Source organism: Scomber scombrus, chromosome 15, assembly GCF_963691925.1.
Source record: "Scomber scombrus chromosome 15, fScoSco1.1, whole genome shotgun sequence".
Taxonomy (NCBI): Eukaryota; Metazoa; Chordata; class Actinopteri; order Scombriformes; family Scombridae; genus Scomber; species Scomber scombrus.
Window position 1 is genome coordinate 22,251,832 of NC_084984.1, and position 144,179 is coordinate 22,396,010.

Here is a 144,179-nt window from a genome sequence, read left to right on the forward strand (position 1 = left end):
AGGGCAAAAAAAGAAAAAAGAAATCTTCCATACACACTGGGTTGGCCAGATGAACTGCTTACTAAATTTTTGACCCATGTGTCATGCACATGGCTCTTGCCTGGATATGTCATACACCATTGAGGCAAGACACTTGCTAATAGAAAAAAAGGAATGTGAAAGATCTGGTTTATTTTATTTATTAACTCATGAATATACTACGGAAGGGCCTCATCTAACAATTTGTGTACTCATATACCAAAAGATGGATTATTTTATAAAACGGCTTTGACTATCTGTTGCAAATGTTTAATTATGTGGAGAAACATGTATAGATTAATCTCAGTCATCCATGTAGCACCACGTCAAGTCGAAATAAAACTTGTATGCAAAGTACTTCATCATTTCCTTTCCCAGGCAAATTTACACCATGATGTCGAATAATTCCGAACGTTATTGCAATTTGCGCGCATCCTGTCTATTTGTCTGTCCACCCTCCCCAAGCTGTGCAGTTTAGACTTGATTTGAAACATCTGCTGTAAAACTCACTTCAGTGTGGAAGAGTTTGACAGATAAATTAATCAAATAATGGCACATAGATTTCTTATGTACTTGCTAAATTCCCCCTTTTTGTTATTCATAGAGCTGTTATTTTTATTTCTGTAAAATGTTAAAGATTACTGTTAATTTCATTTTTATCTGTATATCATTCCGCGGAATGATAAGAAACTTTATTGTTCATGTTCCTGGCCAAATGTGCTAAAATTATCCGTCTGTGAGTAAAGCCACATAAAATCACACACAGCAGATTAAACTTTCAAGGTTGTTGGAAATGTAGCCACTTAACACTCACTGATGCGAAAGCAGGTGTTTTGTTTATGGAAATTCTTTAAAGTACCTTATTCAAGTTATTCATTGAAAAACCAACAGATAGGCTAAAGGTTTGTTTTAGTACTTAAATGTGGCTATGAGGGACCATGTTAGGTTCTTAATTGAGCCTTACTTTTTAAGTGTGTGCATGATAGAACCTTGAGAGTTCATTAGGCCTATTATCCAAGACTGTAGCTGAAATCAGTGAACTAAATAAAATAAGTAACTTATTAGTTTTCCTCCTTTTCTAAAATATTCAACAGGTTTTCAGGGACTATGCTGCTTTTTATGCTGCTTTGTACATTGTACATTTCTCAAGGAACTTCAGTTCAAAGTCAAGAGGTTGTGAGGTTATGTAACACAACAAGCCATTGAAGCTTTGTAAATGGAGCTTACACAAATACTCTTCAGAGACTGAAAACGTGGTCACTATTATTAGTCATTGGAGCCATTTCTAAACAAACATGCCCAAACTCTTCATGGTGAAGGAAGGAACCCAGTGTCCAGTGCAGCGCAGTGACTAAGTAACACAACACAGAGGTATACAAGAGAGAAATATAATATATCAGGCTTTGGATACACACAGAACTTGTAAGTAGGATCAGTTCATTGTTGGTTTGGCATTGTACATGAGAGTTACTGACAATAGAAAAATATAGAAAAATCCCAGCTTTATGGATACACTTAAATTATTTTCGTTTTCGCAGTTGTTGTAAATATTATGAAATAACAGTTTTTAGTCATTGTAAAGTTATAATTTTAAGATAATTAAGTCAATTTTATTCATATAATGCCAAATCACAGCATAAGTTATTTCAGGGCACTTTTAACACAGAGCAGGTCTAGACCATACTCTTTAATTTACAGAAACCTAATGTTCCCGCATGAGCAGCACTTGGCCACAGCGGCAAGAATAAACCTCCATTTAAAGTGAAGAAACCTCAAGCAGAACAGGGCTCTAGGTGGGCAGCCATCTGCCTCGACTGGTTGGGTTGAGAGAGAGGAAGAGGGAGCGGATAGAGGAGAGAACTTTTCTTTTTTTTATTCTAGGACATGCCTTGCTCTCTGCATAAGGACCCTCAGACTTGACTTTTGACTTGCCTTTGAGGACTTCACTCGAGATTCATACTGACACACTTCAGTCAATGACTTGGACCTGTTTCAAATGACTTGAGACTTCACTTGGACCAACCCTGAAACAGCTCTGCGGTTACCCAACAACCCAGTGTGAAATCAATAGAGAACCTTTCAGCTTGCCCTCAAAAACCCTTGTACAAAGAAAAAAAAACAGTGCTGCCGAATGTAAGACTGTAGTTGCTTTCTAAAAGTATTGCTCTACCTCATTTTGACCTTTTCTATAAGATGTTCAGCTCCATCCTTTCAAAGTAGAGAAATACAGGAAGAGCAGTAAAGTGCAGTGCTCTAAAATTACCAGAACCTGCAGCTATAAATTGTTTGAGATTGCAGTTTACTTAAAATGTCGCTATTGTATTTATGTCTGTCTGATAAAGTAACACTGCCTCAGTGAGTCAGGCACAGCACTACAGTACATGACACCCAGCATACGAGCACTGCAGCTCAATGTTTCCATGTTGGAGGCACTAATCTGTCCTTCCACCCTGCAGTGTTTCTAACATGACTGCAGGGTCTGTGTGTGTTACGCCGAACAAGTGAGAAAGTGTGTTCATCAGTAGAATGGATTTAATTAATTTTGTTCTAGAGTTTCTTTTATTCTCGGGTTTGCTAACATGCTTTGCAAACCTTTTTTTCCTTAGAGCAGCAAATGGTGCCATCGAGATTTTAGCATCTAGATTTGATTATTAAAAAATCTGTTAAAAATATAATTGAATAAATTGTCTTGGTACCAATTCCATTTCTCCCCATGAAGACAGTCATTTCAAGTGTTTGTATCCAATTCACACTCGTGACTTCAATTAATTACTGAATATTGTCTGATTATTTGCTTTTTCAAATCTCATTCAACGAAAAAGACGCCTTCTTAAATATCCCCACGCCAAACTTTTTTTCCATATACCTGCACTCATTTTCTTCCGTTTTGTTGTTGAATTTAGGAGACAACTGTTTCAGTGGCAATTTCTGTGATTTAAAACAATTTCTATTGACTAGTGCAAGGTTGCACTGTGTGATGGTGGAGTGATAAATCACATTTACAATTTTACCTTTATAATATGAATAAATACTGCATACAAATAATTTCTATGCTACATAAGTATAGTAAAGCCAGTGTGGATTGTGGTAGTTTATCAAGCAAACAAGCATACACAGCTTCTTGTCTGTACCGTTTTCATGCTCAACTACAGGAAAACACTACACTTGTGTATGTTATACTATAGTGATTGTTCACCAACTAGACAAACCGCCTTGACATATTCTCAGCCAGAATTCAACTCATTATATTTCCTTGGTGTTCATGATGTCGTGTCCGACTGCTGTAGTTGTCAGTGCACATTTGTAGAAAAGACTTGAGCCAATTTAGCACAATATACAAGAAACCAATCCAAGCCAATTTTCCACTCTGTCTAGCACTTTATGCACAGTGCAGCACTAAAATCAGATTGAACACAGACTGAAATTGTGTCACAACGAGTATTCAATGTGAGATTTTGAGACGGCTTGTAAAATATTGGAATCTAATCCCTAAGGGAGCAAACTTGGTGCTTTTATTAGCAGAAATGAGCTCAGGTGTTAAATTTAGTATGATGCTGTAATATATCACGTGTATATTGACCAGCAAAATTCTAACTCAGCGACAAAAAATCAATAGTATGGAGAAATATTACAGTGTAGAAAGAAAAAAAAAGCATTAGAAGCTGTTTGGGTCACCTATTTTTGTTTTTCAGGAGGTGAGGAATATTCATCATTCCCATGGTGTGGGGTTGGAAGCTCTACCTCAGTTTGTTGGCACAGGTCCTAACATAGAGTTTCTCTGATAGTGTTTTAGTATCTCTTAATTGGTTGCTGGTTTGTTAAACAACTACTATTGACATTTTATTGATTATTTCAAGGCACTGCATGGCCTAAAAAGGCTTATCGCTGAACATTTACTCTCTTCTGAGCTTGCACTCATCAGGTCATCAGGCAAGAGTCTACTAAAAATGTCTGTACCTTGGTTTTAACTGTGTACTGGGTCATCTCTGCCATCTGCCATCTCAGCAGCAACAACACTAGAAGACACCCTGAGGATACCAGCAGATCAATTGTTATATTTGCAGGGTTTATTAGCAATGCTGCTGTGACAGTAAACTTAATACAGTCAATGGAGGTGAAGTTCTGGGGCCAGTAAACACCATTTCTTCCTGGGCTTGGTCGATTGTTGAGATTTTTCACTCCACTCCGTCATAAAAGAGTTCATCAAGGTGGAAAAGATAATAACAAAAAAGGTTTAATTAGTTTGATCTATTTTAAAACGTGTGGCATTAATCTCAATGACCGGTTGTATTTGTGGCAAAAAGGAAAGGAGTAAGGGCCAGATGTAAATCATAATTGAAACTTTATTGACAGACTGGATTAGAAAGTTCTGCATTAAATTCCATTTCAGTACAAACGAGGAACAGAAATAGAAGGCCACGCACTAGAGCTGAGGGACGAGAGTAAAAAATTAAAACAGCTTCTCATGTAGATGGGTGAGATGCTGGAGAGAAAAGGCAGCTGGGGGAGGGGAACAAAGAGGGCAAACAACAGCAAAGAATAGTACATGAGAGAGGACAGAAATGAACTGATCAAAACAACACAACCCTTCATAGAAGGAGATAATACAGACCTCCAGCAGTGTTAGGTAATGCTGCAGAGAATAACTGTCCTCACATGGGAGACAAGTGTTTCAAAACAGGATGTTAAATAACATATGGATTATTTCCACATTTGAGATTCCCTGCACCAAAACATGTCAACTACTGACATGATCTCCCAGCTCATACGCTGATTATTTCAGGTCAAGTGTGAAACTGGATATTTCAACTTAAGTGAGTGCCTTCACCTCACTCTCACATTGCTGCAGCCAAACTGAGTCTGCTGATGCTCAAATCAAGATGAAATGATAAACTAAGGATAAACACAGGGAGTCAAAAAAAACAAAAAACAGATCCAGGCCATATTAATGTCCAGGAAATTGGAGAATGCGGCTTGCTGATCTGCCGAGGTTGTCGTGGATGGTAAAGAGCCGCACTTTCTTTAGGAATTGGGAGGATGGAGGGTCTTGGAGGTGGCAAGCATGGCTCGCACTTTGGCCATCAGATCCTGAAAACGGAGTGATCGAAAGAGAGAGAGACACACACATAGAGAAAGTGATGAATTAAATGCACCGCACGTCTCCATCTATACATTGCTAAATGGGGTTGTGACAGCAGAATACCCTCCCTGTCAAGGGTTAACCACCAACATGATGAGGGACTGAGTGGAATGTATAGTTATTGCTGATCCATTTCTTCATTCTTTCTGCTTTGGTTTGATTTACATGCAGCTATCACTTCCTCTCCAACATCATTAAAAAAAAGAAACAGTTCAAGTGATCTAGAAACAACAACTGAGCTGGACACACACACACACACACACACACACACATTTTGAAGTAACTGACAAATAGGATTTGATTGATGTGATAACATATTATAACATTTTTTAATTCTTGTATATTACTGCTTCTCAATTTAGAAATCTTCCTGTTATTATTATTATTAACAATATGAATTCATATAACTCATTAATGTATGAAAGAGCTGATAGTACTACTGTTCCCACTGGGAAACAACACCCCAGTCTTCAGTTCTATGCAGCTTCCAGGCACTTTAAGCTCACTGGTTTGTTTAAGCTCTGCTGTTTTACTTGCTGTGTCCCTCTGGCTCTCATCAAACTCCCCATATAAAGAGGATGGGCAGCTACTTTCAGCACACTGCTTTCTGTAAGCTAACTGTTTTTTATCTATCCAGGCGGATGCAGCAGAGAGCTGAAGCTACAAGAGCGTCAAACATTTAGCCAGGAGGACCCTGATTTTTTTACTCATGAATTCACAACCATCACCTCATGTTTAAGGTTGTATATTAAGGGAACTTGCTTGCTTGTTTTGTACTTCCTGCCCTCTAGTTGTTAGGAATTCCTTAATGCATCTTTAAACACATAACTTATTTTAAGTACAAAGTAACACCCTGAAAGCACTGAGAATCACGTGTTTATCTCCTCTCAAAATCTTTGTATCTACAAGCACCTGCTCCCCAACTGTTCAGTGGCCCTCAGTAAATGTAGCATATGATATTGTCTATTATAGTGGGAATAAATATATGACTAAAACAAAAGCTACATTTACCAAAAAAAGGTAAAAAAAGTGTAGAACTTAACAGAGAAATATAAAGTCAGTTGTAGGGAGTATAGCCAAAATGTAATTTTTTGTTTTCACATCAAATTTCTCCCTACTTCAGGTCAAAATGTAAATTTTGCTGACCAATTTCGCTTGCAATGCTAAATAGGAATCCCGAGAGTGATTCATACACGCATGGACAAATATCCACCCTTGAGCTCTCCTGACAGATGAGACAAATTAACAGCTGTAATCACAGAGGGAAGGAGCTGTCATACCAAATCACTCAAAAGGCTGTTTCTATGTAAACCCTGGTGTACCTGAATATACACAAACACACGCAAAGAAGTGTTCACAAAATATGACAATACTAAAAACTATTACTGACTGTATGGAAAGTAGCTCAACTATGGTTGACTTCTTGTGAGCTGCAAATGACTTGGCAAATGAAAACAGCAAAAAACAGATTGAGTACTGTAATATTGCAGCTGTCACGCAGGATAGCTCATTGTGGAAACATGCTGTAAAAGGACAAAGCTCATTATAAATACATAATATAATCTAAATATTCCTTAAATCATCCACCAGTTTATAAAAGAAAAATAAGATTCAATCTGAAAACAATGAACAATTAAATAATCCAAACCCACCGCTGCCTCACTCCACTGCAGGCTGTTATCACACACAGTTAAATCAGCAGTTTTTATCTGATGTGGTATATTTTACCTGCGGAGGTCCTGCGATTGGAAATGTTTACTTATTATGTCATTAATTCAAGTGGATGCTCAAATGATTGACCCTATCTTGTAAGTGAACAAACATTACTTGTGACAGAAGGGGACAAACAGTGCAGATGATTCTTCTCTGTAGATTTAGTCTTTTGCAGCCGTTGTATTTTTAATGATAATTACACCCTTACCATGAAATTTAAAAAGTGATGCAGCTATTTCATGCTATTTGTAAAAGGTTATAATCCTTCAGATTCTCATGAAATGGTCAGCATTTCAGCGATAGTTATTCAGTAACTACTTCTATACACGGTCGTCTTCACTGTTGGTGGCAGAGTCCGCAATTCCTGCGCAGGTAATCCAGAATTGCCACATTTGATATTTTAGCTCATCGATATTAGCCTCACTAAACTGTTTACTCTCCTACAGCCACATCAGAGTTGTGTCAAGTTGCTGCTAAAGCAAAGCGAATATTTCCGACTGCCCCTTGATCACATTAAAAGCATTTATACTTCTAATCTAGGGTTGGGTACCTTTCACATTTGAACTGATACCAGTTCCGGTACCTGGTGTTCTGTATCGGTACTCAATGGTAATTCATTTCGGTACTTTACTCTAAATCTGTAATGCCTGAAGTATCAACCCAAAAAGTCCCAAAATTCTTACTTTAATTTTTTCACCCTATTGATTTGAACATTTCAAAAACAAAATAAAAGTAAGAAAATATGAACATATAAAAATACACAATTATACACAGTAGGCTACAATGTGTAGTGAAATGTTAGTGGTACCTGTCCAGCAAAGATAAAGATACATTTTACACACACAAAAATAATTAAAACAAAAAATAAATTGGAATATATATTTGATATATTAATCATATTTCTTCTAAACAATTGTATTCATGTATTTCTGTTGTTAGCACTGTTTTCCAAGAATGCATCTGTGTAGCTGTAGCGCTATAATAGTTACAGATGGTGACACCATGACTGAGCTGTTAATGAGATTTCTTGGCAAACGGTACTGCTGGCTACTGGTGGTATAACACCTATGAGCACGTAATAATATACTGCCAGACAGGCACATAACAATCCGCACTGACATGCGTTCAGCTCGTGTGTTTCGCTCAAGAATGATGGGACTGAGTGTACTGAAATTTGGCACCGTTTGATTTGACATGAATCAACACTCGGTAGTACCGACGTAGTTTGGTCAGTACCATTAAAAGTACAGACCTCGGTACCCAACCCTATTGTAATCCAAGTTAGAACAACCAATTATTGCAAAAACTTCATTACAGCTTAACTGTACAACAAGCAACAAACAATACGTTACAGCATAACAGTTGAGTGTAGAAAAGGCCTTTCTTCCCACCAAAAAAGTTGACTTGATGTGGGAAAACTTTGATTTCTATAAAAAGGAGCAGTGATGGCCTGCAAACGAAACACGATTAACCTCATGAGTAACTTGTGCAATCACTATCCAGCATCTCGCTCTTACTGAAGTCTTGAGTATTCTTACTGCGGGCTCAAATTACAACAGTTTTAAAATCCTAATAGGTTTGAAATCAGGTTGCATCACACACAAAAGGAAGTTTCACAGATTTGCTTTTAATTGCAAACATACTCACACTGCAAGGTTAACTAATACCACTAGAACAGACTGTTAGAGATATCCTGGGGGAGCTATGCAACACATTGAGATTTCTCTGTCTCACACACAGTTAAACACTCTAAGATCATTTCTCTCCAGCTCTCCCTTTGTCTATCATGTCCTGAGGACAAGTTAGATTGGACCTAGCTTTTCTGCTGGCTCAGCTTTCAAAGCAAAAACAGAAAACATGTCTAATGTGTTAATCATCAAAAAAAACCTGTAATGTTTAAAATGCAGGTGTAATAGCTTCTCTTAAACTGCCCAAAGTATTTATCAAACAGAATAAAACACAACAAAAGTACAGCAGAGAGGAAGAGGGAACAGAAGACAGAGGAACAAAGACAAACAGGACGAAAATGAAAGACAGGATGAGGCGAATAGCAACCAGGCACCCTCAGGGAAGAAGAGACCATTAGGCAGATGAGGGTGTGCTGAATTATTCAAGATGTGTTTGTAAAACATCACAGATGGGGTATAAGTAGTTAGTGGTTGCGAATCTTTACATGTGCAGCAGCAGCAAACAGCAAGTTTTCATGAGCTAGCTTATGTTGATATGTTGAGATAAAGGAAGAAGAAGAGATTGTGTTTGTTTTTTCTGGGACAGCGAGAGAAAAAGAAATGAGATGATTGTTGTTGATGAAAGAGGCGCATCAAAAGATATAAGCTTCTGTATCTATGCTGCAACTGGTCAGGAAACAATAGAAACTCACTCTGAGACACTCCATCGCTCCCTCATGCGCACACACACACACACACACACTGGCCCATGGCCTTAAGAGAGAATAGGTTCCAAATTCAGTACATCACAGTGTAAGTTGTTCACAGAATAGCTAGCGTTGTCTCTCCATCCACACTGTATTGACCTCCATTAGCTCGAGTCTGAATGCTTCTTGGGTTCTGGCCTCCGCTGCAGCCTCGCTACATTGAATGCAACACTGGTTTTATTGCAGGTATAGCTTTTCCAACATCACATGTTTACACTTAAAGTACTAAATCATTTACTTGGTAGATGTTACTGAAAGTGCAGGGGTCCAACAAACCAGGCCCTACACTGCTGGTGCGATGCATTCACTTGCACACTGGTTGCATGAGAATTGATACATCACAATATTGCATCACTTCGTGCAATGTAATGTAATTCGAGTATGAGTGACGTAACTGACATTTTAAAATGATTAATCAAAGATGTTGGTGCTGATCTTGTGGGAAAATGCAAAGAAACACATCATGTGAGGCATGAGACGCTTCTGGAAATATCTTTCATCTTAGAATTGATTTAAGGCTTTTGACAAATTAAGGTAATTGATTTTAAATTTGTCTGAAGGAATGTTTCTCCATGTTTCTCCAGCAGTCAAAATTAAGTGAATGAACAGTATATAATAATGTTGTGTTAAAGTGGTGGAGGAGAGAGGCAACAAGTAATATATTGAAGAGAAAACAGTGTGTGACCTTTGTCTTAATGGTAACTGATTGACCTGAACACTGGCTTACAGTATTAATAACTCTTGGGAGCCTTTTTGCTCATTTAACAACAGGCAAGAAAGAAATGACATAAAAGTCATATGAGGGGAGACAAAGAAAAATAAAGGTTTCCTTTAAGAATCTAAAAAATAGTATCTTTTATCCATCCATCTATTTTAGCGTTTTTTGCCAATCGCTCAACATATTCTTCTTCCAGAACAGGGACGTGTGCAAGCATTTAATTATGGTGCATTTCTGAAAGCAGTGTGATGGCAGCCATAAATAAATTGGACATAGTAATTTTAAACAGGGTGGAGCAGGGAGAATGTGTACCAGGGTCAGAATTTATTGGCGAGGTGTATGTGAGGTTACATTGTGAGTAATGTGTTTATACCGCTTATTCAGACGCAGTGTGCCTTTTATGTGAGCTCTTACACTCAAATGAGGGACACAATGTACCATAGTTAAACAACACAGACACAACCCACAACTAAGCCACATTTCACCTGTCACATACAAACCACTCATTCCATTAGAGCTTATTGGCACATAATATGGCCACAAGTAAGTGGATGCTTCTATAGCACGTTCCGTACTTTTGTTCTGGGGCTTTTTCTAATGGTTTCAGTTGGATCTCTTAGTTCCAATTAAGGAAATCCTGATGCCAGAGCAAACAAACACCTTTAAGACAATGGTATACTTCCAACTTTGTGGCATTTGTTTGGAGAGGGCCGATCAATGCGTTTGGCTCGCTATAATCATTCCTCCTGTTCATACTGGTCATTCATAAATCCATTCCTAATGTGTTTCCAATGTAAGTGATGGGGGGACAAAATCCAGAGTCCTTGTACTATGCAAAAATATATTGCAAAGTTTATCTGAATTCAACATGAGGCTTCAGCAGTCTTGAGTTAATCAAAGCAAGTGGGGATCTTCCAAGGTTACAGTCTGTTAAGTGCAAAATTCCTGCTTTCGCACTGCAGTGGAGAGGATAGTAATGCAAAAAGGACATTTTGTCCTACAGAGATCACAGCATTGGAAGAGATCCACTTGATTTGTCTGAGTCAGACTGCTTCAATGAACCTAACATTGCATTTTCATACTGAATGAGGACTGTGGATTTTTGTCCACTTGCATCAGAAGCAGATTAGGAAGTGATCTCTTTACTTCCCTTTACAAGTATGAATAGGAGGAATGATTAGAGCAACAAAACATGCTTGAGTGTATATACTGTATGTGCAACTGACTATTCTTTTAAGACTGACCTAAAAAAAAATAAGAAGTTATCCTTTAACTGCTGTTTCCAAGGTCAAAATTTATTTGTCAACTGGAAATTTTCAAATGCTGTTTTACTCAGCTGCGGTGTAAATAAATAGTTGCTCCAGAAGACACAAACTCACAATGTTAGAGACAAAGATGCATATGTGCACAGCCTACCACTCAGTGAGAGGGATTCAAAGGAAATGGATCCTGACATGCACATCCTCCAGTGACTACTGCCTGTGTGTGTAAAATCACTTCAGCTCATAGATTAGATAATCTACAAGATGTACAGTACAAGATACAAATGATAAATATTACAGCTACACTGACTTACAGAGGTCAGAGAACATCATAACACAGCTCTGCATGGTTCAAATAAAGTATGCTAAATAAAACATAATGCATGTGTTGTACAAACACAGATGAATGAGAATACTTAAGTAGATTAAAAAATTAATTACTGTAACGCCTCCCAAAAAGGTCATAGACAAGAAACCAGTTTATATGTTGTAAGTGAAAAAGAGCGGTCCTCTTTGCAAAGCGGAAACACGAAACAACACTTAGTCCTCGCGTTGGGAAGGCTGAAAAGTTCAGCAGAGGACAGATTTGGGATAAAAGCAAAGAACAATACCTGAGTTATTTTGGACTGAACAGAGGATACTATGGATGAGGACACTGCCTTGTCTTTCTCCTGAGAACCACCCCTGTAGAGAGAAAAGAGGGGAAGCAAGAGAGGGGGGGGGGGCACAGAAAGAGAGAGAAAAGAAAAACCAATCATGTTAACAGGAAAGGCTATACAATATTCATGACATCTTCTGAAATGTTCAAAGTTAGAAAGGCATTAGAAAGGAGAGGAGAGGAGAGGGAAAAAACAAAGAGGTAAGAGAGGAATGGCATATGACCTGTAAAAATGTAAAAACTAAAACCAAAAACCATGCCAACAATTTCAAACACAGCTGAGTATCTAATAATGCTGACAGGCGTGGTTATGTGGCATGTTTCTTGACCAGTAGATCACTGGGGTGCACCTTTATCAAGGATTTTTTTAACATGAAAGTAATGTGCATCAACTAAACTGATCACAATAGGTGACAGAAACGGCACAACAGACTGCTGCTATGAATATTTCAGGCTTCAGTCCGCTGGGGTAAGGTGAGAAAACTGTCACTCAATCTGTGGGTATTATACCCATTTACATGCACACTTTGGGCTTATTTTTGTATCTTGCTCTAGTTCCATCCCTTGTAGAAAGTAAACTAGAAAAAAGCCCAAGTGACAGAAACCACGTCATCTATTCACAGAGGATGGATTGGTGAGCTGCCTACAAAGGCTATGCAGAACTTTTAAAGAATTCTAAAGAATTTAAGATAAAAGCCAGTCTCCTCCTGCAATGATTCGGCTTATGTGGCCGCTAAAATAATTGCATTCCTCTGAATAGAAGGCCCAATTACTACATATAACCAACAGAAAGCAAAAGAAAACCTTCTTTGTTAAAAATAAAAGCATTCTCACCTGTAACAAAGGGCATCACCTAGCCAATATACTGCTGAGGTTGGATGTTGTTAGAGAAAAGCAATTCCCTCAAAAGCATAAAATTATGGGGTATGCTATACTTCACTTATAAACAAACAGTCTGTCCTTGTACAAAAAGGAGCTGTGCCTTCAGGTTTGTTTCTTGTTTAAGCACAAATATTTAAATGGTGTGTAATCATTCAACAATGATTTCAGGAAAACATCACATTTATTTAAATGAATTGGTATTAGTTCAACCAGATGGAACAGCTAGTCCAAACCTAACTGCTTCTATTTAGACACTAGGAGAAAAAATGTGGACAATTAGAGGTAGAGATAATTTTTTTAACATCTAATTACTGCCATTGCTGCTTCTTTCACCCTTTTGTGCTTTTATTCATTATCAATCCAAAGAGTTACAGACTATGAAAGCTCATTAACAAGACCTCTGCAATTAACTTGGTGTCTGAAATGGTAAATCTGATGGGAATGATACTCAAAACAATGACAATGAGTCTCAGGTTGGAAAAGAAGAGACATTTCCTTAAATGAGATATAACAGGGTTGTTGTATTGCAATGCATCGTGATTAAAGCCATTTCCATTTTTATTGTCACTTGAATTTTCCTGATGAACTTTTCAAATAAATGACAATTTTTTTTGCTTCGGTATGTATTAGGACTTTTGAGCTACATAAATCAATTGCATTTGCTTGCAAGTAATATGACCCCATGCAATTTGTGGAACAGCATTCATACAGTATGTTCCTGCTCTGTTTGCCAACCATCCCACACAACAAAAAGTCTCTGCACAGAGCTCCTTCCTTGAAAGTATGCTTCAAGATTAGTAAAAAATGGAGTGCAAGCTAAAAGTGATTTTACACTTGTATTTCAATCAGCTAGGTACTCCATGTCATGTTTGCACACACGCAGCAGTGGACAAATGTTTACATGTGCTTTAATAACCATGTATATTAAGGCAAGCAAGTTAATTATCCAGTATGCTAAGGTTTGGGATGTTAGCAGATAAACACGGTCATTCCTTACACTTTTGGTCTTTCCATTTTGGTCTAGGAAAGACTTAAGAAAGACTGTCAAACTCTTCAAATGGTAAGTATCTTTCTTATTAAGGATCCATGTGCACCACTTCAACATGTGGGGGAAACCAAATCTTGATTTGCTGGCCATGTCTACTTATGGTTGCTTAACTATTACATGATAATTGCTGTTCAGGAAAGGGGTTTACTGATCAATAGCAGTCAATTACTTAGACTCGCCGGCAGAAAAACAGTAAAAACATATTTAAAGCAAGAGTTAGTGTTTGTCAAGAGCCTTCAAAGACAGGAAGTTAATTGGACATCATCTTCAGTTTGGCCTTTGACGAGATGCATCAGCACAGTTTTGACAGGCTGCTATAATAGCCAATTACTCAAGTGTTGAACTAGTATATGTGCCTGTCTATTAGCAATGCTGTTTGTTTCAGGAGAAACAGAAGCTTCACAGGCCCAGAGCCAACAATCTATTGGTCTAAATATGACAGTTTTAAAAGAAAAAATGAGTGTAAATTGTATAAATCTTCTCATTTGTCAGCTCTAAGCCCAAGTCCTCTCAATGCCAGTTTGTTTTATTAGTGGAGTCTTGCAGTTACACCTGGTAAATCAACTTAAATTCCTAGCTAGTTGATTGACAGGCTTGTGAAGGATTACCTGGAGTGAGCCAGGCTGGAGGAAGGGCTAGCTGATGGGGACAAAGCTCTGCCCGGTGAGGAATAAGGGGAAAAAGAGGAACCTGCAATTTGCATCTGTCCTGAGGACACCAAGGAACTTCTCCTTTTATCAGAGGGGGACCTGAGAGACAAAGGTTAGAAAAGCAAAGCGGGGGCTTAAATATTTCAGATTCAGGCAGCAAGACTGCTAAGTGTACAATATATCAAGGGTGTGGGATATTTTCTGAAGGCGGGGCTTATGTGTTCAGCAGAGCCCTGCTTTGAATTCATGTAAGTACAAACTGTCGATTGCAGTTTCCATCAGTGAAGACTAAGTGTCTTTCGAATTGGTATTTTGGCTAAAGCCATCTTTAAAACATAATGTAAAACATTGCACAATGTATTATAGATACACACATGCACAGTATTATTGGTTTACCAAATGTTAAGATTCCCCATTGTCTTAGTAAAACCTAATGAAAAATATCAAACATTTAAGATTGAACACCTACCTGTTAGTACCCCTCTGTGCCTCAACAAACATTGTTTGCAGCGGTATATTAAACACAGCTGTGTGTGAAGACCCGTGACTCTGCTCACTACAAACTGAAGACACCTGCTGTTAAGTTTACCTGGATCTGGAATGCCCCCTGGGCAGGCTGGAGCTGCTGCTGGGATGATAGCGCTCCCACTCTCTCTCATCACGTCTCTTTTCTGATGAGGGACCCCTCCTGTCCTTTCTCCCCGGGGAGTGTGAACGGGATCTGGTCAGGGAGGAGGACAAAGTGTAAGATGGGAAGAGGCCATTAAATTACATGAGGCAGAGTGTGGAAGAGGAGCTGATGAATTTGAAATGAAGAAGAAAAGAAGAGGGTGAAAAGAGAATGATTTGACAATGGGGGGGGGGTAGTCCAAGAAAAAAGTTTTTCAACATGACCGGTAGCAAGAGATGGTTTGTAAATAGCTCCATCAGACAATCTGAAGACATTAATGTGGTGTTAGGAAGTACACACAAAACACATATCCTCATTATGTGAATTACTTTAATAAACATTATATCACATGCACTCTCAACACACTATTTTCTACACTAACCCTGAAAAAGAAAAAAAAGTGTTAAATATGGGTAATATAAGAGATTAATTCACCTGTCAGACTTCTTTCCAGAAAAGGGCAAAGCTACATTCATTTTCTCCTATAGGCTGGTATACAGAGCATATCATTTGAGCCATTTACAAAAATGAAATAGCCAGGGTTAGAAAAGGAAACTATACCTGCCAGAAAGGAGAGGCCAATTAATGTCAGTTTGTGCTGGATGGCAAAACAAGGCTGCTTGGTCAATACTGGTCAATGATAAACGGCACAAGCAAACCTGCCTATAATTACCTTCTCTTAGCCCTTATGCTACCTCCTTTGTTTTAATTCTCATTTCAGATACTCTTACATCCTTTTATTCCAGCCCATTTCCCTTTTTTCCCCCTATTTAGCCCCAATGTTTTCTTCATTCATTCATCTCACTTTCAAGCTTTTTTCCTCTTCGTCTTTCAAGGGAAGTATGAATAGAGAAAGAAAGGATAAAGTGCAATGGAGAGATGTGGAGGGAGAGAAGGACAAAATTACTTTTCTATTCATATTTTCATTCTTCTTATAGGCGCTTTGCACTAAATATTCAGATGAATTAGAATATAAATCAGATGGTGAATGGTGGTAAATCATTATATTCTCAGCCTGTCACATTACATGTCTCATACCTTTCAGTGCAGCTGTACCATTCATACACCGCTGTATCCAAGTAGGAAAGTAAATTGTTGCAATGATATGAATTGATGTAATTTTATCTTGAATCACAATAACTACTTCACATGAATTGTTATGTCAGGTTAGTGAGTCTATGGTTAGGTTTACATGAAACAATGTGAGTTTCAAAGTAACGCAAACTTTTTTTAATAGACATTTAAAATGGTTACATAAGCGAACAAATTCCCATAAATAATGCAATTGAAATAACTATTCAGAGAAGGTTTTTGACTCATCCCTGTGAAATTTCATCAAACACAGCATCATATGCATTACATGAACAGGAAAACACTGGAAAATATTAAGTGGACTGCCTTTGTTGCTCTTTGTCCCTTTAAAAAAATAAGCAGATTCTGTTCAAAGATGGCAGCTCAATTCAGATCTTAGCAATCTTACAAAAGGAAATTCTGTCCACAATAACAGAGCATGAAAAGAATAAAAAAACACAATAAAACAATAGAGGACATTACATTTGCTCCTCCCAGGGTGATGTGCCTGTAGCAATAAAAACCTGCACAGCTACACTGTACACCATCAGGACAAAAGGCTAATTTCTCTCACTCAATTGCAACCATGCAATTATTAATATCAAACATAGCTTTTTTTGTTACAGATATAATTATGTTAGTGTAAATGCAGTCACATGGTGAGAGAAAACATGAAAGGCAACAGTTGAGATGCATCAAAAAATCATTTAGTAATAAAATCACAGCACCCTGAAACAAAATCCAATTCAACCCATCTTTGAATGAGTACATGGCTCCACTGTGTCTTACCGGGACCTGCGGGATCTCCTGTAGGCACTGGGAAGGGAGTGTCTGCTCTTCGACCGTGATCTGGATCTCCTCTTGTGTTTTTTCTTCTTTTTGTCTTTCTCTCTTCCTTTGTTCCTGTCTCTGTCTTTCTCCCTGTCTCTGTCTCGGTCCCGGTCTCTGTCTCTGTCTCTGTCTCTATCTCTATCTCGGTCTCGGTCTCGGTCTCTGTCTCCTCCTCTGGAGGAAGTGTAGGAGGATGAGGATGGGGCCTCCCTACTGCGGAAGGCCCCTTGGTTCTCTGCAGGGGGCCTTTGGTCCTGAGGATATGCAGGTGGTGCAGAAGACACTTGAGGAGGTGGAAGGTCGGACAGAACAGAAAGGGCTTCTTGCATCTGGAGGCAGAAAGGCAGATAAAAGAGGAAAATGCATAAACATCAGTAAGGACACTATTTCTTTCAGTTAGAGGCTGAAACTTCTGTTAATAATTGGCTTAAAGACAAAAGAAAACAAACAACGTATTGACTGAATTAAACAGACTCTTTGTCTCTTTGACATTGTGGGTATTGAATGAATTCCCAAATGCCTGATATCTCCATACATCTGTGGACAATCAATATGGGATCCAGTCCACTTAAAGAGATGCAGGTGATGCACACGGTTGGCTGGATAGAGAGATTAGAGATTTATTTATGCAAACATCCATGTGTCCATCCTTCAATGCCCACCAATGTCTGCTCAAAAAAGATTCAATGCCACAGTATGAAAATACTTACAATACTACACAAGCCATCAGAATATTAATGACATGTCATTTCACTTTTCTACAGTGAGGGTGCTGAGATGGTAATGGAAGAATAAAAAACAATGAGTTTAATTGATATGGGTAAAATGATCAATACTATGATTAATAATAGGGGTTTTGCCCTTATCTGGCAACATTAACATTGTGCTTCTATTTCTGTATGTGCAAAATGTAAAATATTTTTTTTAGATACCATCTTCTGCCTCAATTTCATTTCAGTAAGAGAACATGGTGGAGAAAAAAAAGTATATCAGGAGATGTATTTAAAAAAAAAGAGACTATAATAAATCACAGGGACACTAAAAGGGGCATGGGATCACAATCGTCTGGCTCAGGTAAAGTGGAAATTAGTACTCATTCTCCCCTCTTAAAAAAACAACAAAAGCAATTTACTCTTCTGATTAAAAGACGGCTACACAAAATAATGCAGTCTGCTGGCTACACACTGAGTTGTAACTGTCAGCTGCAAAGTGCCTCTAATTACCCCAATGTGGCTCTGTCTGCTCATATTAGATTGCCCTGCTGCTGGATTCAGACTGAAAAGACAGCTTCAGTCCATCAGTGGATTAAACATGGCACTAAATCTTCCAAGGTCAGATTTTATCTTCTCGGGTTACATTTTCGATCGCTCCTGAGGCCATCCCATGTGTATGTATGCACTCACAGTACTATACGGGTGTTTGGTTAAAAAAAAGACATCAAATGGCATACTTTATCTGCTGACATTAACATAAACGATATGTCTGCTTGAGTGATGAGTAATAAACACAGAAGCCAAAGAGGAAGTAGCAAGTAAGGTGTATTCTAGCTCAAATAAATTTAACTGTCCTAGTTCAACTTCATAAAAGAAAATCTGTTCACTCCTAACTTCAATCGCTCCAATTCAATAACTCCCACCCCCTTTACCCATCTGTTCAAATCTGTAAGAAATGGGTGGAGCGTAAAAAGAGAGAATGGGAGGGACAGATAGAAATAAGGAGGGAGAGTCGGGTGATGAAAGAGGATGAAAGAAGGAGGCCGACGAGGCAGAGAAGTACGGGCAAGAGAGAAAGAAGAGAAAAATGCCCATGACAGAAGACAATCAATAAGTATCTAAAGACAGGCATGAAAGTAGAGAGAGGATGAATATTTATTATACCTCTCTGTTTGCACGCTATCTGCAGTCTGGGCTAAGGGAGAGATAATGAAATGATAGGAAAGCAAGGTTTGGTTTAAAATTAGGACTGATGTATGGGAAGCTTATCCCAACACCGGGCCCCGTAAGTGTCTGCCCTCTCACACCTGCTCTGGCAAGATACCCAAGTGCAGACAGTAAGAGGAGTAACAATAATAAGTAGCTAACAGTCCCGGGGTAAGAGAGAGGGGAAGTGAGGGGAGGGGAGGAAATGAGGAGACTTTCAAACTAATTAAAGATGGAATATTGAGGAAAAGAGAGGAGAACAGGAAGGAATAGTTGTGACATGCTCTTAATACACAAGATGTGTATTGATTGGTGAAAAGCCTTCATTGGGTCTTAATGACTTTCTTTATATACAATCCAATTTGTGAAAAAAAAGAAACAACCCACAGGTTACCTTTACAAAAGCTAAACATGACAAGTTGACAAGTTTCTACACTGAAAAGACAGCAATGGGAAAGAAGGTAAAAAAAAAAAAAAATCAATCCTTGAAGGTGAAAATATTAGCTTTACAGCTAAAATAGATTTTTTTTTCTCCTTATATTTACCATAGAAAACATAAAATGGCAAATAGCCACCAATAAAAACTTCTAATTTATGTCTCCGTTTTGTGAGGTACTAACCTACATAAATGTGATGGCAATGAATAAACGGTAGCAACAATCATATCAGCTCAGACCCTGTAATATCTCTGGATCACTTACACCACAGCACAAGTTTGAACTGAATGCCATAATCGTAACCTAATGGCTGCAGCAGCAGATGGAAAAACACACACAGAGAATATCTGAAGAAATTCTTCTCATGTCAAATTAGTCTAACAAACAAAAACGACTCATTCAGTATTTTATCCCGACAGCATGGAGAAACATATCCACAAAAACAATTTGCATACAGTATTAGAGCAAATAGCAATAAATTTGACTCCTAACTTCACTTCCTTGTAAAGTTAGGAGTCCTTGACATTCTATGCTTGTGCATTGTTGGTGATTATATAATAAGCTAGGCAGCAGAATTCTCCATCTAATAAATGAGGGAATTGATGAGTAGATTTATAAGGAGATTATCTGTAAGAAGTGGGTGAGCGTTCTTCGTGGTCACAGTGGTCATAAATTAAGGCTTCAACTGCAAATAAGTTTTAAACTTCATCATTGATTGAAAGCCTGAGCGAGAACTGAGATCACTCTTTCTCCTTCATGTCATTAGACTCTCAATTCGCAGCGGTGAATTGAGAGTGACTGCTAATGTGACTGCTCCTTCTCTTGCACCCGGTGCCAAATATCATGTCAGCACTGTGGCTTTTTTTTGTAACTAACCTGTAATACAAAACAATGTGACGTCTGAATGAACCCGTAAGAGACATTTATATAGAAGACACCTGTGTCTGAACAACAGAGAGTCAGCGTTTTAATAGACAGATAAAGCAAGTAAGATCTGAAAAGTGCTTAAAAGGTTGAAAGGAAGAAACTGCAAAGTTAAAAAATCACATCCACAAGAGCGGGAGCCCTTGGTCTGTAAAGCTTATTCAGCAGGTTCTGTTGACTCATAACGGCTTACACTACAGTGCAGTGCATATACAACACGATAAGGAATGGAAAACATAGGAGAGCTTACATAAACAGATCAAGTGAGCTCATTTTGCCAATTCTACAGAGACATGGCATCAATATTCACATCCATACTTTAACCTACATAGAGCCCCAATATAGTGAACTACATTACAACATCCAAAATATAGCATGAAACCCATCAACTCCAACAATATTCTGCGATCAGAATACTCATTCCAACTAGAAATTTTAATTACACTTAAGTCATTCTGACCTCTTTTCACTTGCTGCAAACTCAGAAAACACTTGTTCTTCAAATTGCTCCTTATAATGAACCAATCATTACACAGCCTTGCACTTTCCTATTTATCCAACTTTAACATTGATGCTGCGCCCTCTGATAGCAGAATGCTCATTATCTTACTATGCCTAGAATCAAGGAATATAAAAAAAAATATCATCAGCTATTATATCTCAGCTTGACTCTGTCTTGCAATTAGGGAACAAAATTCTCTGAAAACAGTCAAATACACTCTCAAAAAACCTTTAACTACACTATTATGTAGAAAATTGTGACACCAAAAATCCCATGTAGCTTCTACGTTGGATCAGACAGCAAAGTTATGATGTCATTGTACTCAAATTAATTGCTGAGATCCTTTACAGCCACAGTCTCAGTTATTGTCCTTTTTACTGCTTCAGCTTAACACAAACTGCACGAGGGTCTAAAGATAGAAGATAGCTCTTCAGATTATAAAGCCTCCTGAGGCAAATTTGTGATTTGTGTACTAGACTATACAAATAAAAATGGACTTGACCCTCTGTTATGTCCTTTAAAACATACAGCACTTTGTAGGCCGAGCACTAAGTTCACAATCTCTAACTGGCAATACATTCAACTACAACACACGTACCATCATCAGAAGGCCAGTGACCTGAATGCTGGAGGCTCCTTAAGGATCTGTACGCTCTGATGGCCACAGCACAAGTCACAGAACATCTGGAGAAAAGTGACAAAGCTGGCACGATAGTGACAGAAGCCTGCCCACTGCCACCTGGCCAAACAGGCAATAGTCCAGTTCGCCACGCATCAGTTGGGCTCACATGAGGAGCTGACATGAAATATCTATCAAATGGACAGGCAATCTACACATCAAATGACTGCAACCGAATCCTATTTACACTATAAAGTATTTCTGCCTTTTAGCCTATGTTTAATTTAACAAACAAAAGGCTTTTAAATTTTGCATTAATGCAGCACTCCCATGAAATGCTACGAAGTTGAAGTTTAAAGCATTATCACTGGTGGACCAAAACAAAACAGAGGGCAGGAAAGATAGTTAATAGAATACCTTTTTTGGTTTTCTTTTATCTTTATCTATTAGGAGCCACCTTAGTTGATGTATTGACTGATTTTCCACTTGTGGCTCTTCTGTGGTGATGCTCCTCTCTCGAAAAGCGATTAAACAGCCATTCCCCTGTATTGTCAGATGTCCTCTCAATATTGCCATAGATCATATATAAAACAACATTATGGTACGATTACATTTTCAAAAGTTTCCTTGAGCTCAATAAAAAAACATCAATAAACAAAACCTTTCTTTCCTCTCCCATCTGCTTGGATCATTTTTTTATTTGCGAGGTTGCCAAAGAGCTCAGCCCTGAAGATAGATGTATAGATAAATACAGTCGTAAATATGAACTTTGCATACCATACAACATTAAGGTGTTAAGGAAACACACATATGTTTTTGTAAGGTGCAGATATATAAATTAAAGCAGTGATTTAGATAGGAGGAAATCATAAAACCAAACCAAAACCAACGACTAAATAAAGCTTTTTAAAAGTTTGGAATGATTCAATTTTCTTTTCATCATGTGTCAAGGAAAAGATGCAAAGTGTCATTACCACTGCCAACAGTTACTGTACATAGTTATTAATTTGTTCAGCATACAACAGCATGCCTCCTTTCCTTGCAATTACTGACTAGAGTGGCTGTCACCACCCAGGAGTAAGGCTACACATGGCTAAGACTATACGTGAAAAGCAGTAGACACAGACTCAACAACTTAATAACAATATGTGATATGCTTTATCTGCAGTATATACAAAACCTTTTAATGTATGCTGTTCATCACTATTCACTTCTATGTGACTGATACATCAAAATATTCCCTTTGCAATCACACAATAATCTCTTAATCTATTATTACATGGTTACATAAAGTGCAAACTGCTCTCAACACAGCCACACACACCCACAAACTGACAGGTGCTAATAAAAACATGCTGTTCATCAATATTCACTTCTATGTGACTGATGTAGGTGAAAATGCTTCCTTAGCAACCGCACATTAATCTCTAAATCTATTATTGCATGGTTACATAAAGTGAAAACTGCTATCAATGCAGCCACACACACACACCCACAAACTGACAGGTACTAATACAACTACAGCTGTCTGCAACTTCAACTTCATTACAGTATTAAAGCAATACAAGAACGCACAGTATGTGTGCTAAAAATCATGTTAAAAATCACACAGAGATAAAGATTGAGGCTGTTGTGGGGCTAGTGTGGGGATACTGAGCCAACTGTAGCCATTTAGATTTTCCATTCACTGAACATCTGACCATGGTTGAACTTGTGGGGAATAAAAAGAAAAGAAAACCTTATAAAAATTAACCACTGTCCTCAGAGTGCCAAGGTCTAGCCAGGCGTGAAGAATTGAACAATATTTCAACTAAAATGACAAAAGTGGTGCTTATTTATTCACTGCCGCTGGTTCATTAGTGGATGTAATTTTTTTCTCACTCAGACCAGTTTCATCTAGGTGTTATAAAAAAGCCTAATTTTCACCCCAATCAGATGTTGTTTATATTCAAGGATTGTATAACAAATATGGTGAAATGTAGCTTTAAAAGTTGTGTAAAATGTGCAGGATTAAATGTCAAGGTGGGCTTACAAGACTGAAGTCTGTATGTAAGTTCAAAAAATGTGTTTAGACTAGTACACTCTGTACCAATATTGTAAGATTACACACACACACACACAAACTGAATCCTTTGTGCTGTGTGTACAAATAAACATGTTTGTTTTCGACTTCCTCCATGTTTTTTTCCCCCATCTTTATAAATATGATAGTTCTGATTGTGTCAGCTGCAGACTGTGTTTCAAGTACACACAGGTTTGAGATGTGCAGTTGTGGAGGTTTAAATGCACATTTCAGAGCCCAGTGGGGCTTCCACTCCAACTTAACTGCTTGTCAGATGATCCAGCAGCATCTGAAATCCCCCACACCTTTGCCATACCAGAATTGGGAGGGGTTTGTAACTTTTGGAAACAGAAAGCCCCTCATACACACCCGCAACACTAACCATGCCTTGGAAGAGCGAGTTCCGTTATTGATATATAAATGATTATTGTGTCTTGACCCTCTGTATGATGTCTGGCTTTTCACCCTACCTTTGAGTCTGGACGGACAACATCTCATATGAAGTAGTCCTTTTCGAGCATACCTCCGCTTTAAAAGTCATATTATCAACAGAATATACATCATCTTCTGCATTTTCTAATACTGAAAATGCAATGATATTTTCACTTGAACTTTCCAACTTTGCGTAACAACTTATTTACTCTTGTACACACAGTATCTTTCCTCTGATGTTATTGGCTACTCTCAAGTTTCATTCTTCCAACAACTCATTGCAAATAACCCAGTGACTCACGGTCCTCTTGGCTCCTGCTTTCAAATGGCGAGGTATTACGCCTTGCAGGAAGGAGTCTCCCTTTATGAGACATCTGTGGTGTGGGAAGGCCCAACATTATTGCACCCTTGATATGATCTCAACATCACATACAGTACAACCGTTTAATGGCAGTAATGGAAATATTTATAATGTTGAAGCAATTTCCCTTGACAAAACTTGGTGTCTGCCAGATGTGAAACAACCTGTGTTTAAAATATGGAACTGTGAATACATGTGTGGAAACTGTGAATTTATTGCATCAGGGGCCACTTAATTGTACCAAAGAAAGAGGCACATAAACAGTGTGCACATACAATAAATAGTTCTTGAGAAATTGCAATATAATACAACGTGCAACTTGTGACTCTACCTGTTCCAAAGTGTGACTTGATTAAGGATCTCTTTGTCTTTATTTGAGCTCAGATGACTTTGTCAATCGTCTGGTTAAAAAGTGACAAATACTGACTCCTACCTCAAGCTGTGCAGATGCATCTAGTTCAGCTCTCTTAGCCTCAGGCTCCCCTGGGCAGGGGCCGCGGAGGGTCTGTAAGAAGAGCGCTGCCTTCCTCTTCCTCTCCGCCTGTAACTGTTTTTCCTTGGACTCCTTAGATGCCTGGGCCAGCTTCTCCCTGGCCGCGGCTGCAAGGCGATCCTCCAGTTTCTGCTTGGCTAAGGGAGAGATGGTTAGATTGTAAAAATTGTAATCATTGTCCTGTTTTTATTTTTACCACAGCAAATCACAACTCTCCTTAATGGGGGTGTCCGAGGAGAAAATGGTTGAAAAGACAAAGAAAAACTGGAAAAGAGGGATTATGCTCTGCTTTTTAATCTGCCTGGCCACAATATATGGGCTTTGGAAAGCAAAGAATAAAAGGAAATGGTAGGATGAGGGGGTGGGTCTCACGAGAGGCACGAAAACTCACGAAATAGGGAGTTTACAGAGAGAGGGAGAAAAGACCCTGATGGGATGATAAAGAGAGAAACGTGAAGGTGAGAGACAAAAAAAAAAACTCATACAGGATGAAAAGTGAAAGACAGGCAAGGAGGAAATGATGATATGAGTAATTTTCCACTCTTACTGTCACATCGATATCTGATGTCTGGCATTTTTGGCTGTCACTGCTGCAGGTAGACAGAGTTCCAGCTCTAAACGATAAGGGCTGACGAAGTTTCTGGTAGATAATTTTATGTAATTCACGGTTTATACAGATAAAAAAAACCCAAAGAAACGCTAAGTAGGAGGCAACATGTGGGTGGAGAAGAAGAGACAGAAATCTGAATGACAATGGGGGTGGAAAATATGCATGGTTTTGAGAGATGAGGAAAGGAGATGAAGTGACAGACGCGTAGAGGGTGGATAGATAAGGAGGGCGCGAGAATGAGATAGGGCACAGAGATCAACAGGATGAGTGAGCTACACAAAACAAGACGAGACAGTAAGGTGTAAAGAAAATGCATGTGGAAAACAAGTTGTTTAAGTTATGCAACCTTCGGGGCTGCTGTTGTCTCTTCAGGGTTTTAAAATAGGCTTGCTACCGAGGAAAATCGTATTCGAGTACAGTGTGAAGAATAGCCATGTGGAGCAGAATCCATATGTACACCAGAGAGTGTTGCAATCCACCATCCAGCCAGTCTGACTCTGAGTAAACGTATTTAAAGACTAATCTGATGCAAATTATCATTCCCACTTTGGTGCAGGATGTTTATATGATGAGCAATTTAACAAAAATTAGCTGACAACAATTTTGAGAACTGATTAATCATTTAAGCCTTTTATGAAGAAAATGTCAAACACTCTACAGCTTCTCCGATGTGATGCTTTGGTTTTTCTGGTTTTACATTGTCTTCTGTACAATGACTAAAGTCAAACAATTATTAAACTGTATGAACTAGTTTGATAACAAAAATAATACAGAACGCATATTAAATGATGCACCAGGGATGCAAATTGACTAGACCAATGCTAGACTGTATTAAAGGATACATATTGCTCTGTTCTCCATGCAGCTTTGAGACTCTCTGATCATTGTCTGATTCATCTTCTCCCAAATTACTGGAAGAAATTAAAATGTGCAAAACCTGTGGTTAAAACTATGAGGAGATGGACCAGTGACTCAAAGTTGGAGCCACAAGGCTTGCTTTGACTACACTCAGTGGCGCAAAAAGTGGGTATGCACTATATGCGGCGCATAGGGGCGCCACAATTGAGGGGGCGCCAAAGCGATGGGGGTAAAATTATTTCGAGTCAGCATTTTCTGTATATAACAGCGTTTGTGCATGTAGAGTAAATGATATGATCAATAACAGAGGCACGTCACTGATTAGGCGCCCCTCCGCTAATCGCCTCCCCTCCGTTCACCTCTCCACACTACAGGCGCTCCGGTGCGCGCCCCCTGAGCATGCGTAGGAGCAGGAGTGTTTTCATTTGAATCGTGTTGTCATTTGATGACAGGGACCTAATAACATGGAGAGGCAGAAAATAAAGCGGGGGCACAAAACAGAAAACGGAAGAGGGAGAAAGAGAAAGATTTCGTAGGGATGAAAAAAAGCTTTTCAAAGTGGTTGAAAGACAGTAGGTAAGTTATGTCAGTGTATCAAGAGGAGGCTTGTAAGTATTCAGGTTAGCTAAAGCTACTAGTAAAACGACAGGTTACTGTTGTCTTGCAACTGTGTACTGATCAGTATTTACAATATAACAGATCATGACAAGAAAAATAAAGGAACTTGTTTGTGGTTATTTTGTTGTTCAGACAATTATCTTTTTTTTTTACTAGATGGTGAATCATAAAACAGATAAATTATAGAACTTGGGAGTGATACACTTGAGTTTAATGTCTCCACTCGGATATAACACTACAGTGCTGTTGTGATGTATCTGATAAGTCTGATCAGATGCAGCGTCCAATCAGTAACGGATATCCAATAAGGATATCATTTAAAATTAAAATGTCATGTTTTTTATGTGTGGTTTGACTGCTGTATTTTTTAAACCTCCTTAACACAAAGTTCATGTCATTCAGGTGTGAGGATGGAAAGAAAGAATCAGGACACACAGGGGAAGGCGACAGGTTGGTCTAATATTAGGTGGAAGTGTAGGGACAGCCACTTGATACTAAGTGATTAATTTCTAAATAGTATTTATATAGAAAAATTGCATGAGCAAGATGTGTAATTTATTCAAAGCTATTAAATAATGCTTGTTTGACAATATGACTTAGTGGAGAAGAACACAGGCAAGGGGTGAAGGAGACAGACATGAGGTCGGTGATGACATCTGCTATAGAAAAGACCAGTGATGACATCAGGTACACTCACAGAAATAATTCATAAGATTTATGTATTTCAATTGCATATAAAATGTCCATCCATTTGAATTACTTTTTAATTTAACATAAACAGGCCAATAAACTTTATGTGCTACATATTTGTCAGTCAAATGTAAATGAAACAATTAAGAATGAGATGTATGTAATAATACTAATAAATCTTAACCCTTAAAGTTAAATTAAAAATTCAGGCGGGGGTGCCAGGTGGGCGGGGCTGCAATGTATCTGCATACCCCTCAGAAAGTAGGTAGTTGCGCCCCTGACTACACTCAATAGTGTTTTTAAGGCTGCATCCACAGACCTGGATGAACTTGTTGACACTGTGACATGAGCTTTTGTGAGGATGTGTGTGTGTGCGCCAAGGAGGAGGCTTACGAAAGTGGGGACAGGTTCTTGTACAGGCCAGACACACACACTGACAAATGTGAACAGAGTAGCAAAGAGGAGCTACACTGAAAACCTGAAAAACACGTTTTCAACTAATGACCCTGTGTCACTTTGGAGAACCATCAGCTGGTCGACGACCTGAATGGCGAAGCGCTGCGGGGTTGAGCGGAGGTGTGTGAGGATTTGGGCATGTTTGTGCTCTAGAAGTATCCGCTGTGAAATATTCAGAAAATAATGTTGTCTTGTTCTGATTCGCCGGCTTTCTCACTACCACCGTTCCCTCTCTTCATTCAATCTCTAGCTTGCACGACCACAGCTGCTCTCACTCTCTCTTTCTTTCTTTCTTGTTGGCGCTCTCAGCTCTCTCTTTCTTTCTTGCTGGCGCTCTCAGCTCTCTCTATTTCTCTCATCTTTTTTAAAATGAGTCAGGAAGCCGACAGCAAAGTCTAACTTTACTTTTAATGTTATCAAAAAAGAGAAATGTCCTCCCCTCCTCCTGGTAATGTCTTTGTACTCCCTCATGGCAGGGTTTTATAGCTCTGATCAGTCTGATCGCTGGCTGTGATTGGCCTCCACAGCGTGACGTCGGGTTTCTTGTTTCTCCAAAAGTTGAATCTACTTTCTCGCCGCAAGTGGATGCGGCGCTGCTGCGGCCAAAACCCCCGCAGCCTAAACGCTGTGTCTGATTTGGTTTGAATATGGCCTCACTGTAGGTTTGATCAGCCCACATTCACACCCCCTCACTCCCTCCAACTCAGACATCACACAACTAACTGAAACCCTCAGCTATTCCAACTGTTCTTCTCCCTCAAAACTAACGACTGCACCTCAGGTGAGTCCAACATCTACACAGTCCTCAACAAGACCCAGCAGAGGATGTATCAACCTGCCTCAGGAGCTACTAAACCAGTTTTACACTGCAGTCATTGAGTTTGTTCTCTGCACATCCATCACTGTCTGGTTTGGACTGACCACCAAACATTCAGTTCTACAGAAAGGATTATCAGTGCCGACCTGCACACCCATTCAGGACCTGTACATCTCTACAGTCAGTAAATGGGCAGGGAAAGTCACCGCAGACCCCTCAAACCCTAGACAACCTATTCCATCTTTTGCCAAAAACCACCAGAAACAGGAATAGTTTCCATTTAACAGTTAACCCTGTAAAACAAAAATACCTACTGTACCTATAAATTATATATTTTACCACCTACTGTATGTGTATAATGTAACTAAACACATTTTCTCCATACAGTATTTATTACAGCACTCCAATCACACCTTTGCACTATCTGCATGATGTTTACCTTGTTTTGCTGTATGAAAAATATCATTATGAGGATTGTATTGTTTAAGTACACTGAGAACCACTAGAATAAACAAATAACTTGCTTTCAAAAACGTGGCCAATTAAGCTGATTCTAAATTCATATTGAAAGCAAAAAAAATTCTGAAAGTCTCTTTAATTCATTTGTCAGAATACATGGGTTTGTGTTTGAATGTCAAAACTAAGAACAGTGTGATTGATGATTGTGAAAAACAAACATTTGTCTGCTAGTAACAATGTGCCCAATTTTAGACTTTTTTTTTCAATTGATGTGAAAAAACTTTTATGCATCCTTTAAAAATCTCCAAAATCAAATAGCACAAAAAACTGCTACTCTTCTAGAAATCACCATAAAGCATATTTGATTTGTTTTGTCCAATTTGTATTTATTTATTGGCATCACTAGTTATGTGATCTATTTTTGTTATAATGTTCCTGACTTATAATCCGATTATGGAACTGCTATATATGTGAAATGTCATTCCTATGCTCTGGTTCAGAAAATAAAACTGTAGAAAGACTTGACATTTGCGGAAGGTATACCTATATTTACAGTATATTCATCTCTATATAGAATCTCCACACTGATTTACTCGTATTTTTCACTAAATCTTCTACCATCACCATGAAACATGCACATCCACTGGGAAACGTTTGCAGGCTAAACGCTTCACACACCTATCACTGGAAACCACATTTAGTGTGTGTGGCTGTTTTTCAGCCCATCAATACAGATTAGCTTTCTGCTGTCTGCCAGTGATTCTCCTGCTATCTGATCAAGTTAGGCCAGCTGACTGACAGCCACTTTGCCACACAGCAAAGCCAATTCAGTCAGCTATTTATTAGGCTCTTTCCCAGCTTCTTTGCCTGCCCGTCTGCCAGCTCAAAGAGAGACCATTATACTTTGAGGCTGTTCCGCTGAACCTAAACGGGACCTGTCAGCCCCCCGGATGCTGAAAAGTACCACATTTGTCTTAACTGTCTGTCCGTCCGTCCTTTCAAGCTCTATTTTGCAGCTGTCTTTCTAGACTAAAGGATTTAACTACACTTTTGCTCTGGCCTTCTATATCTCATAACATGCTGAAATCAGCGTCTTTAGAGATATATAATGTCTTCAGGGCATTTGGCTGAACAGCTGACAGGAGGATTGGGGCTTCATTTATGTCACTGGCAGGTAGCCTCCTACAATTGAATCATAATACAGTATGGCAAATACCAACATTTAGCAACCCATGCTATAAAAGGTTACTCTATGGCTCGTAAATATATAACTCCTGAACACAAAATATCAATCACCGTCATTGGAGAATCCAATTTCGAATCCACAGCCTAATAAAATAACTCCTATGAATAACTGTTAACTTCTGCCAGCATTACTCACTTTTATTTCTTGTTTTGAAAGTGATATTGTGGCACTAAAGCTTATTATTTTATGTAAATGTTCCCTATACTCTCAACAAGCTTGAAAGGTTAATCACAATTCATAAACTTAGTTATCTGTATTGACTGTTCTGACTAATGTGTAAGATACCTCAAGTTGCATATAGTATATTTGCTTAACAATACACTGCATGATATAAGCATTAGCATGCTTTATCATGACAGAGCAATCTACTAAATTAATGATCAAAGATGATTTTGGCACAGTGGTGATCTTTGTGATGTACTGTTCAACACCAACTGCAGGAATTTTTAGATTATACAGGCACGTGATTATACAGGCAACTCATAATAGATCAAACAAAACTGTAAAACAACACAAAAACTTACAAAGAAATATGTAGTGAAACTGTTCTTTGTTGATTTGCTTTTTTTAGCTTGAGAATTAAAGTATTTTAGTTTTCATCTAGGCATCTAGAGACAGACATCTCAGCATCTGCTTAAGTCATTGAGCTATTAGCAGTGTTCAAAAACCCTCTCAAATTCACTCAGACTTATGATGGTCTTTTTGGTATATGCCTGAACAAGTCTTATTTTTTGGAATTTTGATATAGAGGGCCATTTTTGTCTGGTTAATGTCAGGTCAGATGGATTATCGAAAATTGCATCGCAATTGGGATGCTGGTTGGCAGTTTTTTCTGTGACAGAGATGTGAAATAGTGTGTGGAGTGTCATTTCATATTTGAGATGCTTTGTGATCATTCGAAGAGGCATGCAGAGGAGGGTGAAGCTGCCCAACGTTTTGAGGCTGAGAGGGTGCAACTGCAGATTTTGGAGGGTGTAAAAGTAGAATAAGATGCAATGAATCAACTTCAAGTGCAGTACAATCGCTTCCATCTTCCAGTAAAAAAGCCTATTAGTTTTGAAATTAAAAGCTAGTGATACATGAGAATATATGAATATTTTAAGGAAGTGACTCTAACCTTGAAACTAAAATGGGTAAAATGCACATTTGCGGATATGCCTGTATAACTGTACCTTTTTTACTTAGAGCAAAGTCTATGATGCATTACTTTACTTTAGGCAAGATTGAGGAAAGCCAGTGTCTAATATTCTATAACCACGACTGAAAAAAAAGGAAAAACAGAAATAGAGTGAATATATCTCCATTAGGCCTTCAGGAAAGATATATGACTGTCGTTTACCGTACCACTCTGCTTGTCTCTTACTGGAGGGCACATCCTCTTGAGAGAATTTATAATTCAGACGCACTGGGTTTATTCATCTCCTCTCCTCCCCTCTCGCTTTTCCTGCGATTCCAAATCTCCCAGACAGTAACAGCATGCCAGTGGGTGTGACAAAGATGGCCTTTAAGCACCTGTACTTATTTGCTGACGCTGAGACAAACAATTCAATTTTAACACTCCCACATTAAGTGGGCATGGAGCTGAGAAAAAAAGGGGTAGTTTGGACAGGAGAGAAACAGGCTCTGTCAAAAACATCACCAGACACTGGGGTTTATTAACATTCTGTCAATTGCATAATGTTTTGAAGAAAGAGGAGGATGATTATCTGAGTGCAGAAACTGACAGAAATAGGGAAATAAGAGATGTCGATTGATGTCGTCAGATTGAGAGTGTTTATTTACTGAGTTAAAATATGATGTTTTCATGACAAAGGTAATTAAATGTTACACACATTAATCTAAATTTGTAACTAACTGAATCTATTTATATTTGTGTATATTTGTGTTTGCTTTTCCCTTGGAATGAAAAAAAACAAATCACTTTTTTCCTTATCTTTCAACCAATGCTTTTAATCGTACCTTGTTTCGCCTCCATCTCCTCCAAACTGAGTGTCGGTCTCTTCTCTTCTGGTGCACTGACTGGAGGAGTCTCCTTATCGACCATTAGAGCTCCACCAATCACAGCTTCCAGTCCCTCACCGTCTAGCAACTTAAAGCAATCATGTAGGAGAATTTATTGTTAATATTTGTTTATGTATACTATTTTAAGGTACTTTTTTGTCCAGACCAAATTAAACCTTGATCTGTGAGTTTTGTATAGACAAAGCTGAACCAAACCTTGTCCTCGTCGGAGTCATCGTCCAACCGAACTCTGTTCTTCTCCAGAGGCAGCATGTCATTTTCTTTTGCTTTGATGGCAAAACAGATGGGGGCGAAAGAGGCTGTGATGGCACAAAGAGAAAAGGAGCAATGGTGATTCAGAAAGGACAAAAAAGATTCAGAAGAATGTGTGTTCGTAACAAGTAACCAATTAAATCTTGATATATGACTTCTTGATAATTACAACTACAGGAAAAAAATAAAGAGAAAAGGAGAGGCTCCAGGAAGACTTAAGAGAGGGACAGACGACAGAGACAACAGGAAGGAGAAGAAGCAGAGAAAGGGAACTGAACTAAAGGAAACGAGAAACAGACATAAAAACACATTCAGGAAAACAGACAGAGGAGAGAAACAGTCAGACAGAGAGTCAAACAGAAAGACAGAGAATTGGCCACAAAGCAACTGTTTAGATATGAAACAGCATTGGTGCGTCACATCGATTTCTATTTTGTAATCAAGTGTGTCTGCCCCAGTAGAGATGAAAGAGTAGAGAGTGTGCGTCATTCCCTAAAGAAATAACCTTAATATAGGACCTTGATCTTTATTGAGGAAGGCTGAGTAGTTTCCTTGAGCATTACTGCGACTAGTTATTACTTTTCTCTGTCCTGCTCCATGACCTGTCGCCTCTCAATAGTCTGTGTGACTGCATGCCTTCATTTGCATATATGTGCATGTTTATGGGTCCTGCCATTGATGTGGTAAGCAGACTCTTTCATCTCTAAATACACATTTCCAGCCTGATACCACCAAATGAAATTGGTGGCATAAATAGACTCCCAGACACCCATGCATAAACACCAATATATGACAAATACACACAATGATGTACACACTATAGTCAATATGGGCACGTGTACCCACACATACACATATTTAGCCAAAGGCTTTGCATCTCATTTACTGAATGAATGAATTACAGAAGAGGAGGGGAAAGTAGCACTACGTTCACTGTATTTATTGTATTTTTGCTTGTTTCTTTAACATACCTTTATTCAGCTTAGAATCCTTGGCTAACGTGTCTGATTGAAGCTCATCATCTTCTGTCTCAGTCTGGAAAACAGGAAAATAATAAAGAGAAAGAAAGAGAAGGTATCAGCAACTTATTTGAATGAGTTTCCCAAGTCCTATTCACATTTTAAACAATTATACCACAGTTACTACACACCATCTAAGCTTGATTGTATTTTTCTACAGTGTTTTCATATTATGCATTAACTGGTAAGATTTTGACAAGCAACAGATGGTGTTGAAAATTAGATTCCACGCAGTGCTGCTTGCTCTGATTTTTTACATTATGTACTTTCATGATGAAGTACAGGAGTAATATATGCAAAAGTCTTGGAAAGTTCCCAGTTGTCTGTGTGCCTGTCAATTAATCCCCCCCAAAAAGGAAAAAGGAACCCACATGCAGATTTGACTGACTGGGTAGAAGACAGAATGCCTTTTTGTGCTAGCATGGTGTACAATACCACTGGTGGTGGATTTGTAGTGTTAGCAAGAATCACTCCTTGGCATTGATTTCCAATGAAACTACTGCATTTAATTACTGAAATTACTGATCGGCAGGGTTATAACCACAGTAAAGGTTAGGCTTTAAAGACATAACCCTGCTCTGCTTACGGTAAATGTTGCTGTTTGGGAACCAATTAGTAACTGTGGAGAACAGAAAATGATGTCAGATGTTGTTGAATACTTCGTGGAGGGCTGAGCAGAAAAAAAAGGTCAGAGGTCCATAGACATAAGCAGAAGATTCTTGACAGCTGACTGAATTCTTATGATATGGAAAATGAGACTTCACGCTCAACTACTGTCACTGCACAGCAGCGGAAATAAGAAAAAAATGATTGTATACAGCTGTAGTATCACAACACCAGCCACTCCTCTATAACTGTGGCTTGGTAGGGCCATGGATGAATAACAGACATTGTTTACAACCTCTTATACCGGACTGGTCACAGGTCTATGTATTCAATTAAAAAAAAAGTTGAAAAAAAAGTCAAAAAATCAAAATCAGTTTGAAATTGGCCAATTTTCAGTCATAATTATTCTTGAAAGAATGGAATGGATTTAAAAAAACCAAACAACTATTTACCCTGCAGTACAAACAGAATTTTTTTTTTCACTTTACCTATTTAACTATATTAGCCTAAAATCAGTAGTTTATTTGCACCTTTTCCACATGTTCTTATTCATTATCCAAACTGTCCTTATTGGGACCTGGTTTACTGCAGCTTGTAATGAAAATTGTATATTTGCAGCAGGAAACAACTTTTCAGTGCACTACAAAAACTAGTGAAAACTAACACAAACCAGTCTGCTCCTGTTTTAAATATCTGAATATTTTCTGTGGAAATATGCAAAAACCCAAATAAAGAGCTATATGTGTTCATATCTAAAACACTTACTTTTAATAGTTGTTTGAATATACAGGGATTTCCTGAGGTAGCAAGTCAGGCCATTATGTAAATAATCTCATTATTTAACTTAACGTTCCTGTACATATGTGATCAGGATCAATTATTTTCAATATTATTTGTTTGCTTTTAACTGTTACTCTACCCTTTTTTCTACCAATTACTTATCTGTCAGTTTAATTAGTTGCTTAAATAGCTTTAAATGTGTTAATTGGCTCTCTAATATTCCACTGTATGGTCTGTTACCCTTCACATCAACAAAGTCTCTCCACAAAGCCCATGCAGCTTGCTTATGAGCACAGGCTAGATAACCAGAAAACCTATGTAGTACACCAAATGCTCTAATCCCCGATCACAAATATAAACTGCTGATAGTGCCAACAAAAGGAAAAAAGAAAACTAACCTCAAAAGGTACATTTTACCATGTTTTAAGAATGTTCCAAAGGCAACTTCCTACTATTCATCATCATAGCTCACAGGAGAAGAAGCAGAGGGGAAAAACACTCTTAACCTTTCCGTGAGACCTCAGTTGGAATATGCAATACTTTGCTCACACACATACCTTTAGTCCAGTCTTTATAATCTTTACATACACTGATTCACATGAGATGCTCTAACAAGATTGTTCAAATGTTGAAAATCCTCCATTCTGAATGGGAACATGGAGCAGCAGTTCACAGCAGGACTGATAAATCTACTTTGCTAACCTACATAGTCAGATACCAGATGGTTTAAAATGAGGAAAAAAAAGAGTTCATGACAGATGATTAGTGCAACTCTAAATGTTCGGATACTTTCACGTAGCCTGCATTTGACTGGTCCCTGACTGAATTACACTGCTGTGCATGGGATTTCTACTTCTCTTCATTTCACAGATTAGTTTAAAACTCACTTTATTCCAAACCCACAATCAATTGTCATACCAGTTTAACAATAAATGCACCTCATCATCAGCATCCAATGTGTTACTATTTCCATCCATCCATCCATTTTCCACCACTTATCCAGGACTGATCCAGCATCACTCACTAGCTCCTCCTGGAGGATCCCAGGGCATTCCCAGGCCAGAAGAGATATGCAGTCCCTCCAGTGTGTTCTGGGTCTCCTAGCAGTTGGACATGCCTGGAACACCTCCACAGGGAGGCGTCCAGGAGGCATCCTGACCAGGTGCCCAAACCATCTCAGCTGGCTCCTTAATGCAAAGGATCAGCGGCTCTACTCTGAGTTGTCCAAGCTTGGATGTCCAAGCTCCCACACACTCTCCAGAGGAAACTCATTTCAGCCACCTGTATCCACAATCTCATTCTTGTAGTCACTACCCAAAGCTTGTGATCACAGCCCGACATGGTGGTGGAGACAAGGGACAACCCTGGCAAAGCCCGACACCCATTGAGAACGAGTCTGACTTACTGCCAAGAATGCAACACAGCTCTTACTGTGGCTGTAAAAGGACCAAATAGCTTGAAGCAATGGCCCTGCTACCCCATACTCCCACAGCACCCCCAACATGGTGTCCTGAGGGACACATTCTTCATTACCAGTGTAAACTGGATGTGGGATCTCCCATGACCCCTCAAGTATCCCTGCAATGGTGAAGAGCTGGTCCACTGTTCCTCAGCCAGGATGGGATCTGCATTCCCTAACCCTAACCCTCCCGAATCTGAGCTTCAACAATGGGACAGAGCCTTTCCCACCACCCATAAGTTTTCTCCAGAAGGCTAAGTAGTGTGATCCCCTGATATTTGGAGCATACCCTCCAAATATAGACCATTGTAGCTATGCGTTAAATTAATTCAATCAGGGATAATCTGACAGCAGAGGGGGTGAAAACTGCAGTTTGTCTTGATCAAACAGTCCTGATGAGACTTGAAACACACCTTTACTGAATGTTTCGACTTATCTCTCTGTTATACTGTCCTCTTTTTTTTTCTTTTACAATGTTATTATTTATTCTTAATTGGCTAAAACACTTCTTTTTTTTAGCCTTCCACTCGCATCTTAGTCACAGACACGCTGTCAAAGCCACATAGGAGCTGCTTGTGTGCTGTGTTTCATGTATAGATTTTTTAAAAATGATGAAATGTTGTCAGAAGCAGAGCAGGACCTCAGTTTTCTATTAGATGAGAGTTCTAATTATAAAAGTACGCGCTTGATACACAAAACTGATTTTTGGGGTTGAGTATCACATTACACCCAAATTATAAACTTGAATTTGTGACTTTCTACAATCTTGCTAAATAGAGCTCTCTGATGAAACAGGACAGTATATTTTGATAATTTGGGCTATTTTAAAAATTTCCCTTCAGACTCCAAAAGTGTAACATTTCAAGATTTTAAACATTTTATTGATACTTATACAAAGTAACAGCAGCCTTTGACATATTTTAGATCATTTTCTCACTTTTTTTCACTGACTATAAATAATATCACTGACTGACAGCAGCAATATTTGCATCCCATTACCCACAGCACATATACAAAAACAAGGAATGTTTGTCTACACTCTGACAAGCTAATTAATTCGATTTGCCAAAGACAAACTGCTCCATACAAAACTTTCTTGCTCACTTCTTGATTTCTCCTTCCTCAACAAACCATGACCATATACACTCTCTCGCCACTTTATTAGATACACCTGTTCAACTGCTCGGTTATGCAAATATCTAATCAGCCAATCATGTAGGAGCAACTTAATGCATTTAGGCATGTAGACATGGTCAAGATGATCTACTGAAGTTACAACCAAGCATCAGAATGGGGAAAAAAGGTCATTTAAGTGACTTTGAATAGCAAATTTGTATATAAAAAAACTTTCCTGACACTTATTATTGCCATTTTTGAATCATCTGTTATTTTCATATAGTTAAACCAGCCATGTCGAAGATATTTTATGCACGTAATTGAAAACATATACATATTTAATGACTTCATAAATGAGACTAAACATATGCATTAAGTTGGAGTTAACAGTCTCATTTTGTTTCGTCTCGTCAGTAAAACAAACAGAATGTACGCTAGCCTTTCATATAAGATTCACGTTATAAGGACAATCATCAGAACAATACTCATATTCACTACTACCAAAAACATTCTTCTCGTTGAAAGTTTTTTGACATGTTCATGCCTATTATCAGGACAAGTACACTTGTGTGTAAGTGCAGCTATTGTTATCTATTTACTTATTCTGAATATTATCTTTTAAGGTCTACTCCAAATATCCCGTCTGTGTGCATATTAATTTAACTGCTTGCTTTTTAGTATTGCATTCCAAGTACAAGTACAAGAGTAAAGTGCAATGTGCATATCGAGTGCTGTGTTCAGTCTATTTCTGTTTTGTCTGTATTTGTGTGAAAACCAAAAATGCCACTTTGCACTTAGATGTTGAAAGGGATGAGTAGCAAAATGCTGGCCTTACTTAGGATATGCTTATTCAGACTGAAGATAATGCCATGCATTCATGTTTTCTTTTCGGCTTTGGATTGCTGCTCAGCTGTAAGAGCTCTGTTTCTTCAGCAGGAGTTAGTCCAAGCTGCAGCAATGACTCTGGGCTTTCAAATTCAAAGGGATTTTGAATCCAACTTTTGTCACTTAAAATGTCATATCTTTCAGTTGAAAAATAGTGATCAAAGTTTTCAATGAATGCAACTAAGTGTGTCTGAATAAGTCCAGTCAGGTTCATATCCATCCTCATGCTAGCGTCCCTCATGGTATTTTGGCTAATGTTAGCGGTTTCCCAGTCTTTGGAAATGACAGTTGTAATGTCTATTTCCAGTAGGACAGCCTTTAGGAAGTGAACAATGACTTATATACTCTTGGGGGCAAAATGAAACTTGAAGACTATAACTTCTGTTCACTGACAGGAGGAACAATGTGCAACACATATAGTATGGGATATTGCGGTGACATATGTGTCATCCCTCAGTTCGATAACTACTCCTCACGGAGCAGCTGTAAAGCGGAGCAGTATGTTGTTGTATCTTATTCCCCTTCCTCCACCTTTATCCAGCGGTTACTGAAGGAATGACAAAATATCCATGATAGAGCACTGAAATGGGAGCATGTTATGTTCCTGAAACCCTGCTCGAAAACCTACCAATTATAGGTGTATAGACCTCTGGTAGATGACGTACTTGCACTTTCTGTGTACTTTCAATCTGACTCACTGACAAGAATTTAAAATGATTCATGTAGAAACCATGTTTATTTAGAAATAGGAGGCTTGAACAGTTCATTGTGAAGTGGCTGTGGCTCAGAAGGTAAAGAAGGTTGTCCACTAATCAGAGGATCGGTGGTTCGATCCCCTGCTACTCTAATTCACATATTGAAGTGTCCTTGGGCAAGATCCTGAACCCCAAATTGCTCCGGAGTTGTGTGTGAGTGTGCATTAGATTAGATCCTGATAAGCAAGTTAGTACCTCACAGGGCAGCCTGTGCCATCAGCATATGAATGTGTGTGTGCGTGTGTGTGTGTGTGAATGGGTGAATGTTGAAATGTTTTATAAAGTGGTCATATAAATGCAGTATATTTATAATTTACCAGTTTTCGTGAGTCTTCATTTCCCTTAATCTCTATAATAGAGCTGGTGGGTACAAAGTTAGCATGACCCACAGAGTCATAACGGACACATTAATGGTAAAGCTGTCATGTTGAAATAAACTGGAATTTTCCTTTAAGGTGGCCAAACACCACTCAATGATAATGAAACACAGAGCTAACTAGCTGTAGCTAGGTAAGTCTGCAGGGTAAGGCGTTCTTAGCAAAGGTGAGGAGCACAGATCATCTGCCTTTAAGGCATGAATGAACCTGTCTTAAGTCAGCCAACACACAGGCATGATATCACATGATGGACATGTTCTACTAAGTGAATGGACTGAAATTGAACTGAGAGTAAATTATTCATAAAACCACACTGAAGTTTTCCATTACTATCTGCATTATCAACAAATATATAACCCATCTGCAAACCGGTTTCCATATTCAAAAAAGAAATTTCTAACACTTTGAAACAACCCAGGCACTTGGTGAATATCCTAATATGGTGTCAAGGAGATCATATTCTAAAAAGGGACCTTGGCAAGGAAATGGGTGGTGCTTCAAGGGAGCTGAGCTAATAATTGCTTTCATTTTAGCAATGTGAAAGATTTATCACCAGACCAGAGAAAATATATGATGCTTCGCTTGTCCTTGTGTCCATTCATAGGATAAATTAGAGGTCCCCTGGGTAAAGCTCCTTTTAGTTTATGTTTTAAGATAATTATGCAAGGATATATCAGTAAAATATGAAGGTTTAGAAAATACACATCATTTAAATGTGTTTTCTCACAAATTAGAGAAATATTATTATACTATTATGAGAAATATAATCAGACCTGAGTGGAAACGATGAGTTCATTAATCAGTTTGTCATTTGACTGAAAATGAATAAGCTTCTTCAATGTAAGGATTTGCTGCTTTTATCAATTTTATGTCAATGTGAAGTGCTTATCCTTAGGTTTTGGACTGTTGGTCGGACAAACAAATCCATCTTCTTGGGCTCTATTACTATTTCACTGTTTTATTAACAAAATGGTCCATTAAGAAAATCATTCATTAATAATTTAATTATGAAATGAATTGTTAGTTGCAGCCCAGCCGTTTGACAATGTATTATTAGTATTATCATCTTGTATCATGAATTGTCTAAAAAGGTACAGAATGAATCTCACTCAGAACAGTGACACTGGTGCCCACTCCAGAAACCAGCTAAACTTAACTAATTAAATATTATCTGGCACTATAAGTAAGGCTTCCACTGCTGCCACCAGCAATCAAATATTCTCTTGCTTTAATGCATTTTAAGACACTATCCTTCTACTATTGTAAGCTGAATCTGTGTGGGTCCCTATTATAAACATTACAAGTATGTACATGAATAAGTGTTTTTTCTCTAGGGTATGTACTAAAATAACTAACAGAAATTAGGTATTGAACTTTAAGGAGAGCGACAAAAGCTCTAATTTACTCAGCAAATCAGGAAATCTTAAAAGATCTCAACACAAAATGATAAAGAACATCCTGTGAGTTTGTGGGGAACCTTAAGACCACATGCAATATGGGAACAATCATCACTTGCCTTACCACAGGGGAATTTGCTAATATCAGTTGTTGGTTAACCAATACACCATACAGTATACAGTATGTAGCAAGTGCCACGGGGGAGCTAGGGCAGCCTGACAAGCCAGTCAAAGTGCTATATGTCTGTTGGCAATACTGCTAATTGGTCAGGATGCCTCATTAAGACCCTGATATACCACAGTTAGACTTGAAGTTCTGATTGGGTTGAAGGATAGTCTAGGGGTTTTACAGTGATGCTCTGTTGCCCAGTGAGAAGGCTAGATCAGCCCTATGTCAATCCTCGGCCATTTAATCTCTTCCTTGTTCACCTTCTTACTTTCATCCCAGCATTTCAGTATTTTGGATCAGTACATCTTTAATTTTAGCATGGCAGGTACAAGCATATTCAGCAAATAAAAGCAGCTAATTTCAAGGTTGACAGTTAATGCTTAGACAACCTTTTCCTAGAAGCGTCGGCTGCAAATGCTTTTTAAACAGAATTACAGGCAGGTGTGGAAAACAGTGAGGTTGATGGCAGGAAACAAATTAGTGTTTCGCCTCAGTGTGAAGGTCACCTTTTCCTAAGTTTTTATCTGCTCAAACCAAGCATCTACTGAGCACCTGATATAAGATAATATAGTCAACAAATAATGGATTGAATGTAATGAAAAAAGATATGAAGAAAGTATTTCTATAGGAGACTCAGGAGATGTAATTTTAATATTGCATACTCTATTAGGTTATATCTAATCCTACATGTGAAATGTTTGTCCCCACCCCAGCACTGTCTGCAGCCAGGAACTCCTGCTGATTTTCTACATGCTTGTTGGTTCCCTAACAACTGCGCCACCACATTGTGCACACAGAGCTCTATTTGCTATAATTTAATTTCATCAGCTCTGCATGATATCTTAGTCCTGTGGCAGAACTGAAATTCGATTTGCTTGACTGATACAAGCCTAATTACACTGACCTTTCTGTTTTGAAAATATACTTAACAAGCTTTGTCAACCTCACCAGTATCCATTACTGCAATGTTGTTAGTTGTGAGCCACATGGCAGAGGTTTATTAACCCATTTAGGGCTTTAAATGGGAGTTTTTATAATTCATGATTATGTAGCAGCTGTGATAAAAATGTGGTTGCACAGTCACCAAAATCATTAGAACTGTTTATCTGGGGACCACGAGTACCGATATCAGATGGCAATGTGGTAGTTTGAAAGTGTCAAGGTAGGGAATCTAAAGTGATTAAGAAAGCTGGAGGGGGATTATCTACCAAATCCATACACACCGTAACACAGACTCACAAATGTATATATATAAATATATAAAGCTCATAATACCTCTGGCAAGCCTTTTCCTTCTTTCTGCATGAAATAATTCTTCTTAAACTCGTAATAGGTGTTGTACTGATTCCAAGACTGCAGAAAGTCAAACCTACAGTTGACAGAGGGAAGAAGACATAAGAACACATGAAGGATGATGAAGAGATTCTGCAATATCTGAAGATAAAGTTACTAATAAAGAGTTCTTAAAACCAAAACCTGACCTGAGCAATGGATTTATTTCTAGTAAGAGCACTTACCTTGGATCATTCTTAGCACGTACACTGGCCTCGAACTTAACACCATTCCGAGCAACATACTCGGCCAGCTTGTCTATGACTGGCTGGATGTCAGGTGGTGGAGGAATGATGGCTGCCATTGCTGGTGTAGAAACCTGAGCTTCAGCTTTCTGACTGTTTTTGGGAGAATTAAAGATAGACACCACTTATTTTGTATTTTCCATTAATATTTTGACTAAAGGCCAATTCATGTTTTTTGCGTCTGTGTGAACGTTAGGGTTTGTGTGATGTAAGTTTTGCCATGTGCCCATGTTCGTAAGGCTCTGCATTGACCCATCTACAGACATCTGCCTGCAGTCTAAAAATTGTGACCACACAGACTGTATGCATCAACTGCACATGCTAGAAAAGCAAAAAGGAATGCATGTCTCATCTATTGAATGTATGTATTGTATTCCTGTTCTCATTCAGCAGTCACTTTTCATGTTCATCTTTTTCTTGTTGTTAAGCAACACACAGAAACTCCTGCTGCATTTAGACTGAAAACAGCCCTGTACAAAACAATACGAAGGGCAGTGTAGATGTGGGCATGATGTTTAAAGTTCCGGTAAGACAATGGAATACGATCCAGCAAGTCCATTTGGAGCAACAGAGTATTGCGTTTAAAGGCTGATCAGAAAAACACTGTACAGTGGTTTATACTCACACACTTGATTTTACAATTCTGCAAAGTTGTCACACACTGCAATGCTGTTTTTTAGTGTGCACATGTGGAACATGGCTATGTTGGCGGAACCCTGATGCTAGTGTGAATGGAACCACATGCATGTCCGTGATCCACATGCAAGTCCACAGCTGTCCGTGGACGCAGAAAACATGAATTGGCCTTAAGCTAATTTGGAATACATTTCATTTGTGCCTGATTAAGATTCATGAATACAATTATCAACATGTTATTCATCACAGATTCACAGTGCAACATTTTTGATGAAGCAAAGCACCAAAAAAATTCAAAGATTCTTTTAAATTTCAGTGAGGCTATTACAGAGGAAATGGTAAGATACAGTGATATGCTACTTCATACCTGGTTTCTGGTAAGGTGGCAGGAGCAGCAGAGCTGGTAACCTGAGAGGGGGTTGTAGCTGGTGGTGCCATGACAATGGTTTCAGGAGGTGTGGGTGTAGTGCCAACATGAGGCAAAGCAGATAAGGTAGGGGGAGCCATGACAGCCGAGGGTATATTATTGTAGTAGGAGCTGGCATCTATTCCTGGTGGAGGTGGGGCTAAGCAGAATGTTCCATCGGGGAGCATGTAGTACCCATAGTGCATTGCTGCTGCGTTTGCTGTAAACAAATGAAGAGGAAATAATTACACGGAATATCTCCCATAAAAGTTTCAATCATGCCTGATGAATACAAATACTTCTGTTACTTCATGTGGTATATACAGCATAGAGATAAATACACAGCTTTGCCTCATGTGGATGTACACATACACACACATGTACAGGGTAGTAGGGGTGAAAATTCCCCTCTTTGACCATGGATGAAATTTGGACACAAACTTAATACTACAATGCAATCCATTTAAACAGCCATGCAACAAATAATAGCATGGATAGGATCATAATGGTCAGTTTTTTGTTCCGTTTTTTGTTGATTCAACCGTACGGTGACCTGAACAGCCACAGTCAGTGTGGCGCCTTGTAGTAAGGGGTATTGCTGTTTTGCCCATTTTCTGTACCGTTAAGTTGAAAAGTGGGAAGCACACAGAAACAAATGTTTAGATATTATGTTAAATTGTGGTGAATAGCAGTTAGAAAAACATTTTATGAAATCATTGCAATTACAATGTTTCTATTTCAACTTTTGTGAAGAGGATTAACAGGTCAGGAAAAAGTCATCTGCCACTGCAAATGCAAACTGTCAAACCAGGCTTGTTAGGTGAGTCTATAAATAACATGAAATGCCACATTTGTTCTCAGTAACTGTGTTGATATTACATTTTCTTTCAAGGCAGGAAAAATGAAAAAGCTGGACAAAGATATATACTTCCATATAACCTTTCTCGTTTCATGTACTTTGCTCCTGTTCACTTTCATGCTGTTATGTTATGTTTAATATGTCAGTCACAGTAATTCATTTAATTTAGCTGAAGGAAGAGACTATAAATCATCATGTGACCTACGTACAAAAAAAGGCCATCTACCTTATCAGTGGGTTTGTGTAACAAAGATCCTTTATTGAGGGGCGTGAGAAAGGTAGGAGGAGAGGAGCAATACAGAGACAGGGACAAAATAAATGGTCAGTGTCGAAGTGGGGACAGTGTGATATTAACACATTACTCACTGAGCTGGTTGACTTTAATGACACATCCAATTTTCTCAAGTCAAGGAAATGGAAAACCGAAGCACGAGCTCTCCTTGTCCTTCTACAAACTTGACATGTGTTATAGTTCAGATAAAGACTTGAGACGATGTGTAGGCAGAGGGCCAAAAAGGAAATTCAGCTGAATGGTTGGTTGGACAGAGGATGGTCTGATACAGTAGATGGTCGCTCGATCCACTGACAGATTGAGTTTTATGATGAGGGTGGCTGGTGTTTTCTTGGAGATGCTCTTATTGTTAGCTCCTCAACATATTTTCAACAATCAGGGTTAGGAATAGTGATTACATATACAAAACAAAAGAGATCATCAAAGCCCTGAATTAACATAAGATAAAAATCAACAAAAAGTGTTCAAAAAGCATGAGAGCACTTTATCGCGGGACCAAGCCAAGCAGAGCTACATGGATGGACAAATTAACAGCCCCAATTTTGAACAACAATGAATATCAACAGAATTAAGTAGCTAGTCATCCACAACCAATTTATTAACATCAACGGCCCTATTTCTAAAGCAAATATCAGGTCAAAAGAGGTTGTCCTCCACATGTCTCAGTGATGAATAAACTGCAGTAATGGATAAGTCAACATTCATGGGTCAGCAGGGCCACTGGCCATAGGTTTATTTACGATAGGGTGTAGGGAATGCACATCTCAAAAACTTCTACATCTGCTGGATCAAAAATCAAACCAAAGGCAGGAATCAGAGAAAAGAGCCATACACTGTACTAGAAGCTCCCAGCAATTATAATTTAGAAATGTTTTGATGTAACAGCTCTTCGACCATCACAAAGCTGAACAGGCAACATAAAGACACAAACACACCCATGTATATATTAATTTGAGTAATAGGTTACTGTTTTTTTTATATTTCTATTGTTCTATATGTTGTTATATTTAGCAGTTTCTCTGTTAATTGTTTATTCTGGATGATTTATGTCATTTATAATATATATTTGACTCAACTTCTGATGTGTATCATTGATTATGTGCCTGTACAATATTGATCTTGATGTTTCTAGTTTTTTTTGTTGCCCTTTTCATAAAGGCATGCTCTGTCCCCCATGTAGGAGTATCGGACAGTGTTGTCCAGCTCTTCTCTAATTAGCCTGCACCCTCAATCGTGCAGATCACAATCACCTCAGTGATGAATGTGTTTGTGTATATATATTGCTTGTTCTGCTTTGGTGATTTGACAACGCCTGACGAAGATCTCTGTTAGATCGAAGTGTTGCTCTATTAAAACTGCTGGGAGCTATTAGTACAGTGTGTGGATTGTTTGTCTGATTCTTGCCAGTAGGTTTATCTATGCAACTGTTTTGGAAGAGAATAAACACATATATGGGAAATGCACTGTAGCAGCAATGTGTTACATAACTTGCAGTGGAGGTGGATTAGACTCATCATGAATAGATAGGCGTATGGCCCTGACTTCTTTTGAATTGAACAACAGTATTATCTTTTTGTTTCATTCATTATAAAAATGTCATCTTGGAGGCCATTTTATTAAAATGTTATACCGGCATAGAGGCATAACAATAGCCTCAATACTGTAAATGTGATTTTCTAAAGTAGGTCTTAATAATGAGGTTAATAATGGGAGGAAAAGGTTCTTGATTTAATGGTTAATAGTAGAGTTGTAACATTTCTGAAACCGAGAGACAAAACAAACATACATTGTCTTCAGATGCTGTTCCACCTTCCATGTCAATGTATGTAATGTAGAAAATGAACTGGAAATGTATGGGGTTTTTTTTAAATTACTTTGGTTTATGTTGTTACATTTGTGTTATTTAAAATGTTATTGTTGTTACTCTTTACTTTGTTTACTTTTCAGAGTAATGCAAGTTATACATTAGGAGATCATCTGTTTATTTTCTGTATATTTATCCCAGTGGGAAAACATTTCACTGCCACTGTCTTACTTTATTTAATTAACATCAATAGCGGAACGTACCAGATACCAATCAAGGTATAATTTACAGTACAATTTCTGACAAATAGCTACATTCAAGTCAATCTCTTATGTTTTGAGCCTCTTACTAGAGATGTGGTATGTGCTGCTTATGTTATAAACCCTCTCAAGTACTGTCAGGTATTATTGAATATTTTTGCAGACATCAAGGACATAGCAGTTGGAGTCTGACCTGACCCACAATCAGGTGGACTACAAGTGTGTGGGCCTGCAAGCTGGGTCAGGTCAGGTCCTCTTGTTTTCAAGAGGCCGCATCTAAGCTCAATATCAGTTTGCTGAAAAGCGTTGAAAATCCCTTCACATCAATGTCAGACTGTGGTCAGCATTAAGAAGGGGGGAGTTGTATTGACCAGCGATCACTGGCGGAATACCATAAGCAGACAAATGGTCCAAATAGAGGAAGTCAAAGGCAAGTTGCCTGTGCTCAACAGTACATCCATAAAGGCAGTTTTAATACCTGTGCAGTAACACATGGAAGCTTCATATGTTTTTAAATCAATCAATTTCTGTGTTCAGCAACAAACCAAAAATAGCCTCCCTTCCAATAGCCAGAGATAACAACAGAAGGAAATTTAAAAGGAAAAAAGGAAATTAAAGTCTAAATACCTTTCAGATGTGCTTTTTTTTTGCTCTCAAAAAGAAAGAAAAAAAATGTATATACTCACGATCTGCAGTGTACTGCACTGGTGTGGCAGATGCAGCTGGGTCTGCCACTTCCTCTGGTTTGGTGGCCACTGTTGCCGTACCATTTCTCTCCTGTTTGGCTTTTCGTACGAGTTCTGCCAGAGGATGGTCCGGGTCCATTACTTGTAGTGGCTACAAAAGAGCAAGGCAAGTTTGATGAATCACACATGCACATATCTTTTCTTTGAGTAAAGGAATGCTTTAGCCATTTAGACCTGCCACATGCATTAAGTAGGAGAAAGGATCATTTTCAGTAATAATATAGTTCATATGCCAAATATTCAAGGATCTCCAAAGTCAGAAACCATGAAACCAGCATTAGCAAATATTTGAAAGCAGTGCAATATGCAAGCATTATTACTTGCAAGTAATCTTATTCAGTAATCTTCCTCAGTGTTATAAAAATGAAGCCTATAAAACTGTTACAAATATTCCTCAATCATCATCCCTGTAGTAAAAATGTCAGCGGCAGTTTAGTTGCCAACAGACCAACCTGTATGAGGGGCCAGAAAGTAGAGCAGGTCACCTACTTGAAATATCTGGGATCAGTATTACACAATAGACTCACCTTGCAGGACAATGCTGACTACATCTACAAGAAACAAGACAGTGCCTCAAACCTCTTAGTAAAACAAAATAACAAACTGGTGCAGGTTATCAGTCAGGCCAGTAAGACCATTAGAGTCAAACAACTCCTATTTCAGGGTTTTAATATCTTCAGCCATAACCAAAAAGGCAGTACAGATCTAAAACAACCCCACCAATTCTTTTCACTCAGCATTTCAGTTGCTGCCATCAGGGCCACAGACTCAGTTCCAATGACCAGGAAGAATGATTAAAAGAAATCCTTTATTCTATTAGCTGTGATCAACTTCAATAAGAACTTGTTTAAAAAGATCACTTGGGAAGTCGCCTGCCCCCCTCCCCTCCTGGCTTCCACCCAAACACTCCCTTATTTTATTTTTATAGGCTGCTCTTTAGGACATTCTGCAACCAACACAATCACTTCTTTAATGTACAGCAATCTATTTATTAAGCTGTGTAACATGGATTGCCGTGATGGTTATAAAGGATTTACATGCCAGTGGAAGAATAATCCACTCATCGTTTTTTTTTTTTTTTTTTGATTGCCACTTTAAGATTTCATCCCACCTTTAATGTGTAATTATTGTATATTGTTGTGTATGATGTGTGTTGTCTTATATGCCAGTGCCAAACACAAATTTCCATTTTATGTTAATTTAATAGACAATAAAGTTGTCTGAGTCTGCCTCTGAGTCTAAAATATGAAATATGAGTCCTTAGAAGAAAATGTGTGCAGCTGATTTGAAAAGGAAATCTCTCTTGATAGGAGGCAAGTGTTAGATAGCATGCTACTAAAAGGGGCTCATTATGTTAAAAAAAACCCCCCAAAAAACAGTTTCAGTTTGACTGCCTTAGATGAATTGCCTATGTAATGCAGCAACTGCATCGAACAGATAAAGTTTGAAGCTGGGTGGCCTACATTTTATTTACATTACCTTCATCAGCTCCTCCAGGCGAGAGCTCCTTTTAGGGGCAAACAGACTGGGATGGAGGTAACTGCCATCCCCATCCACATCTGAATCATCAGAATTGGATTCTACAGCAAAACAGCAACAAAAAAGAGAAAGCATTGAATAAATGTATGAGCAAATGCTTAACATTATAATTAATGCAAAATGTTAATGTCGCTTATTGTATTCTTCTGTTGGATTTCTCTGATATGTATGCATTCATTAAATTAAATTCAGTAAATGAAATGTCAGTGTGAGCACATAATGACAACACAATCTATAGATTCAAGGAGTTGCTTTCTATAACTCACCCTGTGACTGCTCTTGCTTGCTGGCAGAGAGAAGGTTGTATCGACCTTCCTTCATGGCCCGCAGGATGTGTTTGTAATAAGGGTTCAGGTAATGGTCAAACCGAAGAAAGTCAAACTGGGAGTTGTTGGACTGCTTGGCTTTCAGCACTATTTCAAACTGAGCACCCTGCTGACATACAAAGTTGGCTGTCCTCTCGATGATGTTATGGGTCTTGATGGTTGCCGGCTGCAAAGAATACCAAAAATGAACACCGGTGTTTTAAACTTAACATATATAATTCACTACAAAGTGAAGTTTTTAAACACAGACGCACCGATATTGGATTTCAGGGCTGATAATGACAACCAGTAAGGCTGTTTGCTGTGGTTGACACAGATATGATAACCAATATTATTCTTTCTAGAGCAAAACTGTAAGAACTGAATTAATATGTAATTTCAGATTGACAAGATTACTTTTCTAATAAAATGTCAACATTTGGAACATTCACCATCCCTAGAATGAGGAAGAAAATGAAATGATGGTATACTTGGTTGTAATAATTATTTTAATAAGTAAACTTAATGATGCCAGACCTTATCTCCTTATTAATGTGCATGTATATACAGGCTACAAAAACCATTAGTATCACTTTACATACTGCTGGACTGATTAATGGCCACGTAAAGCCCTAGACCCCACTGTTTAGACAGTGTGCAGGTCGTTTACAATAAACAAAATGGCAAACAGCCCTGTGGCATCACTCAGCCTCCCTACTGCTGATGTGAAAGACACTCACTGCTGGTAGAGAGGATTAGCTGGTTGATTTCAGTCAATGATAATTTAACTAATTTTAAGATTTGTGGCTAACCCCCGTTGTTATACATTTAGCTTTTTAATTTGTTTAGAAAAAAATAGCCATTGGCATGACAAGCTTTGTGCCGCTGTGTTAAACAAACTAGCTGTGGATGACTAGTGATAGGGATAGCGACGTTTCTCCAAATTTATGCTATCTGCTTGTTGAACTTTTTGATAAATTGCTCATACTCTGTCATTAACTGGTGGATTTTGTTGCACTTATGGATAACGGGAATTGTTGTGATCAACTTGAGTAAAGTGTAATAAAGTCTGCTGTGAGTTTACACTGCTGTCTGCGGTGTTTGGGGAGCTCAGCCCCCACAAACTTATGAGTTTGCCCCCAAGCAAACACAAGCAATGACACAGACAGACGATCTGGCCTTAAAACAATCCCAATAAATCAAGTTTCGAGTGGTGCAGCCAAGTCTCCACATAATCGGATATAATTATTGGCTGAAATTCCATTATGGGACAAATAACAATAATTTAACTTTCTTATTTATTGTCTATTAATATACTATACATCCCCATTTTTCATTTGCAAAGCAGGCAATATATCCTATAGAAACACTCTTGAACCTCGGGCCAAAACAGTACAAAATAAACACAAGCACCTTTGATAAGAGTGAATGAACCTGACTGCTGTATTAAGATTCAATGTACAGTTCACGGATAACATCTTCATGCCAAGGACACAAGCCATTTTGTTTCCAAAGCACTTTCATGGCAAGCAGTCTTATGTTCATTGTGATGACATTAAATCGGAAAATACACATGGGGTGGATATTAGTGGAACAAGAAATGGTCAATTATTCATTCATCATTGTTACCCTTGTGTGCTTTCAATGATTAATCATTGTCATTACCTAGAGAGTACAGAGAAGTGCAGCATTTTGCAAATGAACACACATATATCTCATTGAGGTGAAAGTCATAATAAATACTAACTTTCAAGACACTGGCCAAAAAGATGCCATTGTCTAACACTAACAGACCACTATTGCGTTCTAAGCTGCCAAGGACTTTGTGACATACAAGGACCTTTCACACTCTGATTTAAGAACTTAGCCATTAGGGAAAAAGGGGCTATGTAATACTTATTTTATATTGATGTGATATACAGCAGTAAAAACATCCTCCCCGGCACATATAACTCAAAGATTGAAAGGAAAATGTAACCAACGTGTAACAGTGATAAAACATTCCTGCACATTAAAAGTAAAATGTTTACAATTATTTGTTATCACATGTAAGTGCAGAGAAGGAGAGTCATGTGGTTTCCTCAGCTCACATGCATGCCATCTAATTATGACAACCTGGTCTGATGGAGGACCTTTGTTGCACATTATCTGCCTGTTTAAACATATTGTATTATATGTTGTGATCACTATCAGCTATCTAATAAAGACAAATTCCTTTAGGAAATAAAACATTATTGAAAATATTTAAATAGAAAAAAAATTGAATTTTAATAAAACAATATCCACAAGATACTGCTTCATGCCGAGTAGAATGCAATGAATATAAATGTTTGTACTCTGGGAACTTAGCAGCTCCAGTTAAGATTCTGGCCAGGGACCTTTAATGCAAGTCATCCCCCTGCTCTCTCCTTATGCTGCCTTACTATAACTATCAATTTAAAAGAAAAAAATGATATGAGAATAATTGCACACAATAATTACAATGAACACACTGCACTGAAATGTATTCAAAGAGAAGAATATTTCTCTAAAATCCAGGGAGTAAAGACTAATATTATATGCATATACAGCAGCTATGTTTTGATCTGTATGTATACACAGGGGTGTTTTGGCTGCTTTATACCCAGCATGGTATATACTGAATATACAGTGTCCATGGCAACATTAAAGCGTGTCTTTCGTCTTATGTATAAGAACGTGACAGCTGAAAGAGGGCCTTGATGGTTCTGGTTGTGGACTGGCCAGGTCCTGAGGGATGATTATCTGACACAACACCATCAGATAGAACAAAGCAACAGCCATGCATTTTAAATTATTCAGCCTATTACCACCCTGTTGTCATCACTGGATGTCATGTGAATGTGGCCCATAACAAATATGTGTAGATGTATAGAATTTCTAATACGACACATGCAGTATGTCCTGTTTTGAAGCAGAGGAGGATTAACATTAAAAATCAATACACTTACACAAAATGCACATTATATATTAAAAATGTTTAACCTTAAGGGAAAATGGGAGGAGGTGTTATTTAACTTAACAAATCCTTGAAGAGCTATTGATTGGGCCGTCATCTACAAACTAAATTAATCACAACAAGAGATGTGTCAGGATCTGAGTGGCTTACCGCCTTTGCTTATTAATTTCCTGACAGAAAACATCCATCTACAGTTCAGGTATTTCTAGAAAAAGCTGAAATGATTAGTTGATAATTTGATAAATGATTAATCACTTAGGTCCTTTGTTTGAGGAAAAATACAAACTGCTACCTTGTACCAGCTTCTCAAATGTTAATATAGTCTTCTTATGTCTTAGTCTTCTATGATAATAAATGAATAATATCTTCAGGGTTTTGCCTGTTGGTAAGATAGAACAATCCATCTAAAGACACAACATTGGATTCTGGGAAACTATGATGGGCTTTTTTCACAATTCCCTTACATTTTATAGACTTGACAATTAGTCAGTTAATTGAGAAAATAATACGCAGATTAATTCATAATGTAATAATCATCATTAGTTGCAGCCCATTTCTTTATAATAGGCAGTATTTTTTTGTGAGGCTAGCTGTGCCATGTGCCAAGTTACAGCTACATTTTCCGGTCTAAAGTTCAGCTGGGAGGTCTCAAGTAGCCAAATAGAGAATAGTTGACACTGACATCAGAATCTTCTTATCTCCCTTTCCTCATCATGTGGACTATTACATAACATCTGAACACATAAAGAGTTACAAAGGTAGTTTTTATTAAAGGCTCTTTATATTGGATTACAGTACCAATTATATTTTGTTTATATACAATACTCACCAGTTCCACATCAGATGGGATACCCAGCCCTGGGGGAGCAACAAAGGGCTCCTCACTCTCCTCAGGTTCTGCTTCTTCTATGCATGAGAGGTTCAGACAAAAATAATTAGATTAAGTCTTGTTAGTAATTTGTAACTAAAAAACTAAATATGTCCTGCTGGATATATACCCAGTTGAGCAGTAAAATGAATTTAGAGTTGCTAAAATGTTTTGAACCACAAGCCCTCCATCACTCTACCCGCTACACAGATCTATCAAGTGGAAACTAAAGAAAAACTTTTTTAACACAGTTTGCACAGCTATAAAAGGATCAAATCTCTTATTTTGGACACAACATCAAAGGAAGTAATTATCCAGTCCTTTTACCATTTTAAGTGATTTCATGTGGCCACGTCCTCTATCCCATAGGTACAATATTGAAATCAGATATCAGCAAGGACTTAAAGTCACACAGTGTCCATCTGTTCACTCCATCGTGTGTCAAATCTCAGTTCCAATTAAGTAATCATATCATGGCTTTCCAAACAGCACCCTAACTTTGGAAGAATGCCCAAGACTCTTAAGCTTTAATTGTCATTTCAGCTATTATAATAAGATTATTAGCATGATTGACTGTATGGATAATGCTGATCATTCTTAAGTGGCTTATTACATAAACCTCAATGCTTATTCCACACTAATCCATCAAATGGAGGTACTTCCCAGCTTTTTAAAGGCAAAAGTCAAAGCATCATTTCCAAATTAATTATGTGATTATGTAACTTCTTCTCTATTCAAAGCTACAGAATGGCCAGACATTAAACCAGTTGTGCCATTAGGGAGAAAGGAAGGTAGTCTGCTTACATAGCTGAATAATGGCGCTTTTCCACTACACAGTTCCAGCACGACTCGCCTTGCCTCGGTTCTTTTTGCGTTTCCACTAGGGAAAGTACCTGGTACCTGGTACTTTTTTAGTACCTGCTCTGGTGAGGTTCCAAGCGAGCCAAGCCGGTACTAAAATGTGAAGTCGACAAACTGCTGGCCGCTGATTGGTAGTTGTCGCTGGAAGAGTCATGAGCCGTCCCACACAAGAATCAAACCCGGCATTTTTAAATACCGGCAGCAGCGTTACAACCATAGTTACATCCATACGGCTCAATTTTCTTGCTTTGTGTGTGACAAAAAGCCAAATACAGCAGCAAGTACAGTCACGGCAGTTTCGCGGAGCCGTGCTATGACGACCCCACCCACGTTGAGTAGGTACTTTTTTGTAATGGAAAAGGTCTGTTCTGGAACCGTACCGAGGCGAGGCGAGTCGAGTCGTGCTGGAACTGTGTAGTGGAAACACAGTAGATATCCCCAAATAGGCAGACGCAGAATTCAAATATGTGAAGGTAGGATGCCAACACATATACTGCATGTTGTGTTTGAGCCAGAATTGCCTGAGAAAAGTTCATATTGGAACAGTAATACTTTTCTAGTGCGTCACTGCTCCATTCACTGAGGAAAATAAACAATACTGTGAAAACTGTAAATCCTCTGATTACTACAAAGTCATATTAAAATTAGAACTGATATTAGCCATATCCGTTTAAACATGTAACTTTGATTTGTGCTAAATAACGCTTTTTTTAAGGAATTTATAAAACCATACGGATCTTTGTTTTAACAGGGTTTCATTGAGCCACTGATAAATATTTTCATCAGTATTAATCAACTTCAAAGAACTCATCTGTATTTAGAAAATCTCAATTTAGTGATAATCAACATTTCAAATTTAAAAGTGCAATTACATATAGTGCTGAATGCAATACAAATGGCAATGATGAGAAACTGCTCACAAGTCATATCTGACAAATAAAAATGAGATATCAAATATCTTCTAAACTGATCATCCTATTTTGTATTGGAATTAAATAAATGTTGGAAGAGCTGGTCAAAATGAGAAGCCTGTGGACAGCTTTGATCCTCCCCCGCTGAGAGATTGTAGTGACAGGACATTTATGTTCAAAGGAGGACGTTGTCATGCTGGCGCTCTCTGACATAAACCCTGCGGACATTTAAATAAGTCCCTTATTCTGACAGCACATGAAATGAATGGGTGTACTGCGAATTGACTGCGTTACAATTAGTGTGGGGAAGGTTAATGATAAGACCTAGACTTGACGTGTTTTGACAGATTAAAGATAATAAATCACGCCGCTATTAACCTTCTGGCTTATTTGGCTTTCAATCATGAGCAAATAATAACAATAATGAATTGATTTATATTGTGATTACGTGTGTCCGGATCTGTCGGCCCAAACATTCTCCTTGAGGCTATTCGTTTTCACTGTGGTACAGTAGGGGGGAGGTTCTCAACTTTTTCAATTTGTATTTGTGATAATGTCCAAGACTTCAAAGAAGGGAAAAAAACTGACAACAAAACAACAGAACTGAACTGAAATCAGCTCAATATGGTGATAGCCAGTGTGACATTTAGCCTTTATTGACTTATTCCCTAAAGAGGAATTCTAATGGCATCTGGAATGTTGGCAGATAATCATACCCTGGACTCTGCTCTACAATCTCCCCAGAGAGAGGCATCTAGTCTGCTCACTTGTTAAGTCACTGGCAGGGACCAAGTGCTTCAGGCAATTGCCACATTAAATATTTAAAGCTGCTGTGTGTGTGTGTGTGTGTGTGTGTGTGTGTGTGTGTGTGTGTGTGTGTGTGTGTGTGTGTGTGTGTGTGTGTGTGTGTGTGTGTGTGTGTGTGTGTGTGTATATGATTTATGTCACTTTCAGGGACACAAACCAGACTTAGGACCAGTTGATTAGGGACAGCTTGTGGATAAAGGCCATGTCCCCAACTGGTAAAAGTTTTGGGTCAGTGGTTAAGGTTATGGTAAAGGTTAGGTTAGGATTAGGAAAATAGTGGTTATGGTTAGGGTAAGTCCCTAGGAAATCAATATAAGTCTATGTAAATACCCCAAAAGTGGCTTAGGTAAATGTGTGCGTGTGTGTGTGTGCGTGCGTGCGTGCGTGCGTGCGTGCGTGCGTGCGTGTAGTTGGATATGGATGGATGACAACTAAAATTTATGCTGGTGAGTTTAAATGTCAAACTTCATTCCACTCGTAGTTAAAATTTAAAAAAAAAATCTTTATGCGCCAGCTGTAGGAGGCTGTTACAAATACGGTTATGCTAAAGCTTGACTGTGCTAATATGGTTGTATCATACTAAATGTAATTTATAATCTCAATTATCTTTGACTAGCTCATTGTGTGCTCTGCAGGCACATATTCAACTTTCGGAAACCCCTGTAAGTTGTATATCTGCGGACCGTTGTGTGAATTACAAGAAATGGATTATACAGAGCTGCTCATTTCTTCACAGCAGTCAGCAGCAATTAAATATTCAAGAATAGTAAAATAGTGGAAAAACAAAACATGGCTAAAGGGCCATAGCAAGCAACGCGTCAACGCTACAAAGGATGTGTCAAAAATGCAAAACAAATTTGATTCATTTTCCATGAATGAGATTACTTTGGATAACCAGAAGTCCAGATGGATGTGTGTGATCGCTTACAGGACACACATCAGTGCCATAATAAAGCCAGTGCATGACTAACTGTGTTTTTTTTGTACTATTACAAAGGTGTGAGCGACCCATAACTCCATCTGTTTAGTATGAGTGTGACAAACTGACTGTGTGACTCCTTAGGTAAGTGAGTGTACGTGGGCTCTCACCAGTTTCTCTGTTAGCATCCTCCTCTTCTGTGGGTTGGGAGGGGTCATAGTAGTCAGCACTGTATTTGAAGGCCACTGCATTGTAGGTGCCTTCATCCGCCAGAGCCTCACTCAGACGTTTGTACTCCTCCTCTGCAGCAGACAAGAAAACACAAAACAGAGAATGATTTACTTCTACATCAATGATCATTTTAATCACTGCACAAACGGCGTATGATTCAATATTTTTGCCGTAATCCCTGGGTAACTAACAACATCTAATTGATAATAATTATGTATTAATTATAATAATCAAGTATGGGTTGTGACATAAGTTTGGATTTGGCATCAGGACTGAAGCTCAGATATTTTATTGGCATATGTAGTGAAAAAATTAGAAGAATACTCTCTAATAATAAATAATGATATTTTAGCTTTAATAATAACAGCCTTATTGATGCAATGCATTGTACAAAGTGTAAGTGAAACTGTATTCTAAATGATGGTTTGTGACTGTACAAGCACACTGATCAATGAACATGACTCTCGTACTAGTTGTCAGTCAAATATCCATAGTTAGTTTGCCTTAGAAACCGCCCCCTTTCTATTGAAATTCAAGGCGAACTATATCTATATTAAAGAAGCAAGGGCAAAATTCCCACTAAAACTATCAATATTCCTAATGCCTTCCTGCTGTCCCTTTAGTGGACAGATGGGTAATAGCCTGAGTGAATAGGGTCAGGCCTCCAAATTCAAGGGCAAACCAGCCTGAGGGATGAACCTTGTGTGTGTGTGTGTGTGTGTGTGTGTGTGTGTGTGTGTGTGTGTGTGTGTGTGTGTGTGTGTGTGTGTGTGTGTGTGTGTGTGTGTGTGTGTGTGTGTGTGTGTGTGTGTGTGTGTGTGTGTGTGTGTGTGACACAAATCATTAGCCAACTCATTCTGTCCTGTCAGTTTGGGCATAAGACACCATATTTCACTTAAAACCGTGGCTTATTAATTCAATTACAGTCATTATGTCTGTCTTTCAGCAGGGTGCTTTGTCATCAAAACAGTCTGTTTCATTATAATGTAAAATGCCTGAGATGCAAGTATCCTAGATAAGTCGAAAGTGATTTCCATAGAAATAGCAACTCTTGAGTGCAGAGTCAAAGCCAGTCCTTTTTAATAGATGGAAAGCTGAAAATGCATTGGAAGGAGATGCCTCTCTGCTCAAGATTCTTCCAGGGGGAAAAAAGAAAAAGATTACACAATATAGCAATTGTAAAGGTCTACATTTCTGTAGAGACAGGGCTGCCATATTAGCAGAGAAGTATAAAAAGAGGACACAGGCCTGAGATTAAATATTATCATAAAATGGACAGAACTCCATACAGTAACTGCCTGAGGAGGCAGCAGACATTTTAACTACAAAAGAGTGAGACACACTGATGAGATGTCTGTTTAAGAAAGCAGGCTTAACACACTGTGAGTCTAACCTGAACTCTGAGATGATTAACCCCAAGATGTCACAGAACAGCTGATCAGAGTTAATTCAATTCTGAGTATGTTCATTCTGATTTAAGTGCGTGTGTGTGTGTGTGTTAAATGTAAAAAAGCCATCATCAATTGAGCTCCGATACTACGATTCACCATGGCAACAGTTAAATTGAAGGCAGAGCCTTCATTTTAAGCAGTAGACATACAGATATTAATACATGTGTATGTGGTCGGTGCGCATTTATCTTTAAAAAAAAAAAAAGAAGGAAAAAAAAGAAAAAAAGCCTGAGTCAGAGCAGGAAAAGTGTCAATAAGTTAACACAATAAAGTTGTAATGTTAAGTGTCGTCCATTAATTAATCATTTAGCAGACTTACATTTTATTAATGATGATAAAGTGATGTATCAGGCTGTAGCCTACATTACATTTTAAACATATTTGTTCAGCTTTAATCTGATGGGGACAAAACACCGGAGGCAGCAACTGAAGATGAAACATATAGTTAAAGATGTACAAAATATACAGATCAAAGACATAGAGGCATGACTGTAAGCTCACAATCTGATCCAATAATGCTGTTTCTGTGATTTGCACAAGGCGTCAATGTTAAAACACGGTAGATTTTAAAAGTTTACACATCTGTTTGTATCTTGGCTGAACGGCATTCAGTGATGCTGCTCAATCCTGCTCACTCATAAATATTAACATATAATCTTCAATATTATAGGAATGATGCTCCATCAGTGTGCGCAATCACATAAGTGATAGAGATAACTATGTGTTGACCCCATGTGTCTACAGCTTCATACCAACTATTTAAATTTTAATCACACATTAAATGCGATAAAGACTTCAGTGCAGGAGCTGCTCTGACAAACTGACAGCTGTCTTGTGTGCACAGAGTCACAGTGTTATAACAGAGGGACATGCAGAGGTTTTGCATTGAGCTGAGGGAGAATTCATGTTGTGTAACATTTGAATGTGAGAGCAAGAACTGCAGTTCAAAGAAGTGACTGATGTAGATAAAAGTGGTAACTTCAGAACGTCCTTGAGTTACAAACTAATATCCAACCAGGACTTAGATTCTGACAGACAGTAAAACTCTGCTAATGAATGTGCTTCGATACGCACTTTGATACTGACTGAATGAATGAATAACACAGTGTGTCTGGCTCTGTAGGAGGGAGGAGACATAGAGAGACTTGGGGTTTGTTGAAGGAAACCTGCCAGCGGGCAAGTTAGCTTCACAGAGTTTAAGTTAGCTCTCTTTTCCTGGAACTGAAACAGAGAGTTTCCTTCATCTCAGGGTTCACAAACTCACAGATTTCAGTAATCCCACTTTCTGAAACAGTGCCAAGGTCTGAAACAAAAGTAATTAGTTTATTAAAAATCCTCGAAAAAAAAATCACAGTGGCCAAGCCGCCGTGCCATGTTAGCAGTGTATGTGTTTTGTCAGTGGAACACAAGTGTTAAGCCACTTGTAAGCGTGTCACAAAAAGCATAAAGAGCAGCTACAAATGGCCATGTTTAATGTCATATGACACAATAACAGACTTGAAGTCCTTTCTATTGTTTATTTGAAAGGAAAATATTGTCATAAAATGATGTGCTTTGTCCCATAAATACTGGCGACTTCCCATTGTAAAAAGACATCATTTCGACTTAATTTCTATCATATCTACTGATTTATGTAGACGGACCAATACTGGATTTGTGAGGACAACACAGATATCAATATATGAGTTTAAAAACTAACCCTGAACTATTTTTTACATAAACACACAACATAAACAATGAATCTTGGTACAGATCCCTCAGTCTGGCCAATTCATCATTCTAGCTCTGCTCATTTGCCCACTTTTTAAAGTTCTAATTCTGGTAGCAGAAGTTAGATAGTCATAGCATAAATGTGGATAATCACATATTGCTTAAAATACATGCAGTGTGTTTGTGGTTCATCATGAGTTTATCGTTTGTCATTTGACCATCATGTCATACAATCATAGGGTGAAAGATAATAATAACTGATGAGTGATAGACCCACAGAAATTCCAATAAGATCAGTACATCTGCTATCTTGCTGTTTGCCTTCACTGAGAGTGGAAGACCATGCCTCACACATAAAATGAAGGCAAATATTTACACACAGAATTATATTCATCACCCTGCATGACCCTCTATGAGCAGAGTCACATTAAGGCGTGCCATGTGTGTGTGTTATTTAATTTTTTAAATGTTTAATACTGCAATTGCAAAGTGCCCCCTGCCCACCTTGTCTAGCCTCTTCTTCCAGCAGGTCAGTGTGCAGAGCCAGGTATCTCTCCTCATCACACAGCGCCTCAATTCTGGCCTCTTCCTCCGACAGCTGGTATGACGTGTTCCATGACCCGCTGTCATACTCTGAAAGGTCATGTAAGTGACCACGCCCATCGTATCTGTTGGATGATGAAAAGAATTAGAGAGAAGGAAGTCGACAAAGACTTTTATACACAACATGGGCCTACTTACCGGGGGAGGGACACATAAAACCCAACATTTACAACATCAAAAAATGCTCTATTGGTCTGTGTACTTGTAAAATACTAAGTTGCGAAATGTTCTCAAAATACTCAAAGAACACTACTGTCCTAATTAAGTCATTGGGCTTAATGGTCCATAATGCTCATCATATACCTAGCAAGCTCTCTGCTGTTATTTCCTTCCTAGAAAAGGCTTACAAACCAACAACCCTACATCAAAAGAAAAACAATTAAAGCAACTCGCCTCTTACCTTACAGGGTTCAATTCCCCCCTGTAACACTCATCATTACGTCTACATCTGCAAAGAAAGTTACATTCACACAAACCCGAGCACATAAATACCTATCCGTAAGAACCCAAATGGACGACATTTTCCTGGGTTCGTCCCTCTACGCCACCTCTCAGTTGCAGTTTCTTCATGAAGACAAAGAAATGGGGGGCTGTGGTTGGCAGGACCCCTTAGCCTACCTTGCTGGGGAAAGAACTGGGTTATGTGATAAAGACACACATACATAGGCTGTACAAATGAAACACAACTTGGGCCACTGCAGATCAAGGTGATTCAACAGAATAAATCCATTGACTATTTTGTGGTTAAAATTGTTTAGTGTGTGTTGTGTACTGTAGGTGGCATGACAAAGCATGACCACACTGTCTGAAGCAGCATTTTATAGAAAGGCTGAAAAGACCACAGTAATAGCTTCACATTGACATTGTGAATCACCTTAGCTGCAGTAACTTTAGTGTTGGTTAGAATTTGCTCTGGCCTTGTGGATATCAGCAAATAAGAAAATCCCAGGACATTTGCTTTGTGTAGACACAGGTATTTTACAGCAAAAACTCCATTTGAAGAGGACAAACAGAATCAAACATCCTCTGTGTGTCACACTCCCATTTTTACTGCCATATAACTCAACTACAAAGTATGCCCAGAGTAAAAGTTTCCAGAGGAAATTCTTCCAACATGCCAAGATACAAAACCAACCTCAAAGCTAATGCATTTTAATGCGTTTGTTTGTCTCTAACCTATCCTCAGTTGCTAATCTATTTGGCACGTCTAGCTTAAACTAATGCAGCCTGACACAACAACACTGCAATAACTATCACCTTCAACAAGGTCATAGGGTTCTGTTTTGGTGTAAACAGTTTTAAAGTGGTGTTAATTCAACTTTTAGATCGTTCTGGAGGTTGTATGTGCTATTGAGCTGTATTGCGTTTTTACTAAAGCTTTGCCCAACCTAGTTATATCATTGTTGTTGCATTAGACTGCATTAGCCCTGGCAGGTGTACCTAATAAATCGGCAACTAGGAGTAAATTGATAGTTGATTATCATGGCTGTTGTTACTTGGTTGGGATATTTGCATCTTAGCATGTTACTCGAGAAACTTCAGATATCATTTTTATTTTTTTATTTTCTCTCTGTCTCTCATTTTTTCTGCAGTGCTGAATGTCCAAAAAACAAGTTAGCAGACAAGTAACAAGACATTCGTCGTCAGTTGCTGGTATTCCCAAGCTTCTGCAAGACAAACTCCAAAAGTGGTCCCTTGAAATTTGGACATAGGCTAACGGACAGGATAGATGGTTAGCATAAGGTTTCGGTCTGAGTGTTCAACCGACCTATCAATCATGATGTTCTTTTCCCCCATCCATGGGATAAGATGCTTTCCATGTTCGTGGTAAACAGCCCTTTCGTCGTCTCCGAACAGTTTGCAGGCATAGCCGAACACCAAGAGGTCGGCGTATTTATCACTGTCACTCACATCCTTCTTCACTGGTTTGTTGTTGTGGTCTTTCTTTGCCGCTCCGCGACGAAACATCTCCCAGTTACTCGTTAAAAACAACGCAATTAGCGCGACAAGATAGTAATAACGCTACACTGGTGGTTTTCTATTTGCCAAATTGCTTTCATGTGGTCCAAATGCTACAATAATCCGCAATGTTAACCCCAAAAACAAGATCCTACGTGCCGTCGGTAGCCATGTTTGAAAGCAAGTAAATGCAGCTGTGTGTTGAGACCGCACTTACGACATATTTGTGGAGACCGCCACATTATTAGTATGTGCAGTATATAAAATTACTACTCTTTAGTGACATTTTCAGAAGTAAGGATTTATTGTAAAGTAGAATGAATTGCATACGACTTATATTTTCTCCATAAAAGTCGTTTTCGCATTCAGTCGAATGTGCTCGTCTTAAATGGACCCTAAGGTATTTGTTCATGTTTTTTTAAAATTAACTTTCGATTTTATTGACTGTAGATAACAGAAGTGGTATAAACATGACTGATTAAATAGATAGGGTCCAAGAACATGTAAACTGAGAACACCATGCATTACATTACATTACAATAGCGTTGAAATCTAAGATGGACACAGGGGAAATGAAACAAACATACAAAAAGTAAATAAACTGATAAATTAAATTAAAAAAACATCAACCAGAGCAGCCCTTTTGTCTATTTAAAGACCTGATTGTGAAATTGTGCTGTCAAAGTGAAACTGAACTGCAACTAATCCATGGATTTTGGTTCTGTATTTCAACATATGAATGTATATCACACTCACAAGGGGCAGTTGGATTGAATACAAGGACAAACTGTCCGCGCAGTCTTGGTCACTTGCCTTTAGACAGCTGACGATCAAATGTACTGTACAAATATACTTGCTTTGACTTACAGATGTGACACAATCATATTGTCAACATAAAAAACTGAATCACCATGCATAGTTAACTTTATGTTTTTCATTATCCAAAGTATTTATTACACTCATTTATTTTTCTCTCATATTCACAGTCTGGATCAATGGTGACAGCTATGTCCGGCGTTCTGCCCAGAGAGATGCAGAGACTACGGGAAGCATCCCTCACACTTGATGTGACCGTCCTGGGCTATTTTTGAAAGGTGGGGGTCATTTCACACTCAATGTTTTAGGTAAATTAACTAATTGCCATAAAAACCTCCCCCAAATGCAATGAACTGCTTACAGTTTCCAGTGTCCCTCCCTGCGACGCTGCGAACTGTGAGAAGATGTTCCTCAGGCAAATACCCAAGCATATTGTGAGGTTTGTATAGTGACGCAGAAAGAAATTGTTTCCTTATGGCAAATAGGTGCATTTGATCAGCCGATTGAGTTTGTTTTTGTTTTTTGTGCTTCACTATGAGCCTCACCATACCTGTGCAATACCCACGAGACCTTCTCAGAAGATGCAGCATTAAAAATAAATTATATCTCCTAGGGGCCTTTAAACTATTCAGTGCACAGGTAATTCTTTGTTTTGCACAATATAAGTATAGTTTCTCTGTGAATGTTCTGCATTGGTCTTAAAACATGTTCAAACAAAACCAGCACTTAACATAAGCTTTTCATTTTTTACTTTCTGTTAAGATGTATACAAAATTTGGTAAATGATGACATATAAATAACATTTTAATATTTTCATTTATAAATATTATCATATTTTGTTAAATTTAGATTACCACCATATTTCCAATTAACTGATGACTGATAGCTTCTAAGAAAAAAGACTTTATTGCAGAGTTAGTGGCTGTTATTAATAAAAGAGGTTTGTGTGTGGAAGTTCTGTAGATATTCAACTTTGTATTTTAATGAGATTTTAGCTTTAAACTAAGACAATTTTAGTATGAATCTACAGTGTGCAGTTCATCCATATCAAAATAACTTTTCTGTTAAAATTATATTTGACGGTTTTCAAACCTTACTGCCACTGTTTTTCACAGACTGTATGTGGGGGAAAAATTAGTAATTCATCATGACAGTTCTTTGCATTAAATGCACTGAAATGTGGAAGTCAGCAAAAAAGTGTCATGTCGCTTGATTGGTAAAATCTTCATTTGGCCTCTTGCATCGGGGGAACACTACACCGGTATGTCAGTAATTTCACCTTAACAGTGACAGCACAGAGAAAGATATGCCCATCAAGTATTCAGTAATGTATCATATAATGTATTGTAATTTAATGTAATGTATTTTATTGTATTAAAGTTAATACTTTACTCATTTAACCTAATAAGTTAATTGATTCTTTGTAAAGGACTGTATGAAAAAAGGTCTCTGTATCCTGGAGTCAGCGCTGAAGTGATGGCTCTCAATGTTCACTGTCCAGACAAGAAGTCTTGTTAGGGGTGCAGTCCTGTCCTCTCTTATTGGGCATCCACTGGGCAAGTCTGTCTGGATCACCTAGAGCAAGACTTTACACAGACAAATAGATATGTAAAGTAATATGAGTGTTAGGTTACCTCCTTCACAGAATTCTTTACAGGCAAAAAATACATCTTAAATTACTTCAAAGATCAACAATTTATTCATAATTTGAGCTTAAAAGGGTGGTGGACATCACAGTCCTCATACTGTGTTTGTTGTATTGTCTGTTCTTGTGTACTTATGGGACTATTTCCTACATTTTTTTTGAATATTTTTCATGTGACAGTCAAATAAAAAATTTTTTTATTATTATCGTTATAATTTTTCATATTCACTTATGTAACATGTTAGACTGACACACATTTAGTAAGTTCTGTAAAACTTAGCTTTCACTTATGTCACACATGCTGGCTTTGTAAAAGTTATGCTAATTTGGACAATTCCTCCTAAAATGCAATAGTATCAACATTTCAGCCTGCAGCAGATCATAATCAGTCGGTTTCTGGAGTGTAACCGTAAAATGCCAGTGTTAGTCATAATATTAATAAGATTAATAAAGTTTTGGTTCACTGGCTGTCAAATGTTGCATTACTTTATAGCCTCAACCCCGCCCAACATCTGGAACTATGCTGAAATGTGACATTAATGTTTTTAAGTTGCACACACCTGATTCAGGCGGAGGGCGGACTGGATCCCACAGCTGATATGGCTGTTTATAGCTGGCATCTTTTATGTCAATATATCTGGACAGCAACAAGTCCTTCCTCCACAGCCCTGCAGAGAGCCCATGGATATCTTCCTTGAAGTTATAAACTCTCTGTTGGTGCATGAAAGCAGCAAACATATACTGCCTGTACAAAGAAACAGAACCAAAGTAATAATCTCTTTTGGCTCATCCCACACTTCTCTGAGAATCAGCCCATTCTTCTAAGACATAACAAGGCCTCACAGGTGGTGTCTTATCAGTGCCTTAGTGGGAGCCCAGTCCACGGCACTTTCACACACACACTATGAGAGAGATACACAAGGACATGCTAACAAGGTTTACAAAAGACTAGAAATGCATATGTATATGATGAATATTATTTCTCCACTACATCCTCACAGGGCATGTGGATGGCACAAAAAAGACAGCAGCGATGTTGTCTTCAGGACCCGTTGACACTTGTACTTAGGGTCCAGGTGTCCAATGAATAAAATCATCTATCGTGTTCTTAACCAGTAGGCTACCAGATTACATCATTCCAATTGTAATACTTTTAATTTATACCACTTAACTATGTCACTGTCAGTTGTCGCAGTGCTGCTGCTGTTTAGATGTCAGGAAAAAGTGAACAAAAAAGTTTGTAAATAAAAAATGTAAAAATGTAAAATCAACGTGAAACCAAGTTATTTTCCTGATTTTTTAAAATGTATATAATAACCTACATGTTAGTAAATGTATGTTTGTTCAATTAGTATTTTTTAAACCATACACAATTAAGTGTAGGCCTACAGCACAACTTCACTTTTACAATAATAAAACGTAAGATTGGTAAAGAGTGTATTTTTGTTAATTTTTATTTAAAAATGGCCAAATGTATAACCGCCTTGGTGGAAGAAATTAAAAAAAGAGTATCCATTCTTTTACCTACCATCCTAAAACGGCTGCTTACAGGCTGCCACAGAGGTGCCACTATGAGGACTCTGACTTCTCTCCTTACATTTGACCTTACAGTGCTGTGAAACTATGGCCTGTATGCAACAATGAAAAGTTCAAGTGTGAGCTGACCTCTCTGTACCACCACACTGATAAGACGGCCCTGTCTCTGGTAACATCCATCCATAAGAACAACTAGGAGGCAAATGCTGACACCGTCACTCTTCTTAAAATGATTACATCTCAGTCAGCCATGAACTCTCCCACCTTGAAGAGGATACAAAACTTTCACTTTATTGGACAGCTGCGACTCAACTTTTCGGCCATGCTGCCCATGAAAACCAGCTCATTCACAGCAGCAACAGTGCGCCATAGCCAAAGGAAGAACCGCTGCTGCCATTCCAAGTGAGCCGTCAGCTTAGATAGTAATGAGTGTCAGTGTATCCATGCTTATCGATTAAGGTTGTTGTGATGAGATTGTTGCCACAGGTTGGATTGGTGTCCCTGTGCGCTTCCTTGCGGCCTTCTGTGGTGTTGAGCTCCTCGTTATGGGCTTATGGCCCTGCGGGCTAATTACTTCTGAGCTCGGTTGTGTCGGCTTATGAAGATGGGATATTGCATTCTTAATTTAGGCTTGTGATAGTGGTATTTTTGTAATTGCAGTTTCTCAGTCACTCTCTCTCTCTCTCTCTCTCTCTCTCTTCTTCTTCTATATACAAGACATGCTAGAAAAAAGTCACCTGTTGTGTTAAAAGTGTTTTGTGGAGCCATGCATGGATTCATGATGTGTTAAAATAAACACATCAGCAGCAGGAGCCAGTACTGTAGTTTCCCTGGTATGTAGCCTGTCTATTGAAGTAGGCTAATTGGTGCCCCACCAATTTTTTAAACACCCCATGCACACACCCTTTTTCCAGTAGACTGTTCATTCCCAAATATTTTTGGCAACATGGCATTCATCAGAGGAAACAATGGGCAGTGACTGCTTGAATTCCATGCTACATGCTTGAAAAGAAGCTGAGAAGGATTCCACTACTTTAGTTAGCTGTCTAAAAATATAACTGATAATGAAACTCAATAATTTACTCCAACTCAGAGACACAATTAAATCACAATCTAGATCTAAACTGTCTCCACATAAATCTCTGCTACAAATTTCAGCTTTTTTTCAGTTGAGGTCAGTTCAGTTCAGCTTTAGAGAGCAATTGTTTTGCAGGCCAAGAGCAACTTAACAAACAGCATACAGAAGAATACAAAAGTTAAAAAGAAGCCATAGTCAAACACAGACTGCAGCGGGTAAAGTGCATTACAGTAAAGCATTACTACAGTATCATAATGGTGAGTGCCTATCTGTTGAACAAGCTGATAGATGTTGGGACAAATTGTCCGTTTATTATATTCTCTGTACCTTCAAATGGATACTTGAGAGGAAAGTCTGAAGCCCTGAGAGTAGTGGCTGGTCAACATCAAAAAGGATGCCATGGTCTTTCTGCAGGGCTTGTCTCTTGAATAATTCGGGCAGACCAGCCTGTCTGACTCCTATAACCTTGCTGCAGTGCTTCACTATCCAGCTGAAAGCATTTTATTTATTTTTTTACTTTTCACACTTCAGATTTCCAAACCAACATGTCATAAAAAAACACAATACTGTCTGATGAAAGATTTATAAAACATGGTCATGGTCAAGTAAAACAATGACAGTTTTCAGATACTTTCATGGCTTAACACTCTTCAAAATGAAAGAATTAGAGGCAGAATCTCTGGGATGGAAACCATTTTTATTTTATTTTTCTCCTTTAGTGTTTTCTGTCTGATAATATCATTGGGAATTGTCAGCATTCTCACAATGTGTCTGTTTTTTGTACAGACACATTGTGACACATGGCACACAGCAATCCTTTGCATAGCTAATTCATACACTGTATTAAAAATTAGACTGCCAGCCATCTGCTTTAAAGGTCCTTATGTCTCACAAAACATTTTGATAACTAAAAGCAAATAAGTTTGTTTTGATGGCTGACCTAAATTTAGCAGCTTTCAAATTTCTGCACGTTGATACTGAATGGCCTACTGATAAAAATACACAGATGCACAGTTAAGAAGAAGATTGTTAGCGAGCAAGCATGGAAACAATGCAGGTTTCAAAATACTTTAAAAATTGACCAAGCAAATATTTTATGTGGAAGTAAATTCACTGAACACAGTTGTTATTCCTCAAGGACACATACGGTCCATTAGCATGAAACACTGAATATAAACAAATTAGTTTGTTCACATGAATGCTCCACAGGTTATATTTAATGATGACCACAACTTGAATGCTACCATCAGATTTTATTTCTTTATTGTGTACATGCTACTGAAGGAAATTCATTTTGAGGATTATTGTGTATACAAAATGACAATACATTCTTGATCTCAAATTGTCTTTCTGTTTAAAGGTGTCACATGACCTTCCAAATCAAACAGGGGTTGTGACTCAGAGGCTCTGACTGCATGGAACTATTTATAAATAAAATTTGGAGGCATAAATCTCTTGAATTTGAGATGCAGGACCATAAGGCATTGACCTCATTTACCTAACACTTCCTGTGTCCTTAGCATTTTCTCACCAAAACCACAGGAGAATTTAATTAGTGATAGTGAGGTGAATTATTATTATCTTTAAAACGTGTATTCAAAATGATTATTTTATTACCAGCACACAAAGTATTACGTTTGACCAGGAGTGGCATGTTGATAGCTGAGAGATGTGCAGACACCCACCAACCTGTCAAATGGAAGTATTGAATCAGTTAAGTCACACACACAATGCACACTGGTAAACACAGACAGTCCTTGACATAACTCTGCTCAAAACTCTGTCTCTTATTTACTCTTGTCTTTATTCAATGTTTTTATTGATTATTGATTTGTCACACTCTCCATTCTGGTCTGTTTTCTTAGAGCTCAAACTTCACTCATCAAAAGCCGATCAAAAACAATAAACATCAAAGTTTCTAAGAGTGTAATGAAATCAGGGTTTCAAATGGGATTTGGTTTGTGTATTCCTCCCAACCTTTTCATTTTGATTTACCATTATGCATTTTTTTTTGCAAGTGTTTCTTTTTGTTTTGCCAAGTTAGCAAAACCACCTATTGTTTGCCACAAATCAGATGTATTTTACATGATGAGTACATAAGAAAACAGTTCATTTTGTGATGAGTTTATGTGAAACAGTCTAATTAGGGGTTTTTAGGCATGCTAGTTCCAGTTTATGTCAAATTATTTATCACAGGAAATTTGAGGAGCTCATTAAGCCTGATGAAGTAATGGAGCTGAGCGCAGTCACACAAAGTAGACACAGCAGATTGGCTTTGTAGCCCTCGCCACAAAGCTTTTATCTCCCCTGTATTATTTACAACCTCCGGCTGTGTTTTGTTAAAATTTGTCCATAAGTTCAGACTGACACTCATGAAAGCAGAGGATGAAGCTGGAGTTGGACAGAGAGGGAGAAAGACAGAAGGTGTTTATGCTCAGACAAAGCTTCATAATGCTGCATGAAAAAATTGATGTGTCTTATACAAATGCATGCTCAAGCTTTTTTTGTCTGTTAATAAACTAACAAGGACATAATACATACTGTATAAAAATATACTTAGTGAAGCGGTTCTTCTGGATCGCAGATGATACACGGCTGTAATTGCACATTAACAATAATGCGGCATATATATCAAATATGAAACATTTTTAATAAGATGACCCCTCTTTAACAATAACAGAATATGACTGTTAATAATATACACGTATATGTATTGAATAATAAAAACGTGTTAAAATTGTATTGTTACCTTATCACAGTGCCTGCAGTGTATGTATGTTACTTCTTGGTAATTGCTTCTCCCTATATGCACTACTCAAGGTTTACTTTGGCAGTCATTTATATGTAATAGTCTGAGTACTTTTATAAATGTCGGCTTATATGTTAACCTGGCTTTAATGCTACTCATTAAAAGTGTATTCACATTTAATTCTGGAATCATGAAACAAAACAAATGGGGCCTAATTACAGCATTATTGGTGATGACTGGTCATTTCATTTCCTGTGTGTCTGTCCCGCAGGGTGGCACATACTCTCACAGGCATTGTAATACATCACTCATTCTTAATCACTGGACCATAAGAGCCAACCACGAGACAGAGAGGGGGCCATTTGGAAGCTGCTTGACAGATGTAAAGCTCTGCAACAAAGCACCTAACAGCCCCCTACACTTATGGCATTTATGTGGATAATTCATGCCTTTCTCCCTTTGACTCCCCCTTTCTTTGTGCTTTTTAAATGTATGCATTTGTGAAGAAGGCCAGATGTAAACAGCTAATTGGTAGGTGCCTGAATAAAATGTTTATTCATTTGTGAATTTAAGAGGAGGTATTTTTTAACTGCTTTTTTTTTATTGCAAATGGTGTACATCTTAGCAAATCCACTGATCATATGTACTCCCATCTACTCGTTTTCTAACCTTTTAACCCAGCATAAATTAAAACAAGCAGACTGTTTCCACCATTACATTCCTGCAGTCGACGTGTGTGGTTGTTTAATCATGAGGATGTTGTGCAATGAATTCATACATAAAGGTTTCAAGGACTTCTTACATTACTGGCCTGCCAGACTGTTTTAAAGGTAGTATTTTTTAATTTGTTAAGGTTTCAGTTGTAAACTCTGTGTCACATTATGCATTGTAGGACGATTATTTGTTTTCCTGACATGGCACTCTTTTTAAAAATGACCATAAATAAACATTATCCATATAACTTTTATTAGTACTAGTAGTTCATGAAAGTTGGGCCACATGGAGGATGATAAAAGGCTAAGAGAGCAGTGACAGATATACCCAATCACTAACAGCGTAGATTGATATCCTCCACTCTATAGCTACCTTTTGTGCTTTAGTGCACCATTCATTTGACATTTGAAATAGGCTTCTGTATAAACTCACACAGTGTATTGAGGCACAAAGGATCGCTATCCCAACTCTTAAGTGGTGGTAAATAACACTTAATAAATTTGTGGAGGATCTCAGCGAGAGTCATTCCATCCATTCTGTCTTGTTGAATCCTGTGGTACCAGACAAAAGGAGCTATTATGGCAAGATTTCAGGATTCAAACAAGTGCCAAGTCTTTATAGTCAGTCTACAAAGCCTCAATAACAAGGCTTTGCTGTGAGTCCATGCTGACAACCAGGAGTAAAAAAAAAAAGTCAAAAAATGTCTTTAAAAATTCTTCATTTTTCTCAAAGAATCCAGTCAAAAGATCACTGCATAGTCATTTTGAAAAAAATAATTCTGATACGTGTATACAATATTTTTACTCAAAAGAAATAGAAGGTCAGACACAGATCCATTGTTTGCCCACAGGATGTATATTATGAAACAGCTGTCTTAATATATTTAATGTTTTCATCTCAAATAGGTGTTTCTGCATGATCAGAGTAGGGGATTTAGAGAGAACATTTCATTCTTAATACTCCTGAGGAGTACATCACAATGGCATTCATGTTTCTTGACTAACATTTTATAACCTAATAGGGAAGATGCCTCAATAATCAGCCCTAAGAGTTTGGCAACAACACCAGGAAACTTTGAATGCTCTAATTCTATTCTTTTGATGTTGCTGAATGGTTCTCTGAGAGGATTAAACTGTCATATTAGATAGATTTGCCTCTGTGGAGAATAATATAAATCTTACAATTTCCTTTTTTACATCAAGCAAGTGTATGGCAGCGTTGGGAAAATGCATATCTATCTACATTTAGACATGTTTTATACGCTTGGCGCAATATGTCAAAATTCACTATGACAAGAAAGAAAAATCTACAGCCCTGCAAAAAAAAGGTTGTATACAAAACAAAAATTGATGGTTGCAGCAAAGTGTATCCAGTAGTTTACTGAACAAATTATTATGACTATGCTGGGGTTGTTTTATTGATGAGGTTCGTATTTAATATTTCAGATTTCAGAGAATGCCGTTAGAAATGACCCCATGACTCTCCTTATTGCCTCCTTCATGCGGTATCATACACAGAGAGGAGAGGAGACATGTCTCACTTGCTTTTCATGTCAAGGTTCATGCAATCAATCCAGGTGATCCCCTCTGAATGTGACAGGGTGGACAGTACGTGAGCCAACAAAGACAAATGTCTTGGTGCTGCAACTGTCAGTATTATTTAGGAGCAAGACGAGTCAAGTTGGATTGTGCTGCGGAGGCATGTGGATTTATTGGGATTAGTCAGAGGCTTAATGGGCCCCCCTGGCTCTTATCATTATTTCACCCATCCAGGTGGGGTTAAACAAAGTATGAAATGAATTTATGAATATTTATGGCAATCTCAAATGAGGCCCCACAAATCCATCAGTTGTTGTTTTTTTTTGTGTGTGCGTGTAGGTGAGATATTTTGAGCTTTGCATCTCTAGGGTTGTTTATCTGCTTTGTTCACAGCATTTGAGTGATTAATGCAGTGATTAAGTCTTGCCTAAGACATATTTTAGCTTTTATTAGCCACCAAGGTGTTCATAATTTGTCTCCAAATGATTTAGGATGTACACAAACACACACATAAATATGTCTCCCTGTGTGTTTATACAGTTAATTCAATTCTCCATGTACACTTCCATATACACCATACAGTGCCAATCAAAAGTTTGGACACACTTTCTCAGTCAAGTGAATAGGAAGGTGTGTCAAAACTTTTGATTGGCACTGTATATAAATATTCAGCACATCCACACCCAGTGGGCAAACAGTGAGGCCTGCAGTCAGGCTGCAGCCATGAAATTGTCTGAGGCAGAGCACCAAGCAAAACTGGTTTGATATGTTCCGATTGTGATCTGTGTTGTGATTAGGTTAACGTGGCTTGAAGGGAAAATGTGACATTTTGAATGACAGTCTTTCTTTCTGTTGCAAAGTAATTGTCACATTATACGGAGGGCATGTGTTTATGTGATTGAAGTGGCTGTCTGTTAGTTAACCACACACACATTGATTACCTCTGTTTTCTTGTTTTTTAGCCATGAAATCATGTTGCTCAGAGGAAACATTTGACTGATATTGTCCTTTAACTCCAACGTGAGGTTGGCTTTTAGAGAACTGTCTTGAACCCATTGGATAGATTGCCATCCAATTTTGTACATTTTATTACTCATTTTACTACCTTGGAGAATGAGTCAACTGACTTTGGTGACCCTTTGACTTTTCCCCTAGCAGCACTATCAGGTCAAAGTTTTCACTTGTTCAGTATCTACAGTATCAGTCAAAACTTTCGACACACTATCTCATTCAAGTGAATAAGAAAGTGTGTCCAAACTTTTGAGTGGTACTGCATAAGATGGATTGTCCAGATGTTCCAGGTGATGCATCCTAGTTACTAGGCTGATCCCATGACTTATCCTCAAGTGCACCATGAGGTTGACATCTGTGGTTTTGAAGGAAATGTATCAACAACTACTGGGTGGATTGTAGTGAAATGTGGTTCAGACATTCATGTTCCCCTCGGGAAGAATTGTAATCACTTCAGTGACTCTGTAATTTCACTGGGTCAGGATTTTAATTGGTGTAATACTTTGGTTTATGTCAAAATACCTGCAAATCTAATGATATTCCCATCAGCCTCACCTGTACTCTCTGTTTATTGCTAAAACCATGCTAACATGTTGGTGAATGTGGTAAACATTATACCTGTTAAGTATTTTAGCATTGTCATTGTGAACAAGTTAGCTTGTATGCTGAGATTAGCCTTCAGCTCAAAGCACTGCTGTGTTACAGAGCTGTGAGCGTGGCTGTAGACTATTTTTGTTTCTCATTGTGAGACTTGACAGTCATTTAATACCTCACATATTTGTGTGGAGCAGATCAGGCAGCTGCAATAGATGAAATAGCTTTCCCTTTCTGAATGATGTATACCATGGATTTGTTTATTTATTTCCAAACCAGAACCTAATCAATCAGGTCATCTCTAGCACCATCATGTGTTTCTGTGTCTGCATCTTGTGCTCTTTCCCCCAACGTTCTCCCTTTTAAACTCCATTATAACAATTCAAAACACAGTTTAATTCTGTTTTTTGAGTAACAAAATTGTAATAAGGTGATATTTTCATATAAGCCTCTTTCCCCTAATTGGTTTCTCAGACCTGTTCCCCTTCAGTAAAGAATTAGGTAATTGTTGAGTCCTCAGGCTCAGAATCTGCAAAAATAGCAGTCATTCAGCTATTTTAATTTCACCAACCAATATTTACACTTCAATTAAAGATCAGTTTGAGCAAGGACTCTTGTAAGTTATGCTAATGATTTTTGTACCATTATGTCATATTTGCTTAGTAGAGTAAAATTACATTTTAAAATTCAGAGTTATTATTTCCTTCAGGACTCTAGTGTTTGAGTCCCTGGCTATAACCCAGAATTACCAAGCTTCATTCAGTCCCCACAGTCAATCAAATACAGCAGCTTAATCTACACAAATTGATACTGTAGAATTGTAAACGTGAATGCTAAAGTTTTATTTTGGGACGTATCAAAACTTATTGTTTGATCAACAAGAAGCTTTCTTTCAGTAAATTGACCTTTTCTGTTGACCTTATCCTATGAATAATTGATATGCTGTGTGACAGCAGCTCTTGGCAGGATTAAATTAGTGCAGAGTAAAGCCCATTTTATCCTGACCACTGCCTCAGAATATATAGATGCTTCCATGTGCCCCAGACTTGGCATTTTACTGGCTGAGCTGCCGGTTCTAGATATTTAATCACAGAAAGTATCTGTGTGCACGTAGGAGAAAAACCTCAGCTGACGTCACAGAAGATATCAGAGTAAAACCTTCCTCTGTGTTTAATTTAAACTGGAAGCAAGTTTTCTTATTAAATAACAAGAAGAAAAGTTTCTGGTAGTTCTTCTTTTTCAGTAAGCTTTGTCGGTAAGTCAAAAGCAAGTTTGACTTAATGAACTCCTCCAGTCATGCAAGACAACATTGAAGACATGAAAAATAATGGAATAATAATCTATGTCTATGTCTAATTTGCCCAAACAGCTGGACATAAGATGCTTTCTACTCTTACCATTTGTGATGTCACAAAATTATACTCTGCACAGTGACAGTCAAATCTCCAAGTGAAAGAACAATAAACAATACATTTTTGAGCAGTGGGGGGTCTTTACATTTGGTTTACAGACTGTCCCATGGGTAGAATGTTTTTGTTTTTTAATTTTTTATTTGTTTTATTCATTTTGTAGCAATAAAGCTATACTCGTGCTAGTCTTAAAGTGAGACCAGTACATGCATTCACAAAAAGCAGTACTTCATTCACATGCTGATTTTATTTGTGAAATAAAATGCACCAGCAAAAAGTTATTAAGTCTGCTGCTTTATGTTTTAAATAGTTATAGTATATGTTTTAGAATGCAATTTTCATCGATGTAGGAAATGACCTAGACAGAGACATAAAGAGAGAGGAATAGATTGACAGAGGCAGAGGAAAGTCAAAAGGCTGATCACCAGACTGAGACAAACCAATAAATGGGCAGAGGCAGACAAACAGCCATCAGACAGATATTGAGGAAAAATGGCTTCTTTTCAAATTTGACTGAGTATTTGGGGGAAAAATCTATGAAAACTCCAAACCTTTCCTAATGATATATAGGACAGTTCAGTGGCACTGACTGGGCTGTGGTCAGTGCACAGCAGAGGGCTCATTTTCAATTTTGGCCTGGCTGCAGTCAGTAATGGAATGGCAGCCTGACAGTCTCTGACAGAGAGCGCACTGGAAGGCAGAACTGTGGCATATTTCAAATACTGCACATCACTGAGGATAATTAAATCATGCAGTTTGCGTCTTAATTAACATATACAAGTAGTGACAAACATCACAGCCTGTTGACCTGTTCAGCTGGTCCTCTCTGTGGTGGCTGCAAAGTGGCAAAGGGGATTATTGCTTAGTGGGAAAGCGTGTCCCTAAGCCCCTTAAATGCAGTTGTTCTATTAATTTTGACATATTAATTGCTACATTTGTTGTACCCTCACCAGCTCCACTAAACAGCACAATGCATTAAAAGTACTGAAAACCTATTTTCTTAATCAGGTTCTTTCAGTTAAGTGAAACATCCTACATGAGCACACTTGTTTACAAGAGTGATTTCTGTATTTGTGTTCTGTGTGCCTCTCACTAGTTTGAAGTGGGCAGGGCTTAGCTGGAAAAAGGTGATGTCAGGTATGCTCATGCACCAATGGCAGGCACTGATTTCATGAGTGGAAGAGCTGCACTTGAATATCTTTCCAAAAGTGACTATTTTACTGTAAACACAGCAAATGTAAATTAAGTTAAGTGCACCATGGGTAGTTTAAAAAACATTTTTTTGCGCTCAATTTCTAAAACCATTACAAGTCACTGTTAAATGATAATTATGTTTTATGATGCACAGCACTGTGGTTTAGATCAGGTCAGGTTTAGGCACAAACACCACTTGGTTAGGTTTTAGACCCATGGTTTGGGTTAGGCAGACCACAGAACAGGACAGCAGGACCCACTACAGAAGTATGGATTCAAAAAATAAATAAGTAAATAAATAAAATAAAATAATGTAGTAAATAGAATAGGGATGAGGGCTTTTGTGGATTTATTAGGAGGTATCGGTTCAGCGCAAGACTCCCCAACCAGGACGGTGGAGATTTGGCTTTCATTTATTTATTTATTTTTGCCCTTTTTTTTTTTGCCCTTTTTTTTCTTTTTTCCTTATCTTTCCATTTTTATTTTCTTCTCCATCCAAAAACAACTTATAGTTACATTTGCGTGACAGACACCATCTACTGGCCATAGTAATTATGACCAGGAGAAGTGACGCCATTCAGATGACGTCTATATAAGGAGACTTCCTTTTTAGGAGGACGCAGGTTGGGTACATGGCTAGATAGCTAGATGGCAAGCGGCAAAAAGTGGACATAAGTGTAGGACGCTACTGTTAGCTACCCATTTCCAACTGTGAGTTTCAAACAAAAAAACTGTAACATGATGTTTACTGTTGTCATAATGAAGAATGTTGCCTAACTTTAAGGAAATGTTAACCACATTTCAAGTGAAACATATTAAAGCAAATGATGATCTTTCCTTCACTCTAATCAAGTGTTTTTTTTTTGCCTAAACCTAACCAGACCACAGCATTGTAACATCATCAAACATAATTATTTTATAACAGTTATTTGGAACAGTTTTGGAAAGCAGCATATTATGCTCCAATGCATTGTTCTGGAGTGCACGTAAACAACCTCTATGGTTGTTTAATTTGGGGGACTTGTTGAATTTTATGGTTATCAATGGAGCATTGATGATAAAGACTACAAAAATATACACTAACTAAAAATTGAAGTATTGTGCAGTCGCAGAAGGTAGCAGTCATATGACCCTATAAAAAGAGCCATACACTTCTTCTGAGGACACACAGAAATTCGAAGAAATGGCCTCCTCCACAAACAGCTCTAGATAGCTACCTGTTGAAAGTGTCATGGAAAATGATTTATTGTCTTGCACCCACACTCTATTGCATTGTTTGTATAAAGGAGCCAACATATGGCGTGTCTGCACAGCTGCTACTGTAGGGAATATTTAGCTGAACGATTAATTTACCACTTTGGTTCAACTCCCTCTGACAGGCCTGAGAGCTTGTTTTGTACCCGAGTGTAAAGGATTCTAAAAGGCAACAATTGGACGGCTGCAACGTATTTTTGGAAGTTGATCATACAGAATATGAGATGTGATGAGGTCCCTGTTCAGAGCTGATCAATTGGAAGACAATTGCTCTGTGTCCAGTGTGTTATTATCCATGTCATCTTCTTTGTGTTTTAATCCCAGAGAGTGAATTCAAGCTTGATGTCTCTGGATAATGTATTACACATTGTGTTCTCACTTCCAAATCTAATTTTGGGTTACCCAGCCTGGTCAGCAAACATACTTTGTTATACATGATCATGTCTTCAATTGATTGCTGTAATTTGTTTGTTTCCCCAAGATGGATTTGATAGGGGACCATGGGCTGTTCTGTCATCACATGCATTAAACAGATACCACTGATTGGATTTAGATTAATCTGGGTGGTTTTGCTGGCACCTTCAACATTATTCTGATTTACTTAACTGAAGGGCATTAAAGATTAAAGATTCTTTCATGCTGTTATCATAAAAGAATGTGTTTGCAGAAATGAAATGAAAATTCAGACATTTTTCAACCTAGGTCGCCTCCTTAGTTTTCTTGAGAAACAGCAAATAATAAACTCACACGTGAACAGACAAGTACCCATGAGTAGGCAGCTGGTTTGGTTAGCTTGGAAGTGCAGTAGTTCGTGATGCAGTTGGCTAATGCAGGGGGCGACTTTTAATGTTTACTTTTGGCTGGACTCACAGACAAGGGTAATGATAAATATAAAATTTAAGTTAATTTGGACAACTTTTGTACATTGTTCATTCTTGTCATGTTTCACAAAGCTCTACAACTGTAAGTGTAACACCAGCATGAATAAATTACCACAATTATGAAAGAAACAGGAAAATAGGTTGGAAATGACTGAAATTTGAGTTTTTTACTATTAATGGTGGGGTGTTGTTTTAGTAATGAGGGGGTATTTGCACTTGCACAAGTACAAGCACAAGAATGGTGTGATATATTAAGTTGTGTTTATACTTGCAACACTGCATCAAGCATAAAGCTGGCCTTATTACTACAGAGGATGTGATGCCTATCGACAGGTGGTGGCAATAATGACTCCAAAATGTTTCAATTCGCCAATAAAAGAAGATGAATGCAAGCTGATGTAAATCAATCAGGTTAAAAAAAAAAGACATTGCAAGATGGTTTATGAGCAAATAATGCATTCAACGTGTTTGTTAAGCCTTTAGGATACACACAGTGTGTTTTGGTGGATGAAATGTGTTTCAAAGGGGAAAGAAGCAACAGACTGCTAAAATTGATTTTAAATGTCAGTTAATTGCCACTGAGCTGCTGCAGAACTTAGTTCAACTTTTTTAATTAAAGGCACTAAAACTTCATTTGACTGTAGCTTGTTTGTTTGTGTCCCAGCTTTGTGGAAGTGGCATGCATAATACTCCCCCCCCCCCCCCCCCCCATTCTGTTCTAGGAGCTCTGATAGGCACAGATGTTACCTATGTGAGAAGGTTTAAATATCCAGCTCCACTCATTTCTTTTCCCATTTCATTTATTCCCAGAAGTTTGTGAGAAATGATCACTTGTGTGGATTGGCGCAGGACGCTGAAAGACATCATATAGGCCAGTAATTTGGACATGATTTCACAGTCCACCTGGATTGGAGAGAGCGGGAGGGAGGGAGGATAGGGGAAGACAAGTGTAGAAAGAGAGGGGAGGAGAGGATCCAACTTTCAAAGTCCCCAGGCTCTGTCTGGACCCACAGGCAACAGAAGCAGCATCTGTTCTGGGCTACAGGAGATGGACGGAGCAGCTTTGCTTACTTGCATTATCTTTCATCAATTTTCTACAGTAGGGATTATGAGATATACACATTGTATTTGATGCTTGAACTTTTGGACAGTCCAGCAAGTAAAATATCCAATTCCTCTGCATCCACATCTAGGTCCCATTCATTTATACCTTTTATTTTATAGTATTGCACATATAATTAGTGGGCACACAGTGGAAATACTGTAATGACTACTGGCTACAGGAGTCACTCAGTCAGCAAATTCTGAACATCACCAGCAATAGTGGAATTAATCAGCCAGAATAAAGTAGGGTCTGCATTTTCCATTTTTCATTTGTCAAAATGACAGAAAAAAAGCAACAGTAGCAGTGATGATAAAGCACACTGTATTTGGCACCTAATAAGTCTGAGATCTGATAGATGGTCCAGAGTGAGGGCAGGGAGAGAAGTTTCCAGTCATGCATGTTCAGGCCTGCTAATAACATTTTCCTGCCTCTCTACTCTGGCCATTTTGGTGATATCAGACAGCAGAAAGGATTTAGGTTAAAATTGGTACAAATGAGAGACACATGTTCCAGACTGGACTGACAACCATGTACAGAATGTATTATATCTTTAGGCTGCAATTCCTCTTTCACTTTCTTCCCATATCTCCTTTTGCCTATTAGTGTGAACTCTCTAACGATGACATCTATTAAATGATATATGAAAACATGCACCTTGTGATGTGTTTGTAACACCTATTTGTGTGTGTGTGTGTGTGTGTGTGTGTGTGTGTGTGTGTGTGTGTGTGTGTGTGTGTGTGTGTGGGCTTTTAAAAAAAAAATATATATATTATCCGCCCTGCAGCTAAACATGGCAGCTACCCCCCACAGAAACTGATTTATGAGTTAATTTCTTTCCTTCTGTTGTCAATAATGCATTCTTGGAAGGCATTCCTCTCATTACTGGAGATGGATAGCAGAATTTTAATTTGTTTTGGTGGTGTAATTAAGTCTCATAAATAGCTCAATCTTTCCATGCATATGGAAGTGTAATACACAGCTATTTGTGTAGAGACCAAACAAAACAAAAAAAATACAGTCAAAAGATACAAAGGTTTAACTAAGTATTGTTTAACTTCTAAATCAGAGCAGTAGTGTTCATTTTATATCTAATAGCTTGTTTGTTAGTCATGAAGTATACAGTATATGCCCACACAAACAAACAGATGATGTCCACTCCAAACATTGAAAAACATTGGAAAAATATTAGTATATATAAAGGGCTCATTCTAAGGTAATAAAAACATAATTCTTATTTTCATGTGAATACACACTCAAAACATGTATTACAATGATCTTTCATTTCTGCCGAGTCTGTTCTGCTTGATGTAATTAATTCTACACACTGCATCTTTAACTTTGGGTAATTTGGATGAATTTGACACACAAGAACTTAGATTCATCCAAAACTATATATAATATGTGTGTGTGTGTGTGTGTGTGTGTGTGTGTGTGTGTGTGTGTGTGTGTGTGTGTGTGTGTGTGTGTGTGTGTGTGCGCGCGTGTGAACTTACACACACCTGTGGATTCAGCTTTCCTCAACCACAGCAGGTGCACTAAATCCCACAACAGCAGAGGAGCAGGTGTCTTTCTGTATTGACAGTATGACCTTTTGTGTTTGGCAAACTGTCACAGAGGCAAGAATGATTCACTCTCTGACATTGCGTTGACTCTCTGGATATTGCTCTATGATTCTTCCTGTTTCTTTTTCTTTTTTTTTCTTTCTTTCTATCTCCTCCAACAACTCTACCTGTGTGTGTTTGTGCTTTATCTATTATCTTTACTGAGGAAACGATGGAATGGGCATTTTAAAATAATGTGAAAGAAAGTTGAGCAAGATATATCTTATTTCTGAAAAAAAAGAGTTGTGCTTTAGGATTTAAAGAAAACCCCCAATACTGACTGAGTTAGCTAAATCAAGTTGATATCTCCCAAAGTTACCATTTGTTTAGCAGAAATTCTCTCTTTGTATTTTTTGCACCCTTGTCATCTGTTGACACAACCGTGTTCGTCAGACATTTTCATATAGCCTGTCTTCTACTGAGCCACATATTAGCTTCAGCCTGACATTTGAATGCATTTTTACCCAGAAGGAGGGCTGTGTATATTGTCCCCCATTTTTTACAGTATAGTCGAATTTTGGCAGATTAGCTTCAAGGACAGAATGGAGAGTAGGGATTGTTACAGCAACCAAGACCCACATTGGCACATCAGTACCGACTGCATCTCTGGTTTACATGTAATGCTTTGTATCTGTGTTTTTATGTATGTGTTTCTTACACATACATATCAGTATGAAAAACATAAATTCATCCAACCCTAAAAGCTCAGTTCAGAGCTTCTTTTATATTGTCGCAATGGATCATGTTCATTCTCATTGTGGCATAATTGTAAAGAATTTTAGACAACATGTCCTAAGTGTACTGATTACTGTATGTGTTGAGGAGAGCATTAACCCTACAGGAATTTTAGGGTGCTCATTGTTCTTTTGTGATCGACATTGTTCACAATAACAATTTTGGTGAATAAAAAGTTTATGAAAAAGCCACAGTCCTCTTCAGAATTAGTCAGGGGTATGACTTACCTTATTATACTTGAGTTTAGGCTGGCACAATACCTTTTGAGTTACTTACCTATAAAGCAAATAAACAAATTAACTTGTGTGACACTTAATACGCACATGTCTGCAAGTGCACACTTCTCAGCATACAGTGTGTTTATTCTGTTTCCACGGTAACAGCATCACTTAAGGATTGAACTGATGTTTCAATCCTGACACGTGTAGACATGGTTTTATTCATGCAGCATGTTGCTTTATTCCATGCTTCATCAATATAATTAAAATATATTTGTCCATTATGTCCAATTTGCATTTATTAAATATATATTTTGTCTTTCTTTGGCAGGTGAGAATGTTCAGCAATAACTCTCATAGGGTACAACTAATTACAACTGAAAATGTTTGGGTCATGTTTTGGCACACTTGTGATGCTTACAATTTATGCTCCTTGCTCTACTGGTATTTTTAATGATAGTCCTGGCTTTCACATTTTGTTAAGCTCAGATCAAGCCATAATTTAAAAAAGGTGCCCCCCTACATTGAGAGTAGTTTCTTACCAGCCAGTACACTGCCCATGGAGTTTAGGGTATTTGCCCCTGATCTGTCAAATGCAGCAGCTAGACATCCGTTTTGTCAGTAGATGCAGTCTCCATAGGCAGCAGCAGTTGCCGTGGGTTATCATCTTCAGGTCTAAATGCTTGGCTGCATACTGTAACTCCCTGGTTCCTACTTATGAGCAGAAAGCAGACTCAAGGCTGTGCAAGAAAAATGATGGTTGTCAGCTGATGAAAAGGTCTGACTTCGAACTGTGGTACACAAGAGTGGGAACCTCCATGCGGTCTCCTCACACACACACACACACACACACACACACACACACACACACACACACACACACACACACACACACACACACACACACACACACACACACACACACAAACACACACACACACACACACACACACACACACACACACACGGCATAGCACCCTGCTGATAGAGGGGAGCAATGCCATCCCCGATGCACCAACAGGGCATGAAATAACAGCCCTGTCCAAACCTTCACAAACAACTGCTTGTCAAATGGCTCGCTCCAAACTTTCAGTGCATCTCTTTAATGAGCTTCTGTAAAAGACATAGTTTGTTCGTACTAATACATTAAAAGCTTTGGGTCAATGTAAAACTTAATTGTGAGAACAAAATATGTGGTGTGGTGTTTTTTTGCAATTGTCTCACTGTCTCATGAATACAAAATGGAACGATTGCTTTGTTTTTCACTCAAGTGTGCAAAAATCGAGCTTGAGAATGAACTGCAGCTGAAAGTAGTTATTGATTGTGTGCACCCATCTGTGCTAAAAAAAACAAACAAGGAAATATAGGCAGGGAAATGTGTGCAACATGGGCTGTTTGTTTTGCAGAGAAAGACGGAGGTTAAGTATTAAGCTGTGATGTGTTGTTCGATAGTTTGCGGGTGTTCTGCCTTTCATGCAAATCCCTTTTGATTAGAGTTGCTCATTTTTGCCAGAACACGTCTTTGCATATCTGACAAAAGCAATGCAATTTTTTTTGCATAATTAAACAATGACATAATTAAACATTTACAAATGGATGCCTAAGACAGTTGAAAAACTGGGTCAGAAAAAGAAAAAAACAACAACTATATTGTCGCTTACATTGGTTCATTGTCATTAGCTGACACCTACACATGATTCAAGACTGTCCTAAGAAATATGAGAGCATTAGCTCTTTCAGGAAATGGCAAATAACGACATGAGTTTATGTTCAAGCTACAGTGCCCTGTAGCAGCTGTACGAATTATGACTCTTGTCCGCTGGGAGCAAGAAAAGAAACACAGTGATGTTTTTATAGAGCGACACAATCCATAGAGGGGGGTGGTCCAGGTGGATTGGTCAGACAGAGGGCTTTAACATGAGACACAGCAGTTTGTGTCCCGTTTCCTATCAAAGGTCAGCATTTCTTATAACCATGACTGCAAAGTGTTTTTATCCCGTTCCAAGATGTTTCCCTAACCAATACGTTTTCATCCCTTAACCAAAACTTAACTATATAGCTCTGTCAGATCATTATTGTATTTTTGAAACAGCGATTGTCCTGCTGATAAGGGTGCTGATTTTGCTAGTCAAAATTAAGAAGGCATTCCACAGATTTCTTTACAGTAAGATCAGTTTTGTGTAGGATGTCACTGAAAGTGAAGGAAGTTGTATATGGTCCTCTGTGCCTCTAAAGAAGCCTTCTAAAGAAATGAACCCTGATGATGTCATCTGTCACAAAGCCTGTGTTATGAACTTTGGATGTGGAGTTTGAAAAATGGGGGCATTTAACAAAAAGGGAGGATCTTGTGATGGACGCTGTTGAGCTACATTATGGGAATACGAGGATCCACTGTTTTTTGAGATTGTCCTATACTAAGGAGAATAAGTCAGAATATCTGTGTTTCTGCTGCTTTAATTTTGAACATTCTTTAAAAAAAAAAATCAGTTTCTTCTTTTATAATCTCTCATTGTAGACTCCACATAGATATGATTGCGGGTTATTTCAGGAAATTGCATTGGGTCATGTATTGTAGGTGTATCAGATAAACTGGTAACTGTGAATAAAGTCTTAGCTTACCTCTGTTTTACAGAACTGAAGAGAGAAGGCAAGTGATATTATATAAATGTAATTTCTTCAGTTAATGTGAAAATATTATTTCTGAATATTCTAGTTTTCCACTGGGGGAATGGATTATTCAACATTTCCACTGGGTGTGTCTTCTTTTTGAAAGAAAGCATTATGACAGATTTGGAAATTATATTTAATGCTCAATTTCGTTGCATATAGAGAGATGAAAGAAATGTAGCACAACATGGTGTGATCAGTGTAAAACTGAAAAAAATAAGAATCCAGGTGTCACTTCAACATTCAAATAAAAGCCATACGATACTAGTTCCAAGGAGACAGATGATCTTATAATTTTATAATCCATTTTTCAATCTTGCTAGACAATATCCTTTGAAAAAAATGACCTCCTTTACATATTCTAGCTGAACTTGATGCTTATCCAAGGAGCGGGATCCTAGATCTCCATAGAATGTCTCAAGAGCCACTGCCTTGCTCTGTTTCACAAGAAAATCCCCTTCATTAGGATACAGTTGCACCCACCCGTGCCTTTTTCAACTGAATGCTCTCAGAAACATTTCTAAATATTCATGTCGCTGGCAGCCTATAAATCAACACTGCTAACTCTACCCCCTGTGCTACCTATAAACCCCTTAACCCCTTGTGCACAACTTCTAAATCCCATAACTCCTGCCAATCTATAATTGATGGTAAAATGTAAACAGCTACCCTAACCCTCCTCACTCCCCATTCCACCACTATGTTTGGGAAAGGAGGGTAAAGGAGAGTCATGACTGACACAGTTGGAGAGCAGCACCTGCTGGGCTTACCTCCCAATGAAGCCAGACGAGAAAATAAATGTCTTATTTAATAGTACATGGTATTAAAGCAGAACTCCCTCCGTGCTGCGTGCTGGTGGCAGCCCCAAGTGAGATGGCTCAGAGAGTCATAGGTTTGCCCGAGAGAGCAGCAATTACAGTCTGTTTTTGGATGAGAAACACAGCTAAGACTTGTAGGTGGTAAGTGTCTGACTGGGATTTAATGTTTAGAAGCAGCGCTGTTACTCTGTAATTAAACGAGCGTACTGGAATACTGTGATCACATGTTTAGTAATGACTAACTCACACATGACTGGATAGAAAGTTGCACCGTTTTATATAAAAGGCACAAAGAAGTCTCCTTTGTCAAAATTTCAGGTTATTAAACCTTAACTCAAAAAGGAAACGCTTTGGGCTTGTCGTTTCAATGCAACATCATGAATTAACCAGTTCATGTGGATTTTCACATGAACAAGTATCAATTCATGTAAAAATAATGTGATAAAATACCTAATGTCTTAGAGTGGATGGGAATGATAGAAACATCTTTTTTTTTACTGTAAGTGTTGTAATATAGTGGCATTTGCAGTGATTTGCCTTTTTAAAAAGAATGTGGGAAGAGGGTAGAGTAGGAGCGGGCAATAGACCCTTGAAAGCCCCTATGTCCGGCCCCCTTAGCTAAACATGCTTTTCAGTATTGCTTGAACTGCAAGATCTTTGTTGTGTTGTCATAAGCTGTTTTATATGGTACAAAATGGTTTCAGGTTAGAGCATAAAGTGCTTTTCAAAATCCAGGACATGAGTATATTTTTAAAGAATTACTGAGAAAAAAAGGGGTTTGTGTCAAATACTGTTCACAAAAGCAGCCCAATTATGGTTTCATCTTTACTTTTTACTAAGATGTGTAGTTGTCATGCGAATGCCACACACCCTTTTTCTGCGTCAGTTTGGACGATACACACGCAAGATAAAAGGATTCCTTTGATTGCTTATTCCGCGTTTTTTCCAACTGGAATACTGAATTCCTAGTTAGAAATGTCTCGACTCTGAAAGAACACTTGAGCCATCATCTGTCAATGGGCTGTAAGTCAGTTGTGGTTTAGATGCAGTACTATTGATGTTACCACCTCCCACAGGGGATGTAAGGGTATTAGTTTGAAAAACTGCAACAGCATCAACATTCAAACATGGTTTACTTACTTTCTGGAAGATTTCCAAAAGGTCCCAATGGCAAATCTGAGCAATGAAAGTCAATACTTGTTCAAGAAGGGGGCCATATAACTCAATTTTAGCTTTCAAAACGAGACAGCGTGTGCCTCATTAAAAATACAGACCACAAACTCATTCTAGGTAAAGAAAGCTGTGGTTGCCGACTGTTTTCCAACTTCAATGTCCTTTGTGCATTGCAGTATGAGTCAAAAATGTCAACAATACACTCATAAATCAAACATATTTAGAATGCATACAGGCCTTTTAGTACTGTTTTGTAGTTTGTGGCATGAGGGCAAGCTGGTGGTGTATAGTTTTGGTGCAAGCACTTAGAATGCACATGAGACACTTTTTATTTCAGATATTTGATGAGTTGGAACAGAAGATGAATGAGAAGGACATACAAAATCAGTGTGTTTGTCCGTATCCCAAAGGAGTTTATTGTCTGGAATATCATTGTACGGGAAGCCATTTGTGCAATGTCTATGCTGTGTGGCTTCTACCTTTCAATAATTTAATGTTTAACATTTAAGACAGTAAATTATTAAATCCTTTTTAATGAAAAAATGACAGATTTTTATTAAATAAGGCATGTGTCCGGTCGCCATGTGTACTGTTACTCACACTTTCATGCTTTTTAAATTATTTATGCTTTGGGTGTGGATCCAAGTGGAAAACCTAATTTACTAGTGGCTGCTGTTTGCTGTTGGTATCTCAGTCTTTTGCAGCGGGTAAATGCATCTGTTTCATGTTTGAGATGCTTTGTGTATCACTTTGTTTGCTTCCAAAAGCTGTTTAGCACAGTTGTTACTTTGTTATACCTTTCTTGTTCCTTTTAGCTGCTTGGATGTTTTGGCCTGTCCTGTTCTTTTAGCAGTTTTTCTGTTTTATTAGATGTTTCGAAAAGGGAGTTTGAAACAAGAAGGTATTACCGATTCTAATTTCAAATGGAAATTGCTGCTGGGGGCAAACTGTTTTCATGCAGACTGATTCCAGAGTTCAAATAGATAAATAAAATAAAAAAGGCTTCTCAAAACATTCAACGTGTAAAAAAACTGTCAGCAACAGAATTCAAACTGCAACACACAATACTTACACAATACCTACTACAACATTTTCATTAAAGTACTATCTATTGACAAAGGGTCCTTCCATGTAGTATACTCCTTTAGGTGTCTGAATGTAGCATTTTCCAATTAAGACATACTGGGATATACTGATATTATTTGTTTTTTTGGAGCATTCTTTGGTCATGTATACAGAACATTCGGAACATCCGTCTCAACTGGAGTTTTAATCACAGTTTGAGACAAATGGCCTCTTGTCTCTTTACAGTCAGGTCTGTGTGTTGTAAACAAACCAACTAGCCAACAGTTTTAAAGGCTGGAATAGAGAAGTATGATGGACTGGCTGTGTAATGCACCCCTGCACAGGCAAAATGACATATGTTTGAGCAGGAAGACAGACAGAGGAGAGGAATGAGTACAGGGTGGAGAGTTTTTTATGGCAGGCTGGAAAAAACTGTTTGCGCCTTCTCCATGACGGGAATGGAGGTGATTGGTTATTATCCTGACATACAGTCGTGGGCTGACGATGACGACTCTGTGTGACGCACCAAAAACACTCAGCACCCTTGTAAACATCATGGGCCAACCTAGGTACTGGATGTGCCTGTAACTATAAATGTATAAAAATCAGTCAATATCTGGAAGCAGCTCACATGTTTGTTACCATGCAGAGGGAAGCCCTGAAAGCCTCTGCATGTAAACAGAAATATTAGTGGAATATTTTCATTAGTTATGTAAACAGTTTAGCAGGAATATATGTATTTTGGAATTACGGCAACAAAACAGAATGTTTTGTGCATGTTTAACATAGTCATTGTTTTGTTTTGTTATGGAACATTGAAGACTTGAAGAAGATAGTATGGAAGGAGACTTTTTTTTGTTCATTCACAGGCTGCATCACTGATGGATTTTTAAACTTATTTTGCTGTTGAAGCCTTCATTAATGGTTATCATGAGCAGGAGGGATGCTCACCCCGTCTTCTCACAGTGAACACAGTGTATCCACCGCTGCTGTCAACTTCATCATTTTATGTTGTTAGAAGTGAATTCTGCTACTTGTATTATGCTGTTGTGATACCTAGTAGCCCATGTCACTAGGTATGACGTGCTATTTCCATCAGGACCAGGGCACCGCAGCATGGGTGCAAATGTGAGACATGCAGAAATAAAGTAGAATATAAAACTTGAGACATGGGGTTTTAAATTTCCATCAAATGAATGTAAAGGGGTGCATGTCTGAAAGGGGCATTGATTTAATGATTTAAAATGTCCGCCACAATGTGAAGTTTATCCTCTGATTGTTGACACTGGCAAGTATCCCCATCTGCAGTGGATAGGTGATGCTTCACATTGTTAGTTTTACTTATGAAGAGCTGGCAAATGGGACATAAAGTGAAGGCATGTGGCAGCTCCATCAAACACAATTGGCAGCATTGTCAGGGTGGGAAGCTGGTGAGGGATCATGTCCTTGTCACTCCACTTACAACTCTAAATAGCTGGCCACAGTGCCTTTGTGAAGGGTAGTGGGATCTTAAAATAAATGCTGTGTGAGAAGAGAGGCTAAGTGGACTGGTCAGATGATGCATCGAGATTGAACAAGCAAAATGACGGACCAAGGAGATGGTGGTGGAAATTGCAGAACAAGGCTCACAGAATGCCACTGAAATTGGTGAGTACAACACAGATATAGTGATTAGTCCGTGATTGGTATGACTAGCACTGATGGCTAACTAATGCCTAATGACTTAAAAAGTCAAAAATCACTGCATTTTGTAGCAACATAATGTTGCGCGTTTGCACAGTGTGGCGTTAAAAAAAAGAAAAGACCAGGCTCTCTATGCTTTGCTGTTGCTGCTGTGGTGTTTAAACTGCTTCAGCATCTACAGTAAGTTTTTCATGCCTTGTCAATGCACTATTCTGCTATTTTATTTATTAACGACCCACCAGTGTCTGACACTTCTCAAAAATGTATTGTTGGTAACTTTTGTCTGAGTTTGGATATCTTTTCCGACTAATTCAAGTAGGGCTATACTTTCCTCAGCAAACATTGGTTGTATATTAATAATTGGTATTCTAGCGCCCTTTAAAAACAGAGTTACTTGGTTTTTAACAAAGGGCCCAGTGGAATGGTTTGCACATGGGCCTAACATGATTCCTGTAAAAAAATATGGCAAACCCTCCAAACTACAACTGTGAGTTACAACAGGTAATGAGCAAATAACATGATGGCATGCAGTGATTAGAGAAACAGAACGCTTTCCACCCTGAGAACTCACTGTAGGCTTGACTTTTTCAAATTTGAGCCAGCATGGCCTCATTCTGCCCATCACAGGATCACTTTGGCTCACAAGAAGACCTGGATATGGCAATGCTGAACTGTCAAACACAAAAGAAAGGAGAAGCAAAATGATAGCCAAAAACATCGTTTTGACAAAAACAGCCGGGGGGATCACCTGAAAACACAAGGAAATAATTAGCTTGTGCTAATTTATAAATTAGCTTTGGCTGGCATGTAACTATCGGGCCTACCATCAAGCAAACTGTAAAAGTATTCAAATCCCTTTCACAACTGAAGTGTAAAATTATCATTCACCACTTCAGAGGACCGATCTTGGAACGTTTATCACCTTGGCAGTATTGTGTGCCAGCAAAAGTCTGGCACAGCTTGGTTGGTTGTTTTTGAATAGAGGGACATGAAGCAACAGTTAATTCCCAAGATATGTTTTAACATGAAAATCAAGCCATACCACTTGGTAGCATTAACACAGGGGTTAACTCTAAACATGTTAGCCCTAGCTCTGCAGCAGACATTGCTATAATAACTCTGAACTGAAATATGGACCATGGGGAATAAAATATAAAAACAAAACTGGGAAAATAATGAAGAAACTAAACAACAAAAAGATACCAAAACATGACAATGTGGTAAGACTACTCCAGAAGGCCATTGAACAGTGGGGCCATCTATGGATATTGAAAACATCAGTTTTGGTTTTAACAGTGCATCGCAATAAAGGTTAACAGTTTGGGGCCTTTCAAGGTAGTTGCTGGCCTTGTTGTTCAGAGAGTAGTGAAGAGATCTGAAATTGTCCAGTGCAGAGGTGATGGAGGCATGAATAACGTTCTCACATTCCTGACTGATGGATATCTTTTGGCTGACATTGTTTTAGTAGAACATTTTACATTATTGGAAAGTTCACCCAGTGAATCATGAACATTTTTGTCGTGCTTTGCAGCAAAAAATGAGGACTGAAAACCTTAAGTTTTACAATCATTAAGCTGCTTTAAGTTTAGTTACATCCAGTACTTAATATATGCCAGATAATTTTTATGTGTATCCAGCATATTAGAAATGGTTGGATTGAAAGGTACATCTGGATGTCATCAGCATAACTATAGAAGTTATCAATTTTAACTACAAGTCCCAATAGGAACAAAGAAAGATAGCATAATCAGGGGATTGCCACATTCAGAAATGCTGAGTATAAACAGTCTTCCATTTAAACTGAAAATAAATTATCTGTACAAAATGATAAAAACAGATGTAGTATTTATATGAATAAAGAAACTGGTGGTACAATCATTTAGAAATGTCAACTCATATGAAGAACTATTTTGGGCTTGGAATGGATTACTGAGTGTTATAGTATGTACTGTACTGTAGTGTTATAGCCAAATGGGTAAATTAAGTGGTTGGCCATTGTTTTTACAACCAAAGCCCTAGTGTAGTTACAGTGCTTACACATGTAATCGTTTTATCAATGAACTCTATGACAACATGAGCCTTTCACATCAGTGGCATGTCAATATCAGTTTAAAGGCCAAACAATGCAACTGAAAAATAAAGTAGCTCTATATTGAGGCTCAGACATCAAAACTTTGAAAGTGGCCTTATACTCTTTGTGTAATGTTTTCTTCATGACGTCTGTGCTTAGGGAACTCCTTTCAAATAATTTCCTCTAAAATCCTGTTTTTCTATAACCACTGATAGTATTCTCATATTATTTTTATTTTTTGTATCTGTGGAGAATATATTTCTTGTGTTTTGCTCTATTCATGGATAGGGTGCCAGGAATGGTGTGTTTCTTTGAAGCCAAGTCTATTGAGTTAAAGCAAGGGTTAGAACAACTAAGCATCAATTCAAATATAGTTATAGTATTGACCTGATGGCTTTGACTTTAATCATTTGCCTTTTGTCCAATTTAGTGTTGAACATAACATCATTTCAATTAAAAATAAATAGCTCCAAATCATGAAGTAGCAGGAAAAACACTTGAACACCAATCTCCTAAGCTGGTATAGATTGTTATGTTTAGAAGTTACTGTTGATACATGCACCTGATAAAAAGTTTGGCTCAGTGTTACATCTGGTGCTGAACTCAAATTTCTGAGGACACAGAATAAGGTGCAACGTCTTTTTGCAGGCAACACTTGATTGAAATCTAGTAGTTACAGATTATAGAGGTAGAGTATAGTTTAGAACATTTTGATTTGTCTTTTAAGGAATTTAAAGTCAGACCAAGAAGGCATCCTAACTTTAAATGAAGAGGTTTTATATTTTATTCTGACTGGTCTACCACCTCCATCTTTTATCAAGGTCTCTATCCTCTGAAGCTTTTTACTAATAAGCACTTGAAAACGCTATAAAGCCTGGAACAAACAAAACGATGAAAAGCAGGGAGAGAAGGGATTGTGCTTAATCTCTAAGGGAGCCATGAAGGGAAGAAAGACAAAAATAGGAAGAAAGAGACAAGGAGTGCAACAGGAGAACAGAGTTTTGACCTTAAAGTTGCACATACACACCACCAAAAGCTTAAACACAGACATAAAAAGTTATACTGTATATTATGCTACATATGTTGCATAACTACCTCCCTCTGAAACTTTGTTGTACACCCATTTCAGGCTACTGCTGCCTTACTCATCTTGTATAAAGTATTGCACAACAATTTTTTCCTATAGCTCACCGCATGACCTTGAGCATAGTATTGCATCAGTCAAGGCAGTGGGCACAAACAAAAAGAACCTTAAAAACTTTAACACATGTACATTTACATTGACTTCGGTGTGAAGTTTTGATTTGCTGTTCTGAAGAACCAAAGGCCCCTGATGTTGGTCATTTATCATTCAGTCTGTTCATCACTTTCTCCATCTCTCTCTCACTCTTTCTCTCTCCTTCTCTCTCTCTCTCTCTCTCTCTCTCTCTCTCTCTCTCTCTCTCTCTCTCTCTCTCTCTCTCTCTCTTTCAGTGTGTACATGAGATGCTATCTTAGACCTCTTAATCAGGTTACCAGTCACAGCTATTTTTGCCCCTGGGAGGACAGAGTCTTGTTGACTGTCAGGACACATTGTTCCACCAGTGAAGAAAAGGAGATGAAGAGATTAGAGGTTGCACTCAGTCACAGCGGTACTGAGATCTCTGAATAGACAGAGAGATAATGGGGAAAAGGAGAGATGGAGAAAGACAGAGACGTGTGAATGAGAAAAATGTGTCAGTTTAGGTGCCATTTTCTCTGATTTCAGGAAGTATGAAAATGGCCACAGAAGCTGGCTCTCATACTGCAGTTTTTAGAATTGGTGTTAAAAGTGGACGCTCCCCTGATGACACAATCTTAGTTGTGTTGTTGCAGAAACATTACTTAGATTTTCAGCAATGCTGAAAGTGCATAAATAATGCATTTTCTTGATAAACAGCATTAGTATATGAGCATGACAGAGATGGATTGAACAATATGTGTGCCCACTTTGTCATCTCTTTCACTTTGTCCACCCATCCCTCCCCCCTGCATCCCATCATCCAACTGACTGCTCTTTTAAATGTAGAGGACTGAAGGTATTGGGATTATTGAGATTTTTGTGCAATAGGCTGTATTGATTAAAGGGTTTCAGTCGAGAACCATTATAACAGAGATTGTTGGTGAAAGTATTTGTTTGCTGACTCTCTTTGTGTTTGTGTTTGTGTCACTCGGATGCAACACCTGGGGCTTGACTTATCTTTGCAATATGTGGCTCCACAAAACCAAACAGTGTCAGTCATGGTAAACCCGTCTCATGAAAGTAGTAATCAATTTGCTGTCAACCCAGGCTTTTGCAGTACGGCTATGAGCACAATGGGATGGGATCTGTGAAAAATGTCACATGTCACAGTGGTGAAACTACAGCTAGCATCAGAAAGCAATGTTTTTGCAGCAACAGTGTGCAATTTGGTCTAAAGTATTTTAGGATTATGTAAAACTGCTCAGATATTTTGAAATGGAAATCTATTTTGTGCTATCAATGTATTTAAATATAAATCTGTGTCCAATATTTGATCCACGTTTCCACATGCATGGGAAGATCTGCAGCTATGCATAATTGCAGGTGTGTAAGGACTGTTTTGGAAGAGAATCTTCAGCAGGCAAAATTAATTATGAAGCAGAATATGCAGAGCACAAAAGTATGCAAGAGCCACATTTAAAGTTGGCAACATTTGTCTTTCCATCCCCTGTGGCAATTACACCTAACATGGCATTTTTATGTTGAAGTGGTACAGAAATTGGATTTTACATATGAGACCTATAATGGCTTGAAAAACAAGGCATTAATTGCACACCTTTCCTAAAAAATACAAAAATTACAGGCACAGAACATTAGTGCACAGCAAATGAAAGCAATTATCATTGCAGATTGTTAAAATGGTGCATTAATCACTCCATAAATCCTTTTAACATACTGCGATTGAATGAGTGTTCCATTCAGCACGCGTTGTTGGTTTTTTCAATTATATTGTAGAGCCGAGTGTCAACATTAAACTTCTCCCCTTGTCCACAAAAAGATGCAACTGACATTATTTATATATATACTGTTTCTTTCTGAGCTGCAGTCTGTCAATGTGACCTCTCTGCACTTATGTCATGGTTGATTATAATTGCACAACAGAAAAGTGGCTACACAGAATAGTCAAGCAGGTAAATAAATCACAAAGAAATACACTAAAATATTACAGTCATGGTAGTTTGTGTAGAAATTACGTAAAAGATTTGCAAGCAAGCAAGTTATGAAGCACCTTTCACAGACAACAGTCACAGTGTTTTACTGTCAAATACAGAAAATCAAATACATTCACATTAAAAACAAGACACCAGATAAAGTATACAAGGGAAACAAACATGAGCGATCAGTTAAAAGTTAAAATACCACTTACTACCTAGCAGATTTTAGCTGATTTTTAAAGTTCACAATATCCAAAGACCTCAAGCTTATTGGCAGACTATTCCAAAGCTTTGGGGCTGCCAACTGAAAAGTGCAATCTCCTTGAGTCTTAAAATGTATCAGAGGCACACTTAGAAAACCCTGGGTAGAGGACCTTAGGGCTCAGTTTGTGGTGTGGGGGTTCAAAAGGTCCATAATACACTGTGTATTATAGAGAACATTTGTTGTAATATGTGCCAATCCGCCCATTGAATGTTGGACTGTGATGAGATAAAGGCGTGTATTAGCATCCGCATTTCATTTCTTGACAAAATGTACCTGAATTTAGATGTGTTTCTTAGATGAAAGAAACACAATCCATTCAGAGTCTTAATGTGAGCATCAAAACTCATGGATGGGTCAAAAATCAAACCAACATTAGAAAGACAGAGAAGATGATGATAAGGCATGAAGGTTCTGCCTGATAGCTGAGATTATAAAAAAAATCAAGACTTCAGCCTTATCTGCATTTAATTGAAGAAAATGATTTGCCATTCAGTTCTTAATTGCATTTAAACGGTTACTCTGATTTTGGAGCATGTATATAGATAATAAAATAGGTCCCAAAACGGATCTTTGGGGGACACCAAATGGCAGTGCTGCAATGTCCTCACAAATTCACCTGCACAGACTGACAATCTGTGTATCTGTGAGATACAGTAGGAGAACTACTCCAATGCAGTCCCAGAAATGCCCACCAGGTGATTTAACCTGTGGATTAAAATGTGCTGGTCCAGAGTATTGAATGCTATGCCGGTAAAACCGAACTGAACAATCTCTAAAATATTATTTGAGACCAGAAGGATATCCATTTCAGTGGAGTACAGTTTATGGAAACCAGACTGAAATGTTCAATGATGTGATCCCAGTATTTGAAAAAAGTTGCATTTCCACAACCTTTTTCTAAAATAGAAGAACAGGAGTTTTGAAGTGGGCCTGTAGTTCTCTGGTAGGGAGGGGTCCATGCTTGGTTCCCTCAATAGAGGTTGAACAATAGCATGCTTAAAGTAACTGGGAACACATCCTGATAGAAGAGAGCAGTTTATAGTATCGACTATAAGAGGGCTGGTTAAGTTAAAAACCTTAAAAAAAGAGAGGGAGGTAGGACATCTAGTGGGCTCGAAGAGAGTTTAATTTGTCCTAACAAGGCTGTAATATCATCTATGGACACAAGAAAAAAGGAGCAACACTTTCTGTCCAACGGACACCATGTCTATCACCTATAACTAACTGATTAATAACAGCTATCAGATTTTCTATTTCCGGAGAGTGCTTCCTTGTAAGGGAGATGCCACTGTGCATATGTAGGAACATGGTTTTGACTACAGAGCTTCGTTAGCTCATTGGGTTACACATCAAAACCTCTTGTACTATATTGTACAAGCTTGCATTCCTGCACATGTGCAGGGGTACATCGTAGGGACACAGTGGTCCTAAAAAAAATCTGAAAACTTGATTACTTTTATTAGACTTTGGAGACTCAGCTAAACCATTCTCCTGCTGAAGAGAGGGAGGCAATTATTCATCGTAATTTACTGGTGTACCACTACAGCAGATTCCAATTTTTATAGAAAATGTATCTGGGCAGAGAGTATGGAGAGGAGTTTAATAAAGCCTAGCAATGTACCTTCACTGATATGACTGCATGATGACACACTGGTGTGTATTTAATAACAGGCATCATGACAATAAATGGGAAGGATAGGGATGAACACAGGACTGAAGTTACATTTCTTCTATAAGACTGATTTTTTTATTCGTGTTGATAATGGGTTTTTTTGTGTTCATTTAGACTAGGTTATAGTGTTTTCTGCAATGTTAATTTTAAACGGGTGATGAAATTTTCCATTATGCTGATTTGGTTTGGGCTATACAGTAGATGCTACTCTGTTTCAGCATTGGAAGTATTTGTTATTTGATCCTGATCTGCATGGTAATGACAGCAATTATCGTCAGTAAATCAGCAAAGAGCTGAATAATGCTTCTGTCGTGGCCTGAAGGCACAGCTAAATATATTTATAAAAGGTCCTGCTTGATTTGTTGAAACAACATTTTAAATAGTTGCCTTTATTTGGTTTCCCCTTTATCCTTGAAGAAAAGAGCCAGTGGAGATGTAATTGAAACCAGAAGAAGATGTCACCCATTATGAATACATGAATTATTTATTGACAATAAACTGAAGTGAGTGCGGATGAGATTTCAATTACATCTAAAGTGCATAGGGGAAGAGGGAGGAGGTGCCTGTGGTGGGGGAGCTATAGTGAAAAACGAAAAACGAGAATAAATATGAAGGATACAGAGTGGGTTAGAAGGCGGAGAGACAGAGCAGTAGAGTCAAGAGGAAAGTGAGGCAAGATGGGGTTCCAATAATAAATAAAACAAATCTGTGTAAGCCTTGATTAAGGATCCCAACCACCCGCATAACAGCCTCTTCTGCCTTCTGGATATACCGGGCCAGCACTGAGAGGCTTTTACCCTTATGCTCTATGGGCAGAACATGCACACTGGAGACTTCCACAGGCTGAGCTGGCAAACTTCTGGTTAGCTCTCTGCTCATTTGAATGGGGACAAAATCATTTAGTTAGGTGTTATTGCTAGACTTTCCAAATAGTATTGGACTGAATGGGTCAAATTCTGATAGTGAAACGAGTCATTTTACAGGGGTTGTGTGACACTCAAAACAATTTATCCACCATTTACCATCGCAACAATAGTGAAGGAGTACGGTATGGCCAAGCCTATGACTATAAGCATGTGTCAACAGTGTTTTTGTAGTTTCTCTCTTTGCCAGAAGTGGGAGACAAAAGTCCCGGACGTCCAGCATGAAAGAATACATTCCAAATAACTAACTGAACATCAATGTTAATATTTGGTAATTTGGTCTTTTAGAAAATGTGACTAACTTAATGACTGTATGGCTCTGTGTATGACTGTATGTGTTTACATATGTTACACTTGTCTAAGGCTCTGTGTATCACAGTAGAATTGGCCATTTTCCTTTGATTATGTGGTGTCATTCACAGTTTGACACTGTGAGAAATGACTTGTATAGGCTATTACTCATCTCCAGCAGTCTGCCTCTGGGATCTTTGCCACCTCTGGAGGGAATACAAAATAGAGGGAGGGAGAGAGGGAGATTGACTGGCAGAAAGAGGTAAAGATACCAGGAGGAAATCAGAGGTGGTCAACATGGCACCAGAGAGATGAGAAGATTTAGAGTGTTAGAGGCATTACTTCACCTTTCAAAAAGGATGACAGCAGAGGAAATAAATCTTTGGTCGGCAGATGTCATGCTTGTATGTTATGTGTTTTAAAGGCATAATCTGTGATGTAATAAAGGGCCACCCAACAACAAAACTGGAGCCGGATGGCACTTCCAAATCACTCACAAAAAGTTATGATCGTCAGGTCCAGTACATCATTTTTAATACATTTTTGTGTATGTTTTGACTACTTAACGGTTACTTTCAGCAATTATTTCACATAGGTTAGAAGTGTATTTGGTTGATGGTATCATACTGTTTTCCCCATGTTGTATAGCCCAATATATATTATAAATTTCCATATCTGGATCCAAAGTATCACATTGGAAAGTTCAGCATGGATTTAGTGTTGCTGCAGGCAGCAGGAATAATGATGTTGAGCAGAAACAAAACTTGAACAAAAGATCTTGACTACTGGCTTGATTGATCTGAAATTTGGTATGAAAAACCAGCCAAAGTCCAAAGTCTTTACTTTTTCCCTTCTTTTTAACAAAAAGAGAGAAAAAAGGGAAAACAGTAGCTAGAATAAGAAGAATAACAGTAAAAGAGCAAACAAACAAAAAAGGCATAATGTTTGGTATAGATATTCTTATTGTTGCATACATATGTTCAGGTAGGTGTGTTTGGGAGGGAGGGTTTTCTGTGTGCATGTGTTACTGGATGTTTATCGACCTTTGATAGAACTAGATTGATCTGGGTAAATTATGAGTGGAGTGACTTTTTCTATTCCGTGATTTAGTGCTTTGTTAGTGACGATTTTCATATCCACATTAATGAGAGAAATGAGATGGTAACTTCAAGGCAAAGTTGGTCTTTGTTAGGCTTTGGGAAGAGTGAAATTGCAGCTGTGCTCATGTTTGTTGGAAATCTTGGATTTTGTTTTATTTTAATCAGTTTGTTGAAGATTGGAGCTAGAATATACCAGAAGTGTTTATAGAACTCAGCAAGGAAGCCATCTGGTCCTGGTGCAATGATATTTGGCAGTGAAAAGATCATCCTGTGTTATTGGTGAATCAAGTAGGTTGTCCTCATGACTTTGGTCTTTTTCTGATGAATAAAGATAGCATATTATTTATCTGTTCGGGTCAGCTTATGTGCTTCCCTGATCAGTCCTTAATGGTGAAAATGATTGCTTTTTCTTTATTTTGTTTAATTTGATTTGCAACCAGATTTTTTTTTAATGGTGGAAAAGTTTTTTGTCAATGTCCGTCTATCAGGAATTGATTTTTCTTATTTGTAATTTCATGTAGTTTGAATTTACACTGCTTAATTCACTCTGGATTTCGTCCATCAGGTTATTCCATTAATATTGTGTAATTGTTTGATTTTCTTTTTTCTTGTTCCAGTTTAGCGTCTTGTTCCTTTTTCTTCACTTTTTTATAAACAGAGAACACATTTGTTTTAACTTTTAGTACTACCGTTCCCGTTTTTTTCCCCATAGACGAGTTGGTGATGACTTTGGGGAATGATTTATTTCAAGGAAGGAGGCCCACTCTTTTTTAAAGTAACTGTCAAACTCAAGGTCCTTGACTCTGCACTACCTGGTGATGGGTTTATGTAGATTGGTTCTATTCCATGTAAATGTTGCTAGGGTATGGTCGCTAATAATGATGGGTAAGATCTTTGAATCCAAAATATTAAATTGAATTGCTAGTAACAAAGAAGTCAATATGTGAATATGAGTGGTGAACCAGTGGGAAAAATCTGTATTCTCTAGCAGTTGGGTGTTGCAATAACCTACTATTGCCAAGACCAAAATTACTCATGAACTGTTTTATTGTTTCTGTGGATTGCCAGTTACGTTTATTGCTTGAAATATTAGTTCTTCAACACATTTATTGAGCCATCTAGTGATGGCTCAATAACTGTTTTGCAGTTGCCTCCTTTTATGACTGGGCAACTGGAAATGTTTGAGATGGACGAGGCGGAAAAAAAGAAAGAACAACTATGAAAAAAGGATGGATCATCAGTGTTTGGGCCATGCTTATGATGATAAAATGTCCTTCAGTATTTGTGATAGTGATATTATGGACAAATTAGACTTTTTTGTGCTCATTAAAATACATATGTCTTTGTTTTGTGTTGTAATGAGTGGAAAAATGTTCAAATTGTGATGATTTGAATTTGTTATGGTCTGATACTGATAGGTGTGTTTATTTTAAGAAGCATATATCTGCTTGTATTTTGGCCAAGCAATTAAATATTTGTATTTATTTTGCCTGAGAACCAATTCCACAGACATTCCAGGTTACACATTTGGGTGATGACACATTGAAATGATTATTATGAGGAACTGGACATTGATGCTGATATTAGGTGTGTGAGAGTGATTGTGTGTGTATGTCTTTCTATCTTTGAGAGGACGACCAATTTCAGTTGAAAACCAGTGTTGTGAGGAATTGTGTTGTGTTTGGTCTTCAATATACTGAAATGGAAAATGAACTGGTAGAGGTGTTTCATGCGTGTGTGTGTGTTCAGGGAATGTGGATGTAGAGAGAATGTGGGGTGCGTCATCTAAAAGGGCCAGCAGGTTATATCCTTGTCTTGCTACAACTGCCCATCAATGTATAATTTGTCCACTGAGATTATTTGAGATCCACTGTGTTTTTTTTTTCCTTCTTTCATCCTCTGTTTTTCAGAGTAGTTGTTTGCGTTTCTGTAGGATTTTTCTTGAATACTGGTCATTGAGTCCATAGCCTGTTCCTTTCAGCTACCTGCTTTGTTGTTGCACAAGTTGTTTTTGTTTGTCCTACTTGAAATTGTGCAACAATTAGCCATGTTCAGTGTTAGCGGCCAAGGTAACCAAATGAGGAGAACAATAGGCAGAGGTGACATCCATCCAGTGTTTTTTAATTTATTTATTATCAATAAATATATACACCCAAAATCACCCTAATAATAAATAATTTCCATACAAATTTACATTACAACAAGCAACTAAACTCCTCTCTACCCACTTCCCGCTTGGTACCTCCCTCCCAAATTACAGAAACTAATAAAAAGGTGTCTTTACCTCCGGGGGACTCTTTTGTCCGAACACCCTGGGAGGAAGAGAAGGAAAGTGGAAAGTGGAAGAGGAAACTTTATACCTCATACACACAAAGTTTTTCAGTTTGCTTGAACTCAATGCACCTTTTTTTATGTTCACAGGTGAACTTTGCGATGGCAAAGTACACACACTGTCACACCAAAGCAAACGATTAAATTGATAAACATTTTAAAATGACAGTGTGTGTGTTCAATTCATTCAACGTGTGTATTACTACAAAGTTTCCAAAGTTGTGCTTCATAATCAATGCTTATCATCTCAATTAACCATAATCAAGTCTGTGTGATAAATACAGACCAGTAACAGCGGCCCGTTGTTAGTCAGTTTTTGGTGTTCTTTGAAGCCGTATGGTGAACCCAGTGAAATGCAATATTAACAGTTTCTGTGGGTAGTTTGAGTTGCTTGGTCATGAAATCTTTGACTGTTTTTTCAGGATTATCTGTGGGTTGTTCAGTAAGGCTGCTGAAACTAAATTGTCTCTCATGCTGCATGCTTCTAAGTCCAGAATAGTTTATTCATGTTTTTGTTTTTTTTCCAGTGATATCACAAGTGGCCTGGGTGGTGCCAGTGTTGACAGAGTGATGTAGTTTGTTTTCTTCAGTGGGTGTCTCTGAAATTCCCTGTGCAGTGGTTGGCTGAGTGTGAGTCTGCCGCCCAGTCTGGTAAGTTTATTTTCGATGGAGATGAGTATGTTGCTTACTTATGTGTAACATGGTGGCTTTGGAGATACGGATGGTGTTGTACCTGGGCTGGAGAGTGAATTCGCCAGATTATATCTCTTGGGGTTTGGAGTGGATTTGGGTTTCCACAGTTCTGTCATCTGTTTTGTCTTTATTCGTGGTGCAGCAGAGTCTGTTGAAACACTCACCTATGTATTCCTCTAGATGGGCCAGGTTGCTTGATGTTTTAGTCTGTTTTTTGGGTGGGAAAAAATAAAGAAAAGGAAAAAAAGAAAAAAGAGAAGGATTTTATGTCTGAGGAGATATGTTTGTTTGGATCAGCAGTCTAGCAGTGGCAGTAGGCTGTCATCTTGGGTCTGCACTGTTTCATGAGAGTTGCATTTACAGCGGCATCTTGAGAGCCTCTGCCAAGCTTAAAGTTTTTACTAAATTAAATTATCTGTTGTTTGTTTGTTTGCAGGCTATTGAAACCTATAGTTGGTCTTTAAAGTACCTCACTCAATAATGTGTAATGGACATTAGCAAGCTAGAAAGCCATTTTCCACATTTACCAGATGAGGAAGGAAAGTTTTCCTTTGCTCTTTAAAAAGTTGAGTAAGGCAAGTACCTACAAGCATGATTTGTGAATTCACATCTAGTCCATAGAGTAATGTGGAAACTTAAGACCTCACACACTGAGAACTGACTTTTCAGTAGTGTAAGAGTATAGGAGACATCTTCTACCAGTAACAAATTTGAAATGAGCAATATTTGCATATCCATAGATTCAGTAAAATCCATATTAGACACATATTAATATTCCAAGCAGAGCGTTCTTTTATATATCTTGCAACATGTCTTGGGGGGATCTTTAAACTATTTTCCTAACCATTTACCTTTCACCACATCAAAAAAGATACCAATTTTATGCATACACTGAATGTGGTACCCTGTAACAAGTCTGGTCAGAATAAGGATAGATACTTTAACACAAACATTTAAAAACTTACAGGTAGAAAAACTGAAAAGCAATTTGCATTCATTTAAAGACCCACTGAAGTGAAAAATATACATTCTTAGTTTCAATCCTCTGTCTCTGTGTTAATAATTAATTTATCTCTTTTTATATGTCAAAAATGAGTGTCAGAGTAGTTTCACATCAAAAGCCCTGTCTTTTCTCTTCCTGTACAACAGTTTAAATTGTGTGATGACTCATCTTGCATGCAGGGGCGTTTACAAATGTGACTTTGGGTGAGTAGCTATCCACACCGATCATATGAAACCGCACTTCACCAATTGTAGATCATAGTAGCTAACAGAGCAATATGGAGAGAAATAGGGAGAGATGTGTGTGTGGGGAAAAACTTTGTTTTCGTTTCCAAAACAGAGTGGTGTAATTCATTCATCTCTCTCTCGTCTTCCTCCTGATCCAACAACAGGTGAGGGGTGTGTGTGTTGAGCCAATAGTTCTCTGCAGTTCTGTTTGATTTAAATAACTGTTATAACTTAAATATCCTGTTTCACTGGGAAATTTGTCACAGTACAGAAGAAGAATATGCTCTAGCTTATGTTTCACTGGGACTTTAAATCAATTAGGGAAATGCATTTTGTGTTCCTAAAATGTCATTTAAAGGGGCTATATTTAAGAATTGCAAAGTAATGTACATGTATTAATCATGTTTTATTGCACATAAGTGAACGGATTATAACGTAACTTAAAAAAATGAGACCTTCCCTGACTGTCTAGGTGCCTGTGGACTTATTTCTAAGTGAAGAACTCGGGCCTGTTTGTCTGCAAAGATCCAAAGGATGAGATGTGCTTTTTGTGTGTGTTTGTGTGTGAGAGTGGGAGCTGACTGACTGTGAGTGAGACATGCTTTGCTGTAGAATGTTGCTAAACACAACATTATAGATCTTTTATGTAATTATGAGAGGTGTAAGTGAGGAAAAAGACATCAACTGCGGTAGTCTCATCGCTCACGCTGATAAGAGTGCAAGCACGAGCAACTAGATGCTAACTGCAGTTCACTTAACGGCCACTGGTATCACTATTATATTGTCACAGTCTGCAGGTTATAGATTTTCTCTTTCATTCAGCTATGGGCAAGTAAGGGCGGGGAGTGGAAGAACTGGGGAACTGGTTGAAAAGAGATTTATTAAATATACAGCCTCTCTACAGACAGGACCTCTTAACAAGGACATCAAAATCGAAGTCCTCATAAACCTCTGATCACTTATAAAGAGTATGGCAGCTTGTTGGGCCAATAAGACTGCATCAGGACTCTGTTTTTGATGATATGTTTTTAAAAAAGTGACATCGTAACTTTTGTAGGACAGTAAATGTCTTTCAGTGGCTTACTACTGCATGTACCTTCATAGATTTTGCTGAGAAAGCCTTGTCCCACTTAGCCTGGATAACATTAACTCTGTTACTGCTGAACCGACAATATTCCCATTAACTTCTTTATTTTACAGCTGGTCACCTTAAGAGGTATGAGGTTATTTTGGATATTTGCATTCATATTTTTTTAACATTTTGAGGTTTTTGATTTACCTGATAGGACAAATCACATGTTTGGCACTCACAACTTCAAAATTAAGGGAAAATTGATTTTTATTCTGAGGAATACGGTCATTATTACAAAAGCAAAATACTTCTGCTGTATTAGTCTTTGTCTCAGGGTCTTATTTAAGGGTGTCCCAAACAACTGTTAAGTTGACTGCTGCTATATCATAATATGAATGGGTTTTGAGTTTTGATTCCCACTGTCTCTTGGATTGAGCCATTATTTGACTAATTATTCTGAGGAGACAGTCTTTCTCCCAAAGTGGCAAACTGCCATGTGAATGAAGGTGGTTCACATTTCATAAGGGTCACAAAGATCAAATAGTGTCTGAAAGCAGATGGTACCTTTTACCTTTTAGAGAATTTTAGCCTATGCAGGCTACTGCAGATCCACATTTGCTATTAAGGGGTACATAATAAAAGGTTTTTTATAATGGCAGCACTTTGCTGGAGCAACTTAACTGCATGTGGAATAAGAGAGCTGTGAAATTAGACAGGAAGGGCAAGACACTGAGGCCACCTGCTCACATAAGTTAAGTGTTTGTTTGGTTATGTTAATATTTTATTCTCAAACTGTATGTCCAGATAACACTGTTATAAGGTGCTTCTAATGTATTTCGTGTTAATGCAATGTTCCCTTCAGTTTGTTGCATGTATTGAACTCAACAAAGAAACAAAAGTCTGGAAACAGAAGAACAGAAGAGCGCTGCATATTTGCATTTTATATTGCATCTATTCTCTAAAGCATCTGATTTATTATTGAGTCACAAGCACACTTCCATTTTCATTATTCATCTCATGTCAGTTTTATTTGAGCAGTTGGTAGTACTTTCTTTGTGTTAGATTTTCACATCACACATGGGTTATCATTCATTCATCCACAAGCAACTCAAGCCGAGGATACAGGGATGATAAAGTGCTAAATACTGTTTGCTGAAGGGAAACATTTTCACCATTGTAAACATATTTAATAGCTGTAGTGTGCATTTAGAAGGGTGTCACTGGTCGGTCACTCAGTCCACTTGCAGTTTATTTTGGCTAATATAATCCATTAAAATATGCCAAGATCGGACCCATTACTGATCCTCAGGATGGGCTTGGGATATATAGTTTAGGCTCTCCATTTTCCTATAAAATACCAATTTGTGGTTTTAAAAGCTACGACCTGCAGGAACATGGTTTAAATTGTGATTTCAGCTTACACCAAACCCTTGACTGATAATATCAAGCAAAAATACGACGTAATGGAAAATATGATTTGAATAACGTCTTTACCACCTGACATGGTTAAAGTGAGATGCTGGCTGACACATGAATATTTCAGCAGCCCTGCTTTAATTAACCCCCCCCCCCAAAAAAAAAAAAAATAAAATAAATAAATAAATAAAAAAAATAAAGTGTCAGTTTCTCAGATGTTACATGGGGTGGATGTATGTGTTCTGTGATTGACTGGGAAGAGGCTGCATCAGCATGATAGATGCGCAAGTCCAGATGCAAGTCTCATAAAATGTTAATGGTGTGATAAAGGAGGGAGATTGACAGAGTAGATTGAGTTATGATGATGAGATGTTAAAAGAAGAAACAATGCCATATTTCTGCAACCTCATCAGTTCAGCATAGGCACTCATTGCAAGTTATACCAAAGCTGTGTCTTCATAGCTATCTTGGAGAAACTAATATTAAGTTTTTTTTATATCTTAGGTAAAAGAGTACAGGAAGCCTCAAGTTTTAGTTAGAGCAAACACTGTAACATTGATGTATGAGGCTGTCTGACATCAGTTGCTCATCTGACATTTTCCAACATAATCTCATACAGCCAGACTATAACTTATAAACTTCTTTATAACTCGAACAAAGTCCCTCTTATCACATCATCTGTGCGACAGTAGGAAAAAAGAAACACAAAGCAAACCATTTTGGAGTCCTTAGGGTACTGCAGAGTTATAACTGGTGTTCATTTTGATGATTTATTACGTGAATTTATTTATTATGTGAATTATGAGCACTGGGTCTTCATGTAAACCCCGATCCTGACTCCCATGCTAACCACCTTCCTAATTTTTTTTTATAATTTACTGGGTTACACAGTGGCAAAGATTCCTGGAGTCGCACCAGAGGAGGGGCTGTGGAAATCATTAAGGACACCTCCAGAGGAAGAGGGAGGAGTATGTGATGAAGATGAAAGACGAAAAAGGAAGAGAAAGAAGCAGCCATGGAGTAGGAAGGAGGTGTCGATTTTACAAGTACACAGAACAAGGTCTACTGCGGTACAGTATTTTCAGACATGCAATAAGACTGAAAGACCTGCAAGACAGCCCCGTGATATTTTTAGAAAATGTCAGCAATTGAAGCCTCCCAAAGCTTTTCAGCACATCCAAAAAACAGTAGTTTCTTCCAAATTCAACTGAAATGAAGGAAGGAAAATGTCTGTTTATTGATGCTTAGGAAAGATAATGGATTGAAATACTTATTCATGATGTCAATACTAAAAAAAGGTTGATTCAAATGATATAGTTGTTGATACTGGCTTCAGGTATCTGTGGGTGCTCACAAGACTAGAATGTATGTTGAATGTTGAGTGAGTTGCACAGCACCAGGTAAGGAGGAGAAGTTTTGGGAGCTTTGAATTTCATTTTTAGTGTGAGTGAATCTTTCCAATGAATTGTCAGACGTCACAGCCGTGCATTTTCTTTCCACATGAGGTGCTTAGCCAGAGAAGAGTTTTCTCGAGTAAGTCTAAGCATCATACTGCTGTCTCTTCTCTGTAGCATTTTTTTTTCTTCAAATATGTACAAATTCTATCAAACTTAATAATAGTAACATCACTACTACTACTACTACTACTACTACTACTACTACTACCATTAATACATAATAATAATAATAATAATAATAATAATAATAATAATGATGATAATGGAGATGATGACATACATTTATACAAAAAAAATCTGAAGTTATATTATATATTGTGTATTTTCATCTGGATTTACTCCATTTTATATATATATATATATATATATATATATATATATATATATATATATATATATATATATATATATATATATATATATATATATATATTATTAGATTTGATTTACACCTTTGCTGCCATAAGCTAGTGGACATACCAGATCAAGTATTGCTGTACAAGCCAAACCCTTGAGGGTATTGAGATGAGCAAGGGTGCATTTTATTTCTTATGAATTCAACTCTTCCTTTATAACAGGGTCAATGTATCGTTTTGACTTTGAAAAGTAATGTAGCGTTTCTTTAAAGGCGCCCTTCAGACATAGTGGCCCAGCATAGCAAAGCTTCGGACGTGATTAGTATGTAATAGAGAAGAAATTAAGAGATGAAAAAATTGGACACTAAATAAAAAAAATGCAATCTCTTTATGTAGCTGCTGTTTCTATAGCTGCAGATGGACAGTTGAATGTGTTTAACCAGATGCACTAACAGCATGGATGACCTTTTCTATGTGTGAGGAGAACAAATAAAATGTGTTATATTTAGAATGATCTGCACATACAGTATATCTAACCTTTAGACAGGAAAAAGTGGAATAAAAAAATAGTTGCTCATAGATATATTCCCCCTAAGTTAAGAGTGCACTATTCCCTCTATCTGCTCTTTAGTGGTCACCCTCAAATATCACTGCAGTGTTATAATCCTGTGTTGTGCTGTGCTAAAATACACCTGATCATTTACTGACATAGAGGTCCAAACAGATGTATTTCATATCTGCTTTCATTTCCAGCATGTAAAGAGTGTAAATAGGGCTTAGGTCACACACTTTTAATGCAAGTTATATATGTATATCATGTGGATGAAAGACTAAAGGAGTAGGACAACACATGAATGGTGTTGCAAAAAGGAGTATACAGAGAGAAAAGAGAAGAATTTAGTCACAACTGCTAACTATATCCAACACACAGCTGAAGGGAGTCCATTAACACTGCATGATAAATGACGTCAAATGTTCTACCTAAGTGGAACAAAATCAATCTTTTGCACCTGTCCCTTTGCGACACTATATCTTATATTGTTGGTGTTAAAGCAAATAACTGAGTGGAAGTTGTCTTCTCTAATGCCTCTCTAAGCTTTAGCTAAGCTAAGATTGTAGTAACATTTAGAGATATCTCTTATTGCTCTTTTGTGGGGATTGGCATTTAGTATCGCCATATGCAAACTAAGTGATAAACATCTGCATTGATTTAATTTACAATGAGCACTGAGGTGGATTGTAAGATACCATTTATCTTTTCTGTCAGCCAAACGTGCCCTTGCTTCATTACATTGGCAACAGTTTCTGCATTATGATCAGAATCAAGACTTATAATTTGTATCTATTTATTTAGTGTAGGCTAAATGTTTAACAACTGCCACTGAACTAAATTTGAATATGTGCATTAAATTGGATATTGTTATTGTTATTTGTGAATCAAAATCCACATTTTAGCTATAATTGTGAAATGCAGAGAGAGTATCTCACTCACAGTGAATGCAAGGACAGCCCTATGTTATTTGTATCCTGGGTTGGCTGAAGGCTCATACATTTTGCAGCTGCAATCTACAGTAACTCTTCATGATTAGCCTGATACAAAATAGATGATTGAGTTTAAAACAACCCATCTCTGACAATGACAATGGGAACATAAAATAGCTCTTTGTTCATGCCTTATGCAAGAAAACAATCCCAACGTCAAATGATATTAGATCTTACAAAATTCAGTGTATTCGATTACATGAATGTAAATAACCCATATTGTAACTATAGCAAGTTTGAAGTTTGTAAGCTGTTCACAATCAACTTTCATATTTTAGCATGCACTATACTACTATTTCAGAGTCTCTAAATATGTGTTTTCTCCTTACCATTTCTTTTCCTCATGCCAACTGGTAACTGTAACTGTGTATCATATCTGTGGCTCTAATTTTACCAAGGCATTTGATTTGATATTTGTTCAAATGATGTTTCTCCTTTCATGTGGAAATCACAAAGCTTATCACGAGACAATGTGCCCCTGCCAGGTAGTGGACTCATTGGGAACTGATAGAAAAAGGGCTTTTAAAAAAGAGAAGTATTTTCTGTTTGCCATTTTATGGCTGCTATAAAAGAAATCGTTGACATTTTGAGAAATAGGCTTATTCACTTTCTTCCCGAGAGCTAGATGAGGAGATACCACTCTCCTATCTGTTTGTTAAATATGAAATGTGAGGTTGCTGGGCAACTAGGAGACACTCCAGGCAGTCAACACAATACATACCCCTTCCAAAACAAACAAACTTGTAGTTTTTCAGTTTTTGTAGGAATAACATAAACAATATATAAAGTGTTAATCAGTGAGTTTAAGACATGCTGGTTGAAGACATTCTAATCTTTGGACAGAGCCAGGCTAGCTGTCTCCCCCTACTCCGAGTTTTTGTGTTAAGCTTAGCTAACATTTGCTTGTATGCTCCTCTGCAGCATACTTGCAGATAAAGTCTGGTGATTGAGCTGGATGTCATTGGTTGCAGTGGCACACATAGATATGTGAATCTCTGTGTGTTCTTTGCTACTGTCTTATTTGCAGAGGTAATCCCATCACTGCTGACTTAGGGGAGCACTCTGCAGTCCAGGCAGGGGAGCTCAATGTGCACTGCTGACTCATCTTTGCTTGTTCTGATTTTTAGAGTGAGCATATGCAAAATATTACTATGCTGCTAATACAGCGCGCTCCCATAGATAAACGTTGTAAAGGCTGGTCAAGCTTATAAAGTAGTGGTGGAAATAATGAATCACTTTGCTGATTCAAACTGTTTTGTGCAGTGAAGTTCACTTCCAGTCTCAGTTCCATTTCGGGTCAGGGAGGCAGACACCCACTCTACATTTAAGAATAGGCTTAAAACTTTCCTTTTTGACAAAGTTTAAGGTTAGGGCTTGCTTTTGACCAGCCCCTAGTTATGCTTCAATAGGCCTAGACTCCTGGGGGACATCTCATGATGCACTGAGCTACTCTCTCCTCCTCCCCCTCTCCATCTGAAAGCATTCATGTACCTTTAATGCATGTAACTTGGCTTTTTTCCCAGGGTTTCTGTGCTTTCTCGTCTTGCGGGTTTCTATGGATCATGGTCATGGACCGCCTGTTGTGCTTCTCTCTGTCTCTCTCTCCTCTCTCCCCCTCCTATTTTCTCTCTCAACCAAACCGGTCAAGGCAGATGGCCGCCCACCTAGAGCCTCATTCTGCTCGAGGATTCTTTCTGTCAAAGTAGAGTTTTTCCTGGTCGCTGTCTCCAAGTGTTGCATGGGGGAATGTTGGGTCTCTGTAAATTACAGAGTACTGTCTAAACCCGCTCGATGTGAAAAGTACTCTGAGATAACTTCTGGTGTGATTTGGCGCCATATAAATAACATTTTAATTTAACAGACTTAAGTTCAATTCATGATCAGATTTGTTGTGCCCATTTGAATTGGATGACTTTGTGTTTTTCATTCAAAGTAATAATATAAAGTCACAACACACAGCCCCTCTCTGTTTAGGCAATTTAGTTCCTTCCATCTAGAAAGCACTATGTAGTATCTGTGTAGCCAGTAGAGTGGAAATAGTGTCAAAGTCATATAGAACATGGTGTACAATTGTTGCAAATTGCAGTTGTGTTAACTACAGTGTGAGGTATGATTAACCAATCTCAGCTCATGCTTGAATGATTGTCAATGACTGTAAGTGCAAATGAATCCAAAATGACTTTGGCATCAGAGGTTTTAACCTGAGGGTCATCAACATTAAAGCTAGTGATAGCTTGCAAGTGTTAACGACGAAATCAGTTTGATTGGTTTGTTATCCTCACAAAACCTGCTCGTTTCACAACAAAAACCTAAATAAGGTGGCAGCTAGCTGGAGGGAGATTGCTTAGGCGCTGGAAGTTTCTGGTTAAGTTGCTGTTGGCTGTATTGTATGTCATTTCCAGTTAAGAAACATCTAAATATCACAATATAAAATGTGTTTTCTGTGTAAAAAGTACAAACGTAGGATAGCAAGAACTCCCATCTTTTACTTGAGTGGTTATGTCTCCAGTCTAACCTTGAGTGCACAGCTGATAGGAACATGGTTTGTTTACATGATGTAACAGAAGTGCATATTTAATGAATTTGAAAAGGACACAGAGCGCCTTGATATTATGCAACGCAACATAGAAGTTGGACGCTTGCTTGCTGTTAGGACACAGAGTACGAATCAAATTAGTGTAAAAACAGTAGCAAAATGTTTGTGAGCTTTCTTTAGTATTGATCATGAAATAATCAACAGTGCTGGCTAACTAACCAGCTACATTTTAGGTCTTTTCACTAACAGTTTCTTGTTCAATATTTCTATTTATTGCATTAAATAGTGTTAACTAGTATCAATTATAGGTCTGGATCATGATAGGTGGGTGGTTTTTATTAAAAACAGAATCCAATGCAGATTACTTGATTTAGAACAACCATTAACATGCATTATAAAACTGTACCCAATCATAATTCAAATATAATTCAGCCCATACATTAGTAAGTGAACACATCTACATTCATATTCATGCTGATTTTGACAGTCATTCAAGCTGTTACATTCAGTTCAGTAGAGGCCTATGCAAGCGCTGTTCATAAGGTTAACAGCTCAGCAGCCAACTATTGGCAAAAGAGTTACGACATCATGCTTGAATTCTTTGGCTTCCTCGTGAATCACAGCTGAGCGGACAAAAGTTCTCTCGAGTAAGTAGAGCTCCTTTTACTACTGCTTCCTTCTGGTGATTCAGTATATAGTCAGTTCAGTTGGAAGATCTGGTGTTAAACATTTCTTCATAAAAGTACACCTCTTTTACACAGCCTGTCAGATGGTAAAGCTTGTGTTAACTGGAAAAAATAAATATAAACTTGTCTTGGTGGACAAAAAATAAGTTAAGTACAAAAATGTTTCTTGTTCTCTAAAGTAAACACATTTTTCAAAGCTAGACGGAGGTATTAACCTCGGGGGAAACACACTGATCCCCTCTGTGAAACCCATCCAGGGATGTCACTGTGTGTGTGTGTGTGTGTGTGTGTGTGTGTGTGTGTGTGTGTGTGTGTGTGTGTGTGTGTGTGTGTGTGTGTCTTTTTCAAGTTGTGTGTTTTGAAATGAATTCATTCTAGGATTTCAAATGATTCTTTCAGTAATCAGCATTTATTTGAATTGTAGTGTATGTATGTATGTAATATGGAGTGCTCATTCCAAGCAGCTATTCATGAAATGACAAGCCTTATAACAACACTAAACCCCTACTGGCATTGAAGTGCAAATGTAAAAAACACATTTTTCCTTTAAATACTATTCTCAAATGTACTCAATGATGTGTGTCAGCTATAATTTTTTTAGTTTGAGACAGTAGGAATATGAAAGTCAGCAGAAGGAAGGCTCGCCTGCCTGTCTTTTTAAACACGTTAGCAAAAAGCTAGATTTAAAGATTCTCTTTTTCATATAAAGAGCTAAGACATAACTGACTTTTATTTCATGATAATATTGGATAATAATCACTAATATATTCAAAAAGCCCACAGGGCATAGCTTTGCGAACATTCTTAAATATGAATACAACCTGAGAAAAATCTCATTGAAATAAATATTGCATTGCTGCTGATGCTGATTCTGAGATGTCAAATTCATGTTTCAAGAGTTGCATTACATTTGCACATATTTTCTACAGCAGGAATATGGATATTTTTCGTAATAATGAGAAATAAAAGATGCTGATTTCAATTTGTTTATACGCTGTGATTTGGTGTATGACAGATTCGGAAAAAGGCTCACAGCCTTCTCCATAATCTGTGAGCGGCAAACTGTCGGCACACAGAATGAAATTGTGCTCTACTCTCCATTAAGCTTGCTGCTCAGCCAAGACACCTGGGAACAGTGTCGGCATACACTCCAGGGCAAGTCTCCATAGAAGGCAGTGGCAGTTGGCTGGTGAATCTGAACCAAAAAAAAGAGGAAAAAGGAAGACTTCAGTATCTAAAGGGAAACACTTTGAATTGACCCTCAAGAGAAAAAGAGATGGTGATCAGGATTTGGCATGCTGCTGTCTTCTGGCCTGGAATAATATTATCCCCTCCTCTCATTTATCCTATTTCTCCCGCCCACTTAGTTGTCTAGCATATTGTTGATGATGGTGTTGTCACCATGAACGATAAAAATGCAGCAAATCTCAGTCTCAGCAATTTTCTCTTTTAATGCCATTTTTTCAACTTTTTTTCCAAGCTGCAAGAGTTAAAAATATTTAAACAATCAGAAAAGAAGAAAACACAGTGCTTATTATGTGATGGTCAAGTTTCATCTGCTGTAATAAGGGTCTCCACTTTGAATGCTATGGGTGGACAAAGCCTACCCTGTTATTGTATATGCCATATAAAAAAGCAAAGTAATTAATTTATGGAATTGGTAACACTTCCAGTTTGAAAACATGAATTAATTAAAGTAATTTCATAATAATAAACATTCAGTGAAAATTGGCAGCCAACATAGACCATAGCTCCTTCAGACTCATCCTCATGTTCTCTACTCTCCATTAACAAGTCAATTAATTGATTTCCTTGAGTCCTTTTGAGTTCTGCCAAACACGTGCAATAAGCAGCGTGAAAAGTGGAAAAAAGCTTAAACTTTCAAATGCTAGGCAATTATTGTACATGAGACATCAAGGTGATCAAAAACAAATACTGAGAGGAATGAGTTAGAAAAAGCATATGATTAAATACATATTAATGAAAATAAAAATGTAGCCTTTTTTGGTTGAATTCCACCAGTTTCATGGTGTGAGACAACCCCCAACTCTCTTTTGGTTTCCTTTTAGAGCACCAACAGAAATCGACCTCAGAGTTGACACCGCAGGACACAACCATACAATTAAAGGTGTGATTGTGATGACAGTGTGTTATAGCTGTTGACGACTGTGCTTTTCTATTGTCCCTCTGACAGGCTTTTACCACTAAATATTCACACTGCTGACACACGCACACCTGCCAGCCTGTGTTAATTTTGCCACTGCAGAGGCGAAGAGACACGATTTCACTACCCACCACTTTACATTGTGAGTGTCTTACATGAGGAAAAAGTGAAGAAAATATACATTGAGTTTACCAATCTCTACTTTTGAGAAGAATTAATTAACCATTTTAGCTGCATAATGACTTGAAATTTGTTGCTCAAATGGGACAAACTCTGAATGAATTATATTTCACATAACTGATCTTGTTATGTTCTGCAATGAATATATTTAATTTTCTCTATTCTAGCAATGTATGGAATCTGTGATACAGACCATTAACACATCCATTGAAATAAATTGAAAATAAGACAGCAGATAGAATAAGTATAATAAGAATAAGTAAGTAAATGGGGTATAAATGTTAAAGTGTTGCCCTGCTTTTCACACTGCTTTCCAAAATGAAGCAAAGCATACTCTAAATTAATTCACCAATTTGAAGAAGAGGACAAGGGCAAACACGATCCAAATATTCCATTAATTTTTACAGCAATGGATCTGTGTAGAATTCAAAAAGCCCTGAAGTAAAGACAACACTTGAGAGGACATTTGCTCAGATGGTGCAGTGGAAGGAGCATGGTATTTTTGAGAAAGGGAAAGTCACTCCTACAATGATGGGTACATGGCATCCGCTCCGACAGCACAGAAACAGTGTCTCATTTCTCAAAAGCTTCACAGTGATCTATTTCAAGGCCTGCATTCGCACTGATGACATGCCCCGCTCCAGGCAGTGCTCCATATGTATTCATTATGGAGCGCTCAGGTAAAGCTCCACTTTAAAATATGTGGAAAAAAGCCCAGCTTCCCACAGTGTGTCATCACAAAGACGACAGACAGGCAGGAGGCAAAGTCATTATAGATGCAGAAAGACAAAAAAAAGAGAAGATTAGAATGAATAATTTTCAGAGGCACACAACAATATTTACAGTGCATTAACTGATAGCAAGATATTTTTAAGGGTCTCACTAAACAAAGTGATTAAGGAGACAGCTTGAAAAAGCAATTTTATGTCTTTTTCAGTGGTTGTAACAGAGGTGGAAATGGCACTCAATAGTTATACTCGTGTAGGAGTATTTGTCTTTCGGTTAAATATTGACTCAGCTCAGAATGAGAACACTTATCTTAAGTATTAATCAGAAATAACGTCGGTAAAATAAATCTTAGAACACGTACATGGTGATGGTCACATGGGCTTGTTGCAGCATTTTTTTATTGGTAATCCAAAAATTGCACAACAGCAAGCCAACCTGCGACCTGCCTCTTTCTATTTTCAACTACTGTACACTATTGAAAATGTGCTGAGAACAGGACTGCTGGGAGGATATCAACTATGTGATACAGTGAATTCATGAGGAAGAGATGACATAAAATGAAAATACAAGGACAAGAGGAGAGTGGAGATGACAGACAAGAGTGTGTGAAAGGGAATTGCACAGAGGTCTTTAATGCTCTTCCTACAGAAATATGACTAAGGCAGATTCTTTAAGTGTCAGATTTTAGTGTGACTGCTCTTCTCTGATCCCCTAGGAATAAAGTGGAAAATGGAGGCTCTTCATGTCCTTTTCAGACATTGATAATTTATATGTATATTACATATTAGGGGGACTTTGGTGGTCCAACAGTTTACACTGTTTGCAACTTCTTAAATACCTCTTCAGTAGATTTTCCTCAAAGCAGCAATGTTCAAAAACAGAAAGTCACCTTTAAAGGACATGGCATGCAATTTTCAACTAATCACAAAGTGCAAAGTAAACCAGCCATGAACGGATCTTGCTTACAAGTTTTGTGTGTGTATCCAAAGTCTGATACATCATTTTCCTCTGTGCTGCAGACCTCCATTGTTTTCCAAAAAACTATTAAAAACATGTCACGCAGTTCCATTTTGTACTTCTTGTTTTTTCCAATGTACAACATAGTACAAAGTTAAGACACAACAGGCGAGTGAAGCTTTGTAAATGGAGGCATGTTCCTGCACATGTGCTGTGGTGTCTGCCCTACATACTGTAGAGCTACTCTCCAGAGACTGAGAACGTGATAGTAGGATCAATTCATTGTTTGGTTTGGCTCTGCATATGAGATCTGTTGACAGTGAGAAAAAATATATAAAATCAACTAGTCATATCTTTTAAAATAGACAGCTATAGTCATGCTAGTGGACAAGGAACACAGAGTAATGTTTAAAAAGTAAAGTTATGAAGTAATGTCACGAATAATGCATCATTTTTTTAATGATAGAGTGTTAGTCTACACCAACCACTATCACCTGCAACTTAAATTTCCTCTTTGTGTCTGACACATGGAAACTGTTACTTATTCAATCAAGCTTTGAAAATACCACTTTAGCTGTCCAAGTAGCATTGACCTCCTTTTTGGGCCTATGTAATTTAGAGTACAGCTTGATGTGGATAAAGGGAGAGAACTGTCTTTTTGTGTGTGTGCGTGAGTGTGTGCGTGCCTACGCACAACGGTGAGGGAGAAGCATAATTCTAAGAATATATAATAATAAATAAAGAGCTATGAACCAATCTCTTTCTGCCACTGTTTAATTCTGTTTTGAGATCGATTAAGTTCATCAATTAAAAGGAACGTCATTTAATCTAGCAAAGTTACTGCTGAGTTCAGTAACAACAGTGAACTTTCTAAATCTGGATATTTACCACAGAAGAATTTCCCTAGGGACTCCTGACAGCGGTTTGAAGCCAAGAAAATTAACAACTGTCACTCAGTTTCTACATCAAGCTGATCTTTTTTCTGAATCAAAACTAATCGAAAAATACTTATGGGGCAGCATGGCACAAAAGAGTATGAATGGACTGACTTTATATCTTCAGACTTTGGAGTGTAGATATAAAGGAAATGGGTGGGGATTTTGTACAATGCTGAGCACGTCAGTAAGTGACTGCTTTCTCAAGGGGCTTTGTGGCTTCTGAACGGCTGCTGTCCATCTGCTAATATATACGCTTGGCTGCTGCTGACTGTTTTTAGATAAGACTTGGGCAAATCTGCTGTGCAACACAGCAGTAGTATTATAAGCATATAATACAAGATGTGCTGTGGTTACAAATGCTGTGCAACTTGAGCCCATTGTGTCTGAGTGGATCTTTTAGTTACCGACAGAGACTCACTTCACATAAACATAGTAATAGTGGAATTGTTAAATTGTTGAACACATTTGGTAACCGTATAATGAATAAATCAACACATCTGTAAAAAAAAGCACTAGGCTCATCGTAACTGCAATGACTAATTAAAAGAAGCAAACCTCCTTTAAGAAAACTAAGTGTGAAGATTTTTTTTTCTCTGCCAACCACCACTCATTACTGCTCATTTTTGAAGCTTTTTCTCCTTTTGCATTTCACTCAGTTCTCGGCTACTAATTGGCCGATAAATACCTAATTTTAGATCGAGTCCAGGAAGATAATTGGTCAGAAGTCTAGAGTCTGTGCCCAATTCTGTATTTGCCTATAAACAGAAATGAAAACAAAATGAAATAAAAGTTAAAGCAATGGCACAAAAATGAAAAATGGGAAGGGACAGCATGAGATACAAAGTGTGATGTTAGAAAGTATTTTGCAATAGAAGTGGAGCACAGGGAAAAGCTGCTTTCATGTTTCCTCTGTCCTTCTTGGTAGATTGCTTTAGGCCAATGAATTAGCTCTGGTCTATTCTCTGATTGGGGTTTTCACAAATGTACACACAGATATTTGGTCTGATCAGAGCCAAGTGATACATCCAGACCAAAGAAAGATGGCTTCTTCAGCAATTGATGGTTCCCATCCCTTCTGTCACCATATGTGCTGCATTATTGCTCTCAGTCACGGACGTGTCTGGCCAAACGCCTCCTCTTGGCTGAGCCAAGTCTTGTTGCTGCCTGCCAGGTACACAATTGGACAACAAGATATGGCACTGACAAATGATAGGCTTTACCACATGCTGTGTAGGATGGATGGCTTTCAGTCCCTCGAAATGACAGGGTGGACAGTGTAACTATCAATTTAAAAAAAAATGTGATTATAATGCCACAGTCAATAAGTTTTTTCAATTGTATATTTAACAAGCTTCAAAATCAAGTTTTATTCATAATTATATTTTCATTTATGCCCTACTGAAATAATCTCACACTATTTACAAAATGTATTTCTAAAGTGTAAAATGACATCTAAAAACACAATGTGGGAGATTTTTTTTGGGTACTAGATGGCTAGATGTGTGCATGTCCAAATTTGCAGTCATCTAGGTTTGCATCCAGTTTTGCAGTCAATATGACAATGATAAGTTCACTTCACTCACAAATTCACAATAGGAAAGTCCTACTGTGACTATTAATAATCCTGGAATACTGCATAGCTGTTTTCTTAAACTTCCGCTGCGTAACTACAGAGATTGGTCTTTTGCTATGCTGTGTTGCCTTAATTTGTGCAAAATGCTCACAAAAAAGATTTGAGGCTAAAGTGATGGTTGTCAATGCCATCCTGTATGTTCACTATGATCAAACACGTCTCCCAAAATGACAACGGTATATTAACTTCAATAGATTGACAGTAGAATGTAAAAAACACTACTATGAAAAGTTATTCCTCATACCTTGGTTTTAGCATTTCTCTCGCAGATCCAAATGCACAAAAGTCAGACGTTCTCTACAGTGTAAAGTGGACAGAAACAAAAAGAACACCGGCACTAATAGATCAATAATCTTCATATTTATTGTGGGCATTTGCCTGTCTGTTTGTTTTGATCCTTCACACAACCGTGCACCTGATTCAGTGTTCAAGATTTGGAGCATGCTTCTACTTTTCACTAAAGCGGACAGATCCACGCTGCAGTATTGGACATAGTCATCCATAGCGTGGTTAAAAATGACACTGTATAATACAGAACATGTAAGCATCCCTGCAGAAAGCCTTTGACTTGAACCATTTTACAGTGAATGCTGATCAGACAGATGTGGGCGGTTACGCTTTCAAATAAACTGCAGCTAATTTCAGCTAATTACAGCTGTGGACAAAACATGTCTTCACTAATGCGTAGCAGCTACTTTTCCAACTGTAGGTGATGTGATTCATTTATGCTGTCAGTCACTCTTGAATCAGTACTCTTTCAATCTCTCCTCTTAGTTATATCTATTTTGTTTCGGTTTACCATCATTTCCTGTGTGAAAGTATGTGCAGTCAAGGGTACCTCCTTAAGGAATGGTTGCAGGCTTTGCTTTTATAGATTCTCCTCATCCTTGATTGAATAAACTATCACTCATGTCTACAAACTCATTTCCTAGTTAGTAAAATCAGGAAGACAGTTTTACTGCTATGTAAATAATTCAATAATCACTGGGCATTACATCCAAGCACTTAACAATGAGATGGAACTTCAGAAGCTCCAAATGTTTTTTCTCAATAGGGACTGTGCCTCTATAGTTGGAAGAGACAGCTAGAGTCAGCAGGGGGACAGAGTGACAGACATGTGAAGACCTAAAATGTCACAATGAGGAAGGGAGAAAATGAGCCAATTAGAGACTACCATCCCAAAGGCCCATGACCTCCAATCAAATAGTAGTTTAAAGGTTATCCAAAGTTCAGAACAACATGCCTCTAGAGGTGGAAAGAAAGAGGCTGACTAGCCTGTGGTGTCTGGTGCCCTGTGCTTGTTAGCTCCAGGGTGAAATAGCTTTTTAGACTGATATGGGATCTGCTTTGCTGCTGTCTTTACTTATGAGTGCAGAATCTGTAGAACTGACATTAGAACAGACTCACTCTACTCCATCTTCATTATCCAGTCAGCACTACTTTCCAGACTGGGTCAGGTCACATGCATAAATATAGCCAGATTTAATGTCAGCTGGCAGAATGCTATGAAATAGAGAAATGTGGCTCTACATCCCTACAGTGACTTTGAGAGAGTTTGACATACATATTACAGTCATGCGTAAAGTGTTTGTGACATTTGAGCATCTAAACCGTATTGTTGAAAAATCTTGATCAAAACTGCTTATCGTCTGAGTGTATTACGGTCAATCTGTCGGTGCAGCCTCAATATTACATGTTACTTTTTTCATATAAATCAACAATTTCAGCAGCTGAGTGTGAATCATTTGAGACAGACAACTCTGTTTCAAACAGGTCACTTTTGTTTGATTTGTATTCACTTGCAGGTAATGCAATGCTTCTTAAGCTTAGTAGGGCCTTTAAAATCTGACCAATCACTGTTACTCTGACTATTTACATTTGAATTGCTTAAATGACATCCTGAATTTAATTATACTGTGTACAGATACATTGGAAATTGAATTTTAATAAAACATGATCATCCCATATGCCTTATGTTGTTATTTTGCTACTAACATTTTTTTTTTTAAATTACAAACGAGGTGGAGTTACACATTCAATATGTATTTGTCATCTGGATGACTTTATTCTTTTGCCATATTTCTCAATTTGTGAATGAATGTTTGTGGTTATGTGTCTGTCTTTGATGCTAAATGACTGACTGTGTTTATGCAGTTATGAATAATAACTTTGATCTTGCTTCATAACCAATTTGGGCCAACTGGCTGACCATATGGACTGGGTGCAAAGGATGCAGTGGGACAGTTAAGTATTATAATAATGAAATAACCCAAAACAACTGTTATCTAATCTGACCAACTGAAATGTATCATTCCGAGCCCATTTACACCTGGATTTAAAATGCATATTGAGGGAAATCATAGAAATCTAATCATAGGTTATACAATTTTATCAAAAACAAATTTGGGAATACATTTCCACAAGTCCGTTTTCAAAAACGCTTTAACCAGTTAATCTTAAACACATCTATCAAGGTGGAGAAGTCCAAAAAGTCAAGACCACCATTTTTGCAAGAACTGATAACTACAGATTTTCCAAAGCAGTATGTACAATTTTACCACAAAAAAATAAATAGTAATTGGTAGTTTTGTTATCAAGAAATAGACAGAATGCAACACAAAAAGCCCCCAAAATGCCTTAAATTTTCAATCAAAAAATTCCTTCAAGGACAGATATCCTTGTAACCAAAGATTACATTTATTTTCTACTTTTTTAATCATTGAACTAAAAGGACATCCGTCAGTGACATTTCCTTCAATATTAAAATGCAGGACAGAATTGTACTTGGCTTGTGATTTTTCTAGTTTAGAGAAATAAACAGAGAGAGACAGACAAGACAAATAAAAGATAAAGATGCGAGAATTTCAATTTGTTCATGGTTTGTCCAAGTGATATTGCCTCTGTTCAATATGATGGACCTGGTGTTTACCCTGTTTTTCAAAATTGAGCAAAAGGCATAAAAGGGGGGAAAAAAGTTCAGCACTCTTGGGGATTTTGAGGAATCAGGCAATCTGAAACTTTTTCATTCAAGGACTCCAAAATAGATGCACAATAGACCACGGACCCCATTTGAGAGGATTTTGTGTAAACTAATCCCCTTTAAGAAAATACATTCCCTGGAAGTTAGTGTAATAAAAGTGACATTAATCTATTTGTCCTTTTGCTTTTTGCTGGGAACCCCCTGCAGGCCTCTCAAGGTCCCCTGGTGATCTTCAGATCCCAGTTTGGGAACAATTTTTCTAAACAACTCAATAAACACATTAAAGAGTAGATAAAAGAGTTAATACATAGATACGAAATGAATAGTAGCATTTAGAAAACGATACCAGTACCAGCATTTTATAGTTCTCAGTAATACCAGCACCTCACTCTATAACTTGTCATATTGCCAGAGTGTGTTTGTTTAAATACTGAAACACAGTGTTAGTCATTCCTACAAGACTGCAAACCAAAATGAGGGCGTACAATCACACAGTTGTATTTGTTGTTACAGCATGACATCCTCTAACATTCCTCTAACTTGAAATTACTTCTTTTTTTTGCCTTCTACTTGAAGGTTATAGGCCAATATTTAATTTGTAACTTATTCTTAAGTAGCCTGTTTGTTTAAGTAATGAAACACACACATAGGTTCTGTTTAATTGTTAATGTTTATTAAAAAAAGGTTTTAAAATAAAGGAGTGTGCCCTGAGTGGGATATCTGGTTTCAGGTATTTAGAATAATGGAACTTCAGTGTAATTGGCAAAGTTTCTAGTGTATACTGTAAGTGTTTACATTTTCAAGAAATGTTCTATTGTGTTTCTGATTTGGCTGTGAGATTTGCAGATTCTCTGTGTATTTTTATGTGCAGTGGTTAATTGAACATAGATAAATCGCCACTGGATAGAGTATGGACCCATTAAACAAAATGGTTTAGACACCCAGGCATAAAGTCAGTACAGTTATATATTCTGTCATTTTAGCTCTGTTTGGGTCAGTTTCGTTGTAAGGTCTGTTCCTTGCAGCCATCAGTTCTTTCACAGAAAATTAAGCATTTGGTTTGTGAAGTCAGCCATCTGCTGACAGAAGTTCTGCAATAACTTTTAGAGTCATTTCAAAAGGCGCTAACGTTTTTTGGAGACTAGATTGTATTTCATATTTCACTTCTACCTCGGCCCAGTGAACAAAATCAGATTTGCCTGTTGGCCAACAGTGTGTGTGTGTGTGTGTGTGTGTGTGTGTGTGTGTGTGTGTGTGTGTGTGTCTTTGTGTGTGTGTCTTTGTGTGTTGACTTTGATTGCAATGTTCTGTCTTGACTAACTACATTCATGTAAAATAAACCATGGCCAGGTCTTCCTCACTCATATAATATAGTACAAATAAGAATCAGATCATACTGTACCACTGCAATTATTTATTTATTAGGATGCAAATAAATTATCTTTAACATTAAGGAATAAATCTACAAGGATCAATTATAGACTGTATGTGGAGCGTTGCCTTTCAAACTCTGGAGACACACTCTGCTACCTCAAAGCGAACACTGGCTTATTTAGGGAAATTTGGACTCATTTAGCTTAATTGTTCTAATAGGGCAGGGGTATCGTAATCAAGTAACATTGCAACAGTTGTCTAAGTCCAAGTCCCAGAGCTGGGGAAAGCAACAGATGAGCAAACAATCAATGCCCACATGGCAGACATAACAGCCTACTACAAGACTTCAAATCTTATTGATAGTTTGACCACCAGCACACTTACTAGATGGCCTGAATTTAGTGGCTTAGGCCATAATGGCTTGTAGAAAAAATGACTTGTAGAAAAGTTTACACCTTTTGAATGACTGAAGCCAGCATCTATCAGCAATCAGCAACATTGCATTCCAAAGTACTTCCCCATTGGCTTAAGCCTCAAGTCGTAGTCACTTGTGATCAATTAATATTTATTACCAAATAAGTATATAAAATGTTGTGCTTCTCAACAGATTGTAGTTGAAAAAAAAAGCCAGCTTGAGTCCTATGTCTACAGCCATGACTGATGTAGAGAAACTATCATACAAGTAATTTTTGACAGTTAGGTTTGAATGATGTCCTCTCATGGCTCTCACATACTCATTCTCAAAGAGTTCTTTTATCTGTGAAACCCAGGGGATTTTTTATGTTGAACCTTTGCCCTACAGACTGCTACATGTTCATTTCATGCATGTTACACTCATACAGGAGAAAACGGAGCACACAGCGAAGGAAAGGTGCAAGTAATGCGTCAACCTCTTCACACTGTCACACACTCAATTTTCGTTCAGCCGCTTCCACCTCCCATCCCTCATCCCCTCTCTGAGCAAGCTTTTCATTAGAGGCACAATTCCACTTTTGAGGTGACTCTCCTCTGAGCACTGATTTTTTTTTTTTTTTTTAATTCTGACTGCTGAGTGACTGCTGCTCTATATTTAATAGTTTATGAAATTCAGAAGTTAGAAACAAAATAGAATTATTTCGTTAGCTCCTTGTCATTTGTGCCACACAAATGTCAGGCCATGAGAAGTCAACAATTTCATGTCCTTTTTCACAAATCTGTGTTGAACCATAAATTGCAAAAGTAATACATTTCATAATTAGCCTGACTTTTAACGGCTCCATTAACACATTTGTCTCAGTGACCTTGGTGCAGATATGTACACCCAAAAGGACTGGATTAGGCACAAATGACAGCGAGAAAGATCAGTCAGTATTTTGAGTAGTTTGCCGTCAGCATTCAGTCATACCATATGGTTTCAGATGTGCTCTGAATATATTACATAAACCAGAAATATATTGCATAGACCCAGTTTGCTTCTTGAATAGGTAAAAAATAATATGTAAAATGCTCCACCAAAAATTGCAATCTCAGAAGAAGAATACAGCAGAGCCACTTAAAAAAACTGCTTTTCAGTCGACTTCAAATGACAATGCTGAAGCACTGAAACACTTTGGTTTTGACTGCCCTGGAACCTTCACATTTAATCAATTATATTGCTGTTGTTAAACGTTACACATTTGACAAGTTGTTTGCTGTGAGAAAGGCCCTTTCAATTGGCTGAACTGTTTTGTTTTATGACAAAAAGATCCAAGTAAAGGAAATCAGTAGACGAAAACAATAAAGGAAATGGACCTGGATACTTCCTGAGGTGAAGATGTGTAGTAGTGCAATTATCTTCCACCCAAATGTATAGTCTAATGTTGTATTTAGACGAACTACCTTCATGAAATATACACATAAGGAAATATAAAAATCTATTTGCTTTTAAAATAATTCAAACATCCAGTGTTTGTAGATGTATGATTCCAAGGGTATTAAAAATGCATTGACTTAGTAAAAAGAACAAGCACAGCAGCTTCTCCATACTAAAATAAGCTATTATCAAATATTACACGTGGAACAAAGCTCATATTTATGTCTGACAGTGAATGAAAATATTTTTCAGAGCAAGAAAGCAGCTGCTTAGCAGGCATTAGTGATTCTTTGGATGGTTTGAGGTTTATTGACAGCCCGTAGCAGCGGAACAAAAATCAGGATGCGAAGCTTGTGTAATACTTCACCTAAGTCATCCTTTTTCCCACTGGACTAGTCTCTTCAGGCCAGCCATTCTGATTACCACGGCTTCTGTTTTTTGTCCTTCTCTATCTATGCTTTCTCTCTTTCATCTCCCCATCTGTCTTGTCTTACAGTTTGCCCTTGGACCTGTTTCTCTTAAAGTCTTTTTGTAATGAGCTGTGGAGGAGTTGGTAAAGCAAAACACGATGCATTATTGACTGCGGCTGAAGTTGTTAATGGCTGGAATCCTCAACGAGACATTTAAGTTGTATATTATAGTCAAACAGGATGTGAAAGACCATTGAGGGCCTTGTCAAGAGTAAAGCTGGCAGATGGGAGTTCGTGATTGAACATTATTCTAAAGCACCGGGACCGCATAAAAGCATTATCTACAAGCTTGGCAGACACCTACATCTGGATGGATTCCAACATAGTGAGAAACATGCATATTGTGTTAGCCTGTATGTTGTTTCCAGCCTGGGACAAAAACCCAGAAAATATTACATTAACATCAGGCAGGCTGTTTTGCTATGTAACCGTACCTCTTCTATGTGATGTAATGTTACTTAAAGTTACTGTATGTGGTGACGTGATTAAATATTTATGGTAGTGCTGCCACTGGAATGTCACTTCAAAGACCAATACATCTACTACTACTGCTAAAACTGTTCATCCCGCATCTTCCAAAACTGCCCCTAATGTTCTTCCTATCATCAAATTTGCATTATACTGTGCAGTACCATTACTACCACTCAGGAATGGCTAGTTATATGGAAGTCACAACATCATTAAATAACTATATTGTGCACAAATTAATTCAGATAATTAATGGTGCTTTTGCTTTTCACCAGCCATTTAAATTAAGTCAAAGTCACAATCATTAATTACTTTGAAAAAAGTGGGAAATTATAGCCACAATAATTGTAAATCACTAGCTGACATTCATTTTCAGCTTCATAAGACTCGTTACCTGCAACATCTCTGAGTTTGGTAAGATCGTCTACTGTTGAAATTACAGCACCAAGCGGGAAGCTATGTGCTATTCTGTTGTTTTGTTATTGATATCCGATAGTCTAAGCAGTGAGCCGCCACCATCAATAGCTCAACAAATTAAAATCCTCTCAACCTCACCAAGCTATGAAGGAAAAAAGCAAACAAACAAACATCTTTGAGAAATCGACAATGCCACAGGTCAAACGCCAGTCAGAATTTATGAATCTTACTGGAGAAGAATGTTAGTGTTTGACCGATCAATAAGATTACCCACTGAAAAAAAAAATCACAGTAAGTTCTCAGTAATCAATAGAAAACTGTTCAATCTCATTGTTAAAAAACACATTTCCTATTATTGAAGCTACCATTAGTTTTGTGTCTTTAAAAAAATACACAATCAACAAGTTATGTTATGTTATAGTTTCCTGTTACTATTTTTCCGGAAAGCTGATATCAGTGATAGATAAGAACAGTAATATTTAATTGCAAGTATATGTAATAGTTAAACTGTATTAATGCAAAATTGATCCATTATTGTTTAGAAATACTAATTTTCAGAGGATTTTATAAGTGCTGATAAGTATTGTCACAGTGCTGTCAGGACTATGAAAACAAATGTTTTAATAGCAATTTCAAGCATATAACCTGTTTTATATGAAATAAAATGTATTATACTTTAATTTCAGTCCTTTTGAAGTTTATTGAACATGTCTTTTCAGGATTTTATTGATTATTTAACATGAACTGAGATTTGCCATGCAGTACTATGAATAAACTTAGCTAGAAAAAGTTTCGTTAGCCAAAGAAAAGCAATGTACGACAATGACAGCTTTCAACTCCAAAAATAACAACTTATGCAGATAGATAAAAAGATTTTACTCACCAAAAAATACATTTAAAAAAAGTTCTTAGTGAGAAACAGGCTGTGATGTGTTTCTTTGGATCAGAACTAAGTGACCCATGACGACAAAACTGCTTTGAGTGGTATAACCAATAATAAGAAAAAACAAAGGCAGTCGATGCAATACTGGTCTATTTTTAATTGTGCGCATAAGTGTGTATATACAGTATGTGCATAGAAGTATGCACTGTGTAACCCTCACGTTCTATTTGGTAGATCATAAAGTAGAACCAGAGCAGAGTTGAGGAATTGATCAACGTTCCCTAAGGCACTGGTGTTACTGAGGCCATTCAGCATGTTGTAGTGCATTCTGCCTCTGTGGGAGTCAGAAATTATAGACACCTACCGGGTTACATCTGGGGATTGTTAGGCTGTTGCCTCTGCTCACTCTGTCTCAGTGATTTATGTCCCTGTCATATGGCCATAGTGAATGGATCAAAAATCCAGAAAATTAAACTTAATAGCTGCAGGTGCTTTATTATTTTTTCCCCCAAATTCCACACCAAAAACATCTCCCCTGGGGCTGTATAAGTAGGGCACAGCAAGGTTCCCGTTTCAGGCTGGAAACAATTGCAAATGGCCTCCGCAGGGACTCAGCCCAATGACCAGTTAGGTCGCCAAACAACTAAAATCAATAGGTGCAGCATTCAGGTATAATGGATGCTCTGTGGGCCTCAGATCACTCAGCTACTGATTTACTGTTAACAGGTGCAAAATGGTAACAGAGCCGAGGCAAGAAGTTAACGTTGTAAAGCTAATTTTTGAGGGGTACAACTTTCCAACTTTCCTTTTTGATTTAATGGAAGATACTGCTGTTATTGTTTCTGTAACCAGGAAACACCACCAGCTTCTATTGTTTTGACTAAAATAAAATGTGCTGCTGAGCTTGGGTGCAGATGGATGAGACGAGTCCTCTCCAACTTCTGAAAAACATAAAGTGAACAAAACAAAAGAAATCAACTTGTATTCCTGTCAACATGCTCACATTGATCAAACAACTTGAGATTGTTCTCCATATAGGCATCATTGTTGGGGGTAGTGCGTTAGAGTACTTGGATTACTTTTTTGATGTAACAAGTAACCTGACACGTTAGGTCCACAATTTAAGTACTCAGTTGTTTAGTTACGTTTTCAAAAAGGTAATCCGTTTTTTTGTTGTTGTTTTTTACCAACTATTCCTGTAGCCTACCTTTTTGCCATGAGAAAATCAAATCTACCATGAATTAGCACTGTTACTTCTTTTTTGGCAGGCAGGCAGTTTGAAAAGCCTGTATGTGTTTATAATTTGTATTCAGGTATGTGATTCGAAATGCCTGTTTGTCGTTTTATAACTTGTATGTGGGCATATGTTTGAGAAGGCTAGCCACTTTTACAGTTTTTTTAATGTAAGGCTGTAAAATAAAGAGCTGTAAATAGGACATTGCGTCTGTTATTCCTGCTATTAGTGTGAAGATTTACAGATCATGGGCCAGACTTGGCTGTGTGATGATGGTAGAGTCATTTCTGGACTGAAACAACATGCGCAAGGAATCACAAAGGGGTTTATTTTCAGTAATGCAAAAGTACTCTAACGAGTTACTTTTCTCAGAAGGTAATGCTGTAATGTAACAAATTACTTATTAATGGCAGTAATTTTGTAATGTAATTAGTTACTTTTAAAAGTAATGTTCCCCAACAATGAGAAGCATACATAAAAAGTTGTGCACAGGTTGACAAAAAACTGTCAAGTTAAATTTCTATTTCTTATTGCATATTATTGCTCATCATATGCCCCACAGTTATTGACGATTGTCACATTATTCCTCTATGCCTATTTTCAAAGAATGAACAGTACTGCATTTGTGGATGTGTGGCTCTGTAAAAGTATGTATAGTGATGGCCTAAAAGTGATTAATTAATAAGTATTTTAAGCTACTATTGATGGCTGATAGTTTGATATATGATATTATGTATGTCCCCTCTAGCAAATATTCTTGAGAAAATTCATGTTTGTGATCCCCCCTAAAGGTTGGAATGAGATCTGTGCCTTTGTTGCTGAGAGGTCTGGGTTGTGGAACGGATATGCATTTTCTACAGCTGATTAGATTGTTTTTATTGGATGTCTGAAACTGCCTGGGTTCTCATGGAGCAAAATCAGAATACCATGAACAATCTGGATGACTGAAAGTTCTACAAATTCTGTCTGTGTCACAAGTGACTTTCACCAGCTAGTCCTGCTACAACCACAGCATGTTGATGTATCGTTTGGTGGTTTAATATTGATTTTTGGAAAGAGCATGATACTGCTCGGAGAGCACAGGATATTAAGATTTAAAGTTTGCTGTTTGCAATTTCTGTTATCCATTGTCTATAAGTCAGTCAGAATTCTTTCCTCTGGAAGATAGATGTATGAATAGATGGGTGAGTGATGTATGAGGGGAAACTAGCAAAACGTATAGTCGTGGTTCAGCATGGTGTGGCACAAAACATATGGGTCTACAAACGGGCAATTTGTTAGAATCCATCTAAAATGAATAATGTGCTGTCTTCTGCCACCTCAAACAAGGAAGACATGTAAAGAATGACTATGAATATCAGAAAAAAAAAGTTAATGATTAATGAGGCCAAAAAGTGAGGCTGACATTGAGTTTGATTAAAAAACATTTTCTGTCTAAACTGTCTTCACATGGTTGAGCTGTGCCTACCTTAAGTTTATCCACATTAGATTATATAAAACATTTAAAGCATGTGACCTTCAATGACCTCGTTTTAATATTCACCGTGAAGGGATTTTTATTTGTTTAAAAATTTTGCCATTAACATCAAGGCTCTGTTTGGGTGTCATGTATTTTGCAGCAGCAGTTGACATTTTTAATTCAGAGTTCAGACTTCTTAAAAAGCACCTGTAATTAAAAACCTTGGCCCAAGTACTCTGAAGACCAGTACTGCATGTAGATCAAGACCACTCTGAGACAGTAAATGCTGATGGTATTCATCATGCAGGAAAGCCTTTAAGTCCATTAATGGGCACATATAATGGACTAGGCAGTCAACCTGTGGATTGACCTTTGACCTGCTACTGTAGTCGAAATGCATCAGTGCACCCACACTCCACCCACAGAGAATTTGGATGAGATTTATATACTGTATGCAGAGGCTTTAGTTTGGCATGGGTGAAGTTGTTTTCTACAGGCTTCAAAACATGGATGCTTTAATGCTTTACATAAAAGAGGTCAGTCCTAACCAATTTTTAATTTAAAAAGTCAACCTTCTCATCACTCTGTTGAAAAGTTTTAATAATAGCATATATATGTGGCAGTATGTTAGTGAGAAGAATATGCGCAAGGCAACTGAAACTTGTATTTTTCAAATATCCCACCATATCTCCTATCCAAAGCTCCAGAGCGTGCAATTCTCACCATGAGTCTCAGATTTCCTCTCTGAAAATAACTGTGAATCAGTCTGGTTTCATTCACTGACACTGCATCGCTGTCAGTAATAGAATCCCTGATGCCAGTCATCATTTCTTATCTTGATAGGCCTGTTGGCAGCCTTTGATACAATTAACTACCAAACCCTTCTGTCCACTCTATTTGAACTAAGCATATCAGAAACAGTGTTTCTTTGTCCTACCTTGGAAAAGAGTCCAAGTGTCATTTAATTTCCACTGGGGTATTCAGTATTTCAAGGATTGGTGCTTCGCCCCTTCTTTTCTTTATATGACCCAAATTCCCATTGTCTGTTATTGGCTCACGTGGTCTTTCTTATTACTGCTTTTCTGATGATATCCATCTCTATCTTGCTGCAGATCTCAGCCAACCTCACTGATTATTCAAAATGGATAATGGAAGGTCGCCTTCTACTAAATCTCCCTGATCTCTGGTGATCCCAGCCAGTCCCACATGGGATGGAAGCCATGCAAAGTGCTGCGTAAAGGTCATATGTTGTGACTGTAAAATAGATTAATCAACATAATTAAATATACAAACAACAAACAATACAACACATTTTCTAATGGGATTTTTCAAATACTAATTATTCTCGGACAAGGGAGCTTGCAAAATATTTGGCAAAGCAGGTTTTCAGTATATATTTAGAAATAGGTTATCTTATAGTGTTAGTCCATTTAAAACAATACTACAGCATGTGGAACTTATAAACAGAAATGGTCAGAGGAAATTTTGTGTGACCAAAACAGAGAACGTTATGTCTTATTAAGTATATTTATCACCCAGAGTACCATGCCCCCCTTACCCTGACCAGAGCACAGATTTCTTTCTATGCCCAGTTGAGATGGTATCTTGCCTCTGGCAGTGGAAACTGGACACTTTCTATTCCAGAGGACAATAGAAACTTGCCTGTTTGATCTGGGAGAGGTCAAAAATGAAATACACTTTTTGTTGTACTGTCAGTAATATCATCTCATATAGGCCTTTCCTTACATTTGTTTTATATGTCTGATGAATGCTGTTTACAAAGTGTGTACAAAGAGTTCAGTTTGTGTTACATGCTTACCAGACTGTGCCTCAGACATACCTAAGTAATGTCTTATAGATGTAATGTCTAAGGAGCAGGATTGCGTTCATATTTGGTCTGACATTGATTGACCTGTATGGAGGTGCATTATATTAGTACTTTCACTCTCTTTATGTTATTGCTGTTGTTTGTTATGTTTGTAGTGCCTTGTAAGTCCATGCAGGCTGTGCACCTTTTGGTACATGACACTTTGAAATAAATCACCTGTATAGTATCCATCTCAGCTCCACCTCTTAGCAAGAAATCTGGACATCACGACTGATGACCAATTAACTTTCACTGAACATATTACATCTCTCATTGGTTAATGTCACAACACACTGTATAACATCAGAAATATCAGGGCTTATATCACTGAAACTGCTGCTCAACTCCTTTTACAGGCAAATAGCCCAAAATGCAACAACACATCTGGTCCTCAACCAAAGCCTGAACCTGAAAAAATCTCATGTCACCTTACTTTGCATTACTGTCCACTGGCACCTTGTCACTGCTTGCATTAAAACTCTTCATCAAAACTCTTCCACTATGTGGTCCGTCAGGGATGGAATGAGATATTTATCTCACTTGGTCAGCAGAATTCCTGTCTGTCTTCCAAAATAGCTTGAAGACTTACCTTCTCTAAGAGTACTTTCTTGTTTTCATCTCTCTTTAAAAGATGTAATTTGCTATGCACCTGCAACCTTGTGGCACTTGATTCAGGTGGAACAACAAAACTGAGTGTTGCAACACTTATTCTCAAAGGCTTCTCCTTTATTTACTGTGGCTCTGATTGTATCACATACAGTGTGTACACCATGTTGGATTAAAGTGAAGTAGCTACACATACAGTACTCGCAAACACACATACTTTGGCCAGATTTGCTGAGCTGCTTGTGCCCTCAAGTGAAATGCACCTTTCTCCTTCATGCATGTATGTGTAAAGAGAGGATTGCACAAATAGCAGAAGGAGATGGGGTGTATGTGGTCATTTATAGCCCTTACACAATATATGAGGGCCAGTTCTACACAGACATTTCTCCCTTCTAATAAGAAGATAAGAATAGCAGAGGTGTAGTAACGGGAAGACTGTAGTGGGGAAGAGAAAGTTGTATTAATTTGTATTCAACAGAAGTCTTTATGACAGCAGTCTGACTTAATGCAATTGTCAAAGTGGATTGTAGGCAGGTTGACCCAAGTGCAAGAGACGGCAGGGTCTGAATCACAGCTAATTATTGTAACTAACAAAAATTGTAGCTCAGGAAAAGGCAGAATCAGGGAGCAGAACCTAAGTGATGGATGACTTGGGCATTGGAGATGAGCAGGGCATGAGAACTCATGAGGACAGCCCGAGGACAGAACAAGGGCAGGGCAAGGACCCTCAGGGTTAGGGTTAGGGTTTGGAAACCATGATTACAGGATAGGGCAGATGGACAGAGTTCCTCGGAAGGGTGACCAGAAGGCAGGACATATGAGTGGAGTTGCTCGGGAGGATAACGAGTAGGATGGGCCATGATGCTTAGTAGACTGACCAGAAAGCAGGACAGATGGGTGGAGCCATTCAGGAGGTCAGCAGAGATGCTCGGGTGAGACCTTAGGGGTGTCGAGCGAAACTTAGAAGGGCAGCCAAGAGGCAAGAGGTTGGCAAGAATGGCTGACTGCTCAAGATCTGGAGCAGGTAGCTGACTGCTGACGTCGGTGGGCACAATTAAGACAACACTTTCCTCTGGAGACTCCTAACTGAGGTACCCCCTGAAAATGGCGAGACGAGACCCCTAGAAGTGGACATTGCACACAATCCAGTCAATAGCACAGAGTGACCCAATTGGACATTGTGCACCACCCAACTGGGTAGCACACAATGCTCACTTTGACATTGCTTGCTATCCAAGTATATTGTGCCAATTGAACAGAATTTTAAATTGTCTCTCTTAAAACAGAAGTAGAGCATGAGAAGCCAAAACAAACAATGGAAATAAGCTAATTTTTTAAAGGCAGAGGAAATTGCTGTTATTAATATACCTTTAATATACCCAATAGGTCCAGTCCTGATAGAGTATATTGATAGAGATGTATCAAACTTTATGAATAATTCACCAGGCAGAGTGTTAAATCAATGTACCTTCGTATCAATCAATTTCCTATTCTGAAGCAAAACTCAGGAAATTAAAAAAAAAATAAAACATTTAGTATCAGTGTATGTGACAATTCAAAATGGAAGTTAAACCATTCACCATTTCATTGTGTCCTCAAAATTGAATTTTGTGTTGTTTCCTTGGAAATGGGTTTTTGCTGGTAGCAAGGAATGTGGGACTGAGGCTTGGGCTGGAGGTTGGAAACTAGGAGCTGAATCAGGTTTGGGCAAGGGGAACAGGTCTGGAGCGGTCTGGGTAGAGCAGGTAAGAGCAAGCAAGGCTGACCAGACTAAGGACAGGATACAGACAGTCACAGGAGTTAGAGAAGACAGGACTGCACAGACAGCTTTAGCACAGGTACTGGTGACAGCTGCATGGCTCAGCAGATTGCTGCAGCACAGGCACTAAAGACTGCTGCAGCAGAGTCACAGGAGACTTTCGCAGCACAGGGACTGAAGGCTGAGAGGGTTGCAGCAGAAGACTGGACAGAAACCAATGTGGATCAGTCTGGGAGAGCTTAGGGAGGCTGGTGAAGCGCATACGATGGAGACAGGATGGCTTGGTTGCTGCGAGTTAGCACGCTTGGAGGCTGGCTTACTATTGGGAAACTGAGAAGTAGAGCCTCACACTTCACAGAGTCCCAATGAGCTGCCATCGACCTCTTAGTCTGAGAGGGGTTCTCCTCATGGATGTACTGAAAAAAATGTGGTTTTGAGCTCACCATTACAATCTTTTGGATGGATTAATGGTTTGAGAACAGGAAGGTGGTCAGTCTCTGGTGGGTCAATGGCTAGTTCAATCATTCTGTCAAGGTAGAGTGCAGGGAAGTTGCCAGCCAGGCAGAGACTGCAGGTGGAGTGTGGTGGAGTGCAGGCAGGTGAACCCACGGTAGGCAGATAGGATCTAAAGCACAGCTTCCAAAAACTGTAGCTCAAGATCAAGCAAAATGAACAGGCAGAATCAGGACCAGGATGGGGCGAACGAACGAGTCTATGGAAAAAAACCTATGATGAACTGGCAGGGAATGGATGATAGGGACTGCTATTTGTACTAAGGAGCTGATGAGAGAATGGACAGTAGATGCAAACAATTACTTAGTGGAAACAGGTGAGTAGGTGGGTGTTGTAAAATGAAGGCAATCTTATGGGAAGTGGGAGAAATGGAAAATACTAGAGCATTGAGTGCTATAGGGCTGAAGGCGGGGGTGGGGGTGGGGGGGCAAGCGAGCAGGAAGGGCAAGCGAGACACACAGTGCCTTAACAAGAACTATGACAATGATACCCCTGAAATATTAAGTCAGACACTGTACTAGGACAAAGAAAGACACATAGGAAAAGGAAGCATAAAAGAGTAATTGAGAGTGATGGGTTGCATAAGACATGCTCTCAAGTCTCTAGAAGTTTAACTATATTGCTGCCCACAGTCTTTAGAGTTTTGTACTTTAACTTAATTGCATGGGAAATAAATAAGCAGCCACAATAAGAATAATGAGGTTGGGTTTTGGGATCCCGCTTAGATGTAAAGCAGTCAGAATAATTTACATGATTTCCACAAAGTCCTTTTATTGTGTAGCATTAACATTTAGAATAACTGATTGCCGAAGTATAAGGCAGAATCATCACACTAAATATTATACAATACTTGTACAGCAATTAAAAGGGCAGACCTGCCTACACAGTTGCTGTATTAAAGTTATGTTTGCTGCAATCATAGCCACTGTATGAATAACTTCACTATCACTTTTTTTTCACAGCAATGCCATGTGGATTATACTTTGTGTCTATGATGTGAAACTGGTCATTTAAATGCAGACTGATAGCTTATATTTAGTGTACAGTGTCATAGAGCCAAATAATCTATCAAGATTTCAAACATTGGTATGTGTTGTGTAAATGCTAAAATGCTATTACTGATGAGAGCATACTGCTCAGAGTAAGCAAAGATAACACGACTAAAAATAAATTAATAAAACTGTTTCCCACTCTGCATTGCAAAGCATAAGCTGTTGAAAAGCCATCTGCCATATGCAGGTAGCACTCCATCTACTATGTTATTGCTTAATTCTCACATTTTCCTTCAGGCAAAAGATAAACTTTCAGGTTTACTGTTCAGTGAACAAATGATATTTTACTCACTCCTCTTTCGTCTGACATTCAAAGCATTTAAATAAGGTAAGAACTGCTACATTTTGCAATAGCAAAGGAAAGTTACATAAAATGTCCTTGTGAAAGGTATAGTTGTAATGAGGAATATATTACCTGGTGGAAATGTCATCATGGGTTTTATTTCCAGTGGGGTAACATATATTAAAAATGCATTCCCTGTATTCTAACATGTAGCAAGTATAAGTGGCTACATCATGAATTGCCTCTGTAACAATAAATGTGACATATTTCAATTATTCTCTGCTTAACTACTAAGAACTCCTACACGCACACACACACACACACACACACACACACACACACACACACACACACACACACACACACACACACACACACACACACACACACACACACACACACACACACACACACACACACACAATAGAACTTAATTGCTGAATGATTACCATGATTAGTCATGCAAATATACTCTAATTATCTGCTATTACTATCAAGCACCCCCCTCCCCCATTTTGCAAACTTGAAAACCAAGGTTAGTTAACCCACGGTTACATATAAATACATAGATACAAATTTAAAAAATGCAATTATTATTGCCACATTGACCTCTACAGTCTATAAGTAATTTTTTTTTGTAATTTTTGTAACAAAAGGGTATAGATGTGTTGGTAAATGGAGAAGTTAAATCATATTTTAATTGGAAGTGAAAAGTAAAATGAATTTTATTTTAACTCAAATTGTTTTTAGCATTTAAATATTGCCTTGTTTTAATGAAAAATACTACTTATCGTGTGATGTTGTTACACTAATTTACATTACACATTACATTTGATAGACAAATTGTAAATGTGGGTGTTTGTGGAGTGCACTGAGCTGGCCAACCAACACGCAGCAATCACAGTGATAATAAAAGCCAATGCAACTCATCATTTTAGTCACACAACAGCCATTGTCTCTGTGGGAAACACCAAATTCTGTCTAATATGTAAGGCTTTAATGTCAACTCTTAGAGAAATATGGCTTTCGTGATCCTAATGGGATGTGTGTAGAAATGTTAAGAAGGACTAGAAAGTCAAAACATGTCATTTCTATAGGGCATTTTAGTTTATAATAAGCAGGAATGGCAGGCTCAGCAAAACTTGGTCCGAGAAAAGATTAAGTGGGATTACATATGAAAATGAACAATAGGGCCTCTAGCATGGGAGCTTTCCACAGTTCTTCCCGCTTTTAGCTGATTGACCGCAGCTGAGAAATGCATGCCCTATCTAAATCATAGTTCCTTCATAAATGGTGCTCAGTATAAGGGCGCTTAAAATGCAATGGGCATCTCACCATGCCTCCTTTCCTCAGTTGCCGGGAATCATTTCTATAATTGCTATAGCCCGTATTCCTCGTTTTAATTTCTTCAAGTGCATCCACTGGACTCCCACTCGCTCATGGCACGTCTCCTACTGATCATTCCACCCACCCCTGAGCTAGCAAGCCATCTTAATCAAACATCCCATATCAGTACAGTTGTGCAAATCAGAGCAAGCCACCACTCTCAACATTCACAGACTCTACCCTTACAGGTCCAGTGCAGCCCTGGAGATTAGAAAAGCCAATATCTTAACTGAGGTATTTTACCGGTTTCGAATGATTTTTGGTAGTCACACTATTAAGTGGATGTTCTCACTTAGGAGTCTGTCCTTCAAGGGAATTAAATTGATTTCCTCTTTGCTTTTTTGTTCAGAACAAAAGGAATTCTTTTGGCAATTGTTTATTTTTTTCCTATTATGCTGAAAGACATCCTTGAATGATGCCGCAGAGAATGTGTAGCGTGCAATTGGTGGAAAATAAATTATAAATTAAGGAAAATATTGATAGACTAGACATCATATTTGTCTGCACCATCTTGGTTTTTGCTGCACAGTACACAGACACACCAATCTTTCCAGATATGTGCTGTAGATGAACTTGTTTTCTTTGATGGTTGATACAAATCATTCAAGGAAAACAATCCTGTTTCATTTTCCCTGAATGTGAGAAGTTCTTATTAATGTTTGCTGTGTTAAAAACATTTACCTATAATCAAGGACTTCCTTGCCATTCTTTAAATTTTACACTATGGTGCCAAGAAAGATCCGGCTTTATGGAAACAAGATTCAATCATTCTAATTTCATAAAGAAGCTGTTTGTCCAGTCTTGATAATTCAATTTATTTCAACAATATGCCCACTTTTCTATAATGTGTGGAAATTTCCCACTGTCTAAACAACTAAATAAGTGAAGTCATAGTGTTGATAGAGATCAACAGTTGTTTGTGTGTTGTCAATGTCAATACTTTCTCATTTGTCTACCTTCCATTTACTTTTCATTAAAAAAGCATCAGGCCTGTGATTGGAACTCCATTTAACAAAACAAGACTCCTCTCGGGGGAGGGAAATGACATTAAGAAGGAAGAGTGCAAAATGCCTTTTAATGGTTTGTAATAAGGCTGAAGCCAGAAGCTATGCAATATCTATTTCTGCCTAAACCCGTCTGCCCCCTGATCCATGACCAATCTGATCAGTGCAGCTTGCAGTGGAAATAATATGCAAAATGTATTAATCTGTTTAAGCGGCTCTTTCATTCTCACACTGGAAACAGAGCAGCACCTCCCAAAATGGCAGAGAATACAGATAGACCTTTAGATCTATTTAACAGAGCTTTCCAGCCCAGAGGGGGTTTTTATCTTGTATGAGTCATAAGAATATGTATGAAAGGCTACTCGCCCTCCTGGCTTTTTTTAAGTTGCCCTGTCCTTACTAGACATTTGTGTTCTGTCAAATCCATTGTTTTGTGTTTAATATCAGTTCATGCTCAGTGATTGTTCCCTCTGTATGAGGCCCTGTTTATTTCTCTGTCTCTCTGCACACACAGACAGAGAAAGCAAGGGGCAAGAAATCAACTTTTAAAGAAAATGCTTAAATGAGTAAACAAATGATATAAGTGGCTTATACAACTGTTAAATTGAACTAAACTAGACAATGGCAACAGCATTTGTTGTTCAGTCAGAAGACTTTAAAACATACAGGCATAACTGGTACCTCCTGCCTTCTTCAAGCATACTCATCTATTACCTAGTTTTCTATGTCTAGGGCGTTATCTCAATTGTTGCCAGTCACCTGTCAAATCTCAGCAACCAATAGCAAAACGCCACACTTCGGCCTTAGCCTATCATCCTGTAGCGGTCCGTTTAAATATGCCTCTCTCCCTTTGCTTCAGTCCTGTCATACAGCTGTTCCTGTGCCCCACCACCTTCCCATCTCCACCATTCTCTACAGGATCTGCAGTCTATTCCCATCTGCCATCTTCTCTTCAGTCTCATCAGCAATCACCACTACCAGTGTCTGGACTTCATGGGGGATCTACATATATATGCAACCGTTCAGAGATGATTCCTCATGGAGTTCAAGCGCCCAAGACTTTGTCATTAGTAAGATTTTGTTCATTACATATTTACAATAAATATCTTTCTATTCACTTGTCTCTCCTGATTGAAATACATTTACCTCATTTTAGTGCCTTTAGACTGTGCTCTTTACACTGCTGTAGTAGGAGGAGTAGGGCTGAGTTGATCCAACACTACTGCTCCTACTACACAGATTGCATTCTCTGTGTTCATGGACCAGAGTTCAAATTGACGGTTTTCAGTTTGGTCGAAGCAGTGAGATGCTGCATGCAAAATAAAGGGGTTCGTCTGCAATTAAAGGCAGAGTGGTTGGAATGTCATTACAATTCCCTGCCACATTTATAATATTTCTAATGTCAATATGTATCCATGAGCAGAGGATACACAACAATGAATGATGCAGGTGACCACAGAAATAGCTTTGTCTCTGAGTTGAAACATATACAACATATATAATTACTCCCACTGAACACCATTCATAAAATTAAAATTTTCATCAGGTAGTACAGTTTGGAGGCTGCCAACTTTGTTACTACAGTCAGAACTTTCAGTGCTCTCACTGTGTTGTCTGCAGCAAGACAGCCAGTATCTGGCAGGTCAAGACATTAAAACCACAAGAGTGAAGTGAAGCCTGAGAGAGAGGAGGCGAAGAGAATCAGAGATAGAAACAAAGAGACGAATGAAGCAATGCAGAGTAAATGAGAAAGTGTACTGAGAGAATGAGAGTATCAGGAAGAAAGAGAGCGTGAAACAAAATGAGGGAGTAAAGGAGATGATGACTATCCATCACTGTGGGTACTCCCAGTGCATTACAGGCTGACATGAGTGATTACTGAGCGTGTCTGAACGCTGTAGACTAGACCCTAGTTTCCCCTCTGACTGCTCCAGTCATGAATGATGGTTGTTGCCTGGCTGCGTAGGGGGTTATATGGGCCTCAGAGATGGCGATGGATAACTATGACCTGCCACTAGGTCTTAGGGTCTACATCACCAATACATCAGCCAGAGTGAGATGATCCTGATGGACAGTCCAGGCCTGAGAGATAAAGTGATGCGTTCCTCATGACTAACACAAATTAATTTATTCAGCAATGATGTGGATTATAATGACCAGTGCCCATACAGTGTGTTATTATGTTTACTTCATGAGGGTGATGAGGGAGCAGTGGGAGGAACGAGGAAAACTGATTACCAAATGTAATCATTCGAGAGCAGAGGTTGGTATTTAAGTTTGGCTAGACTTTGTCGCATGTTTGTTTTTATATTAGTATTTTTTTCTTAATATGCTCTGCAGATTTATAAAATCATTCATGTTTGAATTGGCAAAAGCCTGAGCTTCAGTATAAAACATGACATTTGCAGCAGTCCACATTAGAATTACACCCACATGTAAAGTTAACATACAGATGCTGCTTCTTGGACATGTTTGAATTCTTTGAAGTAATGATGTGTAGCTCTGTTGTTAAGCCAGGCTAACATCAAAGCCAGCACATGTCACAAGATTCTGTAAGGATGATGCAAAACAATGGTAGAAAATGAAAATGTGACTTGACAGACATAAAAATGGAAAGATTTGTTTTTATTACTCTTTAATAGCCAATGCCAAGCTTCTGTTTTCTAAATCAAATTGTTATCTTACTGTCATTTGTGCTTATGAGATACAAATCTCTTGTGTGAAAAACTGAAAAATGAAATGTGTGCTTGAATTCATTATACTACATTATTTTACTATAATTAAGTATTTTTTAATTGTCATTCATCTGCTGAATCTAATAGGCCTCATTTCAGCACCAGGCACTGCCTATATTATGAGATCATATATTCAGAGATTTGAAATGGGCTTCACATTTATCTTGTCATATCTACATCAGATTTTTCATTGGATTTCAGATTTACAGTAATTGCGTTGGGTGCAGAGACAGCTCAATGAATAAGCGAATGAAGCACTTGCTTTGAGCTCCCAATATGAGGGGGCCCCAAGGACTGACTCCCACTATCTTAAAATTAGTGAATTCCCCTTAACTGCAGTACCATTGCAGCGACAACCAGTTCTTGGAAACCCCCCCTAAGAGGTCCCTTCTTAAGTCCTCCTAAGGGGTCCCGCGAGCGACAGAGATGGTGGAGTCACAGAGCTGGGTTTGATGTGCAAGTTTGTTTGCATGACTACGCAAAATAAGAGGGATTGTCAATCAAGGAGTGAAAAGAGAAAGAAAGAAGAGGAGGAAAGAAAGCAGGACAGTGGCAAGTGGAGCACATAATGATGAATCATGATAAATGATGATTGATGATAGTAAATAGTAAGCCAAAAAGTTTGCAAAGGAACAAGATGTCATGTAACTTGTAGCCTAGCTAATATTTTAGGAATTGGCAAGAGCTTGACAAATGCTATCTAACAATGTAACTGTTTAGTTTGCTAGCTATTTACTTTGGTAAGGTTTGTGACACCAGCTTGTACAATTGATTAAAGTTAAATTAAAATATGCATGTAGTGGCTGCCTGGAGCACAACAAATTAGAGGAATACAGATGTCTGCATGCGTACAACTGCCAATGACAAAATGTACATCACTCAGACCCTCACCTAGGCTTAATCCCATACACGGTCAGTAGAATTTCAGTTTAAAGAGGTGCCCCAAAGAAAATCTTGTTGTCTAGAGATGGGCCTGATTAGGTGACAAAATACAGTATGACAATCAAGCACTTTGCACCATATGCAGAGTAGCTTTCTTAATCAAACATATGTTGTTAATTGACTGTTCCAAAAGGCTAAAAAACACGTGTCACAACAGGAAGTATTACAGAGCCAGAGGGAGAGGGACCTTGAATCTTTTTGTAGAAACTGCCATCTCAGACAAGTAGAATGCTTATTTTCTATTCCATTTTAACACACACCTTCAATGTAATTTGCCATAAACTTTTTAAGTTAAAAAACAAAACAAAAAAAACCTTTCTGGATACCAAACATGCCAAGAAATTTAGCCGAATATACATATTCTGATTAGCTCATACTCCGACTCTCCCTCCTGCTCTGTGGTCCCTCTGCTAAAATGTGTGCATAGATTATGTGTGTCTCAGAGGGATACAGAAAGAAACACATTCCTTATTACAGTGTACACAATGTGGTGATGGAGTTCCCTAATTATGTTGTTGTTTTCCTACTGAGATACCTGACTAATTCATAATCTAGCCTGTGGAATTGCCATAGATAAATGCTGGAGTCTCCAAGCTGGGGCGCTTAGCACCCATTTACTGAAACCGAAGGGAAGGGAAGTGTGGTGAGATGTATCCGAGCAGAAACAGCGCACCCAAAAGAGAGGAAACTTTTCACCCTGGGGAGAAATTTGTTTGGCTTTAATTTATAATCAGAGTTTATAAAGTATCGCACTAGAATACAGGCTCATGCTTGGAGCATCTTTGTTGCCTATCACATGTGCCAAGGCTCCTCTCAAATGTGGTGCTGTGAGCCCTGCA

The 144,179-nt window shown here is 38.1% G+C and overlaps 1 protein-coding gene across 4 annotated transcripts; it reads right to left on the bottom strand.

Moving 5' to 3' along the window:
* Positions 1-4,343: 4,343 nt before the first annotated feature.
* sfswap (splicing factor SWAP) lies at positions 4,344-63,321 on the bottom strand. Of its 4 annotated transcripts, XM_062434464.1 has the most exons (20): positions 62,966-63,083; positions 61,690-61,761; positions 61,099-61,262; positions 57,373-57,504; positions 53,666-53,742; positions 49,821-50,046; positions 49,495-49,595; positions 47,956-48,106; positions 44,016-44,274; positions 42,953-43,105; positions 42,711-42,804; positions 33,844-33,907; positions 32,816-32,919; positions 32,558-32,687; positions 24,785-24,981; positions 17,054-17,424; positions 15,113-15,244; positions 14,482-14,622; positions 11,897-11,969; positions 4,344-5,106 (listed from the first exon to the last, which is right to left on the bottom strand). In XM_062434464.1, the coding sequence occupies exons 2-20, from the start codon at positions 61,716-61,718 to the stop codon at positions 5,041-5,043; spliced, it is 2,664 nt and encodes an 887-aa protein (XP_062290448.1). In that variant the 5' UTR covers positions 61,719-61,761; positions 62,966-63,083; the 3' UTR covers positions 4,344-5,040. The 4 variants fall into 4 exon arrangements, with proteins under 4 accessions (XP_062290448.1, XP_062290445.1, XP_062290447.1 ...); XM_062434461.1 differs by lacking the exon at positions 61,690-61,761 and having other exon boundaries at positions 62,966-63,321; XM_062434463.1 differs by having other exon boundaries at positions 61,690-63,103.
* Between the last annotated feature and the right edge of the window lie 80,858 nt (positions 63,322-144,179).

Excerpts from the sequence above, each read along its gene's own strand:
- sfswap (XM_062434461.1), bottom strand. The coding sequence starts at position 63,165 with ATGTTTCGTCGCGGAGCGGCAAAGAAAGACCACAACAACAAACCAGTG. Across the intron at positions 14,623-15,112 it reads AGGGGGCATTCCAGATCCAG|GTCCCCCTCTGATAAAAGGA; the intron begins GTAAACTTAACA and ends TTTGTCTCTCAG. Across the intron at positions 5,107-11,896 it reads TTCAGTCCAAAATAACTCAG|GATCTGATGGCCAAAGTGCG; the intron begins GTATTGTTCTTT and ends CTCCGTTTTCAG.